Source organism: Muscardinus avellanarius (genome assembly GCF_963383645.1).
Source record: "Muscardinus avellanarius genome assembly, chromosome: 19".
In the NCBI taxonomy this organism is placed as follows: domain Eukaryota; kingdom Metazoa; phylum Chordata; class Mammalia; order Rodentia; family Gliridae; genus Muscardinus; species Muscardinus avellanarius.
The window spans coordinates 49,406,404-49,549,419 of record NC_137805.1 but is presented as its reverse complement, the minus strand read 5'-3'; the positions used below and the strand labels follow the sequence as shown (position 1 = coordinate 49,549,419).

At 50.7% G+C, this 143,016-nt stretch overlaps 2 protein-coding genes across 2 annotated transcripts; both read left to right on the top strand.

Annotated features, from left to right (window-relative positions):
• Window positions 1–23,059: 23,059 nt before the first annotated feature.
• On the top strand, window positions 23,060–76,928 carry RSPO4 (R-spondin 4; the record flags this gene model as incomplete). Its single annotated transcript, XM_080716547.1, has 9 exons — window positions 23,060–23,138; window positions 51,385–51,573; window positions 52,173–52,313; window positions 53,634–53,819; window positions 63,499–63,601; window positions 67,735–67,867; window positions 69,740–69,817; window positions 76,271–76,407; window positions 76,793–76,928. The coding sequence occupies 9 exons, from the start codon at window positions 23,060–23,062 to the stop codon at window positions 76,926–76,928; spliced, it is 1,182 nt and encodes a 393-aa protein (XP_080572673.1).
• Window positions 76,929–96,685: 19,757 nt separating this feature from the next.
• Window positions 96,686–134,445, top strand: ANGPT4 (angiopoietin 4; the record flags this gene model as incomplete). The annotated part of the gene is made up of 9 exons (XM_080716734.1): window positions 96,686–96,994; window positions 118,587–118,742; window positions 119,472–119,593; window positions 122,181–122,413; window positions 126,149–126,267; window positions 128,697–128,798; window positions 131,048–131,214; window positions 133,361–133,491; window positions 134,285–134,445. The coding sequence occupies 9 exons, from the start codon at window positions 96,686–96,688 to the stop codon at window positions 134,443–134,445; spliced, it is 1,500 nt and encodes a 499-aa protein (XP_080572860.1).
• Window positions 134,446–143,016: the final 8,571 nt, after the last annotated feature.

Here is a 143,016-nt window from a genome sequence, read left to right as displayed (position 1 = left end):
AGAGGTATGATCACAAGGAAAATGGGCTCTCATTGGGGATGGCTGGAGAGTGGGGTGGGGCGCTGGGACCAGCACCTTCAAGTTCTAATCCCTGATTTGCTGCCCCCTGGCTGAGTGGCCTTGAATCCCAAACTGTGTGAGTCTCGATGTCTTCATCTTTAGCCTGGATAATACATCTGATCCTCAGTACTGTGAGAGTCAAATGATACCACATGATCAGGTGGCCCAGCTCGTCTTTAGAGGTTTGCGCTCTCTTCCTTCTCAGAGAACATTGGCCCCCAGGGCATGTATATTTATGTATCCACAAAGTAAAAACTTATCACTGCACCAAATTATTGTTATAACATATACAGACAAATGAATTGGGTCAGATAGATAGCCACCAAAACTACAAGGGAGGCCAGGGAAGTCCCTGCCATGTTCAGCCTCTCATCAATGCGCATAGAGAAGGCCAGAAAGGGAAGGGTGGCGACTGTCCGTGAGCAACTGCAGCATCTGTGTAAAGAACCAGTGCGTGCGGTCAGGGACCAATTGCTCCGTTTACTGGAGATGGGAACTCTGAAGCCCTGAGTACCGGCACCTGCTCCAAAGATCTTCCATTTCAGATGTCATCTCCTGTCCAGGTGGAGAAAGCCGTCGGGAAAAGTTCTAGAAGAGAGGAAGCGTGCCTGTGTCTGGTCCTCGGCCTCACCTCCAGCCTTCACCCCCCCCCCATCTTTCTCTGCTCCAGCCAGCCAGCCTTGGGTGTTTCTGGGTGCCTTGCATGCACCAAGGTGTGTGGGGAGCGCTGAGGACGCCTGCATAGACCAGTACGGTTTCTGCACAAAGGAACTCCAGGCCAGCATGGGGGCACCAGGGAAGCGGCTGGGCCGTGAGTGAGGGCAGAAGATGAGGCACTGCGTCCCTGCCAAGATGTGCAGGGGCATGCCAGGCAGGGGGGCAGAGAGGCCACTTCAGGCACAAACGCTGTCCTTGCTCTAGTATTACTTTAAAGCTGCTGGCAGCTCATTCTTGAGAACTTAGTGTTTTTTCTCAGTAATATTTTATTTTCCCCTTAAGAATGGTCACCTTATAAATAGGCATGGTGGTGCACCACTATAATCCCAGTAGTTGGGAGGCTGAAACAGGAGGATCTTGGCCAAACTCAGCAACTTAGTGAGGCCCTTGGCAACCCTTTTTCCTTTCTTTTTTTTTAACTATTTATTTATTTATTTATTTATTTATTGTGGGTTTAGGAATTGAACCCAGGGGGATTTTACCTCAGAGCTACACCACCTGACCTATTTTTTATTCTTTATTTTGAAACAGGGTCTCACTAAGATGCAGAGGACCTCACTAAGTAGCTGAGGCTGTCTACGAACCGCGATCCTCCGGTTTCAGCCTCCCGAATGCTGGGATTACAAGTGTGCGCCACCACACCCAGCTTCCCTTTTCCTTTAAAAAAAAAAATACTTTTAAAGGGCTGAGGGTGTGGTTTGGAGGTTAAATTCCCCTGGGTTCAATTTTTGGTGCCACAAAGAATAAAAATAAGGAGGAAGAAAAGAGGAGGAGGAGGAGGAGGAGGAGAAGGAGGAGGAGGAGGAGGAGGAAGAGGAGGAGGCACCTCACGGTGCATGGCTCCCTGTGAAGTCCTTTCTCCCTGCTCTTGTTCAGTTTTTGCAGCAGAGCTGTGGGAGGTGGGGCTGCCAGGTGCCTCACTTAATCTTGTGGAGGAGAAACTCAACTCCACCAAACAGTCATCTGCCCAAGGTCAAGTGGCTCCCGAGCCCCAGAACGGGCATCTAAACTGAGCCTCATTCCCCCACAGCTGCCCTAGTGCTTGGGAGGAGAGGTCAGGTCTCCCTCCTCATGGTGAAGCCCTCCCAGAGCCCTGCAGGGCCCCCAGCAGATGCACTGTCAGAGATGATGGGGCTGCTGTGCAGACATGGCCTCAGGATCTTCCCACTGTCTTCCCACAAGCCTGCCCCTGTCTCCACCCTTGAGGCTCTTCTCACCCCCGTAGGAATCAGGGACTCCTCCCTCCTCAGTGATAGAGCAGCCTCGGAGACCCAGAAGAGAACGTAGTGGGGACTCCAGGCCTGGCACAGTCACCACAGTGGCCTGTAGCTTTGTCTGACAGCATCAGTGAAATACTGAGATAATCAACACATAACGATAAAAGGTCTGCTATTTGGGCTCACAGTTTTGGAGGTTCCAGTCCATTAACAATTGGCTCTATAGCTCTGGGCCTGTGGCAAGGCTGCACACCATGCTGGGTGCGTAGCAGGGCAGAATGGCCAGGAAGCAAAGAGGAAGGAAAGAGAGGGCAGGACGGGGCCATAACCCCTTCAAGGACACACCCCAGTGTCCTAAAGGCTTCCCACTAGGCTTGCCTCCTAAAGGCCCCAGCATTCCCCATTTGTGCCATCTTGGGATGAAACCTTTAACACGTGCACCTCTGAGGACACTTATTCAAGCCATTACCAATGGCTCTGATGAGAAATAACATTTTAAGCCTGGTGTGGTGGCACATGCCTGGAATTCCAGACCTTGGGAGGCTGAGACAGAAGGATCATGAGTTAGAGGTCAATGTGTGGTAACTTAAAAAGACCCTGTTTCAAAATAAAAAGTAAAAAGGGCTGAAGGTATAGGTCAGAGGTAGAATACCCTGGGTTCAAACCTCAGTAACACACACACACACACACACACACACACACACACACACAATTAAAGTACAGATAAACATATTAAAGTATCTCCTTACAAATTAAGTATTGTTAATCACAAAAGGAAAATTAATATTAACACTCTGCAAAAATCAGACACCGCCTTAACCAAGTGATAAAAATTAACACTACTAAAGGGACATGTTGAACTCACAGATATAAGAAAGAGGGATATTCTAACCTGTCTCCCACCCCAACAGGAGGGAGGAGCCTGGAAGGACTTGGATGAGCACCCAGGACTCCCGACCCCCACCTTCCAGGGAGCAGTAGAGCGCTGGTGAGGTGGGTCCCGCATCAGACACAGCATTGGCATTGGTGGATTTTACGTAACAAATTGTAATCATCCAACTCATATACGAAGAATACAAGTGATATGTTCTCTTTTAATAAGTATGTAAAATATACAGAAATATATTAACAAAAAGATGAAAATTACAACCCACATTATGGAATCTTGCATGAAAGAAGGAAAATACAAAATTATGTCTACTGAATGACTTCATTTGAACTTAGTTCAAAAATTGACAGGGCTAATCTAAGATGATAAAGGTATAGAAGGATAGCAATAATTATCTTCTAGAGGATAATGAGTTGGGCCTCTGGCATGCTGACAATATTCTCTTTCTTCATCCAAGTGCTGTTTATGGGGTGTGCACAGTTTGGAAACTTTATCAACTTGTACAACTATTTGTGCACACTTTAAATTCTTATTATTCTTAAGTAAGTTTTTAAATAAAAATCTCACTTTGCATAATTCTCATTTCATTTTCTTCTTTAGAGTTACTATTGTTAATAGTTTACTGTTTCAAGATATTTTTCTACGTGTTTATCGTTGGTGATGGATGGATGGATAGATAGAGGATAACCAGCTAGTTAGGTGGAATTTGTTTTGTTTTCCCCATGGATGTTATATATTTGTTCTGTGACTTGACCACATCAGTATCGAATATCTGCTCTTTTCCCCCTCCTCTTTGGTGCAGGGAATTGAACCCAGTGCCTGGTACATGCTAAGCATACACTCTGACACTGAGCCTCTGTTCTCCTTTTTAAAGAACACATGGTATTTCACAATGAGGATACACCATAACTAACTCAATTAGTGTAATACTGTCAGGCATTTATGTTATTTCCAGCTAGTGTCATTTGCGGCATTTAAGTAAGCCTGCAAGGAACATTTTTTTACCTATTCCTTTGAATATTGCTGTTTCTGTTGGCTAAAAGATGAATTTCTGAATCAGTGTGATTGCTTTGAATTCTAATGCTCAGATGACCAAATAACCTATCAAGAATGTTATGCCAGCTAAGTATGGTGGCACATGCTTGTATCCCAGTACTTGGGAGACTGAGACAGGAAGATTGCGAGTTTGAGTCCAGCCTCAGCAATTTAGCAAGATCCTCGGCAACTTTGTGAGCCTTGTTTCAAAATGTCAAAAGGCTGAGGTGTAGCTCAGAAGTAGAATGTCCCTGGATTCAGTCCTCAGTGCCTGCTGTATGCTGGGCCTCTTGTTTCAGGTTTGGGGAATACAGCAGTAAGCCAGGAGGTAGTCTTCCCCCTCCTGGAGCTCAGTCTGAGGGAACAGACTCAGTAAGGAAAGGCATAAGCATAGCACATGTCAGGAGAGGGGAGCACTCGGGAAGCCGGAGTCTGAGTCTCCTGGTCCCATCCCTTCACCCACACCGAAATACCCATTCTTTTTTGGGGGGATTGGAGATTTTTTTGCTACTGATAGCTACTCCTTCTATTGTAAATTTTTTGTGTGTGTTCCTTTTTGTCCACTTTCTGAGGGAGTGTTTTTTCCTTATTGATTTGTAGGTGCTCTTTGTTTATTATAATCTGGCTGTTAACTATTGCAACTACTTACTCCAGCCTGTTGCTCAGGGTGTTTTACAAAGTTCTTTTGAGTGGGACCAGGAGGAAATTTATTTCAGACTTTCATTTCAGGAAAAATTGGGCTTCCTCTCAGCATCCTGTGTGCGTGTGCACGAGTGTGTGTGTGTGTGTGTGTGTGTGTGTGTGTGTGTCCCCACGAATCCATGTAATTGTGCTTCCTGATCTTGCTTTGGCTACAAGGAGCCTCAGAACAGACGCCTCTATTCATCTCTTGTAACTGCCTAGAACTTCAAGGCCGGCCTCCAGTAACCTGGCCTCCTCCCCCACTCACCTTTGTTCCCATCTCATGTGTTCGTGCTTTCTTACTTTTCCTAGTCTCCTTACATCTGTAACAACAGGCTCACATTTTGCCTCCAGTAATTTTTGCAACAAGGTGAGACACAAATGATTTTACTTCCTGCTCACAATTGCCCATTTTGCAGATGGTAAAACTGAGGCCCAGAGAGTGGCAGCAAATTGTGCCAGGGCTGCAGGACGTCATCTAAGCATAGGGTTGCTCAGCCTCTCTGTGCCTGGCTGTTCCTGCCCTGTTCTGTGTCTGAAGAGGAGAATTGTCTCTCATTTGCCAACTGTATTATTCAGAGTCCTTTCAGTTGTCAAATGAAAAAAAAATCCCATGAAGTCAGCAAAGCATATTCACAAAAGGGACAGACTCAATGGGATGCAGGCATGGCTTGACCCAAGCATACAGGCAACCTAGGCAGGTCTATCTCCAGCACCCTCAGCTTTGCCTCACTTGGTCTCTTTGCTTGGCAATGGCCTCCTTTCCTGCTTCAGACAGCTTCATTCCATGTGGCACAAATATGATACCAGAGGCTTTAAGGCTGGTGAACAGAGACCCTCCCTTCAGCTCCAACAAAAGAAAGGATTCTGATAGCCCCGGCCTGGGGAGCCCTTCCTTTGCAGGCAGAGTGACAGGCATCTTGACTGATCCTGATCAGACACTCAGGGAAGAGTTCCCAGAGACAAGGAGGGGGAGGTGTAACAGGCAAACTTGGGGACTACCCAGGAGGGTAAGAGAAAGATTCTGGTCCCAACACAAATTGGCCAGGGATTGACGCTGGTCTTCCTATAATGGAAGCACGTCTTCTCTTGCCTAGTCTTGAGTTCTTGGGGGCTCCGGGGCTAATGTGCCATCTTTACCTCCAACATTAGCACCAGCTTTTGCTGCTTCTTGTCACCCTGTAGAATCCATGTAATGCCAGCATTTCTTCTCCAGGGATCCTTCCCTGAAGAAGCCAAACCAGGATATCCTTCCCTCTTGAATGTCCCACCCCATCCAAAGACATTATTTATAGTAATGACTGTGTGCTTGGCTCCCTGGAAGAGACAATGCTCTGCCAGTGCCACAGGTGCATTTGATTTGACATGAAATATCAGTTCAGAGGGGTGGCTGCTTGGTTTCTGGGAGGCTAAAGTTCCTCATGGAGAAAGCAAACAACCCACCTATCAGGCCCCAAGGTGAGCAGAGTGAGGAGAGCAGGCAGTGAGTATTCCGTAAACACCAACCGTGGGCCGTCCTTGGGAGGTATTTTAATGCATGGTCTGCTTTAGATCCCTCTGGTCCCTGTCATGTCAACAGGAGTCTACGGACAAGGAAGCTGGTGTTCAGAAAGGGAAAGTGGCTCACCCAGGACTGCACAGCCCACGAGTCAAAGAACCGGGATTTGAATTGTTCAACGGTCCATCCTCTTTCCACACATTTCCTAATAAACACCCCATTATTAAGTGATGATTCACATTACAGAAATGCCTTTTAATTAAATCTGAAAATAGGAAATGCATTTGGAATGTCCTCTGAGGAGGCTAGCCTTAGCAGAATTACTTCCATACCAAGAATTTGTTCCCCAGCTATGGAGCAGCTGGATTTTTTTTTCTTGATGTTCCCAATGAGTGGAATGTAAGAAGGACAGAAGATGACCAGCTTCCACCCTTCAGTTCCCTCCCGGGTTGCCTCAGATCCTTTGTACAACAGGGCATAGAAATCAACCGGTCAGTCAACCAAGGTATCTATCGAGAGACAAATAAATTCCCCCTGTGACCAAATATACTCTTTAGGGGACAGTTGCTGACCCACAGTGGACACATGGTGAAGTTTTAGGCCCCATCTCCCAAACCACAATGACAACCCATAGGGAAAGTTGCTTTTTTTTTTACAGCCAACAGTAAGAGAACACATCTGTTGTCAAGCTCCAGGTCAAGCCACTAGAACTGTGGAGTAAACTAAGTATGCTTTTCCCTTTCTTTCGTGAAAAGCTGTACTAAAAGAAGCTGGGTTTGAATATCCCAGCATCATCTACTCTTCGCTGTGTGGCTTGAAGGATGTGGCTTTGAGCCTCTGTTTCCTCACAGGCAGATGCTGGGCTGGACCAGGTAGTTGTGCAGTCCCCTCCCAAGCTGGCTGTGAGTGAATCTCTGAGGGCCTCTCCTTCTGAGTCTGCACTTCTTATATGCTCTAACCAGTCATTTGTTGAAAGACTTGAGGGGGCCTATGTAACAGAATAGCTGAAAAAATCAACTTATAAAGAGAGAAAGAGGAAGAGATGGGGGTCCCATGTGCCCTTCCAGGTCAGTGCCAGTGACCCAGGGCCTCCTTCTAGGCCACACCTCTTACAGGTCCCACACCTCCAGCAGTGCCACCCTGAAGGTCAAATCTTTCACACGGGACCACTAGGGGAACTGGGTGAATCTGGGGCTAGCACCCTGAGCCTCAGCCCACTCTACTACAAACTGAAGCCGATGACACCACCTCTTGCAGGTGGCGAAGCGAACTGAGCTAAGAGGGGTTCTTAGTCACAGTTGCACTGCCTCCTTTACCTAAAGGACAGACTCACCTCCTAGAACCTGCTGCACAGACCTCGGACTCCTAGAGCTCCACTCTGGGCTTTCATTGTCATTGTGAAAACCGTGGGGCTGCAGAAGGAGGACGAGCCAGGAAGCACAGACCAGCCAGCTCTGCTGTGCTTCAGCCATCGCCAGCTCCTCATTCCCAGCCACTCCCTCCCTCCCTCTACCTGCTCCACCCACACTGGCCTCAGGGTCTTTGCACAGTGGCCCCGCTGCCTGGAATGCTTCTCTCCCACGTTGTCACAGGCTTGCACCTCACCCTGTCAGGAAGGACTTTCCTGAACACCACCTGCCCTACTTACCGTTACAGAACCCATTGTCTTATTTATCTTATGGCATTCATGGCTCACATACAATGGGTATCTGCTGCCATCTCACCAGAGAGTGAGATTCGTGGAACAGGACTTTATACGGCTCAAAGTCACATCTCAGCCCCAGTAATAGTGACTTGGTGGGTGGTAGTTTCTCAGAAACTCTGGAGGAGATGGGATATTGGAGTATGAGGGAGATGGGTAGGTGCAGGACATAGATGGAAGGTGGAGGACAGTGGTCCCAGATGAGGAGGTGGAGGATGGTGGTCATAGATCACAGGTGGTGGACAGTGGTCATAGATGAGGAGGTGGTGGACAGTGGTCATAGATGAGGAGGTGGTGGACAGTGGTCATAGATGAGGAGGTGGAGGACAGTGGTCTTAGATGAGGAGGTGGAGGATGGTGGTCATAGATCACAGGTGGTGGACAGTGGTCATAGGTGGAATGTGGAGGACAGTGGTCAAGATGATGAGGTGGAGGACAGTGGCCATACATTTTGAGCTAGAGGACAGTGGTCGCTGATGGGGGGTTGAGGATGTCACTGATCGGCTGGTGGAGGACAGTGGTCATAGATAGAGGCTGGCCTAGATAGGAAGTTGTTTGTCATAGAGTGGTCATAGAGAGGATGGTCAATGAGTAAGCTTCAAGAGCACAGGGTTTGGGAAACCATGGCTTTCTTTCTCATCCTCCCAGTGCCCTGTGAACTCGCCTGAGTTGCTCATGCTGTCTGCCTCACCATTCAATGTGATTGAAATGAGCTCTGCCTCGAGGGGCTGCTGTGAAGGCCAAATGGCAGGATGGCCTTTTTCTTGGTTGCTCCTCTAGTTGGCTCAAATGAGAGCAGTCCATCTGATGGTCCTCAGGCTACACTGGCCACCGCATTCTATAATTCTCAACCTCTTTGCTTTCCTTACAATCAAGTAGAGTGAATATTCTTCACACCCTGAGTCTAGCAATCATTGTGTGCCAGGTATGAAGCCAAGAACTTTAGCATACGATGTTTGTTCATCTTCTAAGATCTAAGCTCTCCTGAGATGAAGATGCTGAGGCCAGCCTTTGGCGATGTTAACAAAAACCAAGCAGGGACTCAGACCAGTTCACCTGATACCAAGGCCCAGGTATTTGTGGAGAAAGAGGGCTGAACAAAGGAAATTATTAGTGTTAACTTAATTGATTCATTTGTAATAGGGTTTAACCAAGAAGTATCATTTCATGCCCTGGGGATGTGTTTAGGGCCTTCCTGTGGCTCTGGGGGCATTCTTTGCACCTCTGTCATCTAAGTGGTTGGGAAGAGGAGAGCAGAGGGCTCTCCAGAAGGTAAAGTCTGGAATATGCATGGGCTGTGTTGACTCACACCCACATCCTCAGCTCTCAGGGCTGCTTCCATTAACTTTGTCTCCAGGTGAGAGACCAGACAGCCTGGGCAAGACCAAGCAGTGGGGCTGGAAAAGAGGAGGGGGAAAATCTTGGGAAGTCAGGATGTACAGGACCAGTGCCTTGCATGATTGAGGGTCTGGGAGAATGTGGAGACCTCCCATGGAGCTGGGAGCTGGAAAAAGCAGCCCATGCCCCAAGGGAGGAGAGGTCAGAGCTGAACGTGAGTGACCCCAACACAGAGTGTTTTTTGTGGCTCTGTGATGATTCAGAAAGGCAGCCCAGCGGTTGGGAGCAGGGCTTTGGAACCAGAGGAACCTGAGGCCCCATCCCTGCTTTTCCCTTAACATGTGCAAGTGGCTTTCTCTCTCTGAGATCTGGCTTCTTCTGCTGAGAAATGATCATCATCACTGCTCCTTAAGGATGTTTATGAGGATTATATGGACCACATGTGAAGCCGTGGACTTTGCCGTCACGGGGAAGTGCAGCCCTACGGGGCCACATGGATTTTCCGAGACCCCAGCACCAGCTCCCAGACATGTGTGTGGAGCTCTCCCAGCCCTGGACAAACCCTGGGTACATGCAGTCCCAACTGATACCTATCCTAAACTTCTCAAGGGACTTGGAGCCAGAACCATTCAGCTAAGCCACCTTCAAATTCCTGGTCCTCAGGAGCTGTGTGAATAAATAAACAAGTATTGCTATTTTAAGCGAGGGGCCAGTGAACTTTTTCTATAAAGCTCCATACAGTAAATATCAGTCTTTAAGGGCCATACCGTCTCTGTCACAATTACTCTGCCACTGTAGTATAAAAGCATCCATACCTGATACATACATTGATGTGAATGCGTTCCAGCAAAACTTTATCCAAGAAACAGGAGACAGACCAGATTCAGTCTGTGGCCCATAGTTTTCCAACTCCCATTTCAAGCTACTAAAATAAATGATCCATGCAATTTTCAAAGTGTGTAAAAATGGGCCCTTTTTATTCATGGCATTGAAGAATGAGTCTTTCCTCGTGCCTGAATTCATCTCATGCCTGTCTCTCCATTGCTCAGACCTCAGGACAGGGCCTATGTCGACTCATACCCATTTCCTCAGCTTTCAGGGCCATGCATAGAGAAAGTGCCAATCTAACCATTTTCTGCAGGAACAGACCAATCAAAGCCCAAGGACCTATTATTTGCGTGTGAGCAGACTCTTGGAAGGCTGGAAGTCCTGGAAGGCTTCCTAGAGAAGGTGAACTTGGCCTGAGTCTTCAAGGGTAGGTATAACTCATGCAAGCAATAAGCAAGAGGAGACTTATTTCAGGCCACTGGGGAGGGCATGAGCCAAACATGGAAAAGATGGACACATGGTGAGGGCAGGGGTGGGGGCAGAGTGCTGAGGGCCTTAAATGCCAGGCCAGGGGCTCAGACATCATCCTGGAGACCAGCACTTCTTGAACAGAATTAAAGAGGCTTAGTGGAAGGGCTGTAACTTTCATAAAAGTTTGTGACCCAGAGAAAATGAGGACAGTACAGTGAGCTGTAGAAGCCACTGGTGCTGTTGCTTTGGGTCTGGGATGCCTCCTCAAAGCTCATGTGTTGAAAGCATGGTCCCCAGTGCCGCCAGTGTCAGAGGCGGGGCTTTTAGGGAATGGTCATGTGGCTCTGACCTCAGTGGATGAATCCATTGAGAACTAGAAGGAATATTCGGATGTGGAACCTAATTGAAGGAGAGTGGGTCACTAGAGGCATGCCCTGGGAGGGTTTACCTTCTGCCCAGCCCCTCTCTCCCCTTCTGGGCGGCCTTGTACTCAGCAACTCTCCTCCAGCACGCCCTTCCACCTTATGTTCTTCCTTCCCTCGGGCTGACGATCACTGGCAGAGCCCTCAAACTGTGAGCCAACAGAAATCTCCCCCTAAGCTGTACTTGTCAGGAGTTTTGGTTATAGAACGATAGCTGACTAACACAGACGTGGTCAAGCAGGCAACAGGAGCTCAGCCCCTGGGACCTCAGTAGGCAGTGGGAGACCCTCTCTAAAGTCTCCTGTTCACCCCCCACCTCCCATTAGTCGGCTGCGGTGGGCGCCAATGCTCCAGCTCTTCCAGCCTCCAGCAGAGATGCAGGTGCTGAGGGGACAGAGGCAGGGCAGTGACAGTGTGCGCTACGGGTGCGGTGACACAAAGTGTCTGTTAGGGAGGTGGGGAGGGTAGAATAGGGAGGCAAGGTAGGGCCAAGGTGTGGAGAGCAGGGGCCTGTAAGGGAGGCCTCCACAGACCCAACAAGTCGGTGGGTGGGCACTTCCCAGAGTCAGAAGCCAGGGGGACAGAGGCACAGCCTGGGCCAGACCCCTGGCTTGGAGATACCCACGGGGCTCAAGTTGAGTTGTCCATCCAGGTGGGTGAAAGGCGGCGTGAGCTGCTGTGCTATGAACTGAACCCTCAGCCTCTGGACTGGTGACCAGAAAGACTTGCTGAGTGAATGACTCGTTCTTGCCAGCTCAAAAACCAGCTCCATCAAGCCTCTCTCTGTACCTCTCTGGGCTTCCATGACCTGCCACAGACACAGATTGTAGAACTTACCCTACTTAGTTGGAATCACCTGTTCTTCTTCTCTGTCTCCCCTTTAGGCTATGAAGACGGTGACAACAGCTACGATGTCTTCCTGGTGCTTGGCAATGAATGAATCAATCTATCTATCACTTTGTTATTAGTTGCTAACAGCAGAAACTGAAATTTCTGAGAACTGAAATAAGGGATATATGGCAGAAAATCTTGGGAGCCTAGTCCCTTATTACAGCTCATGTGAACTCATCATTCTATCCCTGCAGCCTGCACACATAGAACACAGGAAATATTTTTAATAGATAATAAGAGCCAATACCTCTTGGATACCTACTATGTGCCAGACATAGTTCTAAATACTTTGCATGCATTAACTCCTTTAATCCTCATAGCAACTCAATTTCTATCCCCATTTTACAGAACAGAAAGCTGAGGCTCAGAGAGGTTCATCAACTTGCCTAAGGTCACATACGCAGTAAGAGGACTGGGATTGAGTAGGTCTGACTTTGGTTTCCACGTACCCCAAGATCCACTGCCCCTCAGCTGGAAAACAGTAGATACAAATAACAGCAACGGCAGCAACTATGACTCCATGCGCTCCGTGCCAGCACCTGTCTGGGCGCTTTGCAGCCACCTCGTCCTCGGTGGGCAGGTCTTGCTCCTCCAGCTCCAGGTGGAGAAAGTGAAGGATGTGCTGCAGGCGGCCGGCGCTGGACTCAGCTCCTTGCAGGGGAGAAGCACTCCAGGCCTGATGGTGGCTTTTCTCCCCACCTTCTCAGGCTGCCTCTCCTCCCTGCCTCCCCCACGAGCGCGAGGCTAGCCCCAGGCCCTGCTCCCTGGCCGCCAGAGACCTGCCCTCTCCTCACAATGGCGAATTTCTCTTTGTCCTTCCCTTCCCTCCCCAGCCAATTACCAAGGGATCAACTTGATTGTGAACATATTTTTTGGAAATATTTTCACTGTTGTTTAAAACTTTTTTTTCCTTTTGTTTGAAAGAGTGTTTCAACTTCAACCACAGGGGGAAGAAAAACTCTACCCCAGGCTGACCGAGGCTGCGGATGTAAAACCAGAAACGACTGTATTAAATAATCAAAACTGAAAACCACCCAAACAATGGGACTCCTCAGAGCCCTGGCATTGGGGAGTCTGCCCCCCCCCCGGGTGGAGCCAGAGTTTGCAAACACAGGGGAGAGGAGACGAGGTGGGAGTCCTGCTTCCTGCGCTGGGGTGTAAATCTTGCTCGATGCCTGGGCCTTCTCCAAGGATTCTGACCAGTTTCTTTCCCCCTGTTTCCTGGGTAGATGTACTGAAGCCTGAAAAGACGGAGACTGGATTCATACAGCAGATCCAGAGTGGGGCTGGAGGTGGCGTTTTAAATTAGAGGTTTCCATCAGGGCAAGAGTTAGGACTCAGTATAGGACCAGGTTCATGAGTCAGGATGGATCCAGAATTAGGATTCAGATTAGCCAGCCTCAGAAAGTGAAGGGTTCTATGTTCTCTCATACGTGGAAGCTGGGGAGAAAAACAAAAGGAACTTCAGATAAATAAGGAGAGATTCCAGTAAAATAGTAAAATGGTATTAAAAGAAGTAAGAGAAGGAGCCTTGAAGAATAGATCTAATAATGCTGTGTGTGTGTGTGTGGTGTGTGTATGAAATTATCAGTATCAACCTCAATAACATGTTCAGGAAGGGGAGAGAGTGGGGTGGGTCCTAGACAGGAACACACCAAATGCTGTGTAAATATATTTCTCTCGCTCTGCACTTCATTATGATGGATAATTATAATGTACCAATAAAAGTATATTAAAAAAACAATTAGGGTTCAGTTTATAACAAGAACCAGTGATTAGTCTGAGGCTGGAGTCAGGGCCTACCATGAAACAATATTCAAGGTTTAGTTGAGAGTTTCTTCTATGATCAAGGATGATCACCTGAGACCGGGTTATGATTTGATGTAGGACCAGGTTCAGGTTGCAGTGTGCGATGCAGTCTGAGGCCAGGTTGGGGCTCAGTATGTACCCAGGATCAGGATTCATCCTAGGTCTTCAAACTACCAAGAACAAGTCCTGGCTCTACCACTTTCACGATTTCCCTCCTGAAAATGGGATAATCGTAAGTCCTGCCTGAATCCTTCCATAGCTAAATGTTAGGCCAAATGAAATGGCAGACAGAGAGAACCTTTGTAAACTGCAGAGTGCTGGGCAGACATTTATGTGAACAGCCATAGGATAGAAGTTTATTGCGAGAGAGCCCAAAGGTCACCATGTCTCCAACTGCATCATCAATCCCAGTTTCTCCTCCGCCTGTAAAACTAATAACAGCTAAAAGTTCTGCAACATGGCCTTGTGCCAGCTCCTGAGAACTTCATGTATATTACTAATTTGCTTTTCAAACAACCCTATGAAATAGTTACTAATATAATAACTATTTTCAGTGAGAAAACTGAAGCCGAGATAGCTTAAGTGACCTTCTTAAAATCATAATAATTGAGAAATCTCTGATTCAGTCGGGGCAGTCTGGCTCCCTGTGTGCCGAGCATGAACACTGGAGAAGGAGAGGGAAATGGTCTTGGGAATTCTTCATGGAGCAGACAGACAGGCAGACAGACGGGGGTGAGAAGAACCAGTCAGCTCAAGAGCCTAGGGGTAACTTGTGGCCCCCAATAGCCTGCCTTTGCCCAGGAAGCCAATTCTCCCAGTAGACCCCACTCCCACAGAGGGACAGAAAAGGCAAGGGGAAAAACTGGCAACTGGCGGGTGGCATTAAGGCATCTCTTTAAACTCATTTGTTTATGGAAAGAAATTTCAGGCCAGCTGCTAAAAACCTGTATTTTATGGGTTATTTTTCAATTTATTTCACACTGGTATTAAAACAACAACAACCCAACCCACTGTGGAGGCTGTGATCTCACTGGGCTTGGTGAGGAGGGGCAGCTGGCAAGAAGCAGTTCTTTTGTATGCCTGAGCATCCCACAGGGACAAGGCTCTGTGCCTTCCCTTGGGAAAAGCCAGAGGAGGTGAGGACTGAAGATGGGGGTTGTTGAGTTAGATTTAAGAAGAGAATAGGATGAAGTCCAGAGGAGGAGTGTGGGGAATTCAATAGCTCTGTTTTCCAGATGATGAGACTGAGCCACAGATAAAGAAAGTCACAAGTAGGAAGTTATTCTGGGTTGGGTGCTAGTCTGTTTTTCTTGCAGTATCGTATAGGTTTGTCATGAGAATTACTAAGATACTGCCTTGACATAGGGTTTCAGGAAGCAGACTCAGACATCAAGATATGAGTATAAGAATTGGGAATTGGAAGCTGGGTGTGGTGGTGCATGGTGCATGCCTCTAATCCCAGTTCTTCCAAGGCTGAGACAGGAGGATTGCAGGTTCAAGGACAGCCTCAGGAATATAGTGAGACTCTCAGAACCCAGAAAGACCCAGTTTGAAACAAAACAAAACAAAATTTTAAAAAGGGCTAGGGGTATAGCTCAGAAGTAGAATGCCCCTGGGTTCAATTGTCAGTAACTCAAATGCACGTACACACACACACACGCACGCACACACTCCGCAACTCCACATCAATAGGGGAAAAGAAAAGAGTACAGTAAAATTTATTATATAGGTAATTGTTAAAAAAAAAACATTTGGAAATTGGCCCCAAAAAGCATACAGAACATAAGGAGTGAAATAGGAAGGGAAGGCGGCCCACGGGGTGGGGGGTGTCAGATAGTTAATACCACACAGGGCTGGAGCTGAGCCCTTCTACTTCTGAGAGACAGCACAGAATGTGCCCCAGGCTGTCCTGCCCACTGAACAAGGGAACTGGGGCATTTGTCCAGAGTTGCTCATCTACACTTTACTCTTGAGTTCATTAGCAAGGTTCTTTTTTCTAATGACTGCATTTTTCAGTTTGTTAGTGAGATTCTGTTTCCATTTGTTGCTGAAGAGTTTTTATTGTAGATGCCTTAAAATCCTTGTCAGCTTCAACATTGCAATTTTTTATATCCTCATATTGTATTTTCTATTATATTCTGGACATTTTGGCTTTTATATCAAGAAATGTGAAGTACTATTACATCTTTTATTTTAACAGGCAATCTCACTGTTCAGGTGTAGCATGTAGCTTCTTATCTACTTTTTGTTCTGTTTTCTTTTGTTTTTTGAAACAGGGTCTTGCTAGGTTACTGAGAATTTTACTACTTGCTGAGGCAGTCCTCACCTCAAACCTATGATCCTCCTGTCTCAGCCTCCCAAGTACTGGGATTACAGGAGTGTGCCACTATACCTGGCCTCATCTATTGTTGTGTGTTGTAGTTGCAATGAAAAGTTAGTTGTTAGGCCCTGCGCAATTCTATGCTGGTTGTTTTATTCTTCTGACTATACTAATGATAATATTACCCTGATACTAAAATCAGACAGAGACAGAACAAAAAAAGAGAAATATTTGTCAATAGCCTTTGTGAACATATTCACAAAAGTCCTTAGCAAAACATTGGCCAACAGAATTAAGCAAAATGTAAAAGAAAAAATAGCATACCATGATCAAGTAAAGTTTATTTCCTCAGGGAAAAGCTGACTTAATATTTGAAAATCAATCAATGTAGTGTAGAATATCAATAGATAAAAGAAAAATTAAATTATTATATCAATATGCAGGAAAAAATGACAAAATTAAACACCCATTCATGATCAAAAATTCTCATAAATATAAAGGCAGTTGGTAAAGAATATCTCTTGATAAGCATTCACAAAAACCTACAAATAACATCTTACTTAATTCTGAAAAATTGAATACTTTCTCAATAAACTTGCTCTAGGCATAGTATCACACACCTATAATCCCAGTACTTGGAAGGCTGAGACAGGAGGATTGCAGGTTTGAGGACAGCTTTGGCAAGTAGTGAGACTCTGTTTCAAAATTAAAATAAAGAAATAAGTAGGGCTGGGGATATAGCTCACAGGTAGAATGCCACTGGATTCAATCCTCAGTAAAACACACACACACACACACACACACACACACACATACACACACACATATACACACACACGAAGCAAGGCAGGCAAAGATGTATGTTCTTGTCACTCTTATTTGGCATAGCTCTAGCCAGTTCAATAAGGTAGAAAAAAACTAAATAGAATAAGAGGCACAAGATGTGAGAGAGAGAGAGAGAGAGAGAGAGAGAGAGAGAGAGAGAGAGAGAGAGATAAAGAAAGAGAGAACGAAAGAAGGGAAGAAAGGAAGGAGGGGAGGAAGGAAGGAAGGAAGGAAGGAAGGAAGGAAAGGGCCCCTATTTGTAGGTGAGATTGTTGTTGTCTATGTAGAAAAATCAGAATTACCTAAAAAGTACTTTTTGAACTAAGTGAGCTCATTAAGGTAACAGGATACAATATCAACATATAAATATCAATTGTATTTTGTATTTCTATATACTGGTGATAAACATGTGGACATCAAAATTTAAAATACAGGGTGAATTCGTTCGAACCACCCCCTCATGCTTTAGCATGAGGTTGTAGCTGTCTTCTGTATCTTTTTAATATTTCTATCTTTTTAATAAACTCCTTTAAATCTTCAAAAAAATTTTAAAATACAGTAACATCTACAATTGTTAAGAGAAAAAAGATATGTTTGGATGTAAATCTCATAAAACATATACAGAATGTGTATGCTGAAAATGACAAAACACTGATTTTTTAAAATAATCAAAGAAAACTAAATAAATGAAGAGACATGTTATATTTATAGACTGGAATGCTCAACATAGGAAATATGTCAATTTTCCCCAAATTGTTTTATTTAGATAGATAGATAGATAGATATTAATGTAATTATAATCAAACTTCTAGCAATAATTTGTATTTATAAGCAATATTATTCTGAAATTTATATGGAAAGTCAAAGGAACTAGAATAAGATAACTAGAAAAAGCAATTATATTTCCATATTAAAATAATTTGAAAAAAAGAAGAATTAAGCCTAAGGAATTAGTCTTATCAATTTCAAGGTTCATCATAGAGCTACAGTAAGAAAATGTGGTATTAGTAGATAGGAAGATATATAGTCCGCAGACCATAACAGATAATCTCAAAATAGACTCATACAAATATGCACGATTAACTTTTTTATAAAGGAGTAAAAACAGCTTAATGGAGATAGAAGAGCCTCTCTTACAAATCATACTGGAGAAACTGGACATTCACAGGCAGGGAAAAAAAGGAACTTTGACATAAGCTTCACATCTTGCACAAAAAAAATTAACTCAAATGGAACTTGGGCTTAAATATAAAGTTATATAATGTTTTGTTTTTATTATTTATTTATTTATTTATTTTGCGGGTCTGGGGATGGAATCCAAGGGCATTCGACCTCCAAGCTACACCTCTGCCCTGTTTTATATTCTTTTTTTTTTTTTTTTTTTTTTTTTGCGGGTCTGGAGGTGACCCAGGGGCATTTGACCTCCAAGCTACACCCCCTGCCCTATTGTTTTTATTCTTTATTTTGAAACTGGGTCTCACTGAGTTGCAAAGGCCTCACTAAGTAGCTGAGGTTGTCTATGAACCACGATCCTCTGGTCTCAGCCTCCTGAATGCTGGGATGACAAGCGTGCACCACCGCGCCCGCCCAGTTTACATAATGTTTTAGAAAAAAATGTAATTAAGTCTTTGAGACTTGGAAGTATAAAATGTTCTTGTTCTTGACACCAAAAGAATGTTTCATAAAAAGAGAAAAATTGATAAAACAGACCTCAAAGAAATTAAACACCTTTACTCTATGAAAGACTCTAGTTAGAAGATGAAAAGAGCAGGGCGCGGTGGGCACGCTTGTCATCCCTGCACGTGGAGGCGGAGACAGGAGGATCGCGCAGGTTCGAAGCCAGTCGCGCTGGCTTAGGAGACCCTGTTGCCGTGCAGCCCGGAGGTAGAAGGGCTTCCAAGAATCCCAGTACCACCAAAAAAAGAATAAAAGAATAAAAATAGGGCTGGGGGTTGAAGCTCAGAGGTAGAATGCCCCTACTCCATTCCCAGTACTGAAAAATAAAAAGAAAGACAAATTATAGATCAGGAGAAAATATTTGCAAATCACATATCCAAAGGCCATCTATCTAGGATATAAAGAGAACTCAAAACATTATAGTACAACAAAGAAATCTAAAAATGTGCAAAAGACATGTACATTTATTTCACCAGAGGATATTCAGATACTTCTATACAAGTAAATATGCTAGTTTTATTCTTCATAGCCAAATATTGGAAATTACCCAAATGTCCTTCAATGAGTGAATGGATAGACAGACTATTATACATCCATATCACCAGCCCGATGTGGCAGCGCATGCTTGTAATCCCATCGCTTAGGAGGCGGAGACAGGAGGATCGCACAGGTTCGAAGCCAGCCTCAGCTACTTAGTGAGGCTCTCAGCAACTTAGTGAGACCCTGTTTCCAAATAAAGTATAAAATAGGTCTGGAAGGATAGCCCGGAGATAGAAAAGCCCCTGGGTTCCACCCCCAGTACCACAAAAAATAAAATAAAAATAAAAATAAATAAATTAATTAATTAAAATAAAAAAGAAACATCCATATCATGAAAGATAACTCAGCAGAAAAAGGCAACAAACTCCAAAATTTATGGCAAAAAATGGAACGACTCTCAAAGGAAATTTATGCTGAGTTAAGAAAGCCAATCTCCAAATTCCAAATGCGTAATTCCATTCTATAATATTTGTGTAACAGCATAATTATAGTGATGGGGAACAGATGAGTGGTTGCTAGAGGTTGGGGCTGGAGAGGGAGAGGGATGTTGGAGTCTCAAAGGGTCACCATGCCGGAGTCTTGTGGTGGCATCGCTAACTATCTTGACTGCGGGGATGCTTGTACCAAGCTATGCATGAGCTAACACTGCATCCCAGGAAAGCACTCAGTCCTGGCAGACCTGGACAGTGGTCACCCTAGGGAGCCATCAGGTGGTTCTGACTGGAGTGCGGGGAGAAATCCAGCTCCTATGGCTGCTTGAGGAAAATAACTTGTAGGAGCTGGAGCAGACACAGGAAGGTGACGTTGCACTGCTGGGGCAAGAAATGAGAGCGTCCTCGGGTGGCTGATGAGCCAGGAGTTCACCAAAGTCATTTGCTTTTTCTTCTGGGTCTACAAACCAAAATATGTCTGGACTACATTTCTCAGTCTCCCTTGCAGGTGAGTATGGCCATATGACTGAGCTTTGACCAATAGGAAGTGGGGGATGAGCTCAGCATCTTCCATAAGCCCTTTAAACCATAAGTGAGCTTTAAACCATGTGGAGAAACTGCAGATGTGCTGAACCTTATGTATTTCAAGTTTTTTCCTGTATATCCATACCTATGATAAATTCTAATTTATAACTTAAGCACAATAAGAGAAGAGCAACAATAACTGATAACAATATGATAATTATAACAATATTCTGAAATAAAAGTTATGTGAATGTGGTCTCTCAAAATATCTATTGTACTTTCATCTTTTTACTTACCTTGTACTTACATCTTTTTACCGTTTCTCTTTTGCATATCTAAATTGCCAGCATCATTACTCTTGCGCTTTGGGACCATTATTAAATAGAGATGACCTGGACACAAGCACACTGATATCTGAACAGTTGACCTGATCAAGTGTCAGCCACAAAGTGAACAACAGGCAGGTAACATGTACACCGTGGATATGATGGAAGAGAATGATTCACATCAAGGGCTGGACAGAGCAGGCGGGATGGGATTTTATCACACAACTCAGAATGGTGCAAAATTGTAAACTTATTATTTCTGGAATTTTCCATTTAGTATTTTCAGACTGCTGTCAATTGTGGCTAATTGAAACCATAAAAATGGACACTATGGATAAGGTGGGGCTACTGTCCTGAGGGGTGAGCACCAGCTGGAGGGAACCTGAGTACCCGCCATCCTGCAGAGTAGCCTTTACTGGTTAGGAGCATGTGCTGTGAGTTCAGTGTGTCTCAGACACTGTACTGACCTCATCAGTTTGTGACACTGTCCAGTGGTTCCCTAACTGGTACCCCTGCCCTGCCAGGCACAGCTCCTAGGCTGGACATCAGCACCACCAGCCTCGATGTTGCCCCTGGGCACCTGTACTGGAAGGAGGGGGAAGACCACGTCCTGCAGGGCTGTTCGGCTGTTGAGTGGCCCTGACCCCTGCGTGACTGCACACACTGTTCCTCTTGGGCCTGGCTCCTATGGAAGCTCCTTCTGGATTTGGAGACTCAAGGGCTAGGGATGGTGGGCTGGGGCTGAACCTCCCACCTCCCTTGACCTTCTGTCTCCACCTGTGATCTGTGGACAGATGGGGAGACTCCTGCATCTGGAGAGTGTGTCCCTCACGTGCTCATTCATTAATTTATTCAAACATTCTGAGCACCTGCTCTATGTACAGCATATGCTGGGCTCCAGGGACCCAAATATAACTTCATCTCTAGCTTGAAAGTTGTTTGTTTTTGCTGGGTTCCCAGCAAAAACAAACAACCTCTGAGCTATACCCACAGCCCCATTTTCTTTTATTTTTTATTTTGAAACAGGGCCTCACTAAGTTGTTGAGGTTGGCCTTGAACCTGTGATCCTCCAGTCTCAACCTCCTAAGTACTGGGATTATAGGTGCGTGCCACCGCTCCTGGCTGAGAGATGGCAATTTAGACAGGGACAGACACATCCGTCATCACCACCTGTGTGATCAGACCTGTGACAAGGGTTGTAGATGCCCAGAAGAGGTACTGGACCTGGCCCAAGAATCAGGGATGGCTTCCTGAAGGAACAGCATGCCAGGCCGGGTCCTGAACGTATCAGTAGAGAGGGGTATGGGATTCAGGCCACCTGTTAATGGAGAAGCCACAATAAGAAAGGCTCAAGGCATGGGAGACCCAAGGAGATTGCACTAGTAGTGAGAGGACTATGGGGTGACGGAGAGAAGGGCTAAGAGTGATGACCGGTGTCGGAGATGTCAGAACAAGAGAGCCTTGCAGGCATGGTGGGGAGCACGCCATCCCAGCTCTGCCCAGCACCCCAGACCAGAGGCCTCACTACCCCATCTGTGAAATGGGAGCTCAGTGGGATGTCTCTGACATTCTACCAGGATCCCTGTCATCTGCCAGAGTTCATAGTGTTCCCAAAAAAGCATGGCCCCAAGGGGCTGTATCTTCAGTTGTACCCACACAGCTGCCCTCTGCCCCACATCCCTCAAGTCTCCTCCACTGTGGTGGGTGAAGAACTGGAAGGACCACTGTTGGCAAGGTTGAGGGCGAGTTCCTGTGGGCTTCAAAACTCTCACTCTTCTGAAGAGACTGCGCCCCAAGAGAGGCAAAGAGAAAAGCCCCGCCGGGACTGGTCAACTGCTGACCTGCTGTGCAGCCTCAAGCAAGGCACTGGGCCCCTCTGAGTTCTTTCCTGCCCTGAAACGTGCAGTTAATCAGAATAGAAACCTGCTGGACCGTTTTGAGCACCACATTCTTCTTAAGGTGCATGGTGCAATGCCAAAATGGTAGGTAGCATCATTGCTGTTAGCGGTGTAGGTGAGGTAGGTCATCAGGAGGCAGGGGGTGCTGCTGGGTTGGAGGCGTGACTTGGCCATGAAGGGGTTAACACGGAAGCCACTTCTCCCCAGTCCTGGCGATTGGGGTGGAGGAAACGCAGTCCAGGCCCCCAGCCCTGCCACAGTGAATTTATGAGGTGCTGGACACTTTGAGTCCGGAGCGGGGTCTCCTCTCAGGCTGTGGCGGGAAATGGTCATGGTCAGCGGCGAGAGAGGGCTCAGGACCTTCTAGGAAGAGAGAGGAAAACAGAGAGAGAGAGAGGGGCGGGCAGGGGGAGCCCCTCATATCTTACCTGCAGGAAGAGGGGCCAAGAGGAGCCAGGTGGACACTGAGACTGCGCCCAGAGGGCACGGTGGGCAAAGGTCCACGGGGGGTGAGGGGCGGCGCAAAGGGCGGAGTGGGCACGGGAGCGCGCAGGAGTGGTTCTTCAGGGGAGGGAGAAGCAAAGAAAGCAGCTTCCAGGAGGGAAAGACCCCCGGGGAGGCGAGGCCGTCTCCGCCCCCCCCCCCCCCCCGTGGTACCTGGCAGTGCGCGCGCGGTACCTGCGGGGCGCGGGCCTGCGGCTCTGCGCACGTGCGCCTGGCGGCGCTGGGGACGCGGGGGGCTGAGGACGGCGACCCCCTCCCCCGGCCCGCGGACCATCGCGCCGCCCCGCTCCCGGCTCCTCCCCGCCAGGGCAGTGCCCGCTGCGCCCGCGCCCACGCTGGACCTGGCGCCGGGTCCAGGCGGCCGGAGCGACCCTGAGCCCCGCGCTGCCCCCGCGCCGCCGCCCGGCCGTCGGGCCGCCCGGGGACCGAGCGCCAGCCCTGACCAGGCTGCCCAGATGCGGGTGCCGCTCTACCTGCTGCTGCTCGTGGCCCACGCGGTGGACATGCTCGCCCTGACCCGGAGGAAGAAGCAAGGTACGAGGCACAGCCCCAGCGGGCTCAGCGGGGAAAACGAGGGCCTGGGGACATCTGCGCTTGGGCTCCTTGGAGTACACTTCAGTCCCACTTACAGATAGGGACACCGAGGCTCTGGGCGCCGGTGAGAAGGCCATTGAGCCAGCTGGACCACGGAGACTCCCCAAGGAGGGAAGGGACCCGTGGGACTTTGCACTGCCACCCCCTCCCCTGCAGTAGCAGCAATGCCTGAGGGAAGCCCTGCCAACCGGAGAAGCCTCCAGAGTCCACACAGGGACAGGAGACAGAGTTGGGGCTTAAACGCTTCCCCAAGAATCCTTGTTGGGCCAGGAGGTGCCATCAGAGGCGCTGGTCTGATACTCCAGATAACCATGATGTACCGTGTCGCCTCCACGGGACAGTGGCCCTGGTTCCCCCACAACCCCATTTCAGCCAGACCTGAAACCTGGGAATGACCTGAAAGAGGTTCCTAGAAGAGGTTGGTCCCCTCCAAAAGCCCCAGCTTTCCCACTGGGATTTCCTAGGACCACCAGGAAGATAAAGCAGAGTTCAGACTCTAAATGTAACAGGGGCCTCTGGCATTTGCAGCTCAGGGCCCTCTGCCAGAGTCCCTGACTGAGGCAAGGAGGTCTCCAGGCAGTGGGTTTCAGGCTGCCTCTGCAGAGTGGGAGTGGACAGAACCCATGCAGCCCCAGAGGGCGGATTGAGCAGACCCATGGGTCTCATGCTGAGCCGGGCAGCCACACTGCCTCTGGATGCCAGTCTGAGAATCAACAGCCAAATACCAGCCTCTGTGCCAAGGGTCTTTCATACACTGTCTTGTCGAACCCCCACTACACCCTCAAAACATAGGCATCATCACATTTTATAAAGCGAGGACCCAAGGCCCAGACAGGTGAATAGCTAAGTTATCCAGCAGGTGGGTGGAATGTTCCACATTTTCTGTCTCTCCAGCTCTGGTGCTGGGGAGTGAGGCTGCACGGTAGAGAACAGAGAGAACAGGCTGCCCTCCAGGGGCTTCTCGTCCATTTATGTGCAAAGCCCACGTGGACTGGAGCCGGAGGTGGAACGGGCTGGGACGGCTGACTGTGGCCCAGAGGACTCTGGCTCTTCCTGGAGTTGACAGAGGACCAAGGGAATGGAGAGGTGGTGGCCTCCGGTGAGTTAGGAGCGTTTGGAAGCCCCTGTGGCACTCTCTGCGAATGGCCTTTGTCCACTGGTTCTAGAGCCAGCCTGCTTGGGACATCACTTTGTGGCTCTGACCCTCAGTTTGCTGATCTGAGGGTCTTTTAGAGATCTCTAAGGTCCTTCTTGTTCTAAAACAAGGTGTTTTTTTTTTAATTCCCTTTGCTTGGTATTGGCATATGTCTGTAATCTCAGTACCTGAGAGGCTGAGACAGGAGGACCACAGGTTTGAGGCCAGCTGCAGAAACAGCCAGTCCTTCAGCAACTTAGCAAGATCCTGTTTAAAAATAAAAAATGAAAAGGGCCACCTAGCTCAAAGGTAGAATGCTTCTGGGTTCAATCCCTCCCCCAGTTCCCTCATTGACTCATCTTTAAAATGGGAATGATAACCTTTAGTGTCCGACTTCTCAGGAAGAAGGTGGGTAAGACTCAGGGAGTTCATGTAGGTAGCTGAGTGCACAGACGTCCATCTGTGCTGATCATTCCCGTGTCTTTCCACTGTGTTCCTGGCTGTTTGCAAGGATCTAGTGAAGGGAGAGGAGACATTTATTTTCTGGATGAAGAAACTGACATTCAGAAAAGGGAACTGATTGATCGGGGCCGCACAGCAGGTGAGTAGCAAAGCAGGCTCACGTCTCAGTGTTGGTCCTGATGCAAAGCTCCCTCCTGAGCTGTATTGGTCTTCCTTTCTTCCTTTCTTTTCTTTTTTTGTACTGAGGATTGAACTCAGAAGCATTCCACCTCCAAGCTATGCCCCAGCTCAATTTTATTTCTTTATTTGAAAACAGGGTCTCACTCGGTTTCTGAGAGCCTTGCTCTCCTGAGTACGAGGATTACAAGTGTGCACCACCACACACCGCTGGTCTTCCTTCTTAGAGCCTTAGTTCCCCCATCTGGATAGGGCAAGCCAATTTTTAAGATGTTTCTCTCTAAAAAGAGTCTTTCTCCTGAGAGAGGAGAGAGAGAGAGGAGAGAGAGAGGAGAGAGAGAGAGAGAGAGAGAGAGAGAGAGAGAGAGAGAGAGGAGAAAGAAGAGGAGAGGAGAGGAGAGGAGAGGAGAGGAGAGGAGAGGAGAGGAGAGGAGAAGAGAGAAGAGAGAAGAGAGAAGAGAGAAGAGAGAAGAGAGAAGAGAAAAGAAAAGAAAAGAAAGTTGCCTTCCCTCTCTCCTCCCTGGCCCACTACACCTCCCTAGGTGCTCGGGAGCAGTCCAAGGAAGGCTGCTCCTTCACCGGCCCCAGTTTGGTGAGGTGCTCTTGGCACCCTCCTCCAGTAGCTGATCACATGCTTCTGGGACACACAGCAGCCCAGCATCTGCAGAGGGAGGCACGCAGTTCCATTTATTAGTCAGATGCAATGGAAATAACCTTAGATTTTAGTCCCATTCCTGACTCAGTGGTGCTGCCAGAGCTCGGGTGAATCAATCTCTCCCCTGCCCCAGTCCACAGCCTCAGTTTCCCCATTGGCACTGAGGTGGCAGTGGAGGCTGAGCAAACCCTTTACATGGCATATTCTGCAAAGCCAAGGAGGCTTTGGGAAATGTTGAATGTGCAGTTCTTGAATGTGAGACTTATCAGAGCATAGGGGAGATGCAGAGTAGGGAGGACAACCTTTCTCAAACTTAGTGCATGTCGGGACCATTCTCACACGGCACCCCCTTGGAAACACTGCACAAAACCCCAAGGGTCCTACCAGTCTTGACCTTCTCATCTAACTCTGGTAGGAGAATGTGTCCTCAAGATACCTGGATTGGCCTGCCCGCCCTCCCTTCCTCCCTCAGCAAGTGCTGCAGGCCATCCTCAGCCCAGGATTTGTGCTGGGAATGTTGGGGATGCCAAGGTGAGCACACCGGCACCTGCCTTCATGGGGCTGGCAGTACTGAAGTTTCACCCTGCCCCCGGCTCTGTAACCCACTCCTCAGCCCTGGCCTTTGGCCTGGCCTGTGGGGTCAGGGCTTGAGTGTCTGAACCATCACCCTGGGCCCCAGTTGCCCAGACTCGTGCTCCCTTGGGCTATGGAGGAACTGTTTTTATTTTATTTCTTTTTCTTTATTATTATTTTTTATTTACGAAATCCAATTTTCTTGTTTCCAAGACAAGAAAGAATGAAAGAAAAGGCTTGAGAAAGGTTCTTGAGTCTCAAGTGTCTCTTACAAAACAGCGTTTTGATTAATTAAGTATGAATGAATAAGAACCAGATGGGAGCATTTCTGGAAACGTGCTGGGGTGCCCTGGCAGTGGGTCAGGCAGGCAGAGTGAGGGTTCCGGTTCGCACCCCCACCCACAGACCTGGAGCTTAACTTGGGCACTGAGAAGCCAGACTGTGATTAGCTCCCCCGAGGTCTGCTTTATTCAAGGCTCCTGGGAAGGGGCCTCCATTCACATGCACCTCCAGACCCTTCGAGACCTGATGGTGAGGGGCAGGAGAGGAAAAGCCCCAGAAGTCAGTCATCCCAGGTTGGGGTTTGTATCCTGGCCTAGATCTGACCCTAGGCAGACAAGCCTCTCCCACTGGATGTCCTCAGCTGTGAGGGGGGATTCCTCTCACCGGCCGCCACACAGTCCAGAGGGAAGTGTCCAGAGGTGCATAGCAGGACCTCGTAAGACTCCCCGCTTCCCTGTGACCACAGAGCAGGACATGCCTGGCTGGGCTGAGGGAAGTTTCACGTGGGCCGCACCTCACCTGCACATCTTACTTTCTGTGCAACACTAGGCAAACCTCTTACTGTGAAATGACTCCGGAGGCCCGCTAGGTGGGGCGCACACGGCATTCTGGATGAAGTGCAGAGCCCAGTGCGCGGGGCACAGCACTGTCCACCCAACGCAGGCGGCGGAGAGGCCGGCCCTGGGGCCAGCAGGTGGCTGAGGCAGGGACAGGGCAGGTGAGGGCCTGCCAGTGCTGTGGCGGGGCATCTGCAGAATGTCGGCTTCCAGGTGGAGCCAAGAGCAGCTGCGCCAGGGAGCAGCGTGCTCTGGGGCTGAGGCAGCCAGGGCCAAGGAGGGCACTGTGCCTTGGGAGAGTGCTACTGCAGGCCAGTCATCCGCCCAGTCATCCTGGGCCAGAGGGGAAAAGCAGTGACTACACAGGCCGACTGCTCGGTCGCCTCAGCTCCACTCCTTCTCCTTCTCCCTCTGCAGCAAAAAGGGGTGCTGCTGCACCCCAATAACCCGCCTTTCTCTCTTGTAGATGAGAGCCATCCAACCCCACGCCCAGCCACCGGCGAGCCTGAGGTCCCTGGGAGAGCGGGACTGGCCACACGTGGAGCTCTGTGGTGCCCAGGGTGTGGCTCCTCTGTGTCAGACCAGGGGGCCGAGGCTCAGCCGCCCAGGAGCTCACAGCCCCAAGTTGGGGTGCGAACCCTGAGTTTCAGAAGTTCCACTATCTGCGCCTACAAATGCATATGACTCCTGAGGGGGACTTTAGAGTCAGTGTGTGTGCAAAATGAGGTGTCTGAGAGGGACCCATGGTGGTGGGGTCAGGAACTTGTCAGGCAGAGGCAGCCGAGGGTGGAAAAGCTTGCAGAGGAGGGGAGAATCCAGCCAGGTAGGAAAGGACCAAGGGACCGGCTGGCTGGAGGAAGTGGAGGCCCCATGGCAGACAGTCTGTGGTGGAGGGCCCTGGAGGACACACCTCCAGGTTGAGTGGACTCACCGCCACTGTCATCATGAAGAAATCTATTTCCTGGCCCATCCTCTGGGCCAGACCCTGAGCGAGGCGCAGAAGAGGACAGCGGAGCTGGTGTGGCTCCAGGGCCAGCCTGTCCTGGAGGTCCGCTGTGCACGTGGCCAGGCAGGACTCCACTGCTCTCAGCACGGCCTCGGGAGGCAGGCCACCACCGTCCCAGTCTCAGCTGGGGACTCCAAAGCCCAAAGAGGTTGTTGCTTGGCTAAACTGTCACACGGACAAGGTTTATTTGTCCATTCTTCCATCTGGTGAAAAAAAAGCTGAAGTTTACATTAATTCACACAGGCTTGCAAACCACCAGCAGGTCAGGGGAATTAATTTAGTAAGTAGTGCCAGCATTTTGGAATGGAATGAAATGTAATAAAATAGAGTAGGGTCAGCAGACCTTTTGTTTTATTTCTGTAAAGGACTCTAGCTTAAATATTTAAGGCCATGGGGACCACATAGGACATGCTGCGTATTTTACTCTTCTTAGCTCACAGCTGCACAAAAACAGCCAGGCTATGATTTGTCAACCTCCATTTTAGAAAATATCAGAGGGTATCTCAAGTGTTAAGACTGACTCTTGTCTTGAGACAAGTGTTTCAGATTACACACATGTGACCATGTGCATGAGTGTGTGTGTGTGTGTGTGTGTGTGTGTGTGTGTGTGCAGACATGAGGAAGCATGGATGTGTGTGCACATGCGTGTGGATGAGTGGGTGCATGGGTATGTACAGTAGAGTCTGTGCTCCTGGTACCCTGTGTCCACTGATAGAACCGTGTGTTTCTAGCCAGGAGTGATGGCGCATGCTAGTAACCCCAGTACTTAGGAGGCTGAGACCGGAGGACTGCAGGGATGGCAGGTTTGTGGCTAGCCTCGGCAACTTAGTGACCCTCTTTCCAAATAATGAATAAAATTGACCAGGGTGGGGGTGGGGGTATAACTTGGAGGTAGAATGCCTCTAGTTTCAATTTCTAGTAACCCCCTCCCAAAAAAAGGAGAAGAAAGAAGAAAAATAAAAGTGTATTTCTTACCATTATTTAAAGTGGGGCTGCCACTGTAAGGCAAGCCTGTCCTCTGCACAAAGCCCTTTGCAAGCTGACGTGAAGCAGGTCCTCATGAGTGAATGCAAGATGTGGTCCTCGAGGAGGTAGGAGAAACCCTATGTCCCTGATGGGGACACTGAGACACTGTGACCGACAGGGAGCTGGGGTCAGCAAGGAGGTGTGGCCCAAGGGCTGAGCCGGGCAGAGTCTTCAGTGCACAGCTGCAGATGTGTTGTGGGTCCCTGGTTTGTTTCAATCCCCTGAGTCTGGTGGTCTAGCCCTTTCAAAAACATGGGTTTTAGCCCCAGAACATGGGGTGATCTATTGGGACTCTCATGTCTTTCTACACAGATACCCCTTAGAAGCCCGTGTAGGTAAGACATCGTGTTCTGTCCACTTGTCTGGTGGATACGGTCACCCCTCCTGCCACTTACAGAAAAGGAAAGCTACTCCAGGCCTCTCCACAAGAGACCACCAAATGCTGCCTGCAGCCAGCTTCTGTCAGTGCAGTGCCTCACAGTGTGCAGAGCAGGGCCACTTTGGTTTTCTCCCGAGTTCTCCAGTAGGATACAGAATAATGGATGTTAGGGCTGGAACTGGAGACCTGAAAGGTGATACTGGTCAAATCAGAGGCTTCCATGCAGAGCACCAGCCCAGAAACTGCAGATGGTGGTGCAGGAGACGGGCGAAGGCAGCTTCCAACGGGTACAGGAAGGAAAACTCTCGGGAGTGGCCAGGTCTGTGGTGGAGTCTTTTAGAGCCCGTGTCCTCTGTGTGACTTTGGGGTGCTCTGTCTACTTGGTTCCCCGCCCTACAGGTTGGAGGAAAGTGTCAGACGAGAAGGAGGAATGAAAAGGGCTTTAGAACCAAAGGTGTGTCTGCACAGCTGGTCAAATAACCAGAGGCCAGCTGAGGTGGGTGCCTGTAACCAGCTTCGCCAGCCACCTGAGCAGGATGGAGCCACCGCAGACGAACCATGCTGAGGCCCATGTCTAACACAAAGCCGCCACCCCAAGGCTGGCCCAGACACACCATGGCCCAGGAGTACACACCCCATCTTATCTCTACACACATAAATATGTTGCTGAAAATATAGCTTTTTCTTTAAAATATAGTTTTTCCTCAATATCATTGGGGAAATACCCAGTTTGGGGACCTGTAAAAATGACAGTTTCATAAACCTCAACAAGATTGAACCCAGGGGTATTCTACTCTGTGCTACACCCCCAGCCCTATTTTATTTTTTATTTTGAAACAGGGTCTCACTAAGTTGCTGAGGCTGGGATTACAGTCGTGGACCACCATGTCCATGCTCTTCTCTCTTGACTATTGCTGCCTCTGTAAAATGTGGGTAGTAACAGTCCCCTTGTAGAGCTGCTGAGAGGATTGACTAGGGCTGTGAGGCCTTCAGATACAAAAAAATCAAGGATTCTCAACCCCCTTATATAAAATGGCAGAGCAATTGCATAGAACCTATGCACATGCTCCATACACTTTAAATCTTTTCTAGATTAATTATGATAACGAACGCTATGTTGTATTCTGTGTTGTTTAGGGAATCCTAATGAGACAAATGTCTGTACGTGCTCAGTACAGATACTTTTCTTTTTAAATATTTGTGATCTGAGATTGCTTGAATCCTTGGTTGAAGACAATGAAGATGCGGAGAGCTTTGACTTATTTATTTTACTTACTTATTAATTTTACTTTACTTATTTATTTTGCTTTTAGTTATTTATTTTACTTATTTATTTAGCTTATTTAGTTATTTATTTACCTTTTACTAGCATCAGAAGTGTAAAAACTCTTGTTTCTTTATTTCTTTTTAATGGTTGAACATTTACTCCATGCCACCTCTTACCGGCATTATTTTATTTTCTTTAATGATGCAGAAACTGTTCTAAGTATCTTCTATGTACTGACTGGTTACCTTCTCTTAATAAACCTGTGAGGTAGATGCTATTATTATCCCTATCTTACAGATGAGGAAACTGGGGCACAGAGAGGTTAAGTAACACACAAGGCCACACCACCAGGTTTTGAATCCTTCCTGGTCCGGAGCCCAAGCTCTAACTACTGAGCTCAGCTGCACCCAGCTTTGTTTAACCAGCATGGTAGCCTGTGAGGGTTTTACCCACATTTTACAAAGAAGGCAGAATTGAAAGAGAAGAACATTAATTGAGGTATATGAAATTGCTGTTTGTGTAGGTTTAAAACAGACACATTTAGCAATTTCATATTTCAATGAATCACTTCACAGAATAACTTCAGCAAACTCAGGCTTTAAATCCAGATAATTGATTCCAAAGCTCAGGTCCACAGTTGCCATGTCAGGCTTTCTCTGAGTTCACCCACATTACAGCCCCTTGAGGCAGCTTGATCCTTTTATTCTCCCTGTTGCCCTGCAGTTGAGGCCCTCTGCACTCAGAGAGGGGCATCGGCTAGCCAGGTCTCTCTGCCAGGGCAGGGAGAGGCTGGGGATGTGCCCAGGTCTCTGCCGGCCAGAGCCTCCTTCCTGGGCCTTGTGCCGGCCAGCGATGCTTCCCCTTGGGGATTTATCAAACCCCACTGGGAAAGGTGCTCCCTGGCCCCCATGGTGAGGCTAGCTCCCCTGCACTGCCTTCCCAGGCCGGGCCACCTTGCCCTGGAATGGTTCCATGCAGTGAACCCACGTGATTCATGGTTACTGCTGTGTGGCCCTTGGTGGGGGCTCAAAAGAGAGCCATCCCCAAGGCTGGGCTCCCAGACCACTCTGGGAGCAGGGCTGTTGCAGCTGCTCCCTAGAGCTGGCTCTGGTGGGAACGGGCACAGCTGCGTCCAGCAAGTCTGGATAAGCACAGCAGCCTGTGGGCAAGCACAAAAGCTGTGTCCTGTGCGCTGCCAGCCAGGTGGCCCGGGCAGGTCCTCCGGCCAGTTTGCAAAATGGGACATCAAACAGACAACATACATACCCCTTGCAAAGGGTGCACTCAGCCAGTGACCACTGTGAACGTCCAGTGCCAGTCGCGAGAGTGGGACCTGAACAGGACTGGCCTGGGCTCAGCTCCCAGCTCTACTACCATCTGGCATGGGTGAGGCTGTGTCACCCCTGAATGTGAGAGTTGTCCAGTCGGATAATGGGGCCAATCACAGCATCTGCCTCGTGGTCACCAGCCTGTGGCAGGTCCTGCGTGACTCGCCCAGAGGACAGTAGGTGCTGTGGCCATCATCCTGGGAGGTTGACTGTACTAGTGTGTGCCTACTTTTCAAAAATAAAGTCATCTTATGGAACCTCAGTTCTGAGGATAGAGTGGTCCTGAGGGCTGTATGACTGATGAACAGTGACTCACCCGCTCTGAGCCTCTGTTCACTCCTCAATGGAAGTGGGGTAATGAAGAAAGGTGGTGCAATGTGTGTGTGTGTGTGTGTGTGTGTGTGTGTGTGCACGCACGCACGCTTCACATGACAAGTGTGTGAGTGATGTGATTGCTCTTGAGGAAGAGGCCGAGACGGGGCCTGACTCCTGCACACAGCAGGCTGGAAACCCCTGGTCAGGTGGGCATGTTTGGGATAGGCTTTTCCTTCCTTCTTCCCTCCCCACTCCTCACCCACCGTGGTATTTGAGCCCATTACTCTTTACTCAGAGTATATTCTTAACATCAGTCTGGCAAGACCCGTGCTTCTTTTGTGTTCATTTGATTTTTCTAGTGTGTTTGTGTTACTGGGAATTGAACCCAGAGGCATTCTACTGTGTGTGTGTGTGTGTGTGTGTGTGTGTGTGTGTGTGTGTGTGGTACTGGGGGTGCAACCCAGGGCTATTCTACCTCCAAGCTACACCCAGCCAGTTTTTTATTCTTTATTTTGAAACAGGGTCTCACTGAGTTGCAAAGGGCCTCGCTAGGTAGCTGAGGCTGTCCGTGAACCGGGACCCTCCTGTATCAGTCTCCCGAATGCTGGGATTACTAGTGTGCGCCACCACGCCTGACTTCTCAGTTTTCTCATCCATGAAAATGAGTAAGCATAGCTCCAGCCTTACAAGGCTGTGGTGGGTTCTAAATGATTTTAATGCAAGGGCATGAATAGCACAAGCCCTCATCTTCTGAGGCTGGGCATTTGGTCTGGGAAACTGGGCAGGGAAAGTGTCACTGTGATGCACCTCGTATGCTCAGCTTTGAAAGTGATTTAGAAATTAGGCATGGTGGGCACACCTGAAACCCCAGTTCTTGGAAGACTGAGAGAGGAGGATCGCTTGTTCAAGGCCAGCCTCAGCAACTTGAGACCCTGTTTCAAAATTAAAAATAAAAAGGGCCGGGAGTGCAGCTCAGAGGTAGAATGCCCCAGGGCTCAATCTCCAGTACCAAAAGAGAAAAAAAGGGGGAACGGATTTAGGGAGCCTCCCAGCCTGGGCCTTGGGCATCACCCCAGGTTGGGGTGGTAGTGTGCAGACTGTTTAAAAACACTCACTAAAGGACACCCGGAACTACTACCTTGTCCCAACAGCTTCTGAAGGTCAGGAGGCAGTAATGGGTTACGGAGGTGGCTGGAACCGATGACAGGAAACTGCAGAGGTGACATGGGGCACGTGGAGGAGGCTGCAGGCAGACACTTAGGGGACTGGGTTTTTTTAAATCTGAGGACAGGTAGCAGATATGCCAAGTACCTATCCAGGTGCCACTGTGGACTCTGCCAGTGGCCCTTTAATTCTCATAGAAACCCCTCACAAAGCTCCACTGTCCTCCCTCCCTGAGTCCTCCCACTTCTCTCAGCCTTGACCTGGATGGCATCGACACCCTGGCCCTGGGCTCCCAGCTCCTTCTCCTGCCTGTTATTCCTCTCTGCACCAGGGATGCTCTCAGGATAGCAGAGCCCACACCTCCCCATGGCCACCCAGCTTGCTGCTAGCAATGTCCAGCACCATTCAGACATTCAGACGGCTCCTGAGCCACTCACCCTAGTGGCCGGCCCCTCCGCCCTTCCAGCCTCAGCCTCCCCTGGCGCTCCCTTGGGGCTCTGCACTCCGACTTGACAGCCCTGTTCCTTGTCAGCTCCCTAGTCTCCAAAGCGCTGTCTCAAAGCTTCCACCAAGAGTGTGTATCTCAGAAAGGCGCTCAGCTTACTTTATTCAGTTCCCTGTGACCAACTGCAACGATCCTTCCCTCTCTGGGATGGAAACATCTGAGGGTAAGAGCTGTCTTGTTCACAGACATCTCCCCAGTGCCTAAAACAGTGCTGCCACACAGTCACCCGTGGATGTCTCTGGGGACTGATTCTAGAACCACCCTCTATGGGTACCAGAGTCCACAGATGCTCAAGTCCCTGATAGAGGGCAAAATGATGTATGCATAAACCTGTGCACATCCTCTCCTGTACTTTAATCTCTGGGGTACTTACAATACTTAATGCAATGTAAATAGTACTCTGCAGTAGTGTTTCAGGAATAATAATGATGAGGAAAATGTCTCTATATGTTTGTTACAGACATTTCCTCCCCAATACTTTTGATCTGAAACTGTGGGAAAGGAGAGAGAACGACTAGCCCCTTTTTCATAGGCACAAACTTAGGGCGTGTAACTGTCACAGAGTGAGGTGTGGGGCTGAGATCGAGAGCAGGTTTCCTGACCGCAGGCCTTGGAGTCCCCACCACCCTCTGTCTCAATGCCTGGCAGAAACAGGAGCGCCTCATCCCTGGGGATTGAGTGACAGCAGGAAATGGATCACTGGGATCCATCCAGTGGCTGGCAGGATGGGTATAGCTGACCTGGTCTCCCTAGTCAGGGGCCAGAGGCCAAGCTGTGCTCAAGCCCCGGTGGGCAGGAGCAGCTGGACAGATATGAAGCCCAAGGTGTCCATCCAAGGCCCCAGGTTCTAGCCCCCACCCTTCAGTGATGACTGTGTGGCTCTGAACAAGTTCCTACCCTTGTGGGTGGTTCAGGAACCATCCACACAGTGCTGTTAACTGCCCCCTGCTGCAGCAACTGGTGCTGCCCAGATCCCCTTCCCAGTGGGAGCGCTGCGTGCTATCTGCCTTTTACATTTTGCCCATCTTGTAGATCACTATAATCGTTCATTCTTGTTTTAATCTTCAATTTGAACATGATTAATGATATGGAGCAGCTTTTCTTTGTCTTTGAATTCTTTGTAGTCCTTTTCCGCCCGCCCACCCCCCCCTTGGGTTTTTCCCCTTTTTCTTATTAATTTATAGACGCTCTTCATATATTAAGGATGGCCACCCTTGGCCTACTTTGTGTGTAATTAACGATAAGACTGAACATGTAACAGAAAGTTAAAACAGGTTCTAAAGAGAGCTACCTCATGAGTCTAGAATCAGAGCCATGCTCCTGGATTACTGGTAAAGGACCAGCGATCTCTGCCGCTTTCTCTCCTTCCAGCGCTCTGCCTCTGTGACCACAGCAGCTATGGTCTGAAGAGTGCTGAGGGAGGTTTGTCAGGCAGTGGCTGGGTCAGGGTGGGCACTTCCTTACCCCCTCCCTAAGTGGACTCAAGGGTTGAGGAGGCTTGAGAGACAGTAAGATGACCCTTTGTTCTCCGATGGAACACATACTACGTGTGTGTGTGTGTGTGTGTGTGTGTGTGTGTGTGTGTAGTAGTAGTAGTAGTAGTAGTAGTAGTAGAAGGAGGAGGAGGAGGAGGAGGAGGAGGAGGACTTAAATTCAGGGGCATTCTACCTCTTAGCTAAACCCCTGGCCCAATTTTATTTTTATTTTTGAAACAGGGTCTCACAAGGTTGCTGACAGCCATGCTAAATCCCTGAGGCTGTCCTTGAATCTGTGGGAGGCTGAGACAGACGTGGCCACCATGCCTGGCTTAGACTCACACCAACTGAGCTGCCCTGTGTACTGAGGATGAGGAGAAGATTAGTGATAGATGCAGAAGGGGCAGATCAGGCCTGGGCATCCCATCCTGCCACTGTTTGGACAATTTCCTACCCCAGTCAAAGGACATTGAAGGAAGCAACTGAATTTGATCTACTCTGTAGATTCCCAAACCAGCTGGGCACAAGGCCTGGGGGATTTTGTTTCCATCCTAGACACATGTTTTAGAAAAGCAAAATTGGTCCCATCCATTCACTGATTCATTCATGCATCCAACAAACATTTTGAGGGCATCCTAAATGTAACAGGTGCTGGCGAGTCAGCGGTGAACAACACAAAGTCCCAGGGAAGTTTACATGACGTGCCCAGTCCAGTAGACTTCACGAATCTTTCTAAAAACATTCCCGCAGGTCTGTGATTTGGCTTTCCTTCCTTTTTTTTTTTCTGGTACTAGGAACTAACCTCAGGGGCATTAACCCCCAGGCCTTTTTTTTTTTTTTAAATTTAGAAACAGTATCTAAGTTGTGGGAGGCCTGGCTAAATTGCTGAGGCTGGCTTTGAACCTGTGATTCTCCTGTCTCAGCCTCCCAAGTACTGAATACAAGCATGTGCCACCATACCCAACTGTAATTTATCTTTCAACATTAATAAATAAAAGCAAGTAAGAGGCTTTTTTTCTTATTTTTACTCTTATGTTCCTGGAATCTAGAGAAGAGCCTGACACACAGTAGATGTTCCAGAAATACGATTTGGATTGCTGATGTGAAGTGAATATCTAGAAACACCGAGTGTGACCATCCATTTGACAAATGGGGAAATTGAGGACTGGGGACAGGGAGGGACTTGTCTAAGCAACCAGAGTCCATATCTGGGGTTGTAACCTTATACTAGGCCAGACCCATGATAGAAGCCAGAAGATGCTTACCCAGGCCTAGCATGGCAGGAAGCCCAAACTAGCTTCCCAACTCTGTCACCCTGGGAGCCTGCGGGGCGCTGGCACTGAGGCCCCCGGGCTTGACTCTGCGCGGCTGCTTTCCCTGGCTCTCCCTAGCAGTGCACTTGGGTGTCTGCAGCGCTGGATGTTGAACCTGTCCGAAGCTTCCTTTCATTTTATGAGGCGAGGGAGGTGCTCATGCCAGACCTATTCAGGGATCTATGTGCTCCCCAGTTCTTGAAATAATAATAATGACCAGCTTCTAAGACCGCCTGGCTTTGTGCCCCAGCGTGCCACTTGCTGCATGAGCCTGGCCAACTTCCTTACCTTCTCTGTGCCTTATCTTAGCCGAGTTAATGTTCCCCACCTCCCAGGGTTGTTGAGAGTTCCAGGCACCTCACAAGCTCCTCCTTTGCTTTATACGTGCCATCTTCCAGATTGGCTAGGCACATCACCGGATAACGTCCAAGGACAGTTGTTAACCTCATTTTACAGGAAGGAAAACAGGCCCAGAGAGATTGGGCGGGACTTGAACCCAGGTCGTCTGCCTCCAGGGCAGTGTTCCTGTCTGCTCCGAATGCTTCGAGCCCTCCTTTCCTACTGCCATCCGCACTGTGGGACACGAGCCCTCTGGGGCTGCTCTAGAACCAGGGTCCTCACGCTCACCCTCGACTTGTTCTCAGCTGCGAGCACAGATCTGCTCTGCTCAGTAACTGAGCGCCCGCCCGGGTCCCGTTTCATCTTGGGTGGCAGGGCTGTGGCTGAGAAGAAGTCTCACAGCCCTTCAAGACAAAGCCTGCTTCTCGGATGAGGAAACTTACACATGCCGTGATGGGGCGCTCTGCCAAAGGTCTCGCAGAGAGTGAGGTGCTGCCAGGACAGGAACTGAAGTCCCAGTTCCAAGCGCTGGGCTCTGTCCATCACAGACGAGCAGGTGAAGAGCGGGGCAGGGTGTCCACAGGGCGGACTTCCAGCCCCGCGCCTTCCTCGGTTGGGTTAGTCTTGGGGTCAAAGGGCTTAGTTTCCCTCGCACAGTTCCTCCACCTTCCCTAGGATCCTGGCCCTCGCATCCTCCCCAGGGCACACAGGGCCTCCTGGGTTTGACCGGGGGACTCCCAGCCCCCTCGGCTTGTAAATCGAGCATCCCGATGGACTGGAGGTACCAGGCCCCTAAGTGCTGCAAACATCCACTCAGACAAAAGCTTACAGCTTCCCACAGAGCCACAAAGCCAGAAAAGGCCTCTCCACCATAAAGAGCCTGGAGAGCAGGGAACCGAGGTGCACACATCTATTCTTAGTACTTGGGGGGCTGAGACAGGAAGATCAGAGGTTCGGAGACAGCCTCAACAATTTAGCAAGACCCTGTTTTAAATTTTTTAAAAAATAAAGGGCTAAGGGTGTAGCTCAGAAGTAGAATACCCCTGGGTTCAATCCCCAGTGGGCCTGGAAAAATCATCAGCATGCAGGGGAGGGGATGGCCTCATGGTGCTTTATGACAACCAAGAGGATCTCAGGCAAGAGACCTATCCAAATTTCCCCATCTGGAAAATTCTAGAAAGAGGCAGAACCTATTTGAATCTCTCCTACCTGACAGTCACTCGGCAAGCACTCTTGAGCACCCACTGGATGTGAGGTTTGGTCCTTAGAGAAGAGACGGACGCACAGAGGGTTTCAGCAAGGAATCCAAGGTCACACACAGCACACCTCTCCCCACTGCGAGGAGCAGGGCTGGAGTGAGTGGAACCAGAGTGCCTGACAACTTCATGCCACTTTTACCTATGGGACAATTGCAGGGCTCTTGCTTACACGACTTCACACACTTGACAGCATTGTGGTTTACACGTGAGACAGGCTTATGATGGTTCCACTAACTGATTTTGTGACAGTTTTACACTCAGGCCAGCTCATGGTGGCCCTGTGTTTGCAGATGACAGGGTGCTGAGCTCTGGGGAGTGGGTCTGGGGGAAGTCAGCGGTGCCCCCTGACTCCCTCCACCTGGGTCTCAGAGTCAGCAGCTGATCCTAAGGCAGCAAAGTGAGGAATGAGGAGGAATCCGGGACCCCCCCCCCATCCCCCACGGTGCTTCTGGAGGTCCCTGCTGGCTGCTGTGGCACTTCGCACCTTAGGCCTCCCACCAGGAATAATGTAGCATCCCCTCAGGAGGTTTTTTTTTCCCCCTTTTTCCTTCTTTTTTCTTTTTTTCATATTTTCTAGCACTGAGGGTTGAACCCAGGGGCAACCTACCTCTGAGCTATACCTCCAGCCCGATTGTTTGTTTGTTTGTTTGTTTGTTTGTTTAAAATGGGGTCTCACTAAGTTGCTGAGGACCTGGCTAAGTCACTGAGGTCTGAGGAGGCCTCAAACCTGCAATCCTCCTGTTTCAGCCTCCCAAGTACTGATTACAGATGTGAGCCACCATACCCAGCTCCCTAATGAGTATTTATTAGAGCGCTGACTATATCCAGAAGGTCCAGGGCCGGGCCTTGAAGGAGGGGTAGCTGGGCTTTGGTGTGGTTGAGCAGCCTGCTCTGGCCTGTGTCCACAGCCCAGTGGGGCCCCGAAGGGCCTGGCAGAGGCAGACCTGGACAGGGCCTCTAGCCTCCACCCAGGGCACTGGGATCCTTAAGAGGCGGGTCTCATTCGTCAGCACATGCTTGCTACTGTCCCAGGGTTGCACAGGGATTCAAACAACCCTTTTCCTTACTATAATGCCTTGCTTGGCAGGGACCATCCCCAACTCAAGCTACTTGGGGCAGTGCCCTCCAACTAGTGGTGGTTGGAGTCAGGTCATCCCTTCCAAACATCACCCCCAGCGTCTCCCCTCACATCCACCATCAGGCCAGCAGCGAGGCCCTGGGCCCTGGGAGAGAGGCCAGGCCCAGCCAGCCCAGGCTTTTGTTCTGATCCACCACCTGGAGCTGCTGGTCTTCCAGCCTCTGCTCACCCAGCCACACCTCAACGTCTGCCTCCTCGTGTCCTAGTAAAGTGTGCAGGCCTCCCAGGGAGCTTGGCAGAAAGGCTGAACAGCAGGCCACACCTCAACCTCCTGCATCAAGTCCGCCTTACACCCCAGCTCCCTGGCCGCTGTGTGCAGCTTGGGAAGCCCAGCAGCCTCCCTGAGTGGTTTCTGAAGATTTCACAAGCTTATACTCACACAACAGCAGCACAAGGGGTGCTCTTGCCACCCCTGGGCTTGGGGAGTGGGGAAATGTCCTGCTGAGCTGCCAGACAACCAGGCAGAATCCTTTCTAGATATTGGCTTGTATAGACCAGTGGTGGGAGGGTAGTGGTGGAGCCTGGCAGGGTTCAAACCCACATCTGGTGATGAACTCCTGGCCAGCAGTGATGGGCAGATTAACAGCACATCGGGATCGCCTGACACACCACCAGCTCTCAGTATGCGCTGTAGGCTCTCCATGCAGCCATGTCGTCCCTGGTGGGACCCAGCCTTCCTGATGCGCTTCTGTCTGTTGGGGGAAGGAAGACTGGATGAAACACAGAAGGGGCGTGTCCATCCCGGGCAGCCTGCCGCTGTCTGTCTGGCCAATTTCCTGCCTCAGCTAAGGTCAAGTGGACTCCGAGGAGGCAGTGTCCAGACCTCAGCACAGCTCCGGGAAGTGCTCAGCACTGCCTCCAGACACGGCCGGTGGCTCTGCGTGTTGGATTCAAGGGGGCATGGGGTACCCTAGTGGGAGGTGGCATGGCCTTGAGATTAAGCTCTCAGCTTCTGCTCAGCTCATGGCCTGCCAGGACCCCCGCCCCAGAGCTGACAGAGGCCAGGGGCTGGGACCCAGAGCCCTGTACCCCTGGGGAGTCTCAGAGCCAGGAGCCGTCCCCATGGACACCCCTCCCCCCGTGATGGTGCAGTCTGCCCCCCAGGCAGGAATGTGCCTGGGGTTCTTCTGAGCCCCCAGTGGTGGCAACTGTGGCCCATATGTGGCGGTCTGAGCGGGCAGGCGAGAGTCCAGATGTTGTTTATTTCACTTGGTCACCAGTGACATGCGTCTGCCGCTGCCAGGACGGAATCAGGATGCGCTGCCTACACTCTCTGTATGGGGCCCTCGTACTCAGTTCTGGGGCCCTCCCAAGGACAGAGCGGGGACCAAAGCCGGCCTGGCCCTCCTCAGGGTCATGGCCTCAGGGCAGGGGCACCCCCAAGGAGTCCTGCAGGACAGCTGTATTAAATCCCTAGTCCACCATGACAAACGATGTTCTCATGCAAGGCATACTCCCCTGGGCACACCCCAGTTATGAAGAAACTCTACCCCCAAAAATGTTGGCATCAAAATAATAAGCTCTGCACTGATTGTCGAGAGAATTCCAGAGTCACAGATGCCGGGGGAGGCGGGGCAGGTGGCAAGAGGCACAGCAGTAATGGTGATGCTGCTGAGCCCGGGCTTCAGACCCTACCCAGCTTCTCACAACACCTGAGAGGTTGGCCTGTAGGGTTCCTGTGTTGCAGATGGGAAGACTGAGGACCAGAGAGAATAAGGCTAGTTCAGGGACACATGGGCCAGGTGGAAGGACAGAGCTGGGATTGGAACCCAGGCGGTGTGGGCTTTAACCCTGCTCCCCCAGTGGTCCTCAGAGTCCGGACCCAGGACCAGCATATCCCTGGGTATCTGTTAGAAACACAGAAATCCAGGCTGGCCTGACCCTGCTGAAGCGGCAAGGCTGAGCCGAGGCCCAGCCGTCTGTGTTTTGCACAAGCCCTCCAGGTGAATCTGGTACCTTCTCAAGTCTGAGAACCTGTGCTCTGCCAGATGCGGGGGTATTCCAGCTACTTGGGAGGCTGAAACAGGAGGATTGCAAGCTCAAGGCCAGCCTCACCGACTTAGTGAGATTCTGCTTCATAATAGAAAAATAAAATGGGGATGGTGGTGTAGCTCAGAAGTAGAATGCTCCCGGGTCCAAGTCAGAAGAAGAAGGAGGGGAGGAAGAGGAGGAGGAGGAGATGATGATGATGGCCTCCCTTCAGTGTGGAGGCAGGAGGGTCTGCATCAAGCTGGACAGAGAAAGCCTCCAGTTATGTACTTCAGCCAGTCATTGCCCTGTGAGGGTGTGGGCCAGTGTTGGCAGATGTTCTGGCTTTTCAAGGGAAGTCCAAATTCCAGCTTTTTATGTGAAATCTCCTGATTTTTATAAATGTTGGCAATCTGTCCAAATTGTTTTTTTTTTTTAAACAAGTGTGGTAATAGAGTGCTTGGCCTGGTACTGAGAACATTTTAACTATAGGCTCACTGAGCTGCAGAGGGGTTGAACTTGTCTGGGACAACATGTCACTCTCAGGGTCCCACTGTCACCCGGAGCCTTTTGAGCCCCTCTGCAGAGTGAAGGTGGCTGGGAATTTGATGCGACCGAGATTACCTTAAATCCACTCAAGATTCGCAAGCGGATGGGCACGGTGATCCCACCTGTGATCCCAGCACTTTGGAGGCTGAGACAGGAGGATTGTAGGTTCAAGGCCAGCCTCAGCAACTTAGTGAGGCTCTCTGCAACTTAGTGAGACTCTGTTTCAAACTATAAAATAGGACTACACACACACAATCTCTCTCTCTCTCTCCCTTCCTCCCTCCCTCCCTCCCTTCATCTATCTCCCTCTCTCTCTCTCTCTCTCTCTCTCTCTCTCTCTCTCTCTCTCTCTCTTTCTCTCTCTCCCTCCCTCCCTCCCTTCATATCTCTCTCTCCCTCTCCTCTCCTCTCCTCTCCTCTCCTCTCCTCTTCTCTTCTCTTCTCTTCTCTCTCTTTCTCTCTCTCCCTCTCTCTCTCTCTCTCTCTCTCTCTCTCTCTCTCTCTCTGTGGAAAAAATGTGTCACTTGCAAAATCTGATTGACTCCTGTTGAAACCTAGCTGGGCCCATTCTTGGGACATGTGTGACCATCATGAGGCTGGAGACTTGTCTGAAGAGCGTGGGTCATTCCCCGCCCCAAGCAGAAAGAGTAAACCTGCCCTGCACCCTTGCCTACCAGTGTCCACTCTGCAGGTCCCTGCTGCCCACCTACGGCCTCACCAGTGTCCCTAACCTCCTTGAAAGAGAAGAGGAGACAGTGGTGGTTCACAGCCCCACTGGCGTCAGGACAGTGGAGAGAGCAGAAGGGAGCTGAGGTCACCACGCGGCACCTACTGTGCGCTGGGCGCTCGCAGGTTTGTTTGCACACCTGTGATAACTGGGCCCATGGCGGAGGGTGTGGCTGCCAGAGTTTTACAGAGACGAAGATACTTGTCGAAGGTCGCAACAGTGGGCACCGGCAACTTAACTCAGGTCCTTAGATTTTGTATGTGTGGTGCTAGAGAGCAAACCTGGGGTGTTCTGCCTCCGAGCCACATGCCTAGACCGTGTATTTATTTATTTATTTATTCAAAATTTGAAGCGGGGTTTCACTAAGTAGCTGATTGTCTTATTACCCTGCTGAGAAGGGTCTCAAACCTTCCATCCTTCTGTCTGGCCTCCCAGGTACTGGGATTATGGGCATGAGCCACACATCTGGCTTGTCCTTAGATTTTTAAGAGCCATAAGGGCAGAAAACATGTCATCCTCTTAAGCATAGTAACAATAGCTCCAACTTACGTGTGCTGGGCTCTAAGAGATTTTGGAATACTATCTCCTTTAATCACAACAAACCTGCAATTGCCCTCATTTTATAGCTGCCATGCGGAGAAGTATCTTGCCCATGTTCACTCAGTACTTGTCCATGTTCACTCAGTACCTTTCCCATGTTCACTCAGTACCTTTCCCATGTTCACTCAGTACTTGCCCATGTTCACTCAGTACTTGCCCATGTTCACTCAGTACCTTGCCCATGTTCACTCAGTACTTGCCCATGTTCACTCAGTACCTTTCCCATGTTCACTCAGTACCTTGCCCATGTTCACTCACTACTTGCCCATGTTCACTCAGTACTTGCTCCTGTTCACTCAGTGCCTTGCCCATGTTCACTCAGTACCTTGCCCATGTTCACTCAGTACTTGCCCATGTTCACTCAGTACCTTGCCCATGTTCACTCAGTACTTTCCCATGTTCACTCACTACTTGCCCATGTTCACTCAGTACTTGCTCATGTTCACTCAGTACCTTGCCCATGTTCACTCAGTACTTGCTCATGTTCACTCAGTACTTGCTCATGTTCACTCAGTACTTGCCCATGTTCACTCAGTACCTTGCCCATGTTCACTCAGTACTTTCCCATGTTCACTCACTACTTGCCCATGTTCACTCAGTACTTGCCCATGTTCACTCAGTACTTGCTCATGTTCACTCAGTACTTGCCCATGTTCACTCAGTACCTTGCCCATGTTCACTCAGTACTTGCTCATGTTCACTCAGTACTTGCCCATGTTCACTCAGTACTTGCCCATGTTCACTCAGTACCTTGCCCATGTTCACTCAGTACTTGCCCATGTTCACTCACTACTTGCCCATGTTCACTCAGTACCTTGCCCATGTTCACTCAGTACCTTGCCCATGTTCACTCAGTACCTTGCCCATGTTCACTCAGTACTTGCCCATGTTCACTCAGTACTTGCCCATGTTCACTCAGTACCTTGCCCATGTTCACTCAGTACTTGCTCATTTTCACTCAGTACCTTGCCCATGTTCACTCAGTACCTTGCCCATGTTCACTCACTACTTGCCCATGTTCACTCAGTACTTGCTCATTTTCACTCAGTACCTTGCCCATGTTCACTCAGTACCTTGCCCATGTTCACTCAGTACTTTCCCATGTTCACTCAGTACCTTTCCCATGTTCACTCAGTACTTGCCCATGTTCACTCAGTACTTGCCCATGTTCACTCAGTACTTGCCCATGTTCACTCAGTACCTTTCCCATGTTCACTCAGTACTTTGCCCATGTTCACTCAGTACCTTGTCCATGTTCACTCAGTACTTGCTCATTTTCACTCAGTACCTTGCCCATGTTCACTCAGTACCTTGCCCATGTTCACTCACTACTTGCCCATGTTCACTCAGTACTTGCTCATGTTCACTCAGTACCTTGCCCATGTTCACTCAGTACCTTGCCCATGTTCACTCAATACTTTCCCATGTTCACTCAGTACCTTGCCCATGTTCACTCAGTACTTGCTCATTTTCACTCAGTACCTTGCCCATGTTCACTCAGTACTTGCCCATGTTCACTCAGTACTTGCCCATGTTCACTCAGTACCTTGCCCATGTTCACTCAGTACTTGCTCATTTTCACTCAGTACCTTGCCCATGTTCACTCAGTACCTTGCCCCACATCTCATAGCCAGTGAGATCCTAGCAGTGGGCCTGACGCACAGTAGGGCTCAGTAGCTATTTTGGGTGGATGACAGGTGGCTGCAGGCCAGTGCCTTCAGAGGTGTACAGCCCACCTGGCTTTGTACGCTATGACGCCTGCATGACACTGTGCTCCTTAAAATGGACTCAGCTCCTCCCGGTGCCTGGGGAAAGACGGGTGATTCAGACGTCACTCAAACCTCTCCAGCAGTGCCACACATATGGCCCCAGTGGCATGCAGACTGGGGGATATGGCCTTGATTATGGGAGACAGTTGCTGAGGGAAGCTACATGAGGTCCATCTACTCTGCTGCCCCCAAAAAACCCAGGAGGTTGTAATTAGAGCTGAAATGATTTTATTTAGAAACACACATTTGAGCTGGGAAGGGGCAGCAGTGGAGGCCAGGATCCACGGAAAATGTAGAAGGACCCAGGAATTCTTAAAGTGTGTTCCCTGGAACCCGAGGGTTCCTTGGGGTTCCATGGTACTCTGGTTGGATAGGTGGCGCTCCAGGCCCTGACCTGAAGAAGCAGAGCCATTTCCTATCCAGGAGGCTACGTCCATTTTGATGTTAAGTTGACTGAACAGAATGAGCTCAAGGGGAAAAGTGACTTTCTTAAGTCTCATGGGGCAAGCCTTGGGAGCGCCTAGGAGGTGCCAGAAACGGTCTGTCTTTTAGGTCCCGTGGGTTTCTGGTTGCTGCTTCTCTCTCTGCCTCTTCTGATATTCTCTCTCTCTTTCTCTCTCTCTCTCTCTCTCTCTCTCTCTCTCTCTCTCTCTCTCTCTCTCTCTCTCTCTCTCTCTCTCGCCTCCCCCTTCTGTATTAGTCAGAAGTCATTTGCAAGTAACAGAAAACATAAGTCAGAGCGGCTTGAGAAAAGAGGGGAACTTCGGGTCACTCAGGTGCAGACCCCTGCACAGATGTCTCCTTCCACGTTTGTCTGGCCTGGCCGCTGCTGTGTCCTCAGTGTGAGAGGCTCCTCTCTAAGAGAAGAGCACCTACTAGCTCTTGCCCACATCTCCTTAGCTCTAGAGATTAGGAAAGAAAGCATCCGCGCACGCAGACACACCTGTTGACTTCATCCAGACCCCGAGACCAGCTCTCACTGGGATGCGTGTCTGTATCTGAACCAGCAGCCACTGAGGTCCAGTGCATCTCTGCTCTGTTGCCCAAGCCCAGGTCAAGTACGTCAGAGAAGATGGTGCCACAGGAGCCTCAAAGTCAGAAGGGACTCTGTTAGCAAACAGGATGTTAGGGCCTACCGGTATCTATTGGCTTACCTTGGCAAAGACATGTGCACTAGAATAGGCCACCCTTCTTCCTTCTCCTCTCCTCTGCTTTCCTCTCCTTTCCTCTGTCTATCTGTCTCTTTGTTTCTATCGGCCTGTCTCTGTTTTTCTTTGTGTCTGTCTGTCTATTTCTTTCTCTCTCTCTCTCTCCCTCTGTCCCTCCCTCCCTCCTTCTTTTTGTCCTTTTCTCCCTCCCTCCCTCCCTTTTCCTCTCCCAGGGATTGAACCTAGGAGTATTCTACCACTGAACTCCATTCCCAACCTTTGTTATTTTTTATTTTGAAACAGGATCTCACAAAGTTTTTGAGGTTCTCACTCAGTTGCTGAGGCTGGCCTCAAACCTGTGATCCTCCTGCCTCAGCCCCCCAAGTCTCTGATGTTACAGGTGTGCATCACCATGCCCAGCTCAGAGTCAGTATCAAGAAAGATGTCTAATTGACCCAGGCCGGGTGGGCATTGGCCTGGGCCAGGGTCATTCAGAACAAGCTGGCTACTGACACCAGTTTTCCAGGAAAGAAAACTGAGCAGAGAAGACAGCCCCAAATATCTATTATATGTATTCTGAACTTGTTGAAATACATACTTCCAGCCCCAAACCAGACACTTTGGAAGCCTTCCTCGGATTCTGATGCAGTATCAAGATCCAAGTTTGCGTCTCTCTAGAGCAGCACGGCACACGCACTCGTTGCCACCACATACTATCCATGAACTGATCGTTGCAGTCCCTACACCCTGAACTGGAGGATTTTGTTGCTTTTTGTGTGTGTGTGTAGCACTGGGGATTGGACCCAGGAGCTTTCTGTGCTCAAGGCACACCCCCAGCCCTATTTTATTTTTTATTTGGAAGCCCCTTGCCTGCTGTGGGTGGGGTAGCAGTTCCTTCTAGACTCCAAGGGACTTGGCACAGCACGGGGACACAGAGGCGGCTCCCCGGTGTCCTACATCGCTGCTGACCTGTGCGGCTGAAGGCCTGCTGCCAGAGGTCACTATGGGCAGTGAGGCCCAGTGGCCCACTCAAGGTGACCACATCCTCCTCCGTGCAGCATCTTGTAGCACAGTCCTGGGCTGGCATGGCGGCACCGCGATGCTGTTGACAGGAACCACGTCGTGTTCCCTGCCTCTCTTGTGGCCAGAAATTCAGGAAACAGGAGTTGGTGGGAGGAATCAGGTTGCGTGCAAGGCTGGCCCTGAAGAGGAAGGGGCTTCTTTTATGCCCCAGATCTCTATCTTGGGAAGTCAACGCACAGAGGGCTTTCATAGGACAGAAAGGAGGTGCCGTGAGCGCAAGGGCCGCCCAGCTGAGGGCTCAGCACCCGGGGCTGTGTGTCCTTTCTTCTCCCATGGGGCGTCCAATGGACTGCCACTTCCTGGGGCTAATTAAACCTAAGAAACAGCTTCTCTTCCGCATAGAGCATTAGAGAGGGTACAACACAGGGCTGCAAGGGGCCGTTCAGAAGAGCTGTTACAATGCCTTTGTGTGAGGTCCTTCTGCCACCTGGGTCTGCCTGGGTCTGCCTGGGCTCCAGCTAACGCTCCAGCTGGCACAGTGGATGCCTCACGCCATGCTCAGGGTAGGTCCCCTACCCTCCAAAATGTCACCTTCTCCCCTGGGAGGGAAGGGTGTGGAGAGGGGACCTGGAAGGAAAGGTGAGGGGGGCACCGGAGAGCCTATTTCCCCCCAAATTCTAATAGCCTAGCGTGGTGGTACATGTTTGTAATCCCAATACTTGGGAGGCTGAGACAGGAGGATCACAGGTTAGTATTCAGCCTCAGCTACTTAGTGAGGCCCTCTGCAACTTAGTGAGACCCTGTTTTAAAATAAAGAATAAAAATAGGGCTGAGAGTGTAGCTGGGAGGTAGAGTGCCCCTGGGTTCAATTCCCAGTATCAGACACACACACAAAAATTATTGTGAACTATTTAAACTTATGGTCAAGAATGAAGCCGGGCATGGTGGCACATTCTTGTAATCCCAGTACTTGGGAGGCTGAGACAGGAAGATCTGGGTTCGCAGACATCCTCAGCTACTTAGTGAGGCCCTTTGCAATTCAGTGAGACCCTGTTTCAAAATAAAGAATATAAAAAATAGGGCTGGAGTCGCTTAGGTAGAATGCCCCCTGTTCCATCCCCAGTACTGCAAAAAAAAAAAAAAAAGAATGAGCACTAATGTCAACATTCGTGTTCCCACCAGCTACTCTGATCACATCTTGCCATTTTCATATTTGATTCATATTTTAGAAATATTATAGCTGAGCGTGGTGGTGCATACCTGTAATCCCAGTACTTGAGAGTCTGAGACAGAAAGATCTCAGCTTTGCTGCCAGCCTCAAACACACTTGTGAGGCCCTGCACAACTTAGTGACTTTGTTTCAAAATTAAAATATAAAATGGGGGGGGGCATAGCTTAGAGGTAGAATGCCTCTGGGTTCAATCTCCAGTACACCCCACATACAAACAAACACACATAAATATTACAGCCAGGCATCTGTAATCCCAGTACTCGGGAGGTTGAGACAGGATGATGGCAGGTTCAAGGCCAGCCTTGGCAGCCTAGTCAGAGTCTCAGCAACCTTGTATGACTCTGTTTCAAAACAAAAAATAAAATGGGCTGAAGGTATAGCTTGGAAGTAAAGTGCCCTTGGGTTCGATCCTCAGTATCAAATAAATAAATAAAATAATATAAAGAGAAAAGAGAAATAGAGACAAGCCAAGTCTCCAGTCATCTTTCCCAGTCCTTTGCCCTACATCTGGCCCAAAGGCACCAGCATCCTGAATTCAGTGTGTCTTGGGTTGTGTGTGTGTCTTCTCTTGGTTCATCTGAGTGTGTCATCAATGTTACAAAGTGTGGCTCTGTGGATTTGAACCTGACACAAATGGTCCTACTATGTGCTTCACTGCACAGCTTGCCTTTTCTTCTCAGTGCTGTGTTTGAGTTGTGTGCACAAGGAAGACTGGAGCTCTGCCTCAGTCATGTGTCATGGCCCGGTTGTGTATGAAGCCTGGGGCTGTGGTACACGACCACACCACCATGTATTTTTCCTTTGAACAGAGAGTTAGCTTTTTTTGAAATTGTTTTCTGTTAAATCATTCTGCAGTCAAATTGTTTGTGTCTCTTTGTGCACATATATGAGTGCTTCTCTAGGCTGGTGATTCTCAAAGCGCGGTCTCTAGACCAGCAGCATCAGCCCTGAGGACCTGCTAGAAACGCAGACCCCCAGGCCTCTGCAGGTGGGACCCAGCAACCTGTACTGTGAGGAGCCCCGGGAGCTGCCCAGGAGCTGGGGCAGAAGCCAGAAGCCAGACTGCTGCCTGTGAAAAGGCACATACTCAAATGATTCAGTACTGCTAGATTTGTCTCTAAAGGTGCCATGCCTCTCAGAAGTATAATTTTCCTCTCATCCTAGCCAGTCTTTGTGTCATCAGAATGTAAAATTTTCAATCAAGTGAGTGGGAAGACTGGGCTCTGTAAAAATCTGCCAGTGTTGCTCTCTTGCAGGCCCTGGGAATCTCTCTCTCAATGTTACACTTTCTCTTTGCCCTTGGGTCCCTGCCCGTTCTACAGTTTTGGAAACTGTAGAACAGTTCTGCTCTCCTGTGCAGCTTTCTTTCCCAGGGCAAGAGAATCGAGGGCATTGCTGCCTGTGTCTGGCACAGGGGGCAGGTCCCAGGGTGCCCATTAGTTACTGCGTCAGCCAGGCTCGTCGGCTTAAACAGCAGAAGTCGGGTCGCCAGGATGAGGGGAGAGAGTTGCAGAATCCAGGTAGCTGAAGATGAGGTTTGGAGGTGGCAGGACTCATCCCAGGGAGAAAGGGGAGACAGAAACCCTGGCCATGTCTGGGTGGAGAATTTGCTCTGCCTCTAGCATGGATCCCGTTTCTGTTTTGCCTTGCTGTCTGCATCCCACTCACAGGAGCATCTGCTGGGGCTTTGGTCAGAGACCACCCTTGAAGGGCCAGGCCTTCTGGGTTTCTGTTTTAGGGGAAGGCAGGAGGATTTGCCGTTCCCCAGGACCTCATACAAGGAGGAACACCTGGACAAGGAAGACTGGTGCACCGAGAGGGGCGAGAGAGGGCTGGGAGCTGGAGGGCTAGGAATGTCCCCTGTGGGTGGCCGTGCAGCTGAGGGGCCAAGGCCGGCACGTGACTGCTTCAGTAAGCACCTAATCTTGGTGGGGTATAAACACGAAGCAGTTTGATGCTTCCCCAGTGGCTCCCGCTAAGGAGCTAGCCTTCCTTTTTCTGACCCCCATCTCCTATCCACAAGGGTCTACTCTGTTGCCTCTTACTGCCAGGCCACCTGCCAGCGCCAGCCTTCATGAGGCACAGCACGGCTGGGTAAGCCTGCCTTCTCCAAAGGTGCCCTTGCTCCTGTCACCCCCGTGCTCGCCCTAGGGGACAGCAGCCTCTGCTGGTGCACCTCCTCAGCTCTGCCCTTCTCTCCTGGTCCCCTTCTTCTGCTCAAAGAGATATGGGAAGGGCCAGATCTGCAGAGATATGGGTGCAAGTTAACCCCTTAGGGGTTAGGAGTCTGGCACCTTCTCACAGCCCTGGCAGTACGGGTGCCAGATGTCCGCCTTCTGTAGGGATCCAGGCTCCTTTGATCTTATTTTTCCATTATCTGCAGGACATGGTTTCCACCCCAAATGGCTCTTGTGTTCACCCATCATGTTCACATTCGACCCATAGAAAGGGTATGAGTGCCTGCTGAGTGCATGTATGTTTTGATCACTCTGAATCTCATTATGATATGTAATTACAACATACCAATAAAAGTATGTTAATAAAGGAAAAAAGAAACGGTGTGAGGGTGACAGAGGGCATGCCCTGGTCTTTTACAGCAGCTTTCCAGATTTTGCACACACTGCTTTACCTCACATCCCACTGGCCAGATTCTGATCACATGACTTTCTAGTTGCAAGGGAAGCTGGGAAATGTGGTCCTTTGCTTGGGTGCCCAGGTGCCTGGTTGATATGCCAGTGAGCCGCCTGAGCTGCTCGCACACGGTTTGATCATGCCTTTCTCCCTTTCCTTCTCCTTCCACCCCGGCTGGCTGGCAGTGGGCGCTGGCCTTGGGGGTAACTGCACGGGCTGCGTCATCTGCTCGGAGGAGAACGGCTGCTCCACCTGCCAGCAGAGGCTTTTCCTGTTCATCCGCCGGGAAGGGATCCGCCAGTACGGCAAGTGTGTGCACGACTGTCCCCTCGGCTTCTTCGGCGTCCGCGGCCAGGAGGTCAACAGGTGCAAAAGTATGTAGCTCCCCCCCTCATTCCGTGCTGGCGGCGGGCTCCTGGGCAGCACCAGCCGCATCCGGCCTGGTCCCCAACACATACAGTAGAGGTGCCTGAGCCCAGATTTTTACCCCGCTTGGCACCAGACAGGCCATGGGGCCTCAGTCAGTCGATCCCCTCCCTCCCTTCCTCAGCACTAGTGATTCAGCAGGACAGTGACAGGTCTCAGTGCTAGTAGAGCACAGAAATTCATTCTACCCTAGTTTGCTGTGTGGCCTTGGGCATGTTATTTACCTTCTCTGGGTCTAGCTCAAATAGGAAAAGGAGTCCTAACTATTTTCACTATGACCTAGGACAAGTCACCCCATCTCTGAGTCTTGATGGAAACAGAGCCCAGATTTGCCATGTGTCTTTAAGCAAGTTTCTTACCTCTTCTGAGCCTCACGTCAAGTGAGAAGGGAGATCTCACATGTAGCCCAGTTTGACCTCGGCTGAGTCCACACTTCAGAGGAGACACTGCATGCTGAGCCTGATCCTCAGAGCCTGGCGCTGCTCAGGCAGGCCCCGGGCCCATCCCTGGCTGCCGCCCTTATCTGGTGTCCCTGGCTCTGTTACAGAGTGTGGGGCCACATGCGAAAGCTGCTTCAGTCAGGACTTCTGCATCCGGTGCAAGAGACGGCTTTACCTGTACAAGGGGAAGTGTCTGCCCAGCTGCCCGCCTGGCACCCTGACCCACCAGAGCACACGGGAATGTCAGGGTGAGTGGCCTTCGCGCCCTGCCCCTGCGCCCACCCTTGAGCAGGGACTTGAGAGGGGTGCTGGGGGGCAGAGAAGTGATCACAGCAGAACATCATGCAGCAACAGGAGGCTCAGCACCACGTGCACAGGGACCAGCAGCGTGATCCCGCACCTGCTAGGGCCAGCAGGGCCACCAGGCCTGGGGTTCCCATTGCAGCATTCATTACCAAGGGTGCCGCAGGGGATGGGAGAGCAGCGATTTTAGAAGAAAACAAGTAAACGCTGGTGATAGTGCATGCCTGTAATCCCAGTGCTTGGGAGGATGAGGCAGGAAGACCACAGGTTCAAGGACAGCCCCAGCAAAACAGTAAGACCCTGCCTCAAATTAGAAATAAAATAGGGCTGCAGATGTAGCAGTGGTAGAGGGCCCCTGGCTCAATCTCCAGCACCACAATAAAATAAATAAATAAACAGAGCCTACCCCTTAGTGACTTCATGCAAGTCCCTACTGCTCTGTGCCTCTCAGTTTCCCCAGAGGTTAAAAGATCACAGTGGAACACAGAACTCACAGCACCCAGCCAGGCGTGGGGCCTGCAATCCCATCCACTCCAGAGGCTGAGGCGAGGCAGGAGAATTGCAGCTTTAAGGCAAGTCTGGTCAACTTAGAAAGACTGTCTCAAAATCAAAATTAAAAAGAATTGGGGAGCTGGGCGTGGTGGCACACGCTTGTAATCCCAGGATTTGGGAGGCTGAGACAGGAGGATCACAGTTCGAGGACAGCCTCAGCTACTTAGTGAGGTCCTTTGCAACTCGGTGAGACTCTGTTTCAAAATAAAGAATAAAAATAGGGCTAGGGGTATAGCTCAGGGATAGAATGCCCCTGGGTTCCATCCCTAATACCACACACCAAAAAAAAAAAAAAAAAAAAAAAAAAAAGCGAAGGAGAAGGAGAAGAAGAATTGGGGCTGGAACTCAGTGGTAGAGCATCCTTGAGTTCAGTCTCCAGCACTGCAAATAAACAATAAAATGAACAAATGTATCCCTGACGCCTAGTGGTTGACCAAGCCCCTTGCAGGTGGAGATGGTTTCACCACACCCCTAAACCTACCTTGTTCCAGAAGAATTGGGGCTGGAACTCAGTGGTAGAGCATCCTTGAGTTCAGTCTCCAGCACTGCAAATAAACAATAAAATGAACAAATGTATCCCTGACGCCTAGTGGTTGACCAAGCCCCTTGCAGGTGGAGATGGTTTCACCACACCCCTAAACCTACCCTTGTTCCAGAAGGGCCCTTACCACTAACAAATTCACCCATCTGTTCCTCTCTCCCTCACCCTACAGAGGAGTGTGAACTGGGCCCCTGGGGCAGCTGGAGCCCCTGCACACACAATGGGAAGACCTGTGGCTCCACCTGGGGCCTGGAGGCCCGAGTGCGAGAGGCTGGCCGGGCTGGGCGGGAAGAGGTGCCAACCTGCCAGCTGCTGTCAGAGACAAGGAAATGTCTCATCCAGAGGCCCTGCCCAGGAGGTGAGCACAGGGCACCATCAGGCTGCAATGAGCAGTCTTAGTGGCCTTGAGACACTGTGCCCACAAATACTACCTGCAAAGCTCCTGCAAGTCCACCTTTCAGAGGAGGGCCTCCCTCACTGGGGTCAGTCCCAAGGGCCTCAAGAAGGCTGGGCTCCTCAGGACTCTGCACCCTCCGGGGCTGACCATTCCCCTGTAGTGAAGATCTTACCCTGTGCTCTTTACTGCTTTGAAATGAAATTCACAGGTCATTTTTAAAAACTCAGTCTAGCCAGGAACCATGGCACACAACTGTAATCCCAAAACTTTGGAGGCTGAATCAGGAGGATCACAGTTTCTAGGACATCCTCAGCAACTTAGTGAGACCCTGTTTCAAAATAAAAAAAAAAACTAAATAGGGTTGGGCATTTATGTAGCCTGGAGGTAGAATGTCCCTGAGTTTAATCCTCACTACCAACAACAAACCAACAACAACAACAAATAGCTCAGTATAGCAGTATAGTGCCCCTGTCATGGATCAGCACAATAACTTCCCTGGGTTCTTGGCTTCCGTGGTGAAAAATTTCAACACAAGCCAGTCAGAGTCAAAGGCAGAGGTTTAATTCAAATAATGGAAAGGTGCACGTTCGGGGGAAACTCGGGCCATCTCAAAGAGCATGAGATCGGCTGCAGGGAGAGAGGCCAAGAGCTGCTAGATGCTGCCCAGAGTGTCCATGCACTGCCCAGATGCATCCTTTTATAGAGAGCCCACTACAGACAGTGGCCAGGGGCACGTGGGATGGCAGGCTCCTTCTTTGAAGCTTTAAGGTAGCAAAAGGTGGGAATTCCTTTTAGATGAGAATCCCAGGGAGTGGGGACATGAACTTGGGGTGCAAAGCTCTTGAACAAAAGGTGTAACTTTTTCTGGGGTTCCCCCTGGATATGGAACTTTGACAAAAAGTGAAGCTCTCTCAGGAATTTCATGAGCCAGCCCATTATGATTTAAAAGTATGGGCCTGGCTTTTTATTTTTTAATAACCAAGCTCTGTTAAATGATTTCAGATTTTAAAATCATATATTTCTTTCCTTCCCAATCTGTCTTCTTTCTATCTAATATTTATTCTATTCTACCTCATCATTTTCTCTCCCTGAGACTTAGGTCCCCTAATCTTAAGGGTTGCTAAACGGCCAAAGTTGTTTCTGTAGTTTCTTCCCAGCTGACAAGGGGACCTTGGCTCTGCCTATCTAAGAGCCTCACTCTGACTGATCTAAAGGAGACCTGGGAAGTCAGGTCTTTTTTTGGCTACTGAATCATGTTCTGGAACAGAAGGCATAAACATGCAAGACATTAATCCTGAACAATAGCAAATTAAATAACAGAAGAGTATACTGATGTAAAGTATACTGGCTAATAAAATAAGAATTTTATCCTACCAAGATGTCAGCCAATCATTTTTTGGAAAGGGGGACCAAATTACCAAGGCAATTTTGATGAACTGGAAGTGGGTACTAGCCCACAAATCCAACAGGCACTTTAAGAACTTAGCCTGATCCAGTCTTCTCTGTCCTTTTGAATAATATTTATTTATTTATTTATTTATTTATTTATTTATTTATTTATTGCAGTACAGAGGATGGAACCCTGGAGCATTCTACCTCTGAGCTACACCCCAGCCCTATATTTTTTTTTTTTAATTTTGAAACAGGGTTTCACTGAGTTGCAAAGGGCCTCACTAAGTAGCTGAGGCTGTCCATGAACCATGAGCCTCCTGTCTCAACCTCCTTAATGCTGGGATGTCCTTTTGAATAATATTTTTAAATCTTCTGAAGGCTCACAGAAATAGCACTTGCAGGTCTTATCAGAGTCTGGAGGCTTATTCCTGATTTTAGGGCCTTGTTCCTATAAAGTCTCAAGAGGGACAGGTTTAATTCTAGACACATAAATTCAGGAATTGTGTCCCTATAGTTTAAGAGCTGTGTGAGTACTAAGAAGAACTTGTAAGGGACCCTTTTACTTTTGGAGAAGCTGATCTAAGGGTGAGTTCTTTCTCCAGGCTTTGAGTAAGACGATCACCTGGCTGTACTTTTGCCACATAGGTTAATGGGTGATAAGCATAACCAGGGCTCTGAGGTATTCAGAAGAAGTGGCTTTCCCTCCCTTGCCTCCTGAAGGCTTACTACTGCATAGCCTGATTTTTGAGTTCCCTTAAGTAGCTCTTCCCATCAGTAAACCATTCCACATCAGGGTTGGTTAGAGGCTGATCTTTAGGATGGACCTGCTAGCATACACTTCTTCTATAGTCTTTATACTAAATCATCTTTTTACAAGTTTAAGACATTATAAATCCATTTGGCCTCGGGGTACTATCAACCCCAGTTACAAAACAGTTCTCTTTAGAAAAGAATCCTAAGAGAGACAAGCTGAGTAGAGAGCTGAGCCCCATATCTAAAAGAAAATCGACATATTTACCCGCCACATCAAGAGTCACCCAGCCTCCTCTCTTGTGATGTCCAGCTGGTTAGAGGTTGATCAGAGGGGGCTTTGCCGAGCCTCGGGCATCCTCAGTCTTTGAGGGCAGCCATGATGGAAGCAGATGACTTCACTTCCCTTCAGAGGTGAGGGCAACACACCTCCCAATGTTTTCCTCTTTACAGAAGTGGCACCACCCAGGTGCAGATGGACTCCGCTCAGGGCAGTCCTTGACCCAATGCCCAGGTGCTTTGCAATATTAGCAGATGGCAGGCATCCAGCTCTTTTCCCTCTCTCTGGAAGGAGCCTTTGGGTATCTCTGCGGGCCAGGGACTTATTACCCGATGCCAGAGCAATTAGGTGGGGTTGTCCCTGTGTCTCTGTTTATCTTCTCTGGTCCTTAATTTTGTCTGCCTTATTTTTATTGTTGAAAACCCCAAAGGCCAAATTTAAAAGTAATTTCTGAGGTCCCAGAAAGACAGCAGGATTTTTATTCCTTTCTTGTGTTATCTTTTCTTGTCTTATCATAATTAACTGACTTATTTATACATCTCCTCATTCTTGTAAGATCAGATATAATAGCCAGTTTTTGATATCCATTAATATATTTATCAGGGTCCTCTGAAAAATTGACCTAATCTTTTTTTTTTCCACTCAACTAGCTCAGTAAAGTAACTATAATTACAAGTTATGTAGGTAACAGTATTGACAAAAATAAAATAGCTCTAGATATTTTAAGCTTAAAGGATGGCATTAATAATTAGAAATAAACTTATTACCTGACAGTTAATTGCATTTTTCTTTTTTTTTATTTTTAATTGGTGCACTGTATTCATACATCATAGTGGGATACATACTTTTGTAGACATACATGCACACATTGCCCAGTCAGCCCCCACCCGATCCCCACCCCATTCTCTCCCTATCCCTCCCTCCCATGCTTGGCTTAGTGATTGACATCTAGTATTATAGCAATTTATCAAAAATTAAAAATGATAATCTCACATAACAGTTTCATTTGTCTGATACCAAGCTTTTGATGACTTAAAGATAACATTTCAATATTTCTTTTTGCTTTCTTTCTTACCAGAGAATCTATTTTTTCTATTTTTTAGGTGAAACTATCATATATTTATATATTTATTTTTCAGAAAAAAAATATATCCTAATATGGAATATGGACTCTAGGTACCCACAACGATCTTGAAAAAGAACAAAGCTAGAAGATGTATATTTTCTGATTTCAAACCATATAAAGCTACAATAATTGAAACAGTGTAGTACTATTCTAAAGGCAGATATATAAACCATTGGAGTTAAATAAAAGCCTAGAGCTAAATTCTTCCCTATATTGTCAAGTTATTTTTGACAAGGTTTCCACGAACATTTGGTGGTGGGAATAATAATCTTTTAACTAAATATTGTTGAAAAATAATAATTACATGGAAAAGAATAAAATTGGACCCTTACCTAATCCCATATACAAATATTAACTCAAAATAGATAAAAGACCTAAATATAAATCTTAAGACTATAAACTTTTAGGAGAAAATCTGGGTCATAAAACCTCACAACATTGAAATTGGCAGTGATTTCTTGGTTATGATTTCAATGGCACAGGCAACAGAAGAGTATACAAACTCCCTAAAAAATAAAAAACATATTGTATATCCAAAGACAATGTAAACAGAGTTAACAGTTACTAATTGAATGGGATAAAATATTTCCAAATGCTATATCTGAAGGTATATTAATATTCCAACTAGAAATTCTAAAAATTAACAACAATAAAGGCAAACAATACCCTTTAGAGATAGGTAAAAGACTAACATAAATAATGAATCTCCACAGATAACCAATCTTAGTTGTCTGTTGGATGGAAAATCTTGTTTCTCTGGTTCTGGTGTGCGTTACCTATTTCTTCTTTGTAGTTAATCTCTTTGAGTATTTTCTCTAGTGCTGGTTTTGAAGACATAAATTCCTTCAGTTTCTGTTTGTCATGGAAGCTTCTTATTTTTCCATCTAATTTGATAGAAAGTTTTGCTGGGTAGGAAATTTTTGGCTGGAAGTTGTTTTCTTTCAAAATTGGGAATATGTTACTCCAAGCCCTTCTGGCTCTCATAACTTGGTTTGGGAAGTCTGGAGTGATTCTAATTGGTTTGCCTCTGAATGTCACTTGGCCCTTTGCTTTTGTTGCCTTTAAGATTCTCTGCTTGGCTTCCACATTGGTCATTTTGACAGTTATGTGGCGTGGGGATCCTCTTCTCCGATCCTGTCTAAAGGGAGTTCTATATGTTTCCTGGACCTGCATATCGACCTCTTGCTCTATGTCTGGAAAATTTTCTGCTATTACTTCCTTGAAGAGATTGTTGATCCCTTTGGTTTCACTTTCTTTTCCCTCCTCTATTCCAATTATTCTTAGGTTAGCTCTCTTAAAATGGGCCCATATTTCTTCAATATCAGATTCCTGCTGTCGGATATTTTTTTCTAGATTAGAAACTATGCGTTCATTTTTGGAATGATCATCTTCTAAGAGCGAGATTCTGTTCTCCATGTGTTCTAATCGGTTGTTTGTGCTTTGAATTGAGGCCTTTACTTCATTAATTGCATCCTTTATCTCTTTTTGGCTCTCTCTGAGTTCTTTTCGAAGTACCTCTATTATTTCTACAGTTATTTTCCTGATTTGATCTTCTAGAAATCTCTGATTTTCTGTTTTATCGGGTTCTGATGTTGTGGGGTTGTGAGCATTCATTGCTCCAGTATTATTCCTCTTTCCCATGATTTCGGAAGTTTGTGCCTTCTCTGGGTTCTTCCCTTGGGTCACTATGACTTCACTTAAGGTGCTCTGGATCTCGAGTCAGTAGTATCTCAGACCCCACTACTCCTTTGCTGGGTTTTATCACAGAGTCTCTGACCCAGAGAGTCAATAGAGGCTGCTTTAGACTGTGGGGGGTGCCAGGTTGCACGTTCTCCTATGGTGTGATATCTCTGCCACCGCCCCTCTCCCACTGGGTCAAGTCCCAGTGAGTACAGTACTGGGATTTCTCTGCTGTGGCCCACAATTTGACTCACTGTTCTTGAGTACGCAGATGTAGCTCTACTGAATTCGGTGAATTTGGTGCCGTTGCCACCAGTGGCAATATGGCGCCGCTGCTACGCCCTCGGCTATGGGGCTGGCGTTTTTTTTTTCTTGGTTTTGATTTCCACTCTGAATCCCTGCAGCGTGTGCTGAGCTCAGCCACTGGAAGCTTTAGATGCCCTCTGCGCCGAGAAATCCTGCCTGGCTGTTCCACAGCGGCTCCCCTCGGCTTGCTGTGGCTGTCCCGTGAATTCGCCGGTGCCCCCGGCAGTATGGCGCTGCTGCCACGTCCTCGGGTGTGAAGCTGCGTCCTCGGGCATGAGGATCTCCTCTGTGGCTCTGTTCTCAGTCCGCTTTCTCTCTGGAGCCTGGTGATTTTTTTTTTGTTTCTCTGGTGAAGTTGTTTTCTGGCTTTGAAAGGCGCTGATTTTGTGGTAATGGAGATTTGTTGTTAGTGGGGCTCTTAAGCCCCGCTTTCCTCGGTCGCCATCTTCCTGGAAGTCCTGCATTTTTCTTATACATAATAAGACACTCAATCAAGGCAAACATATGTAAACCAGGTCCTAATGATGGATCTTTGCATGGTACTAAACATAGATGACAAAATTTTAGTAACTTAAGATACAAATACAATGCATGTTGCATAAAGAGGTCACTTACTTGTTAGCTTACATGTATATAGAACCCACACACCTTTAACTTTATAAGCTTTTATAAAACATTTAAATGGAACTGGATACATAGCGTACTTAGCTCTCGGATATATACACATCTATGGTCCCAGATACATATATATATATATATATATATATATATATATATATATATATATATATATTCAAATATAGTAACCCAAAATTATAAACCCTGATTTTGCTAAAATGCAACTTGCTAGATAATCAAAAACAGTACATATAAAAGATTATCTTGCTAAAATGCAACTTTTAAGCTGATTCTTAGTAAATGTAAGGATGCAAAACCCCCAGGAGATATTTATATCTTTGGTATGGGAGCATCTGAGTAAAGTCTATTTTTTTATTTTAATACCTCCTTATACCTATGAATATCTCCTATTATTTATTGTTTGTTTCTTTGTCTTAGTAAATTTTGGCTTACACTTGAAATAATTTTTATAAAATAAATCCTAAAAAACAATAAAAATGCAACTTAGTGATTGACTTAATTTAACCTGAGGAAAACAAAATTCCTTAATCTTTAATGACATCTCCTGTTTTTATTTTACCAACAAACTTAAACTTATTTATTAAAAACTCAAGTCACATGAACTAAGAAGTCCTCTTATTTTTGCTTTTTACTTATTTAATATATACTTAAGGGGAGAGAGTTCTTAGAGATAGAAGCAGAATTATCCATGATCTTGTTTGTGAACTTTGAGGGTTTTTTTTTTCCTGAAGATAAAGAGGAAAAAGAAAAACAAAAGTAGGATTTTAAAAAAAACTGAGACAACAGACAATCAGGATCAGATTTGTCCTCATTCAGCTGTTAACTTCTCTACAGCTGGCATGTCAGCTATGGAAATATGGAGCTCAGTCTACGTGGACAACACTGATCCTTATGCTGACAGTCTCCTGTAACAAAATCTATGCATCCCTGTCACCGATTTTAAATGAGCCACTTTAGTTTACTCCCTCTGCAATCATTGAAAATACAAGTGTCCTTGGATCCAGTGTGCACCATCCACCAGACCCTTGCTCCTATCAGATCCTCTGATCCTGCTCAGGGACCATACCTAAAAGGCAAACAAGCAAAGCAAAACAAAACAAAACAAAATTTAAGAACAGTATGTCCCTATCTCATCTCCAATAATTTTGCTCTTAAAATTTATAACCTCATACAACTAAAGCATGCAGGCAAATAATCTAAAAAGCAGAATAAACAATTTTTATATAACATGCAGAGCTCTTTTCTGAAGACTTGAGGACATTTCCTAGATAAAAACAAAACTAAATGTTAACAAGAGATTAAGACAAGCACATTTTAAGTAAACAGTTTCTGTCTTCAGTAGCTGCTGTGTTGTGTTTTTTTTTTAATTAAACAGTATAAGCAAGGTAAGGGTTTTTTTTCAGAGAGAAAAAATTATTTTAACATACTTCAGTTAAGGCAAAATCCTGAAAGTATCCCCCCACCAACATCCATGTGGTAAATCAATTTAGCTAGAGCGATGAGACAATTACATTAAAAAAATTTAGAGCTCACACTTATAACAAAAGGCTTAAGGAGTCAACATAGTGGCTGCTAAAATGTTCCAGGGCTCAAATATATGTGGTGCTCGCTTAAAATGGTAAGTGCCAAAGAATATATCATAAGTGGACTTAGAAATGCTCACTGAAGCCTCAAATTGGGCGCCAAAGAATATATGTCATGGGTCAGCACTATAATTTCTTTGGGTCCTTGGTTTCCATGGTGAAAAGAATTTTAACACAAGCCAGTCAGAGACAGAGGCAGAGGTTTAATTCAAGTAAAAAACAAAAATACACATTCAGGGGGAAATGTGGGCCATCTCAAAAGCACGAGATTGGCTGCAGAGAAAAGAGGCCATGAGCTGCAAAATGCTGCCCAAAGCATCCCAGATCCATCCTTTGTTATAGGGCCCACTAGAGGTGGTGGCCAGGGGCACATGGGACGGCAGGCTCCTTCTTTGAAGCTTCAGAGTAACAAAATGTGGAAATTCCTTTTAGATAAGAATCCCAGGGAGTGGGGACATGAACCTGGGGTGCAGAGCGCTTGAACAAAAGATGTAACATTTTCTGGGGCTCTCTCTGGAGGCAAATGGAACTTTGACAAAAGGTGAAGCTGTTTTAGGTTTAATTGCCTCAGGAATTTCCTGAGCCAGCCCATTATGATTTTAAAAGTATGGGTCTGGCTTCTTTTCTAAGAATAACCAAGCTCTGTTAAACGAAACTAAAGATTTCAAATTTAAAAATCATATTTTCCTTTCCTTTCCAATGTATTTCCTTTCTACCTGAAATTTATTTCTTCTGTTCTGCCTAATCACCTCAACTATTAAATAAAAATAAATAAATTTTGTGAGGACACCCAGGGAAATAGTCAAGATGAAAGCTGTTGCGATGGTAAACACTCCAGCACCACCCAGTCAGAGACGTGGCTTCCCCAGTGGGGGCTCACAGTTCGTACCATCCAACCAAACTGTCTGGTCTCTGCTCAAGACCACACCAGCAGTGCTAGAATATTCTGGAAGCAGAGCTCAGCTCAGAGCAAGCAGACTTTTCAGTGACATGAGGGTGGAGCAGGATGGGATGGGGGACTATCCCATACAGTTCCCCTATCCTTGTACATTCAGCATTACTGGGACCCCTTTCATTGTGGCAACCAAGACCCTACCCAGATTCCCAAATACTCCTGGAGGCCGTTAAGAACCATTGACTTAGAAGAGAAGATTTAAAGTGTGGAGAGTAATATATGATAGTAGTAGCAGCAATAGGGAACTGGCAGTGTTAACAGTACACATAAGATGTGCCAGGCCACTGTACTAACTTTTCCTACAGCTCCTGAGTCATTTAATCTACACAGTGATGCTGTAAGGAAGGTATTGTTATCCCTGTTTTACAGATGAAGAGATGGAGAGTCAGAGTGTTGAGTCACTTGCTTAAGGGTTTCACAGTCAGATAGGCATAGACCTGGAATTCAAATATAGGTCAGTGTGCAAAGATGAATCTGAAGTCATGGTTCAGAGTGAGCCGCCTGGAGCAGGGCATTCAGGGCACACAGCTGGGACACGGAACCAGGACGCAAACCCACTGACACCCCTGGTTTCAGAATGACTTATGGTGTCTGGGTTTGAAAACATGGTGCCTCTGGGAACAGACAGGGTATTGAGATAAGACCAGAGACATCACGAGACCCAGAGTCACAATGGGGCACAGTGTGAACCGCAGGCCAGGCACTCCCAGAACTCAGTACTCGGCCCCCAAACAACTCTAGAGAAACGTTCACTTGGGGCAGCTTCTCCCATAGCCAAAGTCTAAAGCCTGGTTATTGTGAGGCCAACGCCTCGGGGTTCTTCAGAGCCCATGGACATGTGGCCGGGCACCTGTCTCTCAGAGCTGAGGACCCCCCACGACCAGCAGGCCCTGCAGCCTCAGAAACCAGGTCCTGTGCTCTCCTTGCAGAGAGAAGTCCCCGCCAGAAGAAGGGCCGGAAGGACGGACGCACGCGCAAGGACAGGAAGCTGGACCACAGGCTGGACAGGAGGCCGCCCCAGCCTGGCCCTCAGTGACCTGCTCTGCTCTGCAGAGCTTCTGCAGCCCGGCCCACTCTCCCTGTCCTCCCCCCTCCCCGCCAGCGCTCCCTCTCCCTCCCAATTCCACTCTACCTGCCCTTATTTCTCCTTTTTCTTCTAACCCCATTTTCCTCTCTTCCCTCTCTTCTTTCCCTTCTTGCTCCTCTTCTTTCTCTTTTTCCATTTATATGTCTGCCCTTCTGTTTCCTTCTGGTTTTTTGTTCTTCACCATGCCCCCCCTCTCTTTCACACACACACACACACACACACACACACACACACACACACACACACAGGGAGCTTGAGCCTTTTCCCTCTCTGTGGCTTCTCCTTAAGGAAAACAAACATCTTTTTGTAGGCCTTCCCCTGACCCTGTCCTGACCCCATCTTTGCAGAGAAGCGGTTTACTGGGGGCTGGCCTAGAGCTGTGGTCCAGATAGCACTGCTCTATACCACAGAGAACCAGAAGCCGGGGCAGGTAGTAGAGGTGCCAGGTCCAGCTGCGGGAGGCTGCCTGCCACCCCTGCCGGCTCCCTTCCGTGGTTCCCTCACCCCTTCTTCCCCAGGAACCACACTCCAGAGCCCCTGGAGACATGATGGGGCTGTCACTCCTAATGGGACAAGCAGCTTATCCCAGAAGAGGCCATCGAAGCAGGATGGACCTCCAGTCCTCACCCTGACATCTCCTGCCCATTGTACCCTGGGGAGACAGGCCAGACACGCCCGCAGGAAGCACACATCTGCTTCCATGTAGTGGTTGCACTGTTCAGCACATCTAGAGCTGAGGAGAAACTTTGAGGGGCTCTCAGAGAAAGGATGAAGGAGATTGCTGGGTGGAGAGCCAGGGAAGAGCCCACCACTGCGCAAGTTGTTCTGACACGTGGTGGGCAGGGAGGATGCTGGGAGGAGTCTCCAGGTTAGACCAAGCTACTGAACAGGGTTGTTTCCCTGCCTGCCACATGCTGCATTACCCTTCCTTCTTTGCTCCAGAACCCCAGGATGGAGCCAGGCACTGCGAGCAGGACAGGGAGGGGAGCCTAGGGTGGAGGGGACCGCAGGCCAGCCGTGAAACTAGGTGAAGAAATGTCACCTTCCCTCCTCAAGACAGACCCTCAGGCCAGCCCCCCACAGTACTGCCGCCTGCCCCAAGGCCCCGCCCTCACCTTCCCTCTGACTGGGAAGCCTGGGCGCCAGCTCCTGTTCTGCAAAAGTGTGTCTAGGAAATGCTTCATTTTTCTCCATCCAAGACCCCACCAATATTTTGTTTTTATTTTTTAAATAAAGGGAAAAGAAAAAAGACTCTTGTAAATGCTTCTTGGGCATCAAGCGGGTGTTAAAAAGCATCATGCTGATGGTCTGAAGTGCAGAAGCTAAATCCTGGGGATGGTTTCCTTTGGGATGCTCAGGGCTGAGGGGTGGATGCCCAGCAGTTGGCTTAGAGGAAGAGGTTGAGACTCCTCTAGGCCCTTCTCAGGAAGGCTTCGCCAGAGGCAGAAGAAGCAACACCATGTCCCCGAAGCCCTCAGCACCTTGAATCAAGTGGCCCTGGGGCCCTTGTGTGCTCTACACAGCTTGTCTGAGAGGCCAGGGACTCTTAGGAGGTGATCAAAAACCTGGCCACAGCACTGGAAAGCAGGTATGAGACCAGCCTGTCTGGGCCAAATCATTTCCCCTCTCTGGGCCTTAGTTTCCCCATTCAGTGGAACAGGAGATAAGGGTTGGATTAAGCTCATTGCTCACATCTAAGAGATCCATCATCCTATCCTAGAAAAATTTTAAATTCAGACCTCAAACCTACTAATGGTGAATAAGTTTAGGAGCAGGTGTTGAAAGCAAACATCCTTACTGTTGCAGGGGATAGGTTGGGGGGAAAGGTGCGTGGTGTGTGTGTGGAAAAGTAACCCCCCCGCCACTATCACACAGACAGACAAATAGAAAAACCGTGGATTCTTGTCCTAAGCTAAGAATAAGTATTCATTGCTTGGACAGCTGCTGAAGATTGAAAGAAGTTTATTAAAAAGATAGAAATATAGAGATAGTTACAGCCCTGTGCCGGAGCGGGACACAGGGGGGCAATTCGAATGAAAATGCCAAAGAACTCCAGTTTACTGAGTTTTTATCCTGTCTAAGTCCAGCAGGTCCCTCTGATTTTTGGAGATCATGTTATCATGTTATACCTTATCTCCAACACCCCCCCCCCCCCCGCTCTGCTTCTGTTATCTCTCCAGCCGAATTTATGGCCTAAAGGGGGAGACATCTCTGTCTCCAAACACAGGCTCAGATTTATGGCCTGAGAGGGAGGCATCTCTGTCTCCAGACACAGGCTTTTACCTTTCGTCTTCTCCCCCAAAATGTGTTAAATTGTTCTTAGGAATGCAAGGACATGTTAGCTAACCCTAGCTTTCTTAGTAAAGAAGACATATTTCAAGATTGGACATCTTTCCCAGTATTGACACATTAATACATTTTAAACCCTCTTCCCAATACCAGTACACTTACAAGACAGACAAGCTGGAAAGAGTGCATCTGAGATGCCTTCTAGCCCAGAGTTTGGGGTCCAGATCCAGGACTTCAACTCTGCTTCTGACCCAGCTGCCACAGCCTGATGCAAAACTCTATAGAACCTGTGTGTGCGTGTGAGTGTGTGTATATGCACACATACTCTAGAACACACACACACTATATATACACACTCTACAATATATATGCACACAGACTCTAGAAAAAAATATATATATTAGAATATATATACATACACAGACTCTAGAAAAAATACATACACACACAGACTCTATATATACATATACATACTCTAGAAGATATATATACTTACACACACTATGATATAAATATACACACACAAACTATAGAAGATATATATACACACAGACTCTAGAAGATATATATACATATACACATTAGAATATATATACACACTAAAATATATACACAGAGGCTCTAGAACATATATACATACACATACTCTAGAATATATATACACTCTAGAAGATATATACACAGAGAGACTCTAGAACATATATATACACACAATCTAGAATACATATACACACACTCTAAAACATATATACATATACACACTCCAGAACATATATACACACAGACTTTAGAGCATATACACACTCTAGAGTATATATACACATGTGCTCTAGAATATATATACACACAGACTTTAAAACATATATACATATAGACACACTAGAATATACACACTCTAGAATATATATATACACATACAGACTCTAAAACATATACATATATACAATCTAGAATATATACACACTTTCTAAAATATATATACATACTCTAGAACATATATAAATATACACACTAGAGTGTATATAACACTCTAGAACACATACACAATCTAGAACATATATACATACTCTAAAATATATATACAGAGATTCTAAAATGTATATACACACTCTAGAATATATATGCACAGACTCTAGAACATGTATAGACACACTCTAGAATATATACACACAGACTCTAGAACATATATATACACACACTCTAGAATATATACACTCTAGGATACACGTATACACACACTCTAGAATATATATACATATATATGCACACCCTAGAATATATTCTCAAGTTTTCTGCTAAGATTCAAACGCTAGGGTGCTGGAGGTTCCAAATTCACACAATTCTAAAAGACTAAGATAGGAGTGAGCTTCCAGTCTTAAAATTTCCTAGCATTGGTCTTTCCCCTGGGGTGGGGGTGCATAGAAATGGCCTTCTGTCCCAACCTGGGGGCTGTGAACAGCATTTAATATTTTCCAATTAAAAGATAAGTTTCCTTCAAAGCTTCCTTCCCTCCCACCAGATCCTGCTCCTTTCAAATCTCAGCCTCTCCCACGGTCTCCTGGGGACGTGGCCCCTTCCTGGGAAGGAGACAAAGTCTCTGATCAGAGTGGCAGAGAGGGAGTTGGAGTGAAGTCCCCAGGGAGGTTTCAGGCACCTCTGGATGCTGTTCCAGCAGGGGAGAACCAGGGCTGGCTACAGCTGAGGAATTTCTTCGGCCTTCCCCACCCCCGGCCCCATTCCAGCTGAGCCACACCAGGGCCTTCACCATAGACTCCCCATCCTTCCCTAGGAATTCCCTTCACCACGGAGCTGCTGTCGTTCCCACATCAGGCCACGAGAGGGCGCTGCTCGACCAGGAGCCGGGCAGCAGCCAGGCTGGGCAGTTTCTAAACTCCGGTCAGGTTATTTCATCCTTGGGAGAGGTGAGGAGAGGCTGCCTCTCTCTTCAGCTTGAACAGCCACAGTTATAAAGGCCTTCTTCAGCGGAATGGCGTTCACAGCAGCACAGGAGGTCAGACTTTACCAAGGAAGGCTAAAGCCCTTCCTTGCACAGAAAGACCTCCCTCAGAGGAGGATCCCAGCTTGGCCTCCCAGGAAAGCCACCAGGGCAGATGTGAACTTTACCAAGACATCAGCCCCAGGCGAGGGAGGCGTCACAATTCTCTACTTTTGCTTACAGAAAGTTTCATTCCTTCTGTGTGATCCTTCTGAGTTGGAAATGTGCATCCAAACAATAATAAAAACTACAGTGATGCCGATCATATATTCACTGAACGCCCGTGATGTGCTGGGTGCCGTGCGCACTGTCTCATTGCCTCTGCTTGTGCCTCCTCGTTTTTCTCGCTCCTCCTGCATACCCCCTTCCTCACATCCTCATCTCCTCCTGCCTTCACGGCAGTACTGCAGGCCAGGCCTGGGGAACTGAGAAACCAGGAAAGGGAAACTGAGGCTCTGGTTAAAGTCATTCACACCCACCAGCTTGTTATTCGCCCATTCAGTAAATGTGCATACGGTGTCCACTGGGCGCTGGGGACTGTGTGCAGGGTGCCCATGGTAAGGGTCCAGGCCCTGCTCCTGGGTCCCAGCGGGCTCCGTTGTGGGAAAGAGGATGCGGTCTAGGAGGGGAGGTCAGTAAACCTGCCCACAGCCCACAGGTCGGGGGCTCCTCCCTCAGGATCGGAAGCCAGGTGAGCACTGCGGGCAAGTGTGTGGGCTCCCATGTGGAGGCCGTGCATGTGCCGGGGGCTGAGGAGGCTCTTTCTTTCTGGGTGCCCAGCCAGAGCTTCCGAGCCTTATAAGCTGGTAAATTGTGGACAGTGGGCTCAGCCCTGGGCTCTTCTCCCGCCATGACCCCGCCCCACCCCAGCCTGTGTTTCCATCCAACCTGCCTCCCTCCCACGAGCCAGAGCGGATGCAGTCAGACCTGCAGCTGAGGGCATGGTCGGGACAGGGGTCCCCCCGGCCACTGCTCCAGCCCCTGCTAAGGCCCTGGGAAGGATAAGGTGCCCTTGTCCTCCAGAGCTTGTATCCTCAGAGCCCATAAGCTAACAAATGTGGTTGCTTTGTACCCCTAAGGATGGGAGCAACTGCCCCCTAGGGTGGACAGGCAAAGTGAGGTGTGTAAGAGCAGACAGAAAGCCCCAGACTCCACTTTCACTCTGACCCATACACAAGATCCCGTATACTCCTCTGTGCCTTGGTCTCCTCATCTGTGAAAATAGAGCGAGAGTTCCCCTCAGGGTGTTGCTGTGAGGTCTAAGTAAGTTAATACACAAGAAATGGCTTAGATACATATGTAAAATAAACAGAGTTTTAAATTACACATCGTTCATTTATTCATTCAACAAACTTTTTTTTTTTTTTTTTGCCATACTGGGGATTGAACCCAGGGGCATTCTACCTCCAAGCTACTCCCCCAGCCCTATTTTGATTTTTATTTTGAAACATGTTCTCACTAAGTAAGAAACAGGTTCTCACCAGCTGAGACTGGCTGTGAATCTGAGATCCTCCTGTCTGAGCCTCCCAAGTACTGGGATTACAAGCATGCGCCCACTGTGCCCAGCAACAAACATTTCTTAACCGCATAGTCTGAGGCAAGGGACTGTGGCAGGCATTTAACATTAAACACTGGAACTCATCCTCCCCAAAGCCCTCTTAAGTGAGTTCTATTACTATTCCCATTTTTTACTAACAGAAAATCCAAGGCTTCAAGAGTAAGCAATGGAGTAGAAACACAAAAATCCCCTCCAAGCAGCTGCCTGGCAGGTGAGCAGCCATGGGAGCTTCCCCCGCAGCCCAGGGAGATGGGTGGCCTAATGCAGCCAGAGAATCTCTGTGCCTCCCAGAACCCTCCCCCCAGCACCACCGCTCTGGTAAGGGAGACAGCTCCACCCCAAAAAGGAATTCCAAGCATCTCTTAACACCAGTGAACATTACCAACATACTCAAATTTAATGACAGTAAAATTGACTGACAAAGAGCCAAAACCCTGGGCCCCCGGCTGGGCTGTGGGTAAGCTGCCTTCTCCACACTTCTGGGAATGACTGGGCCAATCACTGCAAAGCAGTGATTGTGACACAGGCACCGGCACTCTGCCCTAGGACCCATGTCTGTGGATTCGTCCTCCCCTAGCCTTGCCCACCTGCGAGATGGCAAGTGCTCCTGGTGGTCAGCTGCTGCCCACAGCCCTGGGATCACAGGAAATGGCCGACACATCCAGGGACCCACCAAAGACACAGTCTCCTGCTGGAGGCGGTGGCGCACACCTGAAATTCTGGGAGGCTGAGACAGAAGGATCTCGGGTTTGAGGCCAGCCTCAGTCACTTGACAAGGCCCTCAGCAATATATTAAGACCTTGTTTCAAAACTGAAAAATAAAATAAAGTAGCTTCCGGGAAGATGGCAACCGAGAAAAGCAGCGTTTACGAGTCCTGCTAACACTCGATCTCTAATGCCACAAAATCAGAGCTTTTCATAGCCAGAAAACACTATCAGCAGAGAAATTTAAAAAAATGTAGCTGGGCGTGGTGGCGCACGCTTGTAATCCCCACGCTTGGGAGGCGGAGACAGGAGGATCGCGCAGGTTCGAAGCCAGCCCCGTGCGCTGGCTTAGGAGACCCTGTTTCCAAAATGAAAATGTAAAAATAGGTCTGGGAGTGTAGCCCGGAGGTAGAAGGGCTTCCAGGAACCCCAGTACCACCAAAAAAAAAAAAAAAATGTAAACACAAGGGACAGAGAAAAAGAAAACTAGAAGAACAATCAGAGAACAGAAAAGAAACCAGCCCGGATTGTGGAGCTGCACCGGTGCCATCATACATCACAGCACCAGGCTGCAGAGAGGAAAGGTAAACAAGGAGCTGAAGTGAGCAGCTGCAGATCATTCGGGTGTAATTCAGCAGTTCTTTTAATGCAAAGAACATCTAAAACTCCCAGTGGCCAAGCTCATCACACCTTCCAGGGACTCAGAACGTAGCTCAAATCCAGAAAAGAAATATGCCAGCCTTACGGTCGAGGGCATGGCAGTGGCGCCATATTGCCAGCAGCTGTGATGAGTCCACCACGCCCATGACAGCGCACACCATAACCGTGAGTAAAATTGTGGCAGAGAAATCCCCAGGGACTTGTGCAGCGTTGATAATCTCCCTGGGTCTGAGAGTTTACAGTCCAACCCAGTGAAGAAATAGTGGTAGCAGAGATACCACACCCAAGTCACAGCTCCTGGTGGGAAAACACCCAGCCCGGCACCCCCACGGTTTCGTGAAGCCTCAATTAACTCTCTTCGTCCCAGTAAAGGAGTAGTGGCGGCTGAGATTATCACAAACTCGAGATCCAGAGCACCCTACGTGAAGTCGTGGTGACCCGAGGAAGAACCCAGAGAAGGCACAAACTTCTGAAATCATGGGAAAGAGGAACAAAAATAGAGTAATGAATGCCCACAACCCCATAATATCAGAACCTGATAACAAAGAAATTCAGAGATCTCCAGAAGATCAAATCAGGAATATAACTGTAGAAATAATACAGGACTTTCAAAAAGAATTTAGAGAGTCTAAAAGAAATAAAGGAAGCAATCATTGAAGTAAAGGCATCAACTCAAATTATAAACAATCGATTAGACCACATGGAGAATAGAATCTCGCTCCTAGAAGATGATCACTCCAAAAACGAACACATAATTTATAACTTAGAAAAAAAATCCAACAGCAGGAATCTGACATTGAAGGAATATGGGCCCACTTTAAGAAAGCTAACCTAAGAATAATTGGAATAGAGGAGGGAAAAGAAGGTGAAACCAAAGGAATTAATAATCTCTTCAAAGAAATAATAGCAGAAATTTTTCCAAACATAGAGCAAGAGGTCGATACACAGGTCCAGGAAACTTATAGAACTCCCTTTAGACAGGAGTAGAGAAAAGGTTCCCCACACCACATAACTGTCAAAATGACCAATGTAGAAGCCAAGCAGAGAATCTTAAAGGCAACAAAAACAAAAGGCCAAGTGACATGCAGAGGCAAACCAATTAGAATCACTCCAGACTTCCCAAAACAAGTCATGAAAGCCAGAAGGGCTTGGAGTAACATATTCAAAATTCTGAAAGAAAACAACTTCCAGCCAAAACTTTCCTACCCAGCAAAACTATCTATCAAATTAGATGGGGAAACAAGAAGCTTTCATGACAAACAGAAACTGAAGGAATTTATGTCTTCAAAACCAGCGCTAGAGAAAATACTTAAAGAGATTAACTACAAAGAAGAAATAGGTAACACATACCAGAACCAGAGAAACAAGATTTTCCATCCAACAGAAAACTAAGCAAAGAAGAATATATTCATGTGTTTATTGGTGAAAATCTTTGGAGATTCATTATTTATTTAATCTTTTACCTATTTCTAAATTGTATTGTTTGCTTTTATTGTTGCTAAATTTTTAGGATTTCTATTTGGAATATTAATATACCTTCAGTATAGCATTTGGAAATATTTTGCCCCATTCTATCAGTAACTTTTAACTCTATTTACATTGTCTTTGGATGTACAATATTTTTTTATTTTTTAGGAAGTTTGTTTGTTTATTCTTTTGTTGCTTGTACCTTTGAAATCATATCCAAGAAATCACTGCCAATTTCAATGTTGTGAAGTGTTATGACCCAGGTTTTCTTCTAAAAGTTTATAGTCTTAAGACTTACATTTAGGTCTTTTATCTATTTTGAGTTAATATTTGTATATGGTGTTAGCTAAGGATCCAAGTTTATTCTTTTTCATGTAATTATTATTTTTCAAAAATATTTAGTGAAAGGATCATTATTTCCTTCAAGGTTTGGAAACCTTGTCAAAAATAACTTGACCATATATGGAAGAATTTATTTCGGACTTCCGGGAAGATGGCGACCAAGAAAAGCGGGGCTTAAGAGTCCCGCTAACAACCAATCTCCATTACCACAAAAAGAGCGCCTTTCATAGCCAGAAAACACCATCACCAGAAAAACAAAAAAACCACCAGGCTCCAGAGAGAAAGCGGACTGAGAACAGAGCTCAGGGCCACAGAGGAGACACACGCGCCCGAGGACGCGGCAGCAGCGCCATACTGCCGGCGGCAGCGGCGAACTCAGCGGACGGCTACAGCAAGCCAGGTGAGCCACTGCGGAACAGCCAGGCGGGATCTTTCGGCGCAGACAGCATTTAAAGCTCCCAGTGGCTGAGCTCAGCACACACTGCAGGGATTCAGAGTGGAAATCAAAACCAGAGAAGAAAAAATACGCCAGCCTCATGGCCGAGGGCGTGGCAGAGGCGCCATATTGCCACCGGCGGCGGCAGCAGCAGTGAATTCACCGAGTCCAGTACAGCTACATCTACGTACTCAAGAACAGTGAGTCAAATTGCGGGCCACAGAGGAGAAATCCCAGTATTGTGCCTCCTGGGACTTGACCCAGTGAGGGAGTGGTGGTGGCAGAGATATCACACCATAGGAGAGCGTGCAACCTGGCACCCCCCATAGTTTAAAGCAGCCTCTATTGACTCCCTGGGTCAGAGACTCTGTGATACAACCCAGTAAAGGAGTAGTAGGGTCTGAGATAATACAGACTCGAGATCCAGAGCCCCTTAAGTGAAGCCATAGTGACCCAAGGGAAGAACCCAGAGAAGGCACAAACCTCCGAAATCATGGGAAAGAGGAATAACACTGAAGTAATGAATGTGCACAACCCCACAACATCAGAACCTGATAAAACAGAAAATCAGAGATTTCTAGAAGATCAAATCAGGAAAATAACTGTAGAAATAATAGAGGTGCTTCGAAAAGAACTCAGAGAGAGCCAAAAAGAGATAAAGGATGCAATTAATGAAGTAAAGGCCTCAATTCAAAGCACAAACAACCGATTAGACCACATGGAGAACAGAATCTCGCTCTTAGAAGATGAGCAATCCAAAAATGAATGCATAGTTTCTAATCTAGAAAAAGATATCCAACAGCAGGAATCTGACATTGAAGAAATATGGGCCCATCTTAAGAGAGCTAACCTAAGAATAATTGGAATAGAGGAGGGAAAAGAAAGTGATACCAAAGGGATCAACAATCTCTTCAAGGAAGTAATAGCAGAAAATTTTCCAAATATAGAGCAAGAGGTTGATACACAGATCCAGGAAACTTATAGAACTCCCTTTAGACAGGATCGGAGAAGAGGATCCCCACGCCACATAATTGTCAAAATGACCAATGTGGAAGCCAAGCAGAGAATCTTAAAGGCAACAAAAACAAAGGGCCAAGTGACATTCAGAGGCAAACCAATTAGAATCACTCCAGACTTCCCAAACCAAGTCATGAGAGCCAGAAGGGCTTGGAGTAACATATTCCAAACTCTGAAAGAAAACAACTTCCAGCCAAAAATTTCCTATCCAGCAAAACTTTCTATCAAATTAGATGGAGAAATAAGAAGCTTCCATGACAAACAGAAACTGAAGGAATTTATGTCTTCAAAACCAGCGCTAGAGAAAATACTCAAAGAGATTAACTACAAAGAAGAAATAGGTAACACTCACCAGAACCAGAGAAACAAGAGTTTCCATCCAACAGACAACTAAGATTGGTTATCTGTGGAGATTCATTATTTATGTTAGTCTTTTACCTATCTCTAAATTGTATTGTTTGCCTTTATTGTTGTTAATTTTTAGGATTTCTAGTTGGAATATTAATATACCTTCAGATATAGCATTTGGAAATATTTTATCCAATTCTATTAGTAACTTTTAACTCTGTTTACATTGTCTTTGGATATACAATATTTTCTTTTATTTTTTAGGGAGTTTGTATATTCTTCTGTTGCCTGTGCCATTGAAATCATATCCAAGAAATCACTGCCAAGTTCAATGTTGTGAGGTTTTATGACCCAGATTTTCTCCTAAAAGTTTATAGTCTTAAGATTTATATTTAGGTCTTTTATCTAGTTTGAGTTAATACTTGTATGTGGGATTAGGTAAGGGTCCAATTTTATTCTTTTCCATGTAATTATTATTTTTCAACAATATTTAGTTAAAAGATTATTATTTCCACCACCAAATCTTCGTGGAAACCTTGTCAAAAATAACTTGACAATATAGGGAAGAAGTTAGCTCTAGGCTTGTATTTAACTCCAATGGTCTATATATCTGCCTTTAGAACAGTACTACACTGTTTCAATTATTGTAGCTTTATATGGTTTGAAATCAGAAAATATACATCGTCTAGCTTTGTTTTTGCTTCGAGATCGTTTTGGGTATCTAGAGTCCATATTCCATATCAGGATAGATTTTTTTCTGAAAAATAAATATATGATAGTTTCACCTAAAAAAAAGAAAAATATATTCTCTGGTAAGAAAGAAAGCAAAAAGAAATATTGAAATGTTATCTTTAAGTCATCAAAAGCTTGGTATCAGACAAATGAAACTGTTATGTGAGATTATCATTTTTAATTTTGGATAAATTGCTATAATACTAGATGTCAACCACTAAGCCAAGCATGGGAGGGAGGGACGGGGAGAGAATGGGGTGGGGATCGGGTGGGGGCTGACTGGGCGATGTGTGCATGTATGTCTACAAAAATTTGTATCCCACTATGATGTATGAATACAGTGCACCAATAAAATAAAATTTAAAAAAAAAGAATTTATTTCTAGGATTTTTATGTTACTCCACTGGTTTATATATCTGCCTTTATAGCAGTACTACACTTTCAATTATTGTATCTTTATAAGGTTTGAAATCAGAAAATGTGCATCTTCTAGCTTTGTTCTTTTTTGAGATTGTTTTGGATATTTAGAGTTCATATTTCATGTTAGGATAGATTTTTTTTGAAAATAAATAAATGTATGATAGTTTCACCTTAAAAAACAAAAAGAAAAATATCCTCTGGTAAGAAAGAAAGCAAAAAGAAATATTGAAATGTTATCTCTAAGTGGTCAAAAGTTTGATATCAGACAAATGAATCTGTTATGTGAGATTATCATTGTTAATTTTTGATAAATTGCTATAATATTAGATGTCAACCACTAAGCCAAGCAGTGGGAAGGAGTGATGGAGAGGGAATGGAGTGAGAGTTGGGCAGGGGCTAACTGGGCGATGTGTGCATGCATGTCTACACAAGTTTTTTTTTTTTATCCCATTATGATGTATGAATACAGTGCACCAATAAAAAAATTTTTAAAAAATAATAAAATAAAATAAAATAAAAAGATCTGGGAGTGTAGCTCAGAGAAAGAATGCCCCTGGTTCAACCCCAGTTCCAATAAATAAATAATAAAACAATCTCCTCACACCCACAGAATGTCGCCCAGCTGTGCGGCTGCAAAGTCTCAGGATGAAGCATCTGATGTGGCTACCCAGAGCCCCCACGTGGCAGATGAGTGCCAGCGCAGGTCAGGGGGTCCAGGAAGCTACCATGTGGAGGAACAGGCCATACAAGTGTGGGATCCGTACATGTGCCAAACCTACCTGTGAGAGCCTCGTGAGATCCAGAAGTGTGGTGGCTCTGGGTACGGGCTGGGGGCTCCAGCCTTGCTGGGCTGCAGGGGGGAAGGAGGCTGATTTTTCTCTTTTGTTACTTTTCTGTTTTAAGCCATGGAACTATATTGGAAAATCCAAAACAAAAAACCAAAATACTTTGGGGGTATTCTGAAGACTGACACTTTGCCCTTCAGAAGGACTCGACTGGCTTTCACCAGTTGAGTTCCAAAGACAAGCATTGTTCAGTGTCTTGGAGACTCAGCTGGAGGAGAGAGCTCCTTGACGCCCAGGCTTGGCACCTAGCTGAGAGCAAGGGTCTGACCTCAAAGTCCAGCCGCGCTGACCAACACCAGGTCTAACAGCAGCCCTCTGCAGGCCCGATGTGAGGTTCTGCGAAGACACCAAGCTGATGGGGCCCGAGCTCCCTGGGTTCCTTGGTCCAGCTCTCAGGGGCATGAAAGATGGCACCAGCAAGCCCTGGGTGCCCCCAGTGGGCTGCAGCTACAAATGAGATTAAAAGCAATAATCCCCCCCCCCAGGAGTGGTGAAAATGCCCTGGCACACAGCAGGGATAAGTAATGGCAGCTCTTGATATTATAATTGCATTCATCCTGCTCGCCAGTCTTGACTCCTAACCATATTCACCTTTGACATAGAGGCGGCTCCTCTGAAAGCTTTACCTAATCCACTGCCTCTTCCCAGCCGGGAGCTGCCCTTCCTCCTGGGGCTCCACCTCGCCCTCCTTCCGCTACAAGCTTCATTCTTGGGACTCTGACCAGTTCTATTCAGCCAGTGTCCTGTAATTGTCTTGGCCACCAGGGGTAGCACTGCCGGAGGAATACGCAGTACCAGGACTGGAGAGAGTGCCTTCAAGTGCTCACCTCTTGAAGCCCCTGCGTGCCAGGCCCCTGCAGAGCAGCTTTAGCTTACGGGAGCCTCCTGCTGCCCCCTGAGGAAGGCACTGGTATTGCACCCTGCCTCCAACCTCTGTTAACTTTCTTGCTTAAACTTCGGGTGTCAGGAGTTACATCCATCTTTCTCAATCCTTGCAAATCCATCTGTTGCCTTATTTAATTTTCCTTCTGATGTCCCTGCTCATGCCATCTCCTGAAGGTGCCCACTGTCCTGAGTTTGTTCTGTGTCTACAAAGATGCAGGTCTATTTAAAGCACATGGGGGTATTTTGTAGGTTGTGTGGCTTTTTTATTCACAGAAATGACCTTGTGTTACAGATTTCTTCCGATCGCTCCTGTCTCTAGCTGGTGCTTCTTAGATGCACCTATGGCTCATATCCCCTGGCACTAGGTGTGGACAGCTGTTCACCACTTGCCTCTGTAAACACGCCATGAGACCGCCTGCCGTTTCCTTAAACTGTGCCGCAGTGACCACTGCCTCTCATGGCCTCCTCCTGGGCCTGTGGGACAGTCCCCCTGGGTATACACCCAGGAGGAAAGAGCTGGATCATCAGATATCATCCTCCTTCTGGTCCCAAGGTACTGCACAGTCCAAACACCCAGCAGAATGTAGGATTCCCCCTCACATCTCCCTAACACTCAGAAGTCCCCAGCTTACCAACCTTTGCCTGCCCGGTATGTGTGAGTGAGGGGACGTGTCTCGTCGCTATTTAAGTCACATCTCTCTGATCACTACTGAGGGTGAGCATCTATTTGCACACTCCTTTGCCCTACTTTCTCCAGTTATGGGTGAGGCCCAGGCCCCCAGGGAGTAGTAGGAGCCGAGGGGCGCAGCCATGTGTGCGCGGGGTGAGGCCCTCACTGACCCCTCCCCAGTAGCAGCAATGCCATGTGTGTGCTGGCACCGACTCTGCCTCAGGGGACCATGGCTGGAGCGATAACTCTGAATCAACAGAAACAGCTGCTTGCCAGCCCAGGAGCGTGGGAGAAGAGCAGTTTAGACGGTGCGTGGACGGGGCAGGCGCTGCGGCAGATCTGGAGCTCAGCCTGTCCACGGTGTTGACAAACGGGAGAAAGGAGGAGACTGGACCCTCCAGGACCAAGGGTCAGGAGGGCCAGTGCACACCAAGTGGCTCCTCACTCCAGCCTCCTCCCAATGGCCACAGGTTCTCCATAGCAGGCCCCTAGTCTGCCTTGAGCACCTGCTGCCTCCCCAACGCCTGCTCCAGACAGGCAGTCTCTAAACACACCGGGCTCCATGGGCCTCGCTGGTTTCTGGTTTCTCCTGGAATGCTCTGCCCTAGATGTCCTTTCCTTGCTCTAAGTCATCCGCAAGCCTTCCTCCCGGCACGTCCTTGGGGAAGGGGGTTCTGAGGTCTGAGGAGCAGGGGTGGGGAGAGGCCTGCTCTTCACTCTGCCTCCTCCTGCACCTTTGAGAGTCTATCCTGTGGGTGTGTGCTGCGCAGGAAATGAGTCCACAAGAAAAGAGAACCAAATAAAGATGCTCTGCTTCTCCAGGGCACCTGGTCTAGAAGATTCCATCCCACATCCACGGCCCTCCACAGTCTGGGCAAAGCTTTCCATGTCCCTCCTCAGTCCCAGCACACAGCAGCTCGAGAAACAGTGCTCCGTTTCCAGCTGGGAAACAGGTCCTGAGTAGGGACAGTATTCCCAAGATACTCTGCCAGGTGTCCAACGGGGCCAGAGGCTCTGAGAGCCAGGGAAGAGGCCTTCTGTCGCACCCCAGGGCCCCAGACTGTCCCTGTCGGTACTGCTCAGAGGGGCGGCCATCTGGAGCCCCACCCTGGGCAGGACAGAGGGGGCAGAGCGCGGCATCTGTTCCTCATCAGCCTCAAGCTGTGGGCTGGGTGCCAGCCCTGGCTTCCCCCCACTGGACCTGGCTGTCCAAGGGTGCCGGTGGAGAGGCAGTCCAGGGAGCAGCTGGCGCCAGGCCCGCTGGCCCTTTACCACCAGAGCTTTGAAGTCCTTGTAAGGTGCTCATGCCAGACGGTTGGCATCAATAGCAATCAGTTATTATCTCTGGACACCTCTCCTGGCCTTGTTACAATGGTGCAGGTATCCAGATAATACCACCTGCAGCTGATGTGTCCAGTGCCACTGTAAGCAGTAAGTATGCACCAGCTCATCCACGAGTCACAGCAGCCACCTGGGCTGGATGCTCACACTAGCTTCATTCTTCTAATGGCCCTGCAGAGGCTCAGAGAGACTGGGGAACTTGTCCAAAGTCACACAGTCTGCAGGTAACAGAAGCAGGATTGTAACTTGGGCACCTAGCACCAGGGCTCCCTCTTTAAAGCACTCACTCTCTCCACTGCCTCTGTGTATTGACACCTCTTCCCCACTGACCCCTGACTTCTGGGGTGCCCGTGACAGTGTGGTGACTGGGGTGCCCTTGAGATGGAGATGAACACTGCCCTCAACCGGTGTTGGTTGGCTAAGGGCCATGGGAGACATCTTGGCCTGTAGCCATGTGAAGGCAAAATGAGAGAAGGCAGGAGACTGGGAATGGCCAGGGTAGAGGAACTGGGGTGGCAGGCCCCTTCCACATGGGGTGCAGTCTAGAACGGGATGCTGGGAGGTGGGATTTGACAGACCCCATACCAACGAGCTGCTCGTAGGCCTTGTGTCCAGGAGGTTGCCCATGTGGGCAAGGAGGCAGGAAGAAAAACTCCCCCCATCCTATTAAAAATAGAAGGAAGCTGGCCATGGCCCGGGTGTCCGTCGGTGGCCGATGGTCCCGCTGATGGTGGCCCAGCCACACGGGGAGAACTCGCTCTGCCGTGATGAAATCCTGACGCAGGCTCCAGTGCTGCCCGGGCTCCACCCAGAGCCCATTGTTCTGAGGACAAAGGAGGCTGCGGGCAGGCAGTGTCCGCGCGGCAGAGGGGCTGGACTTACGGACAGATGGAAGCAATTTTAACTCTTCACCTTTTGCCCTTGTGGAATGAAGAATTTCACAGAAGCAAGACCTGTCAATCAGAAGGAGAGACGGAGAGAGCAGGAGGGCCTCAGTGTGCCTGCCCTGTGATAGGCATGGCCCAAATTTGGTGGAGATGCCCTGGGCCCCTGGTGACTGACGCTGGCGCAGCTGGGAAGGGAGTCACGGCCGGTTCCTGGAATGCATCCCCAGTGCCCAATTGGAAGCAGCCTGCTGGAAGAGGCCGGAGGGAGCCGAAGCCAAGGCGAGGGCCGGGAGTGGGGCAGAAGCGCACGGTGGTCAGGCAGGGGTTCGAGTGTGAAGCCTCCATTACTGGGGCTCCCCATTCTACAGCGGGGGGAATGGAAGCCCAGTGGGCTCGGCTGTTAGAGGGCAGTGTCACCCACGGGGTAAAGCTCACACCGGAGCCCACAGGCCTCCCCCTAAGGGACTTCTGGGCTGCCTGCCCCTGAGCTCACAGGCCTGAGCACCAGGCCAGGGTCTGAAGCCTGGCTTGTGGTCCACTCTGGCCTCTGTTCCTCGTCCCTCCCAGAGTTTGGGGTGGGGGGCAGCCAGCCGCAGGGCCGCTGAGCCAAGAAGGCTGGGAGTGCTCAGGGCCCGGCCAAGTGTTTTGGAGAGGCGCCTTCTGCATGTTAATGGAGCGGGACAGGGAGACCCAGCCCAAGTTGCTGCTGGCTAGCCAGCAGGGTCATGGGAGAGAAAAGAAACACCCCATTGGGGAGCAGAAAATGGGGCAGGGGCCAGGGTGGGACAGGGAAGAGAAAGAATGGGAGACTGGTCCTTCCAGAGGGAACTGGCAGCCTGGGCTTTCTCTCCTTCCCACCCTAGGCCTCCTCCATCTAAAGTCTCAAAAAGGCCTGCACCCGCACCGCTAGAACCTTGGGGACAATTCTGGTCCTACCTTCCCTTCCTGGTGGAACTTCACTTTCTCCAGAAGGAAAACCTTGGGTCCCCGCAGAAGGGTGCCCAGGCGCTGTGGGCAGGAGCGAGAAGGGTCTACTAGTGGAGGGAACATCACCGCCTGTCCCCAAACCCACTCCAGCTGGAGGAGCACTGTCCCCAGTGCAGACCACTGAGCCAGGCCATCGAGAAAGCCAGAGGGGCCTCGGCAACAATCTGCCCTAATGAGACTCTTTGGGGTGTTTTGTTTTGTTTTGTTTTGTTTTGTTCTGAGGATTGAACCCAGGGGCATTCTACTTCCAAGCTACACCACCAGCCCTTTTTGTTTTTTAGAGGCAGAGCCTTGTTAAGTTGCTGAGGACCTCTCTAAATTGCTGAGGCTGGTCTTAAACCTGTAAGCCTCCTTTCTTAGCCTCCTAAGTACTGGGATCATAGGTGTGCACCACCACGCCGGCCTGCCTAGATGAGACTGTGGCAACACCAGAGATAGCAAAGGAGCAGTCAGACTGCAGTAATGGCAGGGATTCCAAGCAGTCACCGTGCATTTAATCCTTACCACAGCCCTGGAAGGAGGTGCCAGAGGGTTAAATAACATGCCCAAGGACAGGCAGCAGGAATATAGTGGTTCCAGGCCAGCCCTCTCTTCAAACAGAGGAGAAAAGAAAGGCCCAGAGAGCGCCAGAGACCAGCTCCAAGTCACACAGCACATTGAAGAAAAGGCGGGGTGGCAAGGGGCCTGACTCCCAGGACAAGCCCCTTTCTCTCTCCGTGCCAGGCCTCTGGGAGGGCAAGAAGGTGGCCCTGTCAATCCAAAGGCCTCAAGCCAGAGCCGCATTCTCCTGAGGGATGTGGCTTCTATGGGGGAGGAAGAAATAGAAACAGAGAGAATAAAAAGAAAGAGAGAGGAAGGGAAGGAGGGCCTGTCTTAAGCCAAGTGGGGAGGGGGAGATAACTGGGCTAACTCCCTGTCTCCACTCCTTCCTGGGATCCCCTCCCCACACACAGAGGAGTCTTTAGAAAGGAGTCCGTGTCCCCACCATTGTTCGGGCCGCCTTTGTCCTGGCCTTCCACGCCAGCCCGCCACCCTCCCTTCTGTCCCCAACACCTCCAGCTCGGGATCTTTGTACTTGCAGTTCCTCGGGCCCTGAGCGCCCTTCCCCTGGCCCTCAGCTCCCCCCAGGCAAACTCCCCCTGCCTGGCTTCCTGCCATAACAGCCATCCGCACCCCAACTCCTCTTGCCTGATTTCTCCTCCTAGAACATCAGCGCCCCAAGGTTCAGGCCTCCCATCGGCTTCCTCCGCTGCTGCTGCTGATGCCACATGCACTGCACACACGTGAGGAGCAGAGGAGGCCCATCCCCATGGAGACCCTGCACGGAGGACCCTGCTGTGGGGAGCACTGTGCTCTGAAGCCTGGCTGAGCCACCGCGGGTGGAGCTCCCGGCTACGGCGCCACTCCGTTGTTCTATGCGTTCTTAGTAAGGTCCTACCCAGACTCCAGGCTTGATGCCAGTCTTGGGCAGCTGTTCTGTGACCAATGGTGGAGGGCTAAGGACAGTCCGCACCCCTCCCTCTGCCTTTGCCCCCGGCCTCTGGTCATCCGCTTCTCCTACACACCTTTATAGGGCGTCCCCATTCATGGGTACCAGATGATGTTAGCAAACCAAAGGGCACACCAGAGGGGCTTCTTTCACTCACCAAAGTCCAGCCTGGGTGCTCCTGAAGAGCAGAGCCAGTGAGCGGCTGCCACGCCATGATTCCAGACACAGGCCCTTCACAGCACCATGTGCACGTGCTCCCCCCCCCCTCTTTCTCTCTCTTCTCTCTCTCATTTGTATCCAGGGGCATTCTACTTCTGAAGCTATGCCCCCAAACAGACTCTAATATTTTTATTTTTTATTTCAAAACCAGATCTCACAAAGTTGCTGAGGGCCTCACTAGGTTGCTGAGGCTGGCTTCAACTTGTGATCCTCCTGTCTCAGCTTCCCAAGTACTAGATTACAGGCATGTGTGCACTACCACGCCCAGCCCATCTCTTGCTCCACTGTCTTACATAGCTCCCAAGGTCTTTGGCCTGCATTCTTTAAGCCTTGGAGTAGGGGACCCGCTCGAATGGCCACTAACTGCACAGGAAGCTAGGGAGACATGAATCTGCAATCCTCCTGTCTCAGCCCCCCAAATACTGGTATTACAGACGTGTGTCACCACACCTGTCTCTGTTCTCATCTGTGTGTGTGTGTGTGTGTGTGTGTGTGTGTGTGTACCCAGGGCATTCTACCTCTGAGCTATACCCTCAGTTCTTTTAATTTAATTTTTTTATTTTGAAACAATGTCTCACTGAGGCTATCCTGGAACCTACAATCCTCCTGTCTCAGCCTCCCAAGTACTGGACTTACAGGTATGTGCCACCACACCCAACTCTGTCCTCATTCTGAGTCTCAAGTGGGAGAATGTGTCCTGGGCGCACCCTGCTGGTGAGATGGAGGTTGGGACTGAGGTGTGTTTAGCTCAAGGCTCTGCTGGGGGAGTGCCATCTTTCAGGCCAGCAGGATGGAGATAGGACCAATCCAGAGGCCAGGCAAGGCCTTGGCCAGGGCTGGAACACAGAGAGGACACTGACCACTGGTGTCCAGTGCACTTTTTGCAGCTTGCCCTTTATTCCCAAGAAGATTCCTTCCTGGAGGGTTCCCCTGAGTTATCACTCACCTCAAATGAAAAGCCTAGAGGTGAGTGAGCCAATCTGCATTCCAAGAGAGAGTGGAAGCGAGTACAGGCCGCAAGCAAGGTATTTCTTGTGCCTCCGACACGGGTTCAGGAGTGGCCGCCGCCTCCCTCTGCTGGCAGACCTGCTGTCCCTGCACTGGGAGCCCCCAGCCCTGCCAGCCTGCGTGCTCGACTGGCCCGTCCCCACCGGCTGGTCAGCACAGTCAGCTCTGGGCCCCAGAACAGGGACAGGAGGCTCTCCAGCTGGGAGGCTGGCCTGGAAAAGGGGGCGCAGGATCCATGAGGCCTCCCCACAAATTCACAGGGACTTGGGGAATAGCTGTTAAGTCACGGGGAATCTAAGGTAGCATCAACAGTCGAGTTTATTTTCTCTCTTAGGAAAGAGTCTGGAGTTAAGTGGAGGAGCTTAGGGTTGTCAGGCTGATGATGATTTTTTTTTAAGATGGCGCCTGCTGGGGCATCACACTGTGTTCAGGGCCAGGGAAAGCTGGAGGGCAGAGCTAGCCACATCTGCCACTGCATCTCGCCCGTGTGGCCGCCCAGTTGTCTGAGAGGTGGAAAGGGTGGCTTTTGGCCACCCAGCCTGCGCAGCTAGAGGAGGCTGAGGAAGTGGACACACGAAGCCCCTTCCTTCTCCCTCAGGCCTGGGTCCTCTGAGTAGGAGGACTGGTACTGCAGGCGGCGTCCTGTGCAGCGACAGTAGAACCAGTCCTGGTGGTGGTGTGAGAGACTCTGGGGCTAGCTGATGAGGCTGCAGTTCTCCATGTGTCTATGACTTGACAAAGCAACAACAGTTGGAATTACAGGTGTGTAGCTGGGTGGTGGTGCGTACCTGTAATCCCAGGACTTGGGAGACTGAGACAAGAGGATGCAGGTTCCCAGCCAGCCTCAGTAATTTAGCAAGGCCCTTCACAACTTTGTGAGTCCCTGTTTCAAAATAAAATACAGAGCTGGATGTGTAACTCAGAGGCCAGTTCAATCCCTACCTATGTGGGTTCAATCCACTAATAATAATAATGACAATAATAATAATAGTTATTATATTAGTATTTCTTCTACTACTAGTAGTATTATTACAGGTATGTGACTTTTGCTGGAGCGCACCTGAGCTGGACTTTACCTCTTTCTAAGAGGAGCCTGGCAGTAGAGGTGACAGCCCTCTAGGTTTGGAGACGGCCACCCAGGTTCCTGTCCTGGTTTTGTTCTAAGTTTTCTTTTGGCCAAGACATTTCACCTCTCTGGGCCCTGCCAGTCTGTAAATGGGCTGTGTGTGGCGTGTGGCGCGTGGCGTGGACAGGCCATGGGCAGCAGCCTCCTTCTCTGCCCGTACATACAAAGGCTGCGGGGGCCGAGGCCGGGCCCGCCCTGCATTTGCCGAGCACCCGACGTCCTTCAGGGCTCCACTGCTTCCCTGCGCTTCTTTCATTAAGCTTTTGTTGAAAACCTTTGCCCCTTTTTTATTTATTATTGAAATTTGAGATTTCTTAACATATTTTAGATATAAATCCTTTGTCAGGTAAGTCTTTTTCTCTACCGTGTGACTTGCTTTTCTCACTGTCTTACTAGCGTCTTCAGAAGAATAAAAACAATTCATGTTGATGACATTTATCAATCTTTTCTCTTATGATTCATGTGTCCTATATTAAGAAATCACAGTTTAGTGTGTGTGTGTGTGTGTGTGTGTGTGTGTGTGTGTGTTTTACTAGAGATTGAACCCAGGGCCATTCTACCTCTGAGCTATACCCCTAGCCCTATTTTATTTTTTTTTTTTTGAAATAGGGTCTCACTAAGTTGCTGAGGCTGCTATCCTTCTGTCTCAGCCTCCCAAGTACTAGGATTATAGGCACGTGCTACCATGCCTGGCATTTTCTGTTTGATTTTGTTGTTGTTTGTTGGGTTTGGGGTTTTTTTTGTTTTGTTTTGTTTTGTTTTGTTTTGTTTGCGGTATTGGGAATGGAACCCAGGGGCATTCTACCTCCAAGCTACACTCCCAGCCCTATTTTTTATTCTTTATTTTGAAAGAGGGTCTCACTAGTTGCAAGGGCCTCACTAAGTAGCTGAGGCTGACCGTGAACCGCAATCCTCCTGTCTCGGCCTCCCAGTACTGGGATTACAAGTGTGGGCCACCACACTCGTCTTTTGTTTTTTAATCTTAAAGACCTACTATAATTTTCTTTCTCCAAACCTCTCACTTCTTTTGTGTGTGTGTGGTACAGGGGGTGGTGGAACCTAGGAGCTTTTTCTACCTCCAGGCTATGCTCCCAGACCTATTTTATACTTTATTTGGAAACAGGGTCTCACTAAGTTGCTGAGAGCCTCACTAAGTAGCTGAGGCTGGCTTTGAACCTGTGCGATCCTCCTGTCTCGGCCTCCCAAGTGCGGGAATTACAAGCGTGCGCCACCACGCCCGGTTCACTTCTTTTTTATTATTATTATTTTATTACTTTTGTGGTACTGAGGATTGAACCTCTGAGCTACATCCAAGTACTATTTATATTTATTTTTATTTTTTGTTTGTTTTTGGTGGTACTGAAGTTCCTGGAAACTCTTCTACCTCCAGGCTACACTCCCAGATCTAATATATATATATATATATATATATATATATATATATATATATATATATATATATATATATATATATTTTTTTTTTTTTTTTAAACAGGGTCTCTTAAACCAGCGATGCTGGCTTTGAACCTGCGCAATCCTCCTGTCTCTGCCTTCCAAGTGAGGGGATTACAAGCGTGCGCCACCACGCCCGGCTATTTTTTGTTTTGAAATAGGTTCTCACCAAATTGCTGAGGACCTTGCCAAGTTGTTGAAGTTGGCCTCAAACCTGCGATCCTCCTGTCTCAGCCTCCCAAGTGCGGGGATTATAGGGCTGTGGCACCACATCTGGCTCAACCCTTCACTCCTAAGGACTCTGACATCCCAGCCTATGAACTTGCTATGCTTTCCTGTTCTGCTGTGGAGAAGAAAGTTCCAGGCAGAAAGCTGCTAAATCCCCAGACTGGACCTACGGGCCTCGTCAGTTTCCAATGACAGGTCTTCAGAAAAACTCCCTGCTGATCTTGTCTAAACCAGCACATGCACATCAATCTCAATCTCAATCTCCCACTCAATCTCCACGGTGGCTGCAAGACGTCATAGCCCCTCTTTACTGGGGAGGAAACTGAGGCTCAGTGTCATGTCCGAGGTTCACAGCTAGTAGCCAGGGAGCAAAGGAAAGAGCCGGGGACGTTGTGACAGTGCCACTTCCAGCCAGGGCCCAAGGAGCAAACGCTCTCCCTTCTCACCCCTCAAGGTTGACCAGGCTCTTCCCTGGCTGGGCCAGCTCAGTCGCGCTGGTAGTCCAGGCTGGCCTCACAAGTGGGTCTGGGCTTAGCTCCGTGCCTGCTGGGTTGGCAGAATGGCTGGGTGGCATGTGCCTCATTCTTCTAGCCCCATGTGTTCTTACGGTGGCCATGGAATCCCAAGCAGGCAGGAGAAAAAGCCTAGTCACAAGCCCTTTCAAAGCTGCTGCTCTCCTGGCATTTGCAAATGTCCTTCTTGTCAAAGCAAGCCACCGGGCCACAGACAGATGCAGGGGGAAGAGGGTGAACATTGCGCAGAGCTACTTGCAGGAACAGGAAGATCTGGGGCCAGGCTTCAGTCACCCGCAGAAGCAAACCCAGTGTCAACAAGAGCGAATCCTAGCAGTGCCCAATGGAGACGCAGAGGAGTCTACCACCATTGGCATGTGCATGTGGAAGGATGCTCTGCTGAGGAAAGAAAACAGTTCCTAACAAACCAGGCAGGAACCGGGCCTGGTGCTGCACACCTGTCATCCCACTACTTGGGAGGGTGAGACAGGAGGATTACAGGTTCAAGGCCAGCCTCAGCAACTTAGAAAGGCCCTCTGCAACTTAGCCAGACTGTTTCAAAATAAAATTTAAAACAAAACAGGGCTGGAGGCATGGCTTAGAGGTAGAATGCCCATGGGTTCAATCCCCCATATGTGTATATTCATTCTCTTCTCTTCTCTTCCCTTCCCTTCCTTTCCTTTCCTCTTCTCTTCTCTTCTCTTCTCTTCTCTTCTCTTCTCTCTCGCTCTCTCTCTCTCTCTCTCTCTCTCTCTCTCTCTCTCTGGAAAAGCAGCCTATAAAATTATATGTACTCTTTCCTGGCCAGCAGTTTGGAATGAAGCCAGGCACTGGCGTCAGCATTAACCTTAGCTTGACATTGCTGAGCAATGACAGGGTGCGGAGGGGTGGAAAGTCCCATGCCCTCCAGGCGGGAGATGGCTCCAGCAGACGCTGAGAATCACAGAGGGCAACACAGACACCACGTATCCCAGAGGACGCGCTTCGCTGTGTCCCAGGAGAAGCAGACCCAGGCTCTCGAGCCAAGCGGTCCTGGGCGGAGAGCAACAGCAACATCGTTAGGAGTAAAAGGAAGGGAACCAACCCAAACGGCCATCCGCCAAGGGCCAGAAAAATAAACAGTGGAATAATTGTATGCTGCAGTGCAGCACAGCAGAAACAGATGGCTCTGGTCACAAGATCTCTGTTCAGTTTAGTAGATCTGGAAAACGTGGAGGACAAGCAGAACACGCACTCGTCATCAGAGCCTAGACCGAAGTTATGAACCACGAGACCATGATGCTCTGTTTGCAGAGATCTACAGGTACCTGTGAGCAGGGAGAGAAATGAGATGAGGAAGGAGCGAGGAGGGGTGCCACCATTATCTGTGATATTTTCTTTCTTTCCAAATTTAGGAAAAATGTGGACATGTGCTCATTTGGGATAATGGCTAGATGGGGTATATCTTGTACAATTGTGATTTTTTGCCAAAGATAAATCCAAAACAAGTAAAAATAAAATAAAAGTGGTTTTGAGGCTATTTGTGTGTGTGTGCGCACGCACGCGCGTGCACATGCGTGTTTGCTAGAAAAATATGAATATCTATACGTGGAAGGAAAACCTCGGTGACGTTAGCTGTGATTTTGCCTCCGGCTGCGGAGAGCACAGGCAATGTTCATATTCCCCCTCCTGCCAATATGTATTTTCTGACTTTTCTACGAGGAACATGCTGTGCTTGTTTAATAAAAACAAACAAAATACAGAGGGGCCTGTTGGTTCTCTGGGTCACAGGCTCCTCTGGGCCTCTGCAGGGTCCCAGGTTCCAAAATAGATCTGCCCTCCAACCCAGCAGGCTCATTCCTCACGTCCCACAGTGAGTGCCAGGGGCGCTCCCCAGGCCTGAGAAAAAACGGGTATGGCTGACGGTTTGGCTGGGCACAGCCAAGAGGGTACCCGCCTTCCACCCTGCTCCCCTTGGCCTCGGAGGCAGCAAAGCCAGCATGATTCTGTTGTTCAGAGGGGGAACTGAGGCTAGAGGAGAGCCTGGAAGAAAATAGTGTGCTAGCAGCAGCAGAAGCAGCGGCATTCGAGGCCTGTTTGGCTGGACTGGGGCTGACGTGCTGGGTGTCTTGGGGCCAATCCCAATGCATTTGGGGCCAGTTCCTCTGTTAGCCCCCCTGGAAATAATCTTACCTCCTGCTGCAACTTCAGCTATCACAGGGTCTAAAGGAATTTTGGTGCAAAGAGATCCTGGGTCTTTCCAGTGATAGCAAGGATAGTGGCAGCAACTCCTGTCTATGCAACGCTTGGGCGCCAGCTCCTTGGGCAGCATCCTGCCCTCCTGTGGTCAATGTAGGACCCCCAAATGGCCGCAGTGGCACCTCTCATCCCACATGTCCTCCTGGCCACATAAAGAACCCAGATGGAGCTGTCCTGGCGACAGCCCAGCTGAGGACAGCCCCAGCTGAGGTCTCAGACGTGTGGATGGAGAAGCTTTCTGCAGACTCCAGCTGCGGCTCCTGCAACACACGGCAGAGCTGAGTGCTCCCACTGGGGACAGGTGCCACTATGGCTTTACCCAGCCAGAGCCTCGAGCTTCGTGCCACCGTGCTGGGAGCTTCCACCATGGTCGTGCCAGTGAGGGGCTGCTCTCATTTTGTAAATGAGGAAAGTGAGTCTCATCTGCTAAAGCAGAATCAAGATTCAGCTCCAGGAACACAGGATGGGGCCCCAGCTCTAGGCCTGGGGCACAAGACGACGCCAAAGCCCAGCCTCAGGTTCTTCTGGCCCCTCAGTCATGCTGTGGCTCTGGGCCGGGGGGATGGAACTTCAAGCAGGGGACAGGCTGTCGGTGTGGGGGGAAAGCCTCACAAGGACACTGTGGTGCGTGTCCATCAGATTCATCCCTGGCCACTGGGGAAACTGACAGACTGAGCCCAGGGTTGTTCTCTGCCCTGGAGCTTTCTGCCAGGAAGTAACCACAGGCCCATCGGCAGCCCCGGGAGATGGCTGCTTAATGTCCTCAAGGACATGGACAGCACAGTGCAGGAGACAAGAAGCCCAGTGTGGCACCCTCGAAGGGAAGGGGCGGGCTGCAGGGATGACAGCGGCAGCAGGTGCAGGCCAGTGACAGTCTTCTTCTTTTGAATCCAGATACTCAAGGAGACCAAACTGGCAAGTGTGACCTGTTTTCCTACCTTCTGTTTCCAGGAGCAGGAATGTCAGTTCTCTCAGGAAAAGAGTGTGACCATGGGCAGTGGCCTCCCTCTACGGCCTCAGTCCCCTCATGAGTGCCCCAGCCCCTGGCTCATGGGAAGTGAGGCCTGGTGAGTGGCCAGGATGGGCAGGGGCCTCATGCCCACCAGCGACCCCCACTCTGGTCACTCTACCCCACACTAAGTCCTTTGGGGTCTCAGACGCTCCATGCCTGGACATACGGCCTCGCCTTGTCAACCAGAGTCCCCATCTCGCTGGCTGCAGTAGTCAGTTCAGGAATGGCCATGTGACTCACCCTGGAACCTTCCCCAAATCTATCGGGAAAGAAGCATTCCATGGGGGGGGGGGGTTGACAGATCACAGCTGCTGCCATTAGTGGTGACAGAGATACTGGTAGAAACCATCAGAGGACCAAGCCAACAGAAGCCAATGAGGGCCCAAGGAAAAAAACTCCCAGCATTATTTAAATACAGATCCAGCCCCATATCTGAAGACAGGCCCTTAAGCAATCCGTTACACTGACCAGTAAGTTCTCATTTTGCCCAAGCTATTTGAGCAGTCTTTAGAGGGTTATTTTTTTTTATTATTCTTTATTTTGAAACTGGGTCTCACTGAGTTGCAGAGGGCCTCACTAAGTAGCTGAGGCTGTCCGTGAACCGCGATCCTCTGGTCTCAGCCTCGTGAATGCTGGGATTACAAGCGTGAGCCACCATGCCCAGCTTAGAGGGTTATAAATATGCTCCCCATGCTCTGTCTCTGGTGAAAATAAATCTTGTTGGGGTTTTTCTCGGGATTTGGGGACAAGACACTCAGAAGTGCCTGTTGCCCCTGAAAAGGAAAAGGTGACAACTTGCACCTCTGCTTTGGGACTGGCGCTCCAGCTCCCACCCAAGATGGGGATTATCCATTCAACAAACACTTGTCCAAACTTCTGCAAGCCTGACCATTGGGCACAAAATGGAAAGTGTGGTCACTGTTCTAGAAGAGTGTTCGGTCTGAGAGGAGGGGGATGACTAGAGCCTCAAGAATGCAGGCAAGAACTTGGATGGCAGACCAGTGGCATCCCGGGATCCCAGGGGGAGGCTCTCTTCCTACTGAAGCAGAGGGACAGATGAGAGAAGGCTCCCAGAAAAGGTGGTCCAGGAGGACATAGAGGGGAGGACTGGCAAGCAGATGTTTTTGTAAGAACCTGGGCCTTGATGCCTCAGATAGCAGAGCACATGTGCAAACGGGAACAGGACCCCACATCACCAGGCGCGGAGTCCCAGGACGAGGGCGAGGTTGGAGGCCAGATCCTGCAGGTAGTTGTGGAGCACAGAAGGAGTTAGTAACTTACAGCTGAGGAGCTCTGAGAAAAAGCATCAGGGGCTGGGCTCATGTCTTAGAAAAATCACTCTGAGCCCTGAGTTGTGGTGCCCCCCTATAATCCCAGTACAACTTGGAAGACTGACACAGGAGGATCACAGGTGTGAGGCCAGCCTCAGCAATTTAGCAAGGCCCTGTTTCAAAAAATTAAATAATTAAACAAAATAAAATAGAGCTAAGTCATAGCTGAGAGGTAGAATACCCTGGGTTCAGCCGGGCATGGTGGTGCACGCTTGTAATCCCAGCATTCAGGAGGCTGAGACCGAAGGATTGCAATTCGCAGACAGCCTCAGCTACTTAGTGAGGCCTCTGCAATTTAGTGAGACCTTGTTTCAAAATAAAGAATAAAAAATAGGGCAGGGGGTGTAGCTCGGAAGTCAAATGCCCCTGGGTTCCATTCCCAAACCTGAAGAAAAAAAAAAAAGAATACCCTGGATTCAATCCCCATCCCCTCCAAAAAAAGAAAAAAGAAAGAAAGAAAAGTCACTCCAGCTGCAGCATGAGAGTGGATCAGGGAGCCCCGGCCTGCGCTGCCAGCTCCTCAGCAATGGATGAAGCTCCTGGGCTGTCGCCATGGCAGCCGGTGTCCTCACCTGCTCAGCTGGCACTAGGCAGACTGACCCAGAAACAAGAGCAGTTTACTGCTCACAGTCCATGATCCAGGCCGGCAGGTGTGGATCCAGCGAGGAGCCTCTGTCCGCTTCGCACAGACCACGTGTTTGCTGTGCCCTCGCATGGCAGAAGCAGAGGGCAGTCTCTTTCCCAGTCTTGTTCCCAAGGCCCCACTCCCATGACTTACTCACCCCAAAGGCCTCGCCTGCTAACAAATCACTCTGGGGAGTCAGTGTCAACATATGAGTTTGGGGCACATAGCCATTCAGACTCTGGCAGGGGATAATGGCGTGTGTGTGGGCACGACGTGGCGCGCTCTGCCTAGCCTCGTGACAGGGCTCGGCCTTTTAACCACCTAGGAACATCATCAGGAAATGGCTCATCTCAGCTCCACTTCACAGGAGAAGAAACTGAGGAATGGAAGGAGGGCGGCAGCTCTATATGACCACGCAGAGGCAGTCGGCAGAACCGGAGCCCCTCCACACAGGCCACTGATGAGGGCCCGAGGGGGGTCCGTGGAGGGCGCGTGCCTTGGTGGCCAGGACAGCGGTGGGAGAAGAGGAGGTGCGTCCTCCAGGCAGGACCAGCTGCATCTGGGGGCCCAGGGCAGGGTGCAGTGCTCTGCCCTCGGTTTGATATTTGCTAAGCAGTTTAGGACAGTGATACGGCATTGAACCAAGCACCGAGGAGGCTGCTGGATGAGTTCTGAAGTTGGGTCCTGAGAAGTGGCATATTTCCCCCTGGTTCCCTGGGGACGTTCACCTTTGCAGGCCTCAGCGGCCTCCTGAAAAGCCTGGCTCTCAAGCCATGATGCTGCCGGCCCGCTGAAGAGCCTGGGTACCCAGGCGGTGACAGGTGCGGGACTCGGGATGGCCCCGGCTCAGCCACCGTCAGGTGCGATGAAAGACCCCAGCAGAACTGCCCAGCTGAGCTCCTCCAGAACTCCTGACCCACAGACACCCTGAGAGGCAACAAGTGGCTCTTTTGTTTAAAGCCACTAAACACTGGGGTGATTCGTGAGCAGCCACAGTAACGGAAGCAATAACACGAACAGTAAGTGTGGATGGACAGAGAAAGCACCACGTGTAAGGCCCTGGGGAGGCAACAGTGCTGAAATGCAGGTGGAGGGGGGATAGCGCCCACCACGGAACTAGCCAGCCCTGGGCAGGCCTGAGCAGCCGGGCGCACACCCGTCCACCAGACACAGTTCTCTTTTGGGGTCCTGCCTAGGTTTCTTATATAGGGGGTAAATTTGTGTTTTCTTCTGGGTGAAGAGCCATTATGTGATTCTGGGCTGTGTCTACTTAGGGAAGGGCACCACATTTCACTGTTTCCTCTGACCTTTGCTCAGTGATCCTCTCCATCAAGACCAGATACATCACTGGGCATGGCGCACACACCCAGAATCCCAGTATTTGGGAGATTGAGACAGGTTCAAGGACAGCCTCAGCAACTTGAGACTCTGTTTCAAAAGAAAAATTAAAATAAGGCTGATGTTGTAGCTCAGAAATAGAATGCCTTTGGGTTTAATCCCCAGAAAAAAAGAAAAGAAAAAAAAAGATCATACGTATCTCTTGTGCTGGGCGCTTCCCACTGCCGCAGTGCCATGACTCCCAGGAGGTGTCCACAGTCTTCTGTGCACAGATGCAGACCCGAGGGGGCACGTGGGGGGAGGCCGAGGGTGGGCAGCTGCTTGACCCACAGGGTCCTAGTGCCGGCTGCCTCTGGCTGTGGCTCACCTCCTAGGTGCTGGGGTGCATGCTGGGCCTGCGCAGCGTCCTGCAGTCATGGGTTCCTCTGCAGTGGGGCAACTTGGGAGCTGGGAACACAATCTCCATCTGCTGTGCTCCTCCTGCCAGAGCCCACACCTGGCTTAGTGTCCTCAGGTCCCTAGTTCACCAATGCCCCCAGCAGCCTGCTCCCAGCAGGGTTTGTTTTAGGAAACAAAAGGAAAGAAACAATACCCAATGGTGCGCCTGCGCTCTCTCTCTCTCTCTCTCTCTCTCTCTCTCTCTCTCTCTCTCTCTCTCTCTCTCTCTCTCTCTCTCTCTCTCTCTCTCCCTCCCTCCCTCCCTCCCTCTCTCTCTCTCTCTCCCTCCCTCCCTCCCTCCCTCCCCCTCTCCCTCTTCCTCTCCCTCTCTCCCTTTCTCCCCCTCTCCCTCTCCCTCTCTCCCTTTCTCCCCCTCTCCCTCTCCCTCTTTCCCCCTCTCTCTTTCTCTCTCCCCCTCTCTCCCCCTCTCCCTCTCCCTCTCCCTCCCTCTCTCTTTCTCCCTCCCCCTCTCTCCCCCTCTCCCTCTCCCTCTCCCTCCCTCTCTCTTTCTCTCTCTCCCTCTCTCAGAAAACAACAGGGAGAAGAGATGGACCAACATAGCTGGCAGAGCCCAAACGCCACCCGCCCAGAGCCAGCCCAGGGCATGGGGCACGTTCTGCCCAGCCACCAGGGCCCCAAGGACAAATCTCAAGGCTCTTGGGTTTGCAGGGCAGTCGCTGAGGGAGGGAGACACACAATAATAAAGTAGAAAAGAATTGTGTTCGCCAGGTGCCCACACTGCCTGGACTCATTTGCTGTTCATGCGTTAGGAAGCGGGGGCTGTTGTTTTAGTGCTAGAGGAAACCAAGTCACAGAGAAGTCCTGTGACTCAGCCAGAGTCACACAGCTTGCTCGCTGGTGGAGCCCGATTGTGAATGAGCACACTGACAATTCCTCAGTCTCTGCACTGACTTATAGGCATTCCCCGGTGAGAGGTGGGGTGCTCTGACTCCCAGAGGAGGGTGCACAGAGACACAAAGCTGCCCACCCCAGGTCTCCCAGCCAGCAGGGGGAGCAGGACTTAGGACAAGTTGCCTCCGGCTCTGGGTGGCTGGCTATACTGCCGCACCCCAAGTTCTTCTTCCCACGACCCCCTGCCCCATTCCAGTCACAGGCAGTCTTGGGACAACTTACTCCAGGACATGACAACTTCTCATTACTGTCACAGCAACCAAGCCAGGGCCACCCAAGGCAGAACATCACCCCTGGCCCAAGGGAGGAGAGAGGGCGGAGGCAGGCCTGGCAGGCACCCGCTCTCCAGTCTCCAAAGGATTTTCTGCATGGCTCAAAGCAAACAGGACTTGCTGCCTCTTCCCCTGTTTTCTGTCCCTGGGGTGACTCGCCTCGCCTATGTTCCAAGTGTTATGCAGGGGGTGTTCTCTCCTAGAAACAAATGTTACAGGGTAGTGATTTCTCTTCCGTGGTCCTTTCCCAAGAGAAAGATTTCAGACAGAAAGCATGAACAGGGGACCCTTGAGGTTTATTTAGGGAAGTGGGGTACAATGTAAAGAAGGCCATGATAATGGGCTGCGCCTGGTGAGAAGGTATGGAGCAGGCCGCCTCCCACCGTGAAAACAGAAGGGCATTCTCCCATGGAGCCTCGGCCCCAGGAGCCATCTTGCACGCGTGTGTTTGGGTTGGCCTCTTGTCCTTTCTCCCAGCATGCTTTGTTGTCTGCACCAATCCACATGGTGGAAAGTTCCCCATGGGTGCTGAGTGAACACCCCCTCGAGGTGTCAGGGGGTGTCTTAAGCGGTGACTGTCAGAGGCCACCTTTGGCTGAGCTGGGGTAGGCGTTCCCCTGGTAAGTTACCTTCTGACATCCTCCTGGGCAGGCCCCCTTACCTCCTCTCCTGGGGGCCGGCTCCATTTCCCCTCAGGTCCATCCCAATCTTGTCCTGGCATGTAGGCTTCTCCCTAGCTGCCTAACAGGGGCATGAGCAGGGAGCAGTGTGGGGAGGTGGTGAGCTGAGGGGGGAGGAGGGCGCTGAAACTTGAGAGCCCAGCCTTGGGGGGCAGGGCGGGTGTTGGGGGAGATGAAGAGTTCAGAGGCCTGTGGTGTGTGGTCCAGAAGCCAGCAGCGTCCAGGTTCTTGCGTGTGTGCGTGCGTGAGTGTGTTGTTTAGCGTCAGCCCCCCACTGGACAGTAAGAGGTCTCTGAGGCGAGGTGGCAGAGCAGGGCTGGTGCAAGCGAGAGGGAAGAGGCAGGGAGGGACGGGGAGAGGACAGAGCGAGGGGTTCCTAGGGGTGGGAGCAGGAGGCGAGGCCAGGAGAGGAAGCCCAGCAGCTGTGCTCTTGCAGCAAGTATAAATAGCTGCCGGCCAGAGCTCACCAGACTGGGTTGGAGGCCAGTCCATCCCAGCCACGCAGCGCAAACAGCACGGCCTAGAGCTCTGACCAGACACACCGTGCCACCGCCACATCTCTGGATGCTCTCTCAGCCAGCCATGCTGCTGGGCGGCCTCCTCCTCATGGTGGCCACCATGACTGTGGCCCAACGGAGAGGACAGGAAGTGGGCGGGCAGCGCCGGACGTACCGGGTCCAGCACGGCCAGTGCAGCTACACCTTCCTGCTGCCCGAGCCTGAGCCCTGCTCACCTGAGCCCGAGGCCTTTGGGGGTCCCAACAGCCTTCAGAGGGACGCCCCAGCAGCGGGGCTGAACCTGGGGGAGTGGCGAATGCAGCGCGTACGGCAGCTGGAGAAGATGCTGGAGAACAACACACAGAGGCTGCAGAAGGTAAGGGCCCGGCCTGTGGGGACTGGGGTGGGGTTGCCCCTAATCAGCAGGTGGAGAGCCTGCCCGGAGGAGACCTTCCCTGGACATAAAGGACCAGACTCCAGCTGTTTAGACTGGGAGGTGAGGCCCAGAGCAGGGCAGAGATGGGCCTGAAGCCACACAGCATCAGAACAGCAAAGCAGGCTGCTTGCCGCCTTCCGTTCATTCCGCAGCACCAGCGAGTTGCACACTGACCTAGTTGCTGGACAAAAAGCAGTGAACAGACTAGCACGTCCCCTGGAAGCAGGGCAGGGGCGATGGAGAGGTGTCAGCTGTACTGACTGACTGATGACCCAGAATGAAGGCAGGGAACAGGGACGGTGTGGCCAGGTCATTCAAGGTGACATCTTGGGAGAAGGTGGCATTTGAAGTAAGAATCTGTGGGGAACATGGCAGGCAGGGGATTTGCGGATGCCAGGCCACGAGGATAAGGCTGGAGCCGAGAGGGAGCGGGTGCAGCAGCATCTGCAGGTGAGGCAGGGCTGTCCCAGGCCCATGGGCCCCTGGAAAGACTTTGGCTTTTGCTCTGAATGTCACAGGAGACACCACAGGGCACTGGGCAGGTGGCACCATCCCTGGTTTGACTGTAACAGAACAGATAATGGCCTGAGGTGGACAGGGGTGCCCAAGGAGGAGGTCCCAGCAGACAGGGCGGGGAAGGGGAAGGTTCTGGCATTTTCTGAAGGGAGCAATGAGCTGCTAAATTGGGTGTAGAGTGGCAGAGAGCCAGGGAACGTGGGCGCCGCAGTGGTTTGTCTCCTGCGTTCTCTGAGCACATGTGAGCACCTGCTGTGTGTGCCAGGTAAGGCGCTGGCTGAGGAGGTGACCAGGCCGCCTTATCTCCTGGGCCACAAGGGGCAGGGAAGACCCGGCATCCACAATGTTGCTGGCTGGAGCCCCTGGGTAGGAGCTACCAAGGAGAAGAAGGGGGCTGGGGGCCATCGGTGGAGAAAGCGGGCTGATCCACAGTCTCCGAGCGTGTTCAGCCACAGCCTCCATCGGCGGCCAGGCGAGGAGGGCGCAGACCCCGCCATGCCTCTAAGCCTCATGCTTTCTGAGCCGTTTAAACCTGCCCCTCATCAGGAGACAATGTTTGCCCCACACACACACACACATGCATGCTTGCTGGTAGTTACGCACATGCACGCCTGTCGACAGCAGGCATGCATGGTAAGGCAAACAGAAATGGCATGTGTTTATTTATCTATTTATTGTACTGAGCACAGGAGCAATCTACCTCTGAGCTATACTTCCTAAGCCCTATTTTATTTTATTTTTTTTAATTTGGAAACAGGATCTCACTAAGTTACAGAGGGCTTCGCTAAGTTGCCAAAGTTGGCTTTGAACTTGCGACCCTCCTATCTTACCTCCCAAGTGCTGGATTAAAGGCCTGCATCACCACCTCTGGCTTATTCTTATTTTGAAACAGGGTCTCACTAAGTTGTGAAGGGCCTCACTATGTTAATGAGGCTGACCTTGAACATGCGACCGCCCCCTTACTGAAATTACAGGTGTGCAGCACCATGCCTGGCTTAAAAATAGTACTTTAAGAACCTTGTGTTCCATTAAGATGTATGACTACAATATACCAATACAAACATTTTTTTAAAAAAGGTGACATGAGCCGGGCGTGGTGGCGCACGCTTGTAATCCCCGCGCTTGGGAGGCGGAGACAGGAGGATCGCGCAGGTTCGAAGCCAGCCGTACTGGCGTAAGAGACCCTGTTTCAAAAATATAAAATAGGTCTGGGAGTGTAGCCCGGAGGAAGAAGGGCTTCCAGGAACCCCAGTACCACCAAAAAAAAAAAAAAAAAAGGTGACATGAAACTGTAAATGGAAGATCTGGGGTTTTCTCCTATTTTCCACACTCTGGGTTGATCTATCCCAAGTTTGTGCCACAGGGCATGTTTGTCCACAACCTTTGTACACACTCGTGAGCTTTCACATCTGACCCCTGCCCCAGCTCCTGGCCATCCTGCGGGTCCTTCCTGCCCCCTTCACTCCCTGCCCGGAAATGCTTCGCCCTGATGCCCCCCCGACACCCACGTGCCCAGAAGGCACTCCCACATGAAATCTGTGCACACACCCTAGGGATGCTGTAGCCACGCCCCATGAGACATTCCAAGCCTTGCCCCTGTGGCCACCCCCATCCTCCACAGTCAGGACCTCCTGCTTTAAGGAGAAGTGACACCGTAAGGCTCTCGGCAACTTAGTAAGACCCTGTTTCCAGATAAAATATAAAAAATAGGTCTGGGAGTATAGCCCGAGGGCCCAGGGCTCCCTGGAGGCTCAGAGGAATGGCGGACCTTCCATGCACAAGGCCATCCTTCCTTCTAGACCGTAGGTTCCCTCAGCCCCTCCGCCTCCTCACACCAGGACCCCTTGCCTCCAAGGCCTTCCCCTCTCTGCTGGCCCCCACTCCCATGTTGAAATAGAGGAAGAGGAGGAGGTGAGGGGAAGAACAGCCTCTTCCAGCACAGATGCCACGAGCCCCGCCTCCTCTTCCTCACTCCCTTCTCCTCTGAGTCCTATGCTCACCTCCCAGGTCCGGAATCCAGTGGCCACAGCCCAGCCTCCATTTTACTTGACCTCTGGACAAGCTTAACAGTGGTCACTGACACCATTGTTCTGGCACCTGTCTCCATCAGCCAGTCCTTACCCGCAAACACACTGACTCCAACCACTTTTCCTCCCACTGTGGTCCCCTCCTTCCCAGGCACCTTCGTGTCCCACCTACCACCACCCTGGGCTCCCGATTTCTACCCTGTCCCCACTATCCATTCTCCACTTGGCAGATAAAGCAGTTTCCATCAAAACTGTGAGATGCTGGGCCTCGTCTCAGGGATCCCAGCTCACCAGAACAAAAGTAAAAATCCTAGTCCGGCATAGCAGCACACACCTGTTATCCCAGTACTTAAGAGGCTAAGATAGAGGATCTCAGGTTCAAGGCCAGCCTCAGAAACTTATTGAGACCCTCAGCAGCTTGCAAAAATCAAGTTTCAAAATAAAAAAGGCTGGGGGTGCAGCTCGGAGGTAGAATGCCCCCTGGATTCAGTCGAAGGAAGGAAGGAAGGAAGGAAGGAAGGAAGGAAGGAAGGAAGGAAGGAAGGAGTAAAATTCCTTCCTGGGGACACCCCTTGCCAGACATCCACTTGCCCCTGATGACCTTCAAGTCTCAGCTCCAATGTCTCCACCTGAAAGCAGCTCTCCCTATTCCCCCTTTATAATAGCCACCACCTCTGTACCCTTGACGCCTCCCTGGCTCTGTTGCGGTGGTTTCCTGCTGCCTTCTCTACCAGGGTCCCGGGGCCCCAAAGAGGTCATGATGACATCTGTTGAGAGGTGCATGGACACACTTCCCACCTCTTGGTCGTCTCATTGGCACCTACTCTGCAACGACACCCACCGATTGGCGTTTGATGGGATCCTCAGTCCCAAGCCAAGGACCCTGACTGCCCCGCAAGACATCTCCCCTACCCTGAGGACCCGTGGCACCTCAATGCCAGAGGTGCCTGAGAGGCAGCTTCTCCGGCCCCCACCCCATGTCGGGGTCACGCCACCCAGCACAGGCTGCCTCCTTGGCCCCGGGCAGCAGGCCTAGTGCATCTTCCTTCTCCCTGCTGCTGCCCGGCTTCCCTTGGCTTCCTGCCCCAAGTCTCAGCCCCTTGTCCCCCTTCGAGCCTCCAGGTACCTGGTGCGAGGACACTGAGCCAGCATGTGATCTGTCTTGATGGCCTTTGGGCTCAGGAGGCCACCTGGACAGACTCTCCGGTCTGTGGTAGAGTGTCCTCTCTCTGTATCCACTGAGCCTAGTGATCCTGGGGAGAGTTCTTGTCACCATAAGTTCTGTGGGGCTGAAGAGCACTGCGATGGGAGTCCAGGCAGCCTGGTTTCACATCAGACCCAGTACTCACTTGCCATGGGTGAGTCTCCTCTGCAAAACAGAGAAGACAACAGTACATCAGGGGATGGCCAGCAACCTAGCAAGATGGCTACTCAGGCTGGCGCCTGACCACATGTCAGAAAGGCCTGGTGAGAGCTGAATCTAGCCAAGTCCGCGTGGTCCCTGTTCGCCCGGCACTGCTGAGCTCAGGTGTGGTCAATCTCAGTCAAGTCAGTCCAAGGGCTACAGGTTTTCTTGGGGCTGCGGATGCCACCACCCCTGCTGGGGTCTCAGCAGGACCTCGATCCTGCCCCTTCTAGGAGAGACGCATGCAAACATTTGCCATAGCACCTTCTGGCTGGGGGGCTCTGGAGTTGAGAGTTGAACACCCCTTTACTGTTCCCTGACACTGGGGCCACTGCCAGTCACCCCATGCCTGTTGAGCCTGCCATAGGTCAGACCTGTTGGCTTCAGCGCGTCTGGTAGTCACTCTCCCTGGGTCTACCACCTGCTTGAGCAGAGCAGAGCCAGAAGGTGAGAGCCCGGCTCTGGATCTCAGCTGTCAGGATTCCAGCCTCAGTTCTGGCCTCTCCTAGCTGTTCCACCTGGAGCAAGTTGCTTCCCCTCTCTGAACCTTGCTTTCCTCTCCTACAAAATGAAGTGATAATACTTCCCATCTCTGTGAAGACTTAACAGGATGATCCCCAGGAAGTCCTTGTTGAGGAGTGCTGGCTGAGTGAGACGCTGGCTATTTTCATCGGGGACTTGTCCTGGAAATAGAGCCCAAGGGCCCTACAATTTCGGAGGTCCTCCCCTCACAGTTGAGACACGTAATCCCTGTGTCCTTTACTACTCGGCCCCCTCCAGCCCCGGGCAGGGGTGCCTTCTATCTTCTGTGAACCTTCTTCTGGTTCTTCCTGTCCTTGCATACCTCAGAGCCTTTGAAACTCAAAGTCATCTTTTTAGCACTTGTCATAATATCTTACAAAAGAAGATAAATGAGTTTCAAAATATCCTCTAATCATATCTTTATCACCATTATCACCACAGCCATGAAGGATGCCTTTGCGGGCGTGGTGGCGCACATCTGTAATCTCAGGACTTGGGTGGCTGAGACAGGAGGGTCACAGGTTTGAAACCAGCCTCAGCATTTCTGTGAGGCTCCTAGCAATCTAGCGAGATCCTATTTCAAAATAAAAAATAAAAATGGCTGGGTGTGTTGGCCGGGCGTAGTGGCGCACGCTTGTAATCCCCGCACTTGGGAGGCCGAGACAGGAGGATTGCGCAGGTTCGAAGCCAGCCTCAGCTACTGAGTGAGGCTCTCAGTGACTTAGTGAGACCCTGTTTCCAAATAAATTATAAAATAGGTCTGGGAGTATAGCCCGGAGGTAGAAAGCCCCTGGGTTCTACCCCCAGTACCACACACACACACACACACACACACACACACACACACACACACATACACAATGTCTGGTGTGTAATTCGGAGATAGAATGCCCTTGGGTTCCATCCCCAGTACCAAAAAATAATAATAATTTTAAAAAGAAAGAAAAAGAAAAGGATGTGTAAGTCTCAGGGAGATCTGTTCACCTGGAGAACTGGGGACAGCTGGCCTGTTGTGAGTTCCTGGTGGCCACTGCTGCTCAGCTCCCGCCCCAACTCCCTTCCTGCTCCCCAGCGTATGGAGGGGAAACCGAGGCCAGGAAGGGACAATGGCTCTCTGGAGTCGCGTGGCAGTGTCGGCCAGCCTGGGCTCTCACTGTGATCTCGCTCCTGCCTCTGGGAGGTGTCCAGGAGGCGGATGGGGCAGGATCTGGAGGAAAAGGGCTCCCTCTGCCTCCCAGTGAGTCTCCAATCCCCCCAGGGCTGCGGTACCTTCTGCCCTGCACAGCGCACAGGGCAGGGGCCCAACTGCAAGGGTTTCCTGGCCCGCTCCTCCCCTTCCTGGCTTTTCCCCTCCTTCTCCCTTTCTCCCCCTCCCCCCCGAAAGCCCTGCCCAGTGACTCACATCTGGAGCAGCTGGGGAGGACTGCACGTCAGCCCTGGGCTTTGCTCCACCCCCTCTTCTGGGTGAAAAGCTATGGAAGGTTGAGGGCCAGGACAGACCCAGCCAGATGGGGCTTCTCTGCGGGGCTGGCTGCCCCGTGGCTGCACTGTGGCCTCCCCGGTCCTCCAGGACCAGAGCTGCCCTACTCCAGGCCTCCTCGACGAGGTGGGAGAATAAGGGCACCTATGCCAGACCTGGAGGTGGGTGGGCTGGGGGAGAGGACAGATGGAGCGCTTGCCCACAGCAGGCATTCCATGAGACCTCTCTTGTTACCTTCGGTCCCTGGTTGCCCCCATTTTCTCTGCCAAGAAATGCCACCCTCTGACTTCTCCCTGTGTCCCTGCAGAATGCCCCCTACTCTGCGTCCCAGGGGCAGGTGGAGCCGCATCTTGAACGTGTGGCCCTCTGTTCTCTCACCTGGACCGAGCAATGGCAGCCCGGCGCTCTTGCTAGCTGTCATCTCTGGCTGGCTGGCTCTCTGCGTCTCTCCCTTTAGCTGCTCCATCTTTCTCTCCGATCCCCAGCAACTCCTAGACCATCTTTCCCACCTCTGCCTCCCCGGTGTCCACTCTGAGACCTGGAACCCGAGGGCCCATGGCCAGTCTCCGCCCTAGCCAAGCTGCTCAGCAGGGGCCTCCTTCTTCCTTGCTGCACCCAGAGCCAAGCAAGGAGAGTCCGGGCGGGCAGGGGCTCAGGACTCCACACTACCCAGGATCTGGAGTCAGTTCCAGGTCCCTGACATCCATCCTCAGAATAAGCAGTTCCCTTGGCCCGTGGTCCTGAGGCCCTGCCTGGCTGGCTGAGGGTCAAAAGGCATCCAGCAGAGCCCAGTGTGGGGTCCTGGTCTGGCCCAGACTTTCCCTAACTGGCCCGGGATTCCCAGCTGTCTTGGCTTCCCCAGGCTGCCAGTAAATTCTTGGCATTTTCGGCCTTTGGTTATCCAAACAAGAAATGAATCTTAATTGTTGAACAAAACATCTTGGGGTTTGATTTCTTAACCTCACTGTGGGCTCCTTTCTGAGCAGTTTGGCACTGGGGGATGGGGTGGAAGAATGGTATTATTTTTCCATAAAGAGTCTAGAAACTGAGTCCAGATGCCCTGGGCCTGCGGTGGGGGTGGCCAGTTAGTCAGTGCCCCGGGGCAGGGCTGGGGGCAGCAACAGCAGCAGGGGGCCCTCTCAGCTTTCCCCAGAGGGACAGGTTTATTTGTTCAAGTGCCTTGGCCAGGACATCCTGCAAGACAGCCAGAGCGCCCCCCCCCCCCCCCCAGCCAGAGCTCCTCAGGGCTGGGAGCCTCTCCACTTTCTTCCTCCTCTTCTTCCTCCTCCTCCTCAGGCAAGACACAGGGGCAATCAGACCCAGGTCTGCCCTCCAGCACACACCTTCACCTCTGGCCTCGTTCATTTGCTTAACCTCAGAGAAGTGTCTGGAATGGACTCTGAGAGTTGCCTCTGGTGTCTGGGGTGGACTGAGCTGAGGTCAGGGAGTCATGTCCTAGGAGGCCACTGGCTGCTGCGGGACCCCAAGGAAGTCAGCGACTTCAGCTGGCTTCTCCGGGAAGCAGAATTCACATGCTCCCGCCTCCCAGAATGAGGGCAGGAGGGACAGAGAATTCCCGCTCAGCGTTTACTGAGCACTCCCTGTGCCACACACTGACTGATGCGCTTTGTACAGATTCTGGAATTTAATTGGCACAATGACCCTATGAAGCACGATTGTCTGTCCATTAAAAGATGGAGAAACAGGCTTCGGGTTGGAATCTTAAGATCAGACAGCCCAGAAGGGTGAGGTTAGATTCAAACCCAGGCATCAGATGCCAGGACCCTGGCTCTCAGCGCTTAGTCAGTTTCTGGGCTAATCAAGGAGACACATCCATGTGGGCAAGTCCCCAGACACCCGGCTGGGGCCCAGGGAACGCAGGAGACCTGGCCACCAAACGGAGACTCTAAGCCCTCGTCTTCCCTTGCCCTGGAGCCCTGCAAACAAGGAAAGTCCACCCTAGGGTTTGGTTTGCCATGCTAGGGATAGAACCCAGAAGCATTCTATCTCTGAGCTACACTGCCAGGCCTGTCTTATTCTTTTTATTTTGAAACAAGGTCTCACTAAGTTGCAGAGGACCTCACTAAGTAGTTGAGGCTGGCTGTGAACCTGCGATCCTCCTGTCTCAGCCTCCCAAGTACTGGGATTACAAGCGTGCGCCACCACGCCCGGCTTCACCCTAGGGTTCTTCTGCCAGAGAACATTCAGCAGTGCTTCCCAGCAGAGGAGGCCTGGAAAGGCGGGGAGACCCAGAGCCTTCTCCACCTGAGTATCTCCACAATATCCCCGTCCCCGGGCCACTCTCAGCGCAGCCCACTCTGCTGGAACCCCAGCTCCCTGCTGACTCTACCTCCCAGGCAAGCATTTTGCCACTCTGGGTCTCATTTTCCTGATCTGTGAGGTGAGGACACTCACAGAAGCTACTTGAGAGGTTCTGTGTTGGTTAAACAAGTTTAACCCATGTTTAAATGAGTTAGCAAACAGAGACAGGGACGTCAGCCACTGAGCCCCTGGCACGGGCAGCCGAGGGGTCAGAAGCAGAGGAGTGGACCACAGCCGCGCTACTTCATGTCCTGTGCAAGAGCCTTTTTCTCTTCCCCAGGCCTCTGTTTCCTCATCTGAAAAACGGGGATCATAATAACAAATATTCTGGGGAAGACATAATAAGGCAAAGCCTATAATTAATTACCTGGTAGGGCATATGGGTGAGCTGATGCCTGGGGATCCTTGAAACTAAAAGCAAAACCAGCTGCCCTTGGACAAGGGAATAGAGCCTCGGAACCTTAGACCAGAAGAGCCTTCCTTGTGGACCCTGACTCCTGACCCTAGTCCAACATCCATCAGTGAAGACAGTTTCCAAGCAGCTGAGGGGAATCCTTGTTGGGAAGCTCTGCTGAGGCTGCAGACGAGCCCACACGTGCTGGAGGAGCTGGAGAGACGAGCCTGGAGCGCAGTGCGGCTCCACCGTCCCGCAGGCCCGGGCTCCAGGCCCCGCCCCTCCTCTTGCCAAACAGCAGCCTAGTTGCTTTGCTCAGCGTTTTACTTCATGTTCAGCATGCCTCCTCTGTAAAAAAGGGGGGGGGGGGTAACGGCTCTCCCGCCTCAGGGGGTGGCAATGAGGACTTACTAGTTATAGTGATTAGAATAGTGTCCGACACATTAAAAAAAAAAAAACAGTGCTCGATAGGCATCTTGACCAACAAAATGGACACCACCTCATTCTTTGCAAAAGACTGATGCCCAGGTGGCAGGGAGGTGAGGATTCTGCAAGGTGCTTCTTCACTCAATCCAATGCGGCTCCCAGTGGCTGCACATGGAAGGGCAAGAGCCGTCCTCTCTGGGCCCCACTGTGGGCCCACCTCCTGAGGGCTCAAGGTTCTTGTGACACAGCCACACCGGGGCAGCTGAGCCAGAAAACCAAGGAGCCTGGCAGTCCCTCTCCATCTTAGAACCACCTCAAACCCAGATGACTGAGGCAGGCTCCTCCCCACTGCTTCTCCCCAGCCCCGTCGTCTCCTTCCTGGAACAGACTCCCACCCATGAAAAGTGAGGTCTAGAAGGCAGGACGGTCACAGGTACTCAACACATATTGATAAGTACCTATTATGTGCCAGGCTCTGTGTTAGGCCCCAAGACCAAAGCAGACGGAATCCAGCTCCTGAAGCACGATTCCCGTGGCCATTCCTCTCCTCCTCCCTCCCATCTGTGTGGGAGAGATGCTGAGCTCTGTCTTCCACTGCGGCTCAGAGAAGTAACACTGCTGACACGGAGAGGAGATGGTGAGCACTGAGGAGACCAAGCCCTGCCCCGGCACAGTGGCTCAGGCAGGGAGGTGCGGCTGGAAGGCTGGAGGCACGGCCCTCCTGGGGCAGGCACGGCGTGCAGTGAGAGCCGAGCGCACCCTCCAGGAGACCCTCCTGCCCCTCACTCTCCACCTGGCTCCCTGCCCACCCTGCCGGCTCTGACCCCAAAGAAAAGCCACAGCATCTCTCTCCGGAGAGGGAAAAAGCAGAGGCAGCTGGGCCCAGCTGCTCATAGAAGACAAGACAAACAGCTCAGTCTGCGGTGAGCCATGGGGCCGAGGCTTGGTGTGCCAGGGGGACAAGAGGCAGGGCGAGGGGGTGGGAGTCCTCAGCTGTGGGCCTCGCGGTCTGCAAATCCACACGTCAAGGAGGAAACCAAGGCCCAGGGACAGAGAGTGGAGAGTGAGTAACCTAGCACGGGGGCCAGCAACGGGAAGCAAGGGATTGAATTTCTGCAGACTCCAGAGAATCCGCGCGTCAGCTCTCTGCTGCAGCGTGACGAGCTGCCCTAGGGCACGCAGCGCTCAGGATGACAGTGAACAGTCCTGTCTCCGTTTCTGGGGGTCAGGGATTCAGGAGTTAGCCAGACAGTGCTGCCGCGAGCTGATTCCTGCGGTGGCGCTCAGGAGTCGGCTGGGGCCGAGTGTTGGGGCCAGCTGTGAGCAGGAGGCCTCAGTTCCCCTCTAGGACATGGCGGCTGATTGTCCTAGAACAAGTGATCCGAGAGAGCGAGAAGGAAGCCAAAATGTAACGCTCTGGAATCGTGACTCAGAACAGGGACAGCACGGGGTGTAGACGACAGGATGTGCCGTCCTGGGAGCCACTGGAGGCCGGTGCCACAAGCAGCCCATACATGTGATTGAGAGTGGACTTTGGAGCCCAAATGTCTGCAGTTTTCATTGTAATTATGGACACAAGCCCAGCGTATTGGCACACTTCTGTAATCCCAGTACTTGGGAGGCTGAAACAGAAGGATCACAAGTCTGAGGCCAGCCTCGCTCAGCAACTTAGTGAGGCCCTCAGCAATTTAATGAGATCCTGTTTCAGAATAAAAAATAAAGAGGTCTGGGGGTGTGGCTCAGAGGTAGAATGATCCTGGGTTCAGTCTCCAGTGCCCCCCTACACAGAACATACATTAATCACACAGATGAGTAGGATTTGCTGTGACATTTCTATCCATTCGTGCACCAGATTTTGATGAGGCTCATCCACGCTCCTATCCTCCCCAGCCCCCTAAGTGCCCACATTTAAGTCTGGCCCCTGCAGCTCACAGCTGCAGGTAAGTGGCTTCTTTCTTGGCCCCTTCTTTCCGCACCTGTGAGCCGGGGCCCTGCAGGAGCGAGGTCTGGGTGGGCTGGATTTGTTTGTTCCTCGGGACCACGCCTGGCACACGTAGTGCTCCGGGTCCCCCTTGGGTGCCCCTGGGATGCCCTGGTCACTGCCCTCTCCTAAACCACCCCCACATGTTGCACTGGCCGGTGAGCACTGAGACCGTACCGGGCTCATTTCTAGAACTTTCCTCCTCCAGACACCCCAAACTGGACCCCTTCCTCCCTGCACACCTCCCCCTGCCTGCCTTCCCCCACTCTCCCGTCCTCTGGGCTCCAGCTGGGTGTTGGTCTTCCCTGTCCTCCTGTCCCTGCGCTGGCTCCATCTGGCCCCTTGGGTGCACTCCCCTGCCTCTTCCCAGGGGTCCTGGGTGGCTCAGGTTGGGACCTGGAGGTCCAGACTCCTTTCTAGCTGCCAGGCACTGGATTCAGTGGAAACCCAGTGTCCCTATGTAAGACCCACCCATATGTTCCTCTATAAATATTGAGTGAGGACGTCCTGAGCGCCTGCATGGCTTCAGCGTGGGAAATGTGGCCTGTTGGGGCTGATATTTCCGGGGAGTCCAACGAATAACAAATGACCGTGGTGGTTTTCAGATGGCGTGAAGGAACCGGGTGGACGGGATAGATAGATGTGGCAGTGCGGGGCTGGGTGGGGCCTTTCCAGGGTGGTCAGGGAAGGCTTCTCAGAGGAGGCTGGCAGGAGAGGTGGGGTGTGGGTGTGTGTTGGGGTGCAGCTCTAGCTTCTGTGGCCACCTCTGCAGACTCTAAGTCCCCTCCAAACATAAAGCAGAAACATTCAGGCACTGCCCCTCCCAGGAGTGAGACGGTAGTCACAATCCCAAGCACACACACCCTTGAACTCGGCAACACTACCGCACAGGATTTAGCTGGCCAGCCACGCAGGAGCTCCAGGATGCCACAGCAGCCCTGTCTGAGATGGCTTAGGGAGTGCAAGCGCGGGCAGCGCCCTGGCGGTGGCCATTGGGCTAGCTGGCACGGCCTCGATGGAGGCCAGTCTAGCTGCATGAATATGCTTCAGTCTCCAGCACATGTTCAGCAGAGAGAAGCCAGGCAGAACGGCCAGCCCACGTCTTGACCCCTGGGCAGAGCACGGGCGGAGGGTGTGCACAGTGTCTCTGGAAGGAAACCCAGGAACCTCCCTCTCAAGGGAGGGAGGACAGGGACCGCAGGCTGCGGCAGGGATGAAATAGGCGTTTTCCACAACAATCCTTTGGCTCCTGGGGATTTTGAACAATATGCTTATATCATTCATTCAAAACAATTAGAATTATAGAAATTTACATTTATATTAAACGCACATCTGCACAAAACCACCCAAGCTCTGGCCTCCCAGATTTCCCCAGATCTGGACCAAGCCTGGCCATTAGCTCCTATGCCTCTCCCTGCTCTGTCACTTTCCTGATTGGTGCCTCAGTTTCCCCACCTGTGAGCAAAGGGGGTAGGGGCTAAGTGGTCCCTCAGGGTCCCCTAGTCTCTCCAGGTCTTCACACCTCCTTGGGCCTGGTCCTTGGGGCACTTTGCTGAGCCCATCACCGCCTACCCAGGCTGCAGCATCACTCTCACCCCATGCCCTGGCCTAGGTGCAGCTCTACCCTCGTTCCAGCCCAACCCAGGGCAGCCCAGTCTGGACCCTGCTCACTGGGGTGGTTTGGCATGTTTCCAAAGCAAACACTTCTATTTTCATGGAAAGGAATTTGCAAAGAAGCCTGGTTCTCGGTGACATGGGGACCAGAGAAGGGCACTGAGCAGAAGGTGCCACAATACAGCCTCAGCTTGTCAGGGGCCTCTCTGGCTATGTGTGAAACATTGCTTGGAGGGTCCTGGAGGTGGGGACAGGGCTGAGCATGCAGAGGAGGCAGGAGGCCCCACCAGGGAGATGACGGTGGGCAGGCAGAGGCGACCTGGTCCTGCACAGGGCTGAGTTGGAGACCACAGGCTGGGCACGGGATGTGAGACAGAGCAGGGTCAAGGGCTCCGGAGGGACTAGAAGGAGGGAGTTTACAGAGAGATAAAGCCAAGTCCCAGGGCTGGAAACGAGCCTAGTCCTGTGCTCTTCAACTCCCTGTAATTTCCTGGGTAGCGATTTCAGGAGAATCCCTGGCCTTCCTCTTCCTTAACACATACCTAGCGCACACAAACAAAGCCTGGTCCTTTGTGGTCTGGTTCACCCAGCAGCTGGGGCAACAGGCAGACGTCGGCAGCAGGGCCCTGGGCTCATGGCAAGAGGGCTGGTCCCCACCGCCCTGGGTGAGGTAGGCGGCCTTCTGCTCACTCAGCCCCTGCATCCACCACATCTGACCTTCCCAGTCGGCAGGCCTGGAGACAAACCCTGCCCACCTGATGGACCACCCATGGCCTCCAGCTGCTCTGTGTCAGTGGGAGCAGCTGCGGCGCCTCCCCGCAGAGGACGGCCAAGGGGCCTGAGCTCCATGGACATAGCAGGCACGCCATACGTGTTGCCAGAGCAAATGCCCACCTGACTTCTGCCCCTGCTCTGATTTTTGCTACAGTCTCACCAGCAAGGGGCAGAGGGGCCGGAAGCCAGGATGCTCTGAAGCACCCCTGCCCCCTGCGCCAGCTCCAGGCAGTAGCCACAGCTTCAAGTAGCTTAACAGTGATGACAGCAGTGACTTAACAGTGATGACAGAGCTCGTGCTGCCGTGCACCCAGCAAGTGCCAGGCCCAGTCTCTTTTAACTCTTGGGAGAGCCCGTCATGATAGCCCATCATGATAGTTTTGCAGGTGGCAAAACTGAGGCTCTGAAAAGCCACGCAGGTTGGATATGCACACAGGCCTTCTTTAGGCCTGCACAAAAGAATTGTGACAGCAAGAAGTTTCCAGAGCCTCTGCAGGGGTGGGGCAGGGAGAGCGGTGGTGTCCGTGGTGGTGCTCATTGAGTGCCCACTGGGAGCCAGTCACTCCCAGTCCTTCTTGGACAGAATAAACCACATCCCACAAGATGTTAGGGTCCTTGTTTGACAGATTAGGAACCTAAGGCCTGGAGAGGACACTGCTGCAGCCCTGTGGCCGGCTAGTGAAGCTAGACCTTGCACCCGTTCTCGTTCTCACCCTAGAAGCCTGGCCCCCTCTGGCCGTCAGACCCCATGCTCCTGCTGTGCCCTGCCCACCCAGGGGCCCCTCCCCACCCTCTCTGACAGACCAGGTCCCTTCAGACCCCAATGCTAGATGCCGCAGAGGTGCCTTGACCCCAGATGCCCACCCAGCGCAGCCCTGCCAACCAGAATAGTGGGCCCCCACTCTCCCGGTCTCCCTGCATCCCCCAGCATCCTGGTCCAGACCAGCATCCTGCCAACAAGACCTTCCTCCTCTCTCCACTCCACCCGGGGGAGGTGACACAGGAAGGCTGAGGGGACAGGCCGTGCGGCAGCTCAGGCTGGGATCTCCTTTCTCTCCCTTGCCTGCCATGTTCCCTAATGGCTGAACCACAGAGCCACGTGATAAATAGCTTTTATTTCAACGCTATCTCTTCCATGGAAGGGCACAATTCATTCATTCATTTATTCATTCATTCATTCAACCTGACAAATACTCATGGGGAACCAACCAGTTACCAGATCCTTCCAGGCACAAGGAGCAAAGGCAGGTGGAGGCCCCGCACAGTGGCACTGATGCCACCTGGAGGCGCCTTCCAGGCCCTTGGCTTTCCCTCGAGCTTCGTCTGGTGAAGCTCCGGGTCCTCTCTCAGAAGAGCTCCTTACACAATGATATGCAGCCACCAGGCCTGGAGGTAGATAGCTCACTCAGCAGTAGAGCACTTGCCTAGCATGAATAAAAAAATAATTGCGTAGATTTACAAATGAAACAAATTGACATGAGATACAGGGATCAAAATGCTTTTAAAACAGATTTCTGCCGGGCGTGGTGGCGCACGCTTGTAATCCCAGCATTGGGGAGGCTGAGACCAGAGGATCGCGGTTCGAGGACAGCCTCAGCTACTTAGTGAGGCCCTCTGCAACTCAGTGAGACCCGGTTTCAAAATAAAGAATAAAAAATAGGGCAGGGGGTGAAGCTCAGAGGTCAAATGCCCCTGGGTTCCATCCCCAAACCCGCAAAAAAAAAAAAAAAAAAAAGGTTTCTGCTACTATCAATTGTTGAATTAAAGACTCTAGTGGTAGATTTGGTCCCTCCCATCAGTTTGGGGTCATGATGAGAGGACATGGATATTGTAATACCCACAACCATCCACTGATGTTGAAGCCACAGGAACAGCTACTATCACGGTAGTAGTTTGTGGCTTGTTTTCATTCAGGTAGGAAGAGTTAATTTCAGCTAGAGACGAGAGAAAAATAATGTTACTTTTTTTCATCCAATTCTGCAGATTTCCTAAGATCTAGTCACAGATCTCTCGGGTGTGTAGGGCCATCAGTTAAGAACACCTAGAGTAGCCAGCACAGTGGCACATGCCTGGAATCACAGTACCTGGGAGGCTGAGACAGGAGGATCGCAGGTTTGCAGCCAGCCTCAGAAACCGCGTGAGGTCCTCCACAACTTAGTGAGACCCTGCTTCAAAATGCTAAAATTAAAATAGGAAGCCAGGCATGGTGGTGCACACTTGCAACCTCAGTATTTGGGAGGCTGAGACAGGAGGATCACAGGTTCAAAACCAGCCTCAGCTACTTCATGAGGTTCTCAGCAACCCAGTGAAGCTCTGTTTCCAAATAAGAAATAAAATCGGGCTGGGGGTGTAGCTTGGAGGTAGAATGCTTCTGGATTCAATTCCCAGTACCAAATAAAATAAAATAGGGATAGGGTGTAGCTTAGAGGTAGAATGCCTCAGTTCAATTCCCAGTACCACAAAAAATAAAAAGGAACACTTAGTGTATATACTACTTAAATAGTATGCTAATGATACCTGTACATAGTCTCGTTCTAGTCTTAAAATCTGAACAATTTTGAAATACGTAATAAAAAGGGAAGACATTGCTACCCTCTCCCCTGCAGCAAATCACCATGGTTAAGAGTCTGGTTTCCTTGGCCCTAATATGGAAATTTACATCTTGTGCATCTTCCTGACGCCCACAGGTCTACACGGTCAGTGGCGCTCAGCATCCTGCCTTTTCACTTGAGACTGTGTCTGGGGCACTTGTCAGATCAGCACTTGATGAACCGCAGCCTGTTCTTAATAACTGTGTGCTAACCCATGAGCCCGCCTACCAGCATGTGTCAGAGATGGCTATGTAACCACGCCCCAGGCCCTCAGGAATGCTGGGAAACAGGAGCTCCGGTTATCACTGTTTGAGTTAAGAGGCCAGACAGGCAGAGATACCTGCCCAGGTTCTTCAGCCAGTAAGCTGAGAGCTGCAGCTGAAGCCCAAGCGCCACCTCTCTGCATTGACCTTTGAGGCTGACAAATGCTTTTCCCAGTCATGAACCATGTACACCGTTTTCCATGGAAAAGACGTCAGAGAATATGACTGTTATTGATCTTTTCCTTGATCTTTAAATATTGGACACACTCATCTCCCTCAGGGCCTTGCGCTTGCCTTGGCCTCCACCTGGAGCCAGCCCCTGCCCCCGCCAAGCTGGCCTCATCTCCTCCCCTTAGCTCGGATGACTCTGGTGTGGCTTTCTCTGACATCCTGGCTCGACTCGCCCCCACCCCTCATAAACCTTGCTTATTTGGTTCACAGCACTCGTAACTATTGTACTTAAACTGATTTATTCCGTGGAAGAGCCCTAGGATCAGAAAACTTTCCAGTTTTATTCGTATCTGATTCCATAGCACCTGGCACAGAGCCCAGCACACAGTGAGTCCTCTCTGAGGACATGAGAGAAACACGAGCGAAACGCAGGGTGAAGGATGAGTTTGAGGAGGCACGTTTAATAACAGGGGAAGCATTTTAGAGGCTCTTGCGCAGGGTGATCTGCTTTTTACTGCAGTATAACTCACCTGCAATAGAGTTCACCCTCTTCCTGTACAGTTCTATGAGGCTTTCCAAACATATACAGTCATGTAATCACCACTACCATCATGATGTAGGACACCATCAAGACCCCCTAAAAGTTCCTCTGCCTCCCTTTGCAGACAAGCCCTAGCCTGAAGCCACAGTTCCCAGCAATCACAGATTCTGACTTTCCCAGAAAGTCCCGCACTATGTCACTACATGTGAGATGTGTCGACATTGCCGCATGCCGACAGACCTGTGCTCCTCCTCACTGCCGAGCAGAGCCCTGCAGGTGGCTGGACCACAGCTGTTTATCCAGTCGCCAAAGTCCCATCACACAAGGTGCAGAAGAAAACCAGGCTCCAGCAGATCTCCCGGCCACGGAGGCCCCACATCCATCACTCAGTGTCTGTGTCTGTCTGGGACGTCCTTCCTCCCCTCTCTCCTACCTGTCCAAACTCCTTTCCTTTGCAAATGCCCTCTTTCCAACAAAGAGCGGTGTTTACTTTCCCCATCCACAGATGGTAAACTAAGGCTCGAAGTCATGTAGCACCCTAACCCAGGGCCAACAAGGGCAGACGACGGCCTGGGTGCCCCGGCTCAGCCTCTCTGAGGTTGGAGGGGTGGTGGGAGGTTGAACCCCTGTTCCCTATCTCAGGCCTGGGCTGGGCACGAGATCCCATCCTGGGTAGATTCTTCCATTTGAAATCCTTCCCTAGCCCTTCCAGCTGGTACCTGATCCCTAGGACAGACCCAGTCTGCACCATGCAGGCCCCGATTTGGTCTCCAGAGGTCCAGCCTGGCTGAACTGGGCCCATCTGGTCTGGATTATCCAGCACAGGGACCATGCTAGTGGGCGGGCATGGCAAATTGGGTGATGGGATCCAGCTGTGGTGGCCCTGGCCCCACCTCGTCACTTGCAGCCACAGGACAAATGGGGACTAGAGAGGGCACTTAGGGAGGTGACCCCAAACTACCCTGACTCCCTAGGCCAGCTCTGCAGACCTAAAGAATCCCCTGGGCAGGGAGTCTTGGGACCTAGCTGGTGGGTGGAGAACTTGCCGAGTCTCCTGGGGCCTGATGGAGAGCTGGAGGGACGTCCCGGGGAGATGGCAGGAAGGAGACTGTGAGGTGTCCTCGGCATGGGGGATGCAGAAGTCCTAGACGAGGTTAAGCACCTGGGCCAGGCCCAATGTACCTGGAGCCACAGGCCCTTTGGCATTCGGTCCTGAGCAAAGTTTGTGGATCCATTCTCAGAAACACACAAAATTAAGGCATAAAAACACTTGATGACACTGAAATTATAATTAAAGTATTAACGTTATGCTAAATATAGATTTTAATTAATATAAAATTTCAACACTAAAAACAAAATAATAAAGTTGTAGCATTATCCAGTGCATGTATGTGGTACTGGGGATTCAACTCAAGGGCATCCTACCTCTGAGCTACATCCCCAGCCCTGTTTTATTTTTTTTTTTAAACAGGGTCTCATTATGTTGCAGAGAACTCATTAAGTTGCTGAGGCTGGCTTCGAACCTGCAATCCTGTGTCAGAGTTCAAGTACTGGGATTACAGTTGTGCACCACCACCTCCAACTTAAAAAAAAAAAAAGAATATTTTAAAATATTGTCACTGCCTGGCGTGGTGGCGCACGCTTGTAATCCCTATGCTTGGGAGGTGGAGACAGGAGGATCCTGTAGGTTCAAAGTCAGTCTCGCTGGCTTAAGAGACCTTGTTTCCAAATAAAATATAAAATAGGTCTGGGAGTGTAGCCTGGAGGTAGAAGGGCTTCATCCCCAGTACCAAAAAAAAAAATTATATTGTTACTGTGTCAAATAGAAAAATAGTTATGGTTTTCACTGGCCATGAAGTCACAGTATCTGCTAGGACTTCTCCTGTTTGTGGCATAAGCTTATAATTGAAGGAAATTCTAATATTTTTATTACAAGTTAGTGGCCAAAAGATGTGGTATTTTTCTCACTCAAGTTCATGCAGCCCCTGAATTCTTTCACAAATGCTGTGGTCCCTGTTGAGGACCCCTGACCTAGGGAGAAATGGTACAGAAAGGCGGGGCCCAGGCAAAGAGGAGCCAGAGGGGTGAGGGCTTCGAGGAGACAAGGGAGTCCGCCCACAGGCTGGGTAAGGCAGGGCACACAAGTGTCTTCTGAGCGTGGGAGGCTGAGACAGGAAAGACACAGGTTCACGAGCAGCCTTGGCAACTTAATGAGCTCCTCAGCAACTTACCAAGACCCTGTTTCCAAATTAAAAAAAAAAAATAGGGCTGGGGGGTGTGGCTCAGAGAGAGAATGTCCCTGGCCGCAATCCCCATTACCAATAAAAAATTTAAAATAAAAAATGAAAAGGATTGGGAGTATTCGCTCAGAGGTAGAACACCCTGGGTCCTGTCCCCAGTAATTCCAAGGGGTATGTTTGTTCTGTGTATGTTTTTGTGTGTGTGCAGAGTACACTATAATTATATGTTAATCTTTAAGGAAAGGGCGGGCATGGGGAAAAGAAAGCGGCGAGAACTTGTTGAAGTTTTGCTTTGAGGGGAGCAGGGAAACTGGAGAGGCAGCAGGAGGGGTGGTGGGTTTGTTTCTGGATGGGATTGGTAAGCACAGGGCGCTGGTGGGTGACAAGGACAGGGCCTGGAACAACATGCCTGCAGCTGACCCTCCATCTGCACACTGCGGGGCTCCGGGGCTGAATCACCGCAGGGCGCCGGCGTTCCTAGCCCAGCAGGGCTGCGAGGCCCTGGACTCTGGGTTTCTAAGGAGCTCCAGGTGACGCCCATCCTAGAACCACACTCAGAAAAGCACATGCGATGGATGTACTCCTCAGAAGTGCTCCAGGGAAGGAGGGCATGGAGTGGGAAGGAGGGCGTGGAGTGGGAAGGAGGGCGCGGGGTGGGAAGGAGGGGATGAGGTGGGAGTGGGAAGGAGGGCATGGAGTGGGAAGGAGGGCGCGGGGTGGGAAGGAGGGCGCGGGGTGGGAAGGAGGGCGCGGGGTGGGAAGGAGGGCGCGGGGTGGGAAGGAGGGCGCGGGGTGGGAAGGAGGGCGCGGGGTGGGAAGGAGGGGATGAGGTGGGAGTGGGAAGGAGGGCATGGAGTGGGAAGGAGGGCATGGAGTGGGAAGGAGGGCGTGGAGTGGGAAGGAGGGCGCGGGGTGGGAAGGAGGGGATGAGGTGGGAGTGGGAAGGAGGGCGCGGGGTGGGAAGGAGGGCGCGGGGTGGGAAGGAGGGCGTGGAGTAGGAAGGAGAGCATGGAGTGGGTCACTGAGATGCAAAGAGAGGAGAGGAGAGAAGAAGAAGGAGGGGAGTGAGGGAATGGGGGGTCACTGAGATGAAAGCAGAGAGGAAAGGAGAGGAAGGAGGAGGCGGCCAGAGCCTGGCCATCCAGCCTCTCTCTGGGGAGTGGCGTTTTCCCAGGGACCCTCGGAGCTGCCCCACTGGACCTCCTGGAAGACAGAGGGAAGCCGCCAGGGACGGCTGGGACGGTGGCCAGAGGCCGGCATGAGTGCAGAGCGGGGGCAGGGAGCAGGCTCTCCGTCCACAGGCACGCAGCCTAAGAACACGCTGTCCACCTTTACGACTTGATCCTGATCTTGTGCCAGGCCAGCCTCTCGGGCTCTAGAGAAAGTCCAGCTCTGCCAAAGAAAAGAGCAACAGACATTAGCCCCTGGAGCCCCAGAGCCCCCAAGACCATGCATCCAGCGCTGTTTGGGAGACTGAGGAGACCAGAAGACAGAAAGTACAGCTTGGCGAGATACGTGCCCGCCCTGCCGCGGGCTCGTGCCTCGGGAGCCGGGGAAGGGCGCAGATGGGTGCATGATGGCCCTGGCTCCCTCTTCTTCATCAGTTCTTTGACAACATATGTACTGAGTACCCGCTGCATGCCAGCATTGCTCCCTCCGGACATGGAGATAGAGTGGTAAACAAGACCAAGCCCGTCTTCATGGAATGACATCTTAGGGTAGACAGATGTGGTACAGAGGTGGGAGCGATCAATGTATGAAGAGTAGACATGAGAGGCAAGCCATGCAGGTGGGGCTGGGATTGGAGAGGGCTCCAGAGCAACACGGAGTGAGCTGCCTGTGCAAAGGCCCTGAGGTGGACGCGTGCTCTCTGGGTTGGAGGGACGTTACGGGGGCAGTGCGTCTGTAGTGGGGGAGGGACGTGGCAAAGGAGGCCAGTCATGGAGGGCTTGCATCGTGGGGAGGGCTGTGCTTTTTTCTGAGTGGGACAGGAGCCTTGGGGTGGTTTTGAGTAGAAGAAGGGGGTGGCTTTCCTGAGGCCTAAGGAGATCTCTCTGGCTGCCTAGTGGAGGATGAGCTGTGTAAGAACACGGCAGAGTTCAGGAGGAAGCTAGCGATGGTCCAGGCAAGATGACCAGCAGCCTGACCTGGCGCATTCAGAGCAAGGGAGATGGCCCCAGGCCTCTCTGCGCCTGCCTGCGGACTCAGAAGGGCCAGGAGGCTTCCCCCAGCCCTGCTCTGTGACCAGCCCACGGTCTCCCCCAGATCGAGCGGTACATCCAGATGAACTTGAGGTCAGAGCTGGCACAAACCCTGCAGCACGTGGCCCAGAACCAGACGGCCACCATGCTGGAGCTGGGCACCGCCCTCCTCAACCAGAGCGCGGCCCCGGTGCGCAAGCTGACTCCTGTGGAGGCACAGGTAAAGGGGGTGGCAGGGGTGTGGGTGGCTCCAGGCCCTCCTCTGACGCACCCCGTCCTCCGGCCTACCTGTCTTCCTGCTGCTCTCCCATCACTTCCGCAAGCCAGTCTAAAGCTGTCAGCACACTCCCACCCCTGGGCCTTTGCACATGCTGTCCTCCCCGCCCAACCCACTGCCCCCAGTAAACCTGGCTTCGTCCAACCTCAGTGATCCTTCCCGGCCCTGTTATATGGACTTGCAGCTCCCCTCCCTCCCACCATGCCCAGCTACACCCTGTTGTTCTCTCTTCTGGGCAGACCTTAGTCCTGTCAGCATGGAACCTGCCGTTCATCGGCCATTCACCCCCCCCCCCACCATAAGATCCTCAGGGTGGGATGTCTGCCTGCTCTGTTCACTGCAGTAACCTGGAACCAGCCATCTCAACTGGTGCCGGGCACATAGTAGGGCTTCAACGAGCATAAGCCTATGAGTCACTCCCTTGTCCCCTCCCTCTGTCTGCCTGCCACTCAGAGTCCTCACCACAAGGTCCAGCCTGTGGTGAAGGCCGCAGGAGGGTGGAGCTGCCCTTGTGGTGCTGGGGAGAGGGCTGAGGACTGAGCGAGAGGGGAGGGACCTGGAGGGTGGCAGTGCTCAGCAAGTTCCTGCAGCGCGACCCTCGGGCAGGTGGGAAGGCTGGGCAGGGCCCCTGGAGGGCTCGCCTGGCCCCTCGACCCGGTGCTTGTGGGATAGGTCCTGAACCAGACACTGCGCATGGAGACCCAGATGCTGGCGACCTCTCTGTCCACAACCAAGCTGGAGAAGCAGCTGCTGCTGCAGGGCGGTGAGCTGCACCGACTGCAGGGCCGCAACAGGTGGGCACTGGCGCCTGGCGGGCGCGGGCAGAGCCGGGGCCGCATAGGGATGGGATGAGCTGGGAGGGCGGGCGGTGGGCACCGGGCCCACAGGCCTGGCTCCCGGCACCTGCTGGGGACAGAGAAAGGTCGTTTCCCTGTCGCTCTGAACACTGTCATTCTTTTTCCTTCCCTCCTTTCCTCCTTTTTCTTTGTCTTTTATTCTTCCTTTCTCCCACCCTCATAAATTGTCACTGTTTCACTGAGAGGTAACTTACACAACATACAGTTCACCTCCTAATGTTTAATTGGCTTTTCTTATTTGTCAGTAAAGAAAGCTGATCCCACCCACCTATCCCCTCCCTCAAGAAACCCTGGCCAATTTTCTTGTCTGCACTATCAGACTCCTGCATTATATGCAAATACACATCAGGAGAACACCCTCTAAATTACAGAGAAAAAAGTAGTCATGCCCTGTAGATAAGTCAGAGAAATCTACATCCAGAGCTGATTTTTATCTTGATTTCTAGCTAAGTGGAGAAGAAGACTGCCCAGGGTGGGGTTCCGGGGAGGGGAGTCTCCTCACCACGGTGGCAGTGAGGCACAGCTGATCGGGAGACAGCTGGGAGATCACGCCTCCCTCCGACCCGGAAACAACCGAACGCGTTCTTTTTCCTATTCCCCCTCCCCAAAGTGGGTTGGCAGCAGGTACCCAAGACTGGAGACAGCGGAATCCTAGAATCTCTGTGTGCCCTAATTCCCCAATTTTTGTTTCCTGCAGCATAATTTGGAGCTTGGAGAAAATTCCTTCTTTCCAGACTAGATGCATTTCTCAATCTGGAAAATGAGTGGCCACAACCAGATAGAGAGCAAAGTGCCCCTCCGGCCCCTCGGCCACCACCCACCCCAGCAGAGGAGCCTGCCTCGCGAGCGTCCTGGTGCCCTTCCGTGCACTCCAGCACAGGCACCTCTAGGGTTCTTCCAGGGTCAGGCACGGACTGGGATGCAGAAATGAGCAGACCCCGCCCTCGTTGTCCAGGGTTTCTTATGAACACACAAGCATACACCTACAGCCCTTTTTTGTGTGTGTGCTTTTTAAGCCCGTTGTAGCATGCTTTCTATGCCTAATCTTTCCACTTATCTTGGAAGTGTTTCTATCACTGCATAGCGTGCTTGCTCATTCATTGTGTGTGTGTGTGTGGGGGGGTACTGTGGATGGAACACCCCCAGCCCTATTTTTTTATCTTTATTTTGAAACAGGGTCTCACTGAGTTGCAAAAGGCCTCAGTGTTTGAGGCTGGCCTCGAACCGCGATCCTTCGGTCCCAGCCTCCCAAATGCTGGGATCACAAGCGTGCCTCACCCGGCTTTTGCCCATTCTTTTCTTCAGCTTCCCAGTGTTCCAAAGCATTTACTTCCCCAGTCTCCAATTCACTGATACCAAGGTTGTTTCCAGCCTTTTCCTAACCCAGTCAGCAGTGCAGTGACTCACCTCCATATCTCATTTCACAGACATGTGAGGCCCGGAGAGTAAAATACCTAAAGAGGAAGAGCTGAGTGGAGAGCAGTCTTCTTTAAAACAGTTATCTGTTTTTAACGCATAAGATGCTTCGTGCTTGTTATAACAGAGACTTGTATACAATAAAAGCAAGGGGCTCAGTGGTAGAGCATTTGCCTAGCACGCTTGAGATCCTGGGCTTGAGCCCCAGCACCATGAAAATAATAACAATAAAAAGAAATAAATTAAGCTGGGCCTGATGATTCACATAATCCCAGTACTTGGGAGGCTAAGACAGAAGGATTGCAGATTTGAGGCCAGCCTCAGCAACTTAGCAAGACCCTTAGCAACTTAGTGAGACCCTATTTCAAAATAGAAAATAAAAAGGGCCCAGGGGTGTAAGTTGGAGGTGGAATGTCCCTGGCCTCAATCCCCAGCAACACACCACTAATTAGTTACAATAAAATAAAGGGGCAGGTTGGTCCTCCTGCCTGTTGTGCAGAAGCCATGCTAAGGGGGGTTTTCACCTCCTCACTGAACCCGGCCCCTGCCGAGGTCCGCCTGTCTTGGCGTGCCTTCCCTCCTAGGTTCACCAGTATCTCTGTCTCCATGGGCACCGTCTTCCTCTCCCCCACACCTGGGGCTAGGGTAGAGGCGCTGACGAGGCCGAGTGGTTCTCGGAGCCCGGGAGTCTGTCCAATTCTGCGCAAACGTGCCCTGCCTCCGTCCTCTTGGTGGCTGCACGACATCCCCGGGACACCGCGGCAGAGCAGAGTCGGCCGGTCCTGGCTGCTGGACACCCAAGCTGTTCTCTTTTGCTCTTTCACTAACACTCTCCCGAGGGCCCTGCTCCGTGGGGAATACCCCTAAGAGGGCCCTGCAGGGTCAAAGGGCACGCATATTTGGATTGGATAATGGCTACCTGGATGGTTACTGTGTGTCCCTCGCAGCTGACCTCTCTCCTCTGCTGGACCCCAAGCCATACTACTCCAGGGCAGGGTCTCTCCTTCCCCTCCCTGCAGAGGCTAGAGCCTCCACACGAGTGTGCGCAGGGGAAGCGGGTGTGCAAACACTGAAATGGCGCCTCGCTCCTGTGTGCTCCGCCCCGCAGTGAGCTGGAAACTCGGGTGCAGGCCCTGGAGACACAACAGGAGGCTGAGCTGGCTCGCCTCCGAGGCCAGAAGGACCAACTGCAGCGCCTGCTGGGCCGCCAGAGCGGCGCCCTCGCGGGCCTGGAGCGCAGCCTGCAAGCCGCCAGGACCAACTCCAGCCTCCTGCAGCTCCAGCAGAGCCAGCTGCTGGAGTCGGTGCAGCGCCTGGTGCGCCTCCTGGCCCAGGCCCCCGGTGAGTGCTTGGGCGTGAGGGCGGGAGGGGCCGGGCCCTGCCACCCTCCTGGACCACTCTGACCGCCATGGGAGAAGCCACACCCAACCCCGAGCTGTAAAGTAGAAATAACAAGGAATGGCAGTCACTCCGACAACGGTCTTAAGAGGCGCTAATCCAAACTGCCCCGACCTTGGATATGCCCACAGCCTCCTGGCCTCAGTTTCCCCATCTGCTCAATGGAGATGATAATAATGAGGACAGTAGTCCAGACTGGCACGTCTGGGTTCCAGGACTGGCCCTCTAGCCCCACTTGCTGGGGCTTGCCCTGTGCCTGCCTGGTTCTTAGTTCCCTTGTCCCATGGGAAGGTTGGAGGCAAAAATACATCCCAAGGACTCTCTGCTCCCAGCGCCCCCTGCCCCGAGCCAGGAGGACCACACGGAGGCGAGGAGGCATCCCACCTTACGACAGCACTGGGCCTGCTCCTCCGCACCCACTGGCTCCTCCTGGCCACTTGGAATGGCCAGGGCACTCTCGGCTTTGGCCCCCACTGCTCAGTCAACAAACTGCCTGGCCCAGTGCCCGGGACACAGCGGTGCACAGCCCGTCACACCAGTCTCTTATAAAAATGCCCGGTTAGGTGTTTGTCTCAGAGGGAAGGAAACAGAAATGCATCTCCACTGAGGGCCTACTATGCACCACATATTCAGTTAGCAGGGTTCTGGAAGCTTCCACACCACAGAAGGCCTAAAAGGGCCATGCTAAGAAAGGGGTCTTGACCTGAAGCCAGCGAGAGATATGGAAGGAGCAGGATAGGACTCTGTTTAGGAAGCCCAGAAGGGGACCATGGAGGGGAAAATGGCTTAGTAAAAAATCAAGGAAGGGGCTCCTGCAACGCTGGATGCCACGGAAAGCCGTAGAACCCAAGTAACCAAGCCACAGTGATGGATTGTGGGTACCGTGGCTGACAGGGATTGGGGGAGGGAGGGTCTCACTGCGGCTCCATCCTAACCCAGGAGGAAGCCACAGGCAGAAGAGTTGGACGCCTTCTAAACCAAAAGATGCGGAGTGACCAGAGCCCACCATGGGCCTGCACGAAGCCCTGGCAGCAGGCTGCCCAGTGAATCCCAGGTGTGGGTTGCTCACAGCTCAGCCCAAGACACAGGCCTGCGCCCTAGGCCTCCTCAGGCCCGCCGCTCACAGCGCCCCTGCAGACCAGTGACTGCCGGCCAGTCTGGCGGAAGGTTGAGTCAGGCAGCCTTTGCCCAAACACCATGTCCACTTGCCCACTGTCACCAGAAAAGGACACTGGGAAGTTGCTTTTGTCCTCTGTCTAGATGGAGAAGCCAAGAAAGAGGATTCATCACTGCATAGAGCTCAGGGTGGATGGACACAAGAACCGGTCATCCTTGAGCCTGGCAGGAGGGGAGCTCCCTGCTCTGCAGAGTCTTGCCGTCCCAGGCAGGCGGAGGCTGGTGGTAGGAGTCTCCTGGGTCTCAGGCATCAGAGGTTAGGACAGGGACACAGAAGGGAACGAACAGCTATGCATAATGTAAAAACGGTGATCTGAGGCCCTCTGAAACTCAGTGAGACCCTGTTTCAAAATAAAGAATAAAAAAATAGGGCTGTGGGGTATAGCTCGGCAGTAGAATGCCCCTTAATTTTCCTCACCTATAAAAGGGGATGACAACGCCAGGCGTGGTGGCGCAGGCTTGTAATCCCCAAGCTTGGGAGGCGGAGACAGGAGGATCGCGCTGGATTGAAGCCAGCCTTGCTGGCTTAAGAGACCCTGTTTCCAAATTTAAAAAAATATATTTTAAAAAAAAGGTCTGAGAGTGTAGCCTGGAGGTAGAAGAGTTTCCAGGAACCCCAGTACCACTAAAAAAAGGGGGGGGATGACAATCTCACTGAGCTCTTGCACAGAGGGTAAAATGGGGGCTCATATGAAGGGGCACGGCACAGGCCTCAGACTGACTCCAGCAAAATGGAGACTCAGAGAAAGCCCAGCCACAGCCCAGATCAAGGTACACTGCATAGCTATACTAGCCGCCCAATTGTTACGGTTCCCTGGCACCTAACAAACACTGCAGTACAATAGTGGCGGGTATTTCACTTTTATTACTACTGCTGTTGTTATTGGTACTAGTGTTAACTAAGGAGATGGCGGTGGACAGAGCCTTGGGAAGGGCGGCTGGAAACCCCAGCTCTGCCTGTGCAGCGCTGGGTGAACCTGGCCTGACCCTGCTCACCTGTAGGCTACCACCTTCCCTGGGCTGATCGGACCCCAGTTCTCCAAGGACCACGGAGAGCTGGGGGCTGCTGACAGGTAGGTTGTGGAGACTCCTTCCTAAGAAATGTTATTCGCAGGCCGGCATGGATTTGGTGCCCTTGTCACCTCATTGGTGATATGAGAACAATATCCTCCTTGAGAGGCGCCCCCATCCTGGATCTGTGAGCACAGTTCAAGGCCCAAACAGGAAATTTTGCCTCCTGGTTCCTTGTTGGTGTTGACACCCATCTACCTACCTGGAGCTGCAGCCCCAGCCTACCCAGAGAGACTGGGTTCTGGTGCAATCGTAGCCCAGACCTAATTGCATCTAACTCAGCTAGAGAGAGGATTTTAAACCCTTCATCCAGTCAACAGTCACTTTTGTGGGACAGACTTGGAGACACTTGGGTCCCAGCAGGTTTTAGTCATTAAATCAATGCTTTCCAGACCCCAGAAACACAGTCCAAGCCGCGTACGGTAAACCCAGTATGTGGGAGGCTGGGACATAGCCTCAGCAACTTAGAGAGGGCTCCAAAACTTAGTGAGATGCTATTTCAAATGTAAAAAATATGCTGGGCGTGGTGGCGCACGCTTGTAATCCCCGTGCTTGGGAGGCGGAAACAGGAGAATCAGGCAGGTTTGAAGCCAGCCGTGCTGGCTTAAGAGACCCTGTTTCCAAATAAAATATAAAATAGGTCTGGGAGTGTAGCCCGAAGGTAGGATTCCATTCCCAGTACCACCAAAATAAATAAATAAATAAATAAATAAATAAATAAATAAATAAATAAAGTCTGAGAGTAGCTCAGAGGTTGAATGCCACTAGGTTCAATCTCCAATACCACATAAAGAAAAAAGAAACAGCAAGAAGAAGCATGGCCCCCTGATGTCCAGTGATCTGCTCCCAGGGAGGGCAGGCAGCCAATTGAAACGGTGGCAGTGGAGGAAGTTCAGGTTCCCACCCAAGGGAGCCGCAGAAGGGAAGTCTCTGCCGCACCCGACTAGGTGCCCTCAGCTGGTTGCCACCCCTGGGCCCAGCCTCCCGGTCTCACTGGAGTTCAGGTTCCAATCGCCCTCTCCCAGTAATGTAGCAGCCTTCCTCCAACCTCCCTAAACAAGCCTCATGCCCTCTGGCCCGAGCATTCTTCCAAATCACAGGAGCCCGGGCTCTCGGCCTGGCGTTCCAGGCTGGCCGGTCCTGCTGAAGCTCTGCCTCCCATTTGCCCTCTTCCTTTCTCACCCTCTCTGTGTCAGCCTCACACTCCCTGCAAACAGCCAGCACTCTTTCTGGCCTGCTTCTGCACTCGGTGTGACCGATCCCTTCCCGGTTTAGTCTCAGGCACCAGGACTGTTCCCGGGAACCTCGGTGCACCCTCCCCTTCTCCACCTGGGCACCTGTGCTCATGGCAGACCTGCACGGGGCCAGCCAGCGCACCCACTCCCTCCCCCTCCTTGCTAGCCTGCAGCTGACTTGTGCTTGGTCCCACAGTGGCTTCCATGAGGGCAGCCGAGCCGGTGTTCCAGGACTGTGCAGAGATCCAGCAATTCGGGGCCAATGCCAGCGGAGTCTACACCATCCACGTGGCCAACATGACAGAGCCCAGGAAGGTTGGACCCCCGGGACTGATGTTCTGAGTGGGGGCTGAGAGAGCCCAGGAAGGTTGGACCCCCATCAGCCTCAGACTTGCCTAGCATTTGAAATACAAGTGCAGGTTTGGGAGCCCTGCCTGCCAGAAGCCTGCAGACTGCAGGGTGGAGTGGCCTATGGTGGCATCTTCTCCAAGATGCCTCTGATTGGGATGGCAGGAAATAGTTGTGTTGGTGAAAGTGACCAGCCAGCCATCCCACTTCATAATTCTTTGCAGTATCCGTTCAGCCCTTCTGACGCAGACTGGCTCAGTCTGTCCCCAGATTGCCTTTCCACTTCTCACGCACCTGCTAAACTCCCTTTTTAAGAAAAAGAGATCAAAGCCGGCCCTGGGGGTGCATACCTGTGATCCCAGTACTGGGAGGCTGAGACGGAAGATTTGCAGGATCAAGGCCAGCCTCAGCAACTTAGGGAGACTGTCCGCAATTTAGAAAGACCCTGTTTCAAAATGAAAAATAAAATAGGGCTGGGTTCATAACAGTCTTATTAGATGTATTTTATGCTAATGTAAATAAAGGCAAGGGTTACCAGTTTTCCACTTATGTTCCTGAAATATTTCCTTCTAAAATTTTAAGTTTAAAAAAAGATACCATAGCCAGGCATGGTGATACACACCTGTCATTCCAGTACTTGGGATGCCGAGAAAAAGGATTGCAGGTTTGAGGACAGCCTCAAGTGAGACTCATAAACTTAGTGACACCTGTTTCAAAATAAAATAGGACTGGGTGCATAGCTCAGAGGTAGGATGTCCCTGGGTTCAAGCCCCAGTACCACAGCCAGGCATGGTGGCGCACGCTTGTAATCCCCGCACTTGTAAGGCGGAGACAGGAGGATCGCGCAGGTTCAAAGCCAGCCTCGCTGGCTTAAGAGACCCTGTTTCCAAATTTTAAAAAAAAAAGTATACAAAATAGGTCTGGGAGTGTAGTCCGGAAGTAGAAGGGCTTCAGGAACCCCAGTACCACCACCAAAAAAAAAAAAACCCAGTACCACAAAAAAGGGGGTACACTGTATTTTTAGGTAAATATCCTGTGTGAAATTAAGTAAATTCAGCTCTTGTGAAATTTGGGAAGGTTAGGAATGACTGAGATCTGAAGGATACAGATGGAGACGGAAGAGGTGGCCTGGGAGGCAAGAGACCTGGGCTCAAACCTCAGCTTTCCTCTTTTATTTTATTTTATTTATTTTATTTAGTTAGTTAGTTTGCGAGGTTGGGATGGAACCCAGGGGCATTCGACCTCTGAGCTACTCCCCCTGCCCTATTTTTTCTTATTTTTTATTAAAACGGTCTCACTGAGTTGCAGAAGGCCTCACTAAGCAGCAGAGGCTGTCCGTGAACCGCGATCCTCCTGTCTCAGCCTTCTGAAGGCGCCACCACGCCCGGCTTCAGCTTTCTCCTTAACTCCTTTGCCTGAAGTCAGTTCTTCCCTCTCCGGGCCTCACTCCCTCCGCGGGCCTTTCCCGCCTCAGAGCCTCCCTCGTGAAGCACCATCCCCTGGGAATCCCGGCCACTGCCTGGCAGGCACGTCATCACTCAGTACCACCTCCGCCAGGGAGCCTTCCGCGTTGCCCACTGGCTCCTCCCTGAGGCTCCTCCCTGTAGCTGCCCAGACGTTGACCATAGTCAGCCTGTCCTGTCATAGCCTCCTCTAGACCGTGCCAGCCGTGAGCACTCACTTATCTCTGGTTCAATGATGATTCCCCTAGTACAGGGTCAGGCACCATGTCCATAGTTACTGAACACTGAACATGTACTGACCTGGCTGGAAAGATAATACGTGATCACAGCTCAGCCAGCCTGGAAAGTTTCATTGTGATAGACGGTAAATACTTTTGAGAGAACAGATTCTTACCAATATCGGCATCCCCGGTGCCTTAACAGAGCCTGGCACATGGTAGGTACTCAGAAAGCACTTGTCTACAGAATGACCGTAGTAATAGCGTTTCCTGAATCTGCACTGGCTCAGCACTCCATGCCCATCGACCTGAATCCTTGCAGCAATCCTGCAGTAATAATGCGTGAAAAGCCTCCACTCACTTCCCTCCTGGCGTGCACCAGGCTTGCTTCTGAATGACTCGTGTGACTCACCTCATGTAGCTCCCCCAATAACACCAGCTTGCAGAGGAGAAACTGAGGTGTGAAGCTAAGGCATGAACACCCCCTTTTATAAACGAGGGGAGGGAAGCGCTGAGAGGATGTCACTCACCCATCACTTTGGAAAATGGTGACAGTGGGCGGCAAATTTGAAGGTGCAGCTTTCTGATGCCTTTAACTGCCAGGATCACCTTTAGCTGGAAGTGAGGGGTGGGAGGGGCAGCCAAGTCACCTTTGGGTGGCGCAGACCCCGCTTCTGGCGGCCCCATGGAATTCCAGCTTCGCTCCTTCCCCCAGGTGTTCTGTGACATGGAAGCCAACGGAGGGGGGTGGACCCTCATCCAGCGCAGGGAGAATGGCAACGTGGATTTCCAGCGGAACTGGAAGGATTACAAACAGGTAAGGCTGCCACCCTGGGGAGGCGGCCCAGAACAGGAAGTCCATGCTGGGTTGCTGGCAGGGGACTGATTTGCCCTCACCCTCCCTGGGGAGTAAGGGGTGGGGAATTCAGCTCACCTAAAGCCAACTACTCTCAAACAGATTTTCCCAGGACACATTCACTTTCTGATACCCCTTCCCCTGAATTGAACCCTCTTTGAAATTTTTGATATGTCTTAGAATGACAAATTAACTTTATTTTTGTTTTAGTTTTTGGAAAAGATAATCATTGTTGAATTAATTGTTTTTTATTTATTTATTTTGGTACTGGGAATTGGACTCAGAGGCATCTTACCTCCAAATTACACTCCCAGCTCTATTTTGTTTTTGAAACAGAGTCTTGCTAAGCTTCTGAGGGTCTCACTAAATGGTTGAGGTTGACCTCAAATCTGTGATCTTCCTGTCTCAGCCTCTCAAGTACTAGGATTACAGGTGTGTGCCACCAAGCCCAGCTTTGTTTGTTTGTTTGTTTGTTTGTTTGTTTGTTTGTTTGTTGCGGTCTTGGAGATGGAATCCAGGAGCATTCTACCTCTGAGTGACACCTCCAGCCCTACTTTTTATTCTTTTCATTTTTAAAACAGGGTCTCACTGAGTAGCAATAGGCCTTACAAAGAAGCTGAGGCTCTCTGAAAACTGTGATTCTCTGGTTTTCAGCCTCCCAAATGCTGGGATTACAAATGTTCACCACCACTCCTGGGCTTAATTTTTTTTTTTTTTTTTTTTTTTTTTTTTTTTTTTTATGAGACAAAGGAGCCGGGCATGGTGGCGCATGCTTGCAATCTCTATGCTTGGGAGGTGGAGACAGGAGGATCACGCAGGTTCGAAGCCAGCCTCACTGGCTTAAGAGACCCTGTTTCCAAACTATATGTCTGGGAGCGTAGCCCAGAGGTAGAAGGGTTTCCAGGAACCCCAGTACCACACCAAAAAAAAAAAAGAGGAAACAAAAAAATTCTCCCCTACCCATAACCTGACTACCTTGCTACATGAATTCCCTTGTCTTTTTACACATCTGTGGCCACATCTGAAGAATGCATTTTTTAATGTGAAATCTGTGACCCAAAGATCATATGCATTTTTGAAGATGAGAAATAGTGTGTGCTTGTCTTCCAATTTTTAAATTAAAATTTGAGTGAAGTGTTTTTGGCAAGCCAACTCTTGAAGTTTTCAAAATTAAAAGAAAATAGAAAAAGATACCACAAGGAAATAGCAATATTATATGTGTCTGCTTGCTGTGGTACTTAAAAATAAAATATTGAACAAAGTTATGAGTGTCATTGAACCAAATGAGCTTTAAACAATCACTCAAATTTCAAAGAGAAATAGGGAGGCCAAATAGAGAAATACGCAAAAGAATGCTGGGTATTCACCCTTAGGCTAAAAAGGCAGGTTGGGCTCAGGTGTGCCCTGTCCTTGGTGCTGAATTCTGGTTTGGCCGAGGACGTTGGTCTGACACTGGGACACTGGTGGGGAGCACGCCCTTGTTCTGAGCTTGACCTTTCCATGTTGCAGGGCTGCCCTGAACACATGTGCTCTGTTATTTATGGAGCTGATTAAATTCTCTAACTGGGGTGGGGGGGGGTAACTGGGGATTGAACCCAGGGGCATTCTACCTCTGAGTCACCCCCAACACTTTTTATTTTTTATTTTGAAACAAGTTCTCATCAAGTTGCTGAGGGTCTTGCTAAATTGCTGAAGCTGGCCTTGAATCTGTGATCCTCCTGCCTCAGTCTCTCAAGTACCGAGATTACAGGCATATGCCACCATAGTTGGCTCTTTAATTTTTAACATACATGCTAAGTGCACAAATATAAAGTGTAATGCTCAATTAATTTTGGCATACATCTTCATCCATTGACCACCATTCAGAACTAGATATATAGCCCTGCAAGAAACCCTAGAAATCCTATTGTACTCCCAACCAGCCAACACCCCCCAAAGGCAGTCACTATTCTGATTTCTGTATCCACAGATTAGGCTTACCTGTTCCTGAACCTCAAAGAGATGTCGTTTCTGTGATGTTTAATGGAGTCTTACACTGACAAATGTCTTTGTTTTTTTTCCTTGGGGAGATGGGGCTCCTAATCCTGCACTTATGAACTTGCTACTTACAAACTTGACCATGAGACACAGTGGTTTTGGCCTGCCCCGTCCCTCAGCGGGGCTGCAGCCTCTGTGCTTGGCGCATGCCCACCCTTCTCCCCCTCCGGCAGGGCTTCGGGGACCCGGCTGGAGAGCACTGGCTGGGCAATGAGGCGGTGCACCAGCTCACCAGCAGGGCAGCCTACTCTCTGCGTGTGGAGCTGCAGGACTGGGAGGGCCATGAGGCCTACGCCCAGTATGAGCGCTTCCAGCTGGGCAGCGAGGGGCAGCTGTACAGGTAGGCGTGGGGTCCGGGCCGCGGGCGGCTGCAGAGTCTGCACCGGGGTCCGCCCCTGGGCGTCTTCTGTTCCTACCATCTGTGCCCCATTTGAGCACACGTCACAGGGTCTGGAGGCGGCTGGTTAGCACTCAACACGTCCTGGCTTCTGGGTGGGGTGAAGGCAATGTCACTGATGCCAAGCCCCCAGAGCGGGAAGGGGACTTCTGAGGTCGCTCACCCCAAGTCAGCCATTTTCAGAAACTCAGAAGGAGGAAGTGACTTTCCTGCTCTGTTCTGGGCCCTATGGGAGGCAGCAAGACCGCAGGGCTGGGAGGTGGAAACCGGGACCACGCTGGTACTGCCACCACCCTCTCTGAGAACAAGGGCAGATGGAGGTCGGGCTTCTTGGGGCCTCTGCTTCTGCAATGGCAGGATGAGCTTGGATGGGAGAATCTTGTAAAACATCCAGGTTTTCCCACCCCTTCCTCAGTCTGGTTCTTGGTGTGTTTCGGGAATGGAATGGGCATTCGCCAAGCACCTGCTGTGCTCCAGGCACTCCATTTAATCCTCCTTTTTGAGGTGGGCATTCCCTAGTGTAGTATGGGAACTGCAGTACTAAGCTTCCCAGAGCAAGTTAGTAGAGCCTGGGTCTGAACTCGGGTGTCCCCGCTGGAGATACTCATTGTATCCCCACCCATGATGTCCCCTTTCTGAAAAACTCGCTGATCTTGGAGATTCCAAACTTATCTCTGAGCCAGGACAGAGCGAACCAGACGTGCTCAGAGCTGAGAAGGACTCACGTGGCACCTGGCTGTTCCCAGGGTACCAGAATCCTTCCACAGTCCCCTTTCAGCCCTGCTGGGATGCGCCACAGATGGGGTGGTCGCTGCCCCCCAAGGAATCTCTGAATGACTGTTCCCTGCACTTTAGGCCCCATGTCACTGTGGGGACTTCTCAGTGATTTTCCCCCTCTTACTAAATGCCCTCCTTTCCTGCCTTGAGACCCGCCCCAATCTCAGGTCTATTTTGCAGAGCTGAATGAGACACCCGCTGGGTCATGGCTCCACGGGGCTGAACTGGTGCCCCACTCCTCACCCTGATGGTGAGGAGCCACAAGGCCCTGCTAGCTCCTCAGTAAGCCATTGGCCCTAAGATAGAGGCTGAAGCCCACCCCTCACTCCTTCAGAGACCCTGAGTGAGTCCCTCCACCTTCCCATCTGTCAAATGGGTGCCCTACGCATACCTCCCTTTTTTAGCAGACAAAAAATTCTCAGCAAATAATAACACAATTCTGTTCCCAGGGAAGCCCAGCCCAGCCTTGGCAGCCTCTGTGTGAGTCAGAACCAGGCCCACGTCACTGGAAGCTCATCTTCCTTAGGGAAGAAATATTGGGAGAAGGAGCAGCTCATTGCAGTGAAAATCACAGGCTGTGGAGCTATGTGCCGGGGTCTGAACCCTAGCTCTATCACTCATGACTTTACGGCCTCCAAGAAGTCCCTTAAGCCAGGCACAGTGACACATTTCTATAATCTCAGTACTTGGGAGGCTGAGACAGGAGGATCACAGGCTCAAGGCTAGTGCCAGTAACTTAGGGCCCCCCAGCAACTTACCAAGACCCCATTTCAAAGTAAAAATAATACAAAGGTGGTGGTGGACGCAGCAGCTGGGAGTTGCAGGACGGTCACAGTGAGCCATGCGCATAGAGGCCCCTGGTCGGACCACACCAGGCTAGAAGGCAGCACTGAACCCTGCTGGCTCTGAGACCCTGGGAAGGTTCCTTGGGCTCGTGGGGATCCCCATGTTTTCCTTTAAGAGGCTGTTGTGAGACTTAAGTGGGAACGCGTTAACCCACAAAGGTACTTGACCAGGGCCTGGCACATAGTAGATACTCAACAAAATGCCCACCCTTGTCCTGGTCGAGGTGGAACTCCTTCCTCTCCAAGACCCCGGTTCAGAGAGCTGGGGAAGGCTGGTGCTTTGACACTGACTGGCGGCAGGCAGGGAGGGCCTGGGGGGGGAGGTACAAACACCCCACTCAGGGTGGGGCGCCCCCTGCAGGAACAACCAGAAGGGAACCAGCCCTGGGCAAGCCCCCAGGGGAGGCCCTTCCTTGACATGGCCCAGCCTGACTCTCCAACCTCCATCCCCATGCCCGTGGCACCAGGCTCTCTCTGAGTGGGCACCATGGCTCAGCAGGGCGCCAGAGCAGCCTAGTCCTGCAGGGCACCAACTTCAGCACCCGCGACGCAGACAACGACAACTGCCTCTGCAAGTGTGCCCAGATGCTGTCCGGAGGTGGGTGCACCCGCTCGACCAGCAGCTCCCCGAGTCCCCCTCCCCTGCTGGAGGAATGCCAAGGGCAGGCACAGGGCGCCCCATCAGTCCCACCCCCAGGCCGGGCAAGACAGGACTGAGGCGCCCCCAACCAGCTCCGCCCCAGACGTGTTCCTTGGCAGGGACAGAAGTCAGAGAGTGGGAAAACCATGGTCAGAGACAGGAGGAGAGACCTGGGTCACAGAGATGGCGACAGAGAGAGGCAGAGAGCAATAGCAGGCCGACGGAAACGAGAGAGGTGGAGCCAGAGCTTCCCAAGGACAGACCTCAGACAGAGACTAAGAGCGAATGAAACCCAGGACGAGGCTGGGAGGTAGACACAGTACTTGAGACAGACCCGGAGAGACCCAGCAACAGAGGCAGAAATGGAGAGCACCAGAGAGAGGCGACCAGGAGAGAGACACGCACAGCACAGAGACCACCACCAGGGGGAGTGGAGACAGACAGACAGACACACAGACAGACAGACAGACAGGCAGACACGCAGACACGCAGAGAGACAAGAGACCACTAGAAACCAAGGAGGAGAGAGGTGCCCATTAGGAAGCCAGAAATATAGAAGGTCGGTGGGGAGGGGGCACAGGGACAGAGGGAAGGGCACCAGGCCCGGAGGAGCAGAGGGGCTGGAGAGGTGGCTGGAGCCCCCTGCTGCTCAGAGGCCCCAGCTGAGCAGAGGGTCTGTTGTCCCTCCTAGAGTTCAACCCACTGGTGGGCCCCTACCTCCCCAAAGCCTCTGTCCTCCCTCTTCTACCAGGATGGTGGTTTGACGCCTGCGGCCTCTCAAACCTCAACGGCATCTACTACCCGGCTGGCCAGCACGTGCGCAGGCTCAATGGCATCCGCTGGCACTACTTCCGGGGCCCCAGCTACTCACTGCGCGCCACCCGCATGATGGTACGCCCTGTGGGCATCTAACCAGCCTGCACCGGGGCTGGACTGCACAGGGGGATCCTGGCCTGGATCCCTCGGACAACCTCGCCCCAGCCCAGGACACTGTGGCCGGTGCCACCTGAGCCTGCGCTCCAAGCCCTTGAACCAGAAGAGCCACCTGCCTCTCTGCTCCTCGGCCTCCTCCCCTCGGCCTCCTGCAGGGACCCTGCCAGCTGGAGGGGCACAGTCCCCTCGGTGAGCCGAGGACAGGCTACACTTAGCTCCTTGAAGGAATAAAGACTAATGGTGGGAAGGAATTTGCAAGCAAGAAGCTGTCCAGATTCTATGGCCTGGGTTTGTGCGAGGCCAGCCCTATTCCCAGCTCCTGCCCCAATCTTTCTAGCCTCGTGATGTATTTGAACTTTCTTTCAGTGATTACCCCCAATGGATAATCATCATTCACCTCTGCACCCCGCTGCTTGGGCTCCCATGTCTGGTGCTTTAGAAGGCTAACGAGGGTTCCTTTACTTCCAGCAGGTTCTAGTGTATGTCCCATAGGAAACAACTAGGGCTCCTTTCTAATGTACCTATGGTCAAGTCAGAGAGAAATAGCAGGTTAAGCCAAAGGGAATCGGCATTCTTAACTGCAGGACTTGTTTGAGCCTTTAATGTAGTCTGTGCCTTGTGACTGCCCGTGAAGGGGCTGGAGTGACAGCTTTCTCCAAATTTACCTATTTAAAAATGGACTCTGGTTGCCCGTCTCAGGGCTGTGATGCCCTTGGCAAAAGCTGGTCCTCTCTCATCATGAGAAAGAGCTGTAGGTCCCCCTTCTCTTCCCTTTTTTGGCTACAAGGACTGCAACCTCAAAACAAACTCTAGAAACAACTGGAAGGAACTTTGTGTTAGAACAGACACACAACATCCCTGAAGCAGCGTCTAGAACTAAGTCCTGCTGTGTTATGGACTGATGTGTGGCTGCTCTCAGGGCCCACCCAGCCTTAAGTGCAGGGACTGCAGGCTGGACACTGGGGCCTGGGGCCAAACCCGCCCAGCCTCACCCCACAGTGACGCCATCCTGGGGTCCACAGGGTAAGGCAGGGCCTCTGCCTGAATTTGGGCAGCAGAGGGTACTGCCCACCCCATCTTCTGCCCCCCTCCTCGGCCCTGATGAGATCCCTGTCATCAGACACCCGGGCCAGCCAAAATCTCACCTGCAGCATCCCCGGGAGGTGCCTGTCTTCAGTCTTCTCCTGGATGAGGCAGGACTGACCCCTGCATCCCTCGAGGCTCTGCCCCAACTAGACCCAGCCCAGATCACCTTCAAAGGAAGCAGTGCTTTTCCTCAAGCCTCAGCAGACAGATGGGGTTGCTGATAGGGCATTTCGGATGAGATGGGAAAGGACCCAGGGTAGGATGCTGCCCAGAAAGCTCAAGTCGTCTTTCACGACATTTGACGTTCATTTATCACCTGCAGTGCGGGGCCAGCGCAAGGGAGGCTTTGGAGGCGGACAGAGCTGCTGAGCCCTGAGCCCTGAGACCAGCACCCGACCTCAGGGCCTCAGCTGTCTTGTCTGAACAGTGGCGACCATGAGGCTCACTCCTTGCTGGGCTGTGGTGAGGAGAACTTAGAGCACTATGTAAACTCCTTAACAGAGCCTGGCACAAAGCAGGCGCCTAATAAATGTCAGTTCTTCAAAAGATGGATGGGGAAGGAAGATGAGCCCTTCCTCAGATGCACACCCCTGGACCCAGTCTCTTTGTTTTCATGTCTGTGCATTTGTTTCTGAACTGCAGATCTAGAGGCCAGCTTCAGGCTGGGAAGAAGACGAGAGCAAAGCCCCAGCACGGGGCCCTCCTGGCTCGCGTGAAGGTTCAAGTTCCTGCCTGCATCCCAGTGTTCTAAAACAGTCGGGAACATGATTCTGATGAGTATATAAGAGACTGCCTCTGGGCGTGGTGGCGCACGCTTGTAATCCCAGCATTTGGGAGGCTGAGACTGGAGGATCGTGGTTCACAGACAGCCTCTGCTACTTAGTGAGGCCCTCCGCAACTCAGTGAGGCCCTGTTTCAAAATAAAGAATAAAAAATAGGGCTGGGGGTGTAGGTAGCTCGAAGGTAGAGTACCCCTGGGTTCCACCCCCATAACCCCCCAAATAAAACAAAAATAAATAAGAAACTGCCCTGCTGCCTTCCTGTCTCCCTCCTCCTCCATACCTGGACTCACAGGCAAGTGATGCAGACTTTATGCCAAGGAATGGGTTGACTCCCTAGCGGGGAGAGCCAGCGCGGCCTTCAGGCATAGTTGGCTCTAGGGGCTCAAATGATGTCCCTCTACCTCCCTGCCATCGCCTGTGCTGACTTCATTCTCAGCCAGGGTCTTTCCTAACAAAATGGCTGTAGCAGTCGGGGCTTGTGAGTTCCTGGCTCAGCATGTCAAGGCCAGGAAATTCCCCTGGCCCCGTGGTTCTCGCAAAGGAATGATTCTTTCCAGCCAAGACGAGATCTGCAACGGTCCCCACAAATTGCTGTGATGTTGGTTGGCCACACCTGGGTCACGTGATCACTCTGGAAACGGGGAGCTGGGGCACTGGTACCCACGGTCTGCTTTTAGGAGCAGGATGCTCTCTGTCTCCAACTCCCTTCACTCTTCTGTCCATCTCCGCCCCTCTCCCTGGGCCCAGGTGCCAGTCCCTCCCCAGGCTGCTCAGACCATCAAAGGCACAGCTCTGTCCACCTAGGAGGCCGCGCCCTGGCTCAGGGTCCTGCTGTGCCCCGGGGCGGAGCCCCGCCCTCTCTGAACTTCATTTTCCATCTGGGCAATGGGGACGTAATGCACCTGCTGACCTCTGACAGCCTCCCTGACGTGATGCCGACCCAGGAGAGCCGCAGACAAAGCCATCCAGAGGACCCTGGGGGCACAAGGCCCTGTGGGGACACAGCGGGGTGGCCTTGCCCTGGCCAGGTCTCCTGGGGGCCATGTCACAGAACCTGGCTCTAGGAGACTTGCACCTACAGGTGCCTGTATGAAAGCTTTGTCACCTCCCCTGCATCAGACCATCATCATCTCCACTGTGGTGATGGAAAATTAGGGCTCAGAGAGGGAAAGGGTTTCCTCTGAGGCAGCCCAAGCAGCTACCACCCGCAGGGCACTTCAGAGAGATGTCTCCTTCTCCCTCCTCTTGGGAGGCATCTTGACATCTACTACAAAGAAAAATCGAAGTGGGTTTCCTCTGTCTGTATGTCAAGGGCTAGAGGAACTTTCTGGAAAGGTCTCCAGGACCAATCTTTTTTCTACTAGCACCTACTATTCTAACAGAGCCAGAGAGTCATGCACATTATTCCTGACATCTCCACGAGTCGCCAGCAAAGGCAGTTTCCACAGTGAGAGAGTCACTGTGCACACCCCAGAGACAACCATCCCGGGCAAGGTGGAAAGTGGCCCTCTGCAGGGCTGGGGCCCGGAAGGCCAGGGGCAGAATTCTTGCCTTCAGAGCCTCCGCCGCTCCCATTCAAGAGGCTTTAGAAAGGGAGTCGTGTTGCCTTGGCAGCAGCGGCAGCAGCAGCAGCTTTTGATGGAGAGCCCTTCAGAGAATGAGGCCGGCCCAGGCCACATCCAGGATCTGGCCCGCGAGGAAGCCCGCAGAGCTCAGCACCAGCATGCCACGTTCGTTCACCTGTTTGTTCATTTCTTCACCCGGCCTTGGGCATCGCGGACCCGCCGGGCCAGGCCTCATTAGGGGACAAGACCAGGGTCTAAAAGTCCATGACGCTCTGCTCACTGAGCAGAACAAGAAAAGGGGGAAACTGGCAGACAGAATTAAAAAAAAAGGCCAGTTAAGAAGGTAATTAAAGTATTGCAAATGAAGACAATGGGCAGGAGGTAGAAATAAGAGAATTAAAGAGTCTATCTGACCTAGGATATCAGGGAAGACTACTGTGAGGAGGTGGTATTATTTTGTGGGACTAGGGACTAAACACAGGGGTTCTACCACAGAGCTACATCCCAGCCCTTTTTGTTTTATATATTTATTTATTTATTGCTATTGAGGATTGAACCCAGGGACTTTTTACCTCTGAACTTAACCCTCAGCCTTTTTATTATTTCTGAAATTTGAAACAGGGTCTCTCTAAGTTACTGAGTAAGCTAAGTTGCTGAGGCCGGCCTTGAATCTGTAATCCTCCTGTCTCAGCCTCCCAAGTACTGGGACTACAGGAGTGTGCCACCATAGCTGGCTCTATTTTTTAGTTTGAGACAGAGTCTTACTATGTTGCTGAGGCTGGCCTCCAACTTTCTATCCTATGTGTAGCAATGAGGAAGAGCTATAGGAAGAAACACCCACCGGTAAACCGCAGGCACAAAGGCCCTGAGACGGGCACAAGTTTGTGTGAGTCGAGGAACCACAGGGCAGCACCACCGAGCCTGGTGAATGGAGAGGGCGGCCTTCCAAGCACCGAGTCAGGCACCCCATGGTGCCTGCCAGCTACAGACCCAGCCAGGTGTTCCTGACTTGTGGTGGACCGGGGATGAATTCCTGCCCCTTTCCCCTCTCAGCTTCCCATGTAACGTGCAGGAGAGAGATCAAGCGCCGCCTCCATCGGAACCTCTGAGATCCCGCCACTGCAGCAGCCTAGGTCAGGGCCTCCTGAGCTCATAACCCCGAGCCCAGCACTGACAGGGCGTTGGAAGACAGAGAGAAAAATAGCACCTTCCCTTAAGTGGGACAGAGGCATGTCTCCCGCAGGGCCAGCCAGGAGACGGGTGGGGATAGCAGGCTTTATCTGTGTGCCTTCTCCATGACAACTCGACACATCTCTTGGAGTCCTACTAAGTTCTCTAATTGCCCCCATTAAACAGATATGAAAACAGGCTCGGAGAGTTGAAGTGTCTGCCGAAGGGCACACAGTGAGTCAGGATCCAGGCTAACAGCCCGAGAATTTAGTGAGTTAGATGTATCTCTCATGTTAAGTCTGGAACTGAGGAACCATGGGACAGGATGGCTGGACCCAAAGGTGCCGGCTCCTGACACAGCGCATCAGCCTGCCCCTGCAGCGCCCAGTCCTAACCCAGCCTTGCCATTTGCCTGCAAAGTCACAGCAGCTCCTAACAGGCCATCTCCAGGCCTGTGCTCCTGGCTCCTGGCCTGGCACCATATCACACCCTGCAGGAGGCCTGTGGCTCCTCAGTACCCTGGGAGTAAAGGGAGCGTTTACCTTCGGTTGAATTTTAAGCACTGGGCCGCTAAACTCTTTGCATGCTTAATTATGTTGCTTTAACCTTGGTCACAGAGAACAAAGACCAGAGTCATCCCTGTCCTGTGATGAGGGCCTCTGTCCCCCAGCTCAGCCCTTCCCCAGCACCACCCGCCAGGGCGCCTAGCCTAGAGAAGGATGGCCTGGACCTTGGTCATCACCAGTGAGCAAAGGCTTTAAGGCAGCTTTGAAGAGGGAGAGCCAGCCTGCGCATTTGTTCTTGCTTGCTGTTTGAGGAGTCCCAGGGCTCCACAGGAACCTAGTTGGAGAACAACTAGCCCGACAGGAATAGCTAACCAACCTAACATCTACACCACAGGGTCCGATGGCAGTGACGGTAGCTGAAGAAGACAGAGCATAGATTTTACAAGTGGGGATGAGGCCCAGGGAAAGTAAAGTCCTATGGCCAAAGTCGCAGCCCAGGGGCTCACGGAAGCAGTTTTGAACCCACGTCCCTGGCTCCAGAGTGGCTTTATCAGGACCTTTGTTCCCTCAAGACCAAGGCTAAAGAAGAAAAATTCAATATATAAGCAGTAGCTGAGTTTACGCTGGCTGGTACTTGAAACTCACCCAGGAGATAAAGGTTCGAGGTCCCTGCCAGAGCCTCCTAAGGGAGGAGCCCATGGGGGAACAGAACCTTCCTTCCAGCTTCTGCCCTGCCTAGGCTTCAGGGTGCACGGTGCAGGGCTGCCCCACCAACTCTTTTCTGAGTAGAACTTTTTTCCTTGTTGACCTCCCTCTTCTCCCCAACCCAGCCTGGGCAAGAAGGGAGATGCAGGGACGGCCGCAGTCAGCCCGCAGGAGCCCGGGCGCCCTGTGGCTGGCCGAGGCTCTTCCCTCAGCCAGCACTGGCCCTTGCATCCCCGCATCCAGGAGGGGGTGAGGGGCACAGTGCAGGCCTGGCTGTGTCCACAGGTCATGGGGGACCAGAGTGGCCCCACCTCTCTCTGGGCCTCACTTAGGCCATCTGTAAAATGGCGGTGAGCAGCCCAGCTCTGCTTATTCAGCAGGGTGGCAGCAAGACTCAAATAAGACCCCTCCCTTAATAGTGTTCACTGCGCACTGCTCTGGCCAGGAGCTATGCTGGCCCAAGGATGAGAACGAGCAAGACCGACCAACACGGCTCAGAGGGCCAGGGTGGGCCGGGGATAGACAGGGATTCAGCAGAAATGACTTAACACAACCTCAAACAGAAACAGAGGGGACTCTCAGAGCAGGGGTGCCACCTTGGCTGGTGGAGGCAGCCCTGGTGGACAGGGAGGAGGGGGAGGGAGGCTCCCAGCCAGGGGAACATGTGCAAGGCCCAGGAGCCCGCCGGCGGCAACTTCAGAGTTCAGGATGGTGAGGCTGAGGGGACGTGTTCTAAACAGGAAGAGCCTGTGCGGGGAGCCTGGGCGTGGCTAACTCTGGGAAGTTCCTTTCCTGGGTTTCTGCACCAAATGTAACATTGAAAATGGAATTCGGGAGTTCAGGAGGGAGGTAAAACGCCAGCCAGATTATCAAAAGCTGCTTTATTCAGCCTAATAATAGACATCCTTGGGAGTCAGCCGGCCGAGGGAGCAGGGACCGATGAGCCACATGTCGCGCATAGTCCCGGTCGCTCAGCTGAGTCACGTGGCGGGGCAAAAGTACCCATGTTTTAAGTGGAGGCTCAGGGAGGGGCTAACAGTGTGGGAACACCAATTCTCTCACAACATCTGGAGCCTCGTGATGCCTGGAGTCTTGGGGCGCCTGGATCTAGCCATATCTCCACTTCTGGCTTCCAGAGTTCCGCCTCCTGTCTCCACTGCAGGGTCATGTGGGGGGACCCGACCTATCAACCTTATTTCAAAATAAAATGAAAATAAAAAGGGCTGCAGGTGTAGCTCACTAGTAGAGAATCCATGGATTTAATCTCCTTTATCACAGTAAATAAGCTGCTAGGATTCATCTACCCAGAACTGTGCATATATATACACACACATAAACATATATGTGCTTTTGAAACACTGCAAGATAGCAGCCACATACCTTACACATGCATGAATTGTATGTGCATTTCATGTATGTCCATGCAGTGCAAACACAAAAGTAAGAAGACATTGCCCGTGCATACCTGCGGCTACAAGGCTCATGCACATTCAAACAAGGCTTGTAGACAGGGATCCAGGGCCACACACTGGAGCCTTTGTTACTTTACTCAGCCTGGGTCTGAGCTCCAGGGGGCTTCAGCTCAAGCCCTGACCTTCCTAGCCGACACGTTAGAATGGCTTGCACACAGCAAGACCCTGAGCAGCGAGAGATGCAAAGCATGTCCTTCCAGTCTCTGTCTCTGTCTCTGTCTCTGTCTCTCTCTCTCTCTCTCTCTCTCTCTCTCTCTCTCTCTCTCTCTCTCTCTCTCTCTGTAGCAGTCAGAGGGGCCAAGTAAGCCCATTCCACAGACACCGACTGGTTCCGGAACCCAAACTACATCTAGCACAGATTGTGCCTCTAGTCATGGTCCCACCTGCCTTCTCTGTAGACAGGATTTGTTAAGATCTGACCATATCATCAGCCCAACAGCACCCAATCCACAGTGGAAGCTCACTACCTCAAACTCTCTTCAAAGCCACCTAACATGCCAGCCCATGAAGAGGCTTCCTGACTCTGACACCCTAGAGTTCCCTGCTGCATTTCAACTTGCTGCACCAGTAAGAAACCCTCCCATTTAATCGCAGGTGTGTTCCTAATGGTCTTATGCTACAGGTCCCTAGCAGAAAATTACTTGTGTGATCATAAAGAAGGTATCAGATCCCTAGGCTTGGAATTCTCAAATGACTAAAAATCTTATACAAAATTAGAAACTAAGTGTCAACACCCACTACAAAACTAACATTAATAATTGCTATCATTGCCAGGTGTAGTGGCATATACCTGTAATCTCAGTACTTGGAAGTCTGATACAGGAGGATCACAGGTTCAAGGCCAGCCTCAGCAACTTAGAGAGATCTCTCAGCAACTTAGTGAGACTCTGTTTAAAAATAAAAACAATAAAATAAAAATAGAGCTGAGGGTGTAACTTGGAGATAGAATGCCCCTGGGTTTAGTCTCCAGTACCAAAAATAAACAATCGCTATTACCAATTCATTTATTTATTACTATTTATTCACCAAACTCTGCTACATGTATTTTTTCTGCCTCCATAATTCTTTCCTCACAACCTCTCTGAGAAATACACAGTGTTTCTGTTATATTGGACTACATGTGACAGAAAGTTCAAGGAACATAACATAGACTTACAAAACAGCTTACCAGTTAGCTTGTGCTACATAAAATTCTACCCAACACTAGCCGGGCATGGTGGTGCACGCTTGTAATCCCTGCGCTTGGGAGGCTGAGACAGGACGA